General features: G+C 42.5%; 3 protein-coding genes across 19 annotated transcripts in view; 1 reads left to right on the forward strand and 2 right to left on the reverse strand.

Annotated features, from left to right (window-relative positions):
* Positions 1 to 1,216: 1,216 nt before the first annotated feature.
* On the reverse strand, positions 1,217 to 79,488 carry LOC117255668 (NACHT, LRR and PYD domains-containing protein 3-like). 15 transcript variants are annotated; one of them, XM_078166663.1, is made up of 21 exons: positions 79,056 to 79,480; positions 78,233 to 78,330; positions 57,510 to 57,626; positions 57,325 to 57,378; positions 53,425 to 55,180; positions 53,145 to 53,318; positions 51,331 to 51,504; positions 34,184 to 34,354; positions 33,804 to 33,977; positions 33,095 to 33,265; positions 23,949 to 24,122; positions 22,822 to 22,992; positions 22,442 to 22,615; positions 21,978 to 22,148; positions 10,551 to 10,724; positions 6,727 to 6,897; positions 6,347 to 6,520; positions 5,220 to 5,390; positions 4,840 to 5,013; positions 3,713 to 3,883; positions 1,217 to 2,419 (listed from the first exon to the last, which is right to left on the reverse strand). In XM_078166663.1, exons 3-21 carry the CDS (start codon positions 57,613 to 57,615, stop codon positions 2,239 to 2,241), a joined length of 4,686 nt encoding a protein of 1,561 aa, XP_078022789.1. In that variant the 5' UTR covers positions 57,616 to 57,626; positions 78,233 to 78,330; positions 79,056 to 79,480; the 3' UTR covers positions 1,217 to 2,238. The 15 variants fall into 15 exon arrangements, with proteins under 15 accessions (XP_078022789.1, XP_078022788.1, XP_078022791.1 ...); XM_078166662.1 differs by lacking the exon at positions 78,233 to 78,330 and having other exon boundaries at positions 79,056 to 79,475; XM_078166665.1 differs by lacking the exons at positions 3,713 to 3,883; positions 78,233 to 78,330 and having other exon boundaries at positions 79,056 to 79,486.
* A 12,755-nt stretch (positions 79,489 to 92,243) lies between these two features.
* pgap4 (post-GPI attachment to proteins GalNAc transferase 4) lies at positions 92,244 to 114,441 on the reverse strand. 3 transcript variants are annotated; one of them, XM_033624786.2, is made up of 2 exons: positions 114,093 to 114,441; positions 92,244 to 103,969 (listed from the first exon to the last, which is right to left on the reverse strand). In XM_033624786.2, the coding sequence occupies exon 2, from the start codon at positions 103,737 to 103,739 to the stop codon at positions 102,543 to 102,545; it is 1,197 nt and encodes a 398-aa protein (XP_033480677.2). In that variant the 5' UTR covers positions 103,740 to 103,969; positions 114,093 to 114,441; the 3' UTR covers positions 92,244 to 102,542. The 3 variants fall into 3 exon arrangements, with proteins under 3 accessions (XP_033480677.2, XP_033480676.2, XP_078022849.1); XM_033624785.2 differs by lacking the exon at positions 114,093 to 114,441 and adding an exon at positions 107,338 to 107,428; XM_078166723.1 differs by lacking the exon at positions 114,093 to 114,441 and adding an exon at positions 106,448 to 106,561.
* A 22,508-nt stretch (positions 114,442 to 136,949) lies between these two features.
* The window catches only part of LOC117255663 (myelin and lymphocyte protein-like), a 17,927-nt gene continuing 10,697 nt past the window's right edge, over positions 136,950 to 144,179 (forward strand). Inside the window, exon 1 of the mRNA XM_033624791.2 lies at positions 136,950 to 137,202. Coding sequence (XP_033480682.1) covers positions 137,113 to 137,202 — 90 coding nt within the window. The 5' untranslated portion in view covers positions 136,950 to 137,112. The remainder of the gene's footprint in view (positions 137,203 to 144,179) is intronic.

Consider the following 144,179-nt stretch of genomic DNA (forward strand, 5'->3'; position numbering starts at 1 on the left):
ATCATCCTTTTGATCATGGGCTGCAGCTTTAATTTCTGTTTCCTTGTTGCCCACAGCAGGAGTTTCACCTTTTTCTCCATGATTGTCAACTGCAGTTACACCTTGAACCTGTTCGTCGGTTTGCTCAGTGTAATCAACCACAGCAGTTGTGCAACCTTGAATTTCAGCCAACCATTTCATTGTACCAGCAATAAAATCATGGACATTCAACATTTTTGCGTGAAACCATATATCATGCTTTGTTGCAGCATCATCAGGCAATAGACCCAACAAAACCTTATGCACTTGGTGTATTTCTTCAGACAAACCCACAAACTTGTTTAATTCACCTTTGACCTCATTTGCATGTTCTTTACCTTCCATCAGAACAGCAATAGTTTGTTTTAGTTTAGACAGTTTATTTATTTTAGCCTTTCTTTCTTTTTCTAAATTGCTTATTTTTTCCAATAAGGCTTTGGTTGTTAATTTCACCTCACGCTTTTCTTTTTTCTCAGTTTGCGCGTTTACCTCCCCACCCACATTAAGGTCAGTCTCACTCCCAGAATGTCTGTCCGGTTTCTCCTTTTCTGCCATGTTGGCCAAAAGTCAAAAGTCAACTCTTTATTTATTTATCAGCACAAAAACGCATGCCCCGACGCGCAAAGTTTATTCAAGGCAGTTGCGAGTCCGCTACCAATGCATTGGATTTACGCATATTGTACCGTTATGTGTGCACACACTATTTACAATGGCCATTAATAGACGTCAGCGCTGAACAACATACCCCAATAGTGCGTTGGCCCGCATTGATGATCTGACGTCCAGATGTCCGACGTGCGGTATCCCGGCGGCTCCAGCAGCCCGATCCGATGCAGCTCCAAGCCCGATGCCGGCGGCTCCAGTAGCCGCTCCGACGCGCGGTCCCGGCGGCTCCAGCAGCCCGCTCCGGTCCGATGCAGCTCCAAGCCCGCTGCGCCTCCCGGGGGCTCCAGTTGCCGCTCCGACGCGCAGTGTCCCGGCGGCTCCAGTAGCCGAGAGACAGGTGAGTAACGCAGCGTTCACTTTACCGGCTGGCTGAATCACAGTGCAACGGGTTCGGGTTTTTTTCTTCTTCCAAACGAAGCAGTTTTCGACCTAAATGTAGTGACTGGTCCTGTAGCCACTACTGGATGCTGATTGTTTTTTGTTTTGACGTGTACTCGGGCAAGGCAATAAACCAACGAAAACTTCCTTTGCGTTTGAAATAATAATGTTCATTTAATTTCTTGCGGAAGCCACATACTTAACACTTGTCTACATAAATTATAAACAGAAAAACGCACAAGCACAGTCGAAAACCGTTTGCTTCTCCCCTCTAATCAGCCTCACCTGTGCAACACTGAGTAACCTTAAGTAACCTGCCTGACCCCCCGCCAACATCCGCGTAGGGTCAGTAAACAAAGGAAATATTGCCCCCTGTATTTTGGAGGTACAGAATAAATAAATAAACACAACATGGCTCCTACAACTTGATTTAAACAGAGTGAATATGACACGTGAGAACTGGTTCATTAAAGTGAACACGTACAAAGAGACAAACTGCCTGTCGTGTAAATCAAAGTTACTACGTTAGTTATTTTTAATAATAACAATGTTTTAAATAACAGACCTTATTAGACTTGTGGGTGATGACTGGAGGAACTTGACTCTTCAAAGTCTCCAAAATAACGTAGTTTTATTCCAGCCATGAAGTGATTACATACATTTTCTTTGGGAGCCTTAGTTCAATAAAAACAGCAGACACAAATCAACTTAATCAATAAATCATAAGGGGAGAGGAGCCAGCAACAGCATGGTCAAAAGCTGTCTGCTCCCAGTCCGCCACGCCTTCTCCTGGTACTCCTCCTATTTATAGGTCAGTCCTGTGAGACGGCACATACTCATACAAACATATAAACAACATTATTATTAAGTGCCAAGTGAATAGAAAATTAGGAAAAGGCTCCTGAAACGTGTTGTGTGTCTCTGGAAGTGATGAACCTGCAGAGAATGATCAGCTGAATCTGCAGCTCCTCATTGTTCATCTGTCCGGCCACAATCGTCTTCTCAGCTGGCAGCTGGTCTCTGATACCCTCTGACTTCTGATTGAAAAGTTTTCAGTATTGATTCCTGAGAGAGGAGAATCAGGATGCATGTAAGGTGACTTTCACACCTGTAGCTCAGCTCATTTGGTCTGGACCGAAGGAAGAAAATGATCCAGTCTCTTTTATCTGGTCCGGTTCACTTCATCACCCTCAGTGTCTCTAGTCTGATAGATTTGTTCTTCTGTAAATCAGTCAGCAGCTTCAGACCTTTTTCTCCTGGATCACTCTTGTTCAGCTCAAGAACTATGAGGTGTGAAGGGTTCGACTTCAGAGCTGAGGCCAGATACTCACAGCTGCTCTCTGTGCAATGTGACAACCTGAGAGAGAAAAACATTGTTTTATTACCACAGTAACAAAGAACACTGTCAGGTGTCTGTTCAAATCAAACATGTCGACACTGATTATAATTTAGGTCTGTTCTTTTAGTTTCTTCCTCTTCTGTGTGCTGTGGTGTTCCCCAAGGCTCCATCTCAGGTCCTATGTTATTTTCATTACACGTGCTTCCACCAGGGTCTGATTTTGGAAAATACTTTTTATAATTTCTGTTCCATGCAGATATACCTGCACATGTCCTTCAGTCTCTTTTAAGAGATGCGCCAGGCGAGCGGCTGGAAAGAATAAGCCCCATTTTGGCCGTCCGAAATCTAGTTATTATTAAAATCTATGATTTAGATCCATGTCTGTGAAAACATGGACGCTTCACACACATCTTCCCCCGACAGCACTGAAGATTTATACAATCAGCACAGTTTCAAGATTAGAGTCACCAAATGTCTCCCCGTCTGTTCCTGAGATATGACTTTAAATGATGGACAGAAAAGAACATGATGATGTCACAGTGAAGTTGACCTTTGACCTTTTGGATATAAAATGTCATCACTTCATTATTTTATCCTGTCAGACATGTGTGTGAAGTGTCCTTCAGACATTGCGTACACGAGACCAGGACAGACAGACGGACAGACAGGTGGATGGACAATGTGAAAACATAATGCCTCCGGCCACGGCTGTCGGCTCAGAGGCATAAAAACTTGCTGTAGCGATGGCAGGACTCCAGTCGAATGTAAATCAAGCTTTATTGGTCTCGTCCGGCACTGAACCGCCTATAAACACTTAATTGTTGTTGAACAGTTTGTTTTAGATCGGATGAATCAAAGCAGTTATACGTGGATTTTGTTGCCTTTGGACAGAAACAGGCTAGCTGTGTTCTCCAGTCTTGATGCTAAGCTAAGCTAACCAGCTGCTGGCTGTAGCTTACTATAATATTTAGCATAGAGACATGAGAGTGGGATCAGTCTGAACATTTGACTTTCAGCAGGAAATGAAGTGTATTCCATAAAATGTTGAACTGCTCCTTTAACCCCCCCAACACTCAGTTCAGTCATGGATATATATGACTAACTGGCTGCTACTGAATTATATCTTACAGTATGTGTCTCACTGAAATGTTCTTCCTCTACTTCTTTGAATGAAGCCGTACAGTAGAATCAACGTTTGTGTCTAATTAACACTGAAGTGAAAATTAGAATAAAGATGAATTATATTTATTAATTTACACAGCTGGTGTCCAGAGAAGGAAGAATGACAGGAAACTGTCTGAGAAGTCTCACCTCAGTGTCTTCAGTCTACACTGGGGTTTCCTCAGCCAATCAGAAAGCAGCTCCGCCCCCTGGTCCATCAGCTGGTTGCCCCTCAGGTCGAGCTCTTTGAGATCAGAGGAGCTGCTGAGGGCAGAGGTCAAAGGCCGACAGCATTCTGCTGATAACCTGCAGGACTTCAGACTGGAAGGAGACATTTAAACACAGATTTCAGATCAGTTTGTTTTGTGTTGGAACTTTTTGTGTATCAATCAAAATAAAATGTAATAAATGGTTTATAAGACACTGTAATGTATTTGTCAGCAGGCTCAGTGTTTATTAATGTATTAGTTAACTCTTACTTCTCCTGTGAAGGCCAACAGGAGGCTGCTGTATAAACAGAGAATGAAACACAGCTGCAATAATAGAAAATATGTCTTTGTGACAGGGTCGTTGTTAAGGGGCTTGTTCTGCGTGTGTTTTAATCCTTTGTTGCACATTTTTCTATCTTTCTGTTTGTTCTTAGTGTTTTTATGACGACTTTTATCATTTGACTGTTTTTACTTGGATTGATTTTGAAATCATTGAATCCCAAGATGGCTGTGCCCCAGTTACTGCATGCAACAGTTTTTTCCTACTGCCCCTGAAGTCAACTGGTTTAAAGAGATATTTAATAGGTTTTAATTATTCTGACAGCTGTCTTTTATTACTGATCTTATGTAATAAATCTTTTAATCTCACTTGTGTTTTTTAACTCTGCTCACTGCTGATTTCATAAGAACCTGTGTAGCCTCACATGGAGTCCTTGGGCTCCTTTAACAGCAGGTGGCGCTGTCGGTGCCTTTATTTTTTAACATCTTTCATGTTTCATATTTGAGTTGAATCCAAACTACTGATTTTTATTGGGCCGGCCACATCTTCACAGGACAAGTTGTAATGATGACAGAAACTCTAAATGAATGAACACTTAGAAATCTGTTCTATGTCAGTCCAACTACATTACAGTGTGTGATGAGTCATTGATTTATTTCATAATAATCTAAACAGAGGACTTTTAGTGTGAAAATGGCCTCAAATACCTGAAAACTGTCTCTGCACACCTGAATGTGTGACAGCATTTGGTTTTTCACTTTTATTTAAATATTGACCACAATACTCACCTCAGTGTCTCCAGTCCACAACGTGGCTCTGCCAAGAACTCACAAAGCTTTGTGACATCACCGTCTGTGAGGTCATTTAGTCCCAGATCCAGGACTCTCAGGTGGGCGGGGTTTGACTTCAGACTGGAACCCAGTGCAGCACAGCCTCTCTCTGTAAACTCACAGTGAGCCAGTCTGTTGGGGAAAAACAGTTTGAACTTATAGGTGGTAACATGCAGTGGCAGCTCCAGACCCTGACCTCTGACCCAGCAGCTGAGCTGCAGCTGCAGTCTGAGTCTGACTGACACTGAAATGATCTCAGATTAATAATTAGACATATTATTTACACAGCTGGTGTCCAGAGAAGGAAGAATGACAGGAAACTGTCTGAGAAGTCTCACCTCAGTGTCTTCAGTCTACACTGGGGTTTCCTCAGCCAATCAGAAAGCAGCTCCGCCCCCTGGTCCATCAGGTGGTTGTCCCTCAGGTCGAGCTCTTTGAGATCAGAGGAGCTGCTGAGGGCAGAGGTCAAAGACCGACAGCATCCTGCTGATAACCTGCAGGACTTCAGACTGGAAGGAGACATTTAAACACAGATTTCAGATCAGTTTGTTTTGTGTTGGAACTTTTTGTGTATCAATCAAAATAAAATGTAATAAATGGTTTATAAGACACTGTAATGTATTTGTCAGCAGACTCAGTGTTTATTAATGTATTAGTTAACTCTTACTTCTCCTGTGAAGGCCAACAGGAGGCTGCTGTATAAACAGAGAATGAAACACAGCTGCAATAATAGAAAATATGTCTTTGTGACAGGGTCGTTGTTAAGGGGCTTGTTCTGCGTGTGTTTTAATCCCTTGTTGCACATTTTTCTATCTTTCTGTTTGTTCTTAGTGTTTTTGTGACGACTTTTATCATTTGAGTGTTTTCACTTGGATTGATTTTGAAATCACTGAATCCCAAGATGGCTGTGCCCCAGTTACTGCATGCAACAGTTTTTTCCTACTGCCCCTGAAGTCAACTGGTTTAAAGAGATATTTAATAGGTTTTAATTATTCTGACAGCTGTCTTTTATTACTGATCTTATGTAATAAATCTTTTAATCTCACTTGTGTTTTTTAACTCTGCTCACTGCTGATTTCATCAGAACCTGTGTAGCCTCACATGGAGTCCTTGGGCTCCTTTAACAGCAGGTGGCGCTGTCGGTGCCTTTATTTTTTAACATCTTTCACGTTTAATATTTGAGTTGAATCCAAGCTATTGATTTTTATTGGGCCGGCCACATCTTCACAGGACAAGTTGTAATGATGACAGAAACTCTACATGAATGAACACTTAGAAATCTGTTCTATGTCAGTCCAACTACATTACAGTGTGTGATGAGTCATTGATTTATTTCATAATAATCTAAACAGAGGACTTTTAGTGTGAAAATGGCCTCAAATACCTGAAAACTGTCTCTGCACACCTGAATGTGTGACAGCATTTGGTTTTTCACTTTTATTTAAATAATGACCACAATACTCACCTCAGTGTCTCCAGTCCACAACGTGGCTCTGCCAAGAACTCACAAAGGTTTGTGACATCACCGTCTCTGAGGTCATTTAGTCCCAGATCCAGGACTCTCAGGTGGGCGGGGTTTGACTTCAGACTGGAACCCAGTGCAGCACAGCCTCTCTCTGTAAACTCACAGAGAGCCAGTCTGTTGGGGAAAAACAGTTTGAACTTATAGGCGGTAACATGCAGTGGCAGCTCCAGACCCTGACCTCTGACCCAGCAGCTGAGCTGCAGCTGCAGTCTGAGTCTGACTGACACTGAAATGATCTCAGATTAATAATTAGACATATTATTTACACAGCTGGTGTCCAGAGAAGGAAGAATGACAGGAAACTGTCTGAGAAGTCTCACCTCAGTGTCTTCAGTCTACACTGGGGTTTCCTCAGCCAATCAGAAAGCAGCTTCACCCCCTGGTCCATCAGGTAGTTGCCCCTCAGGTCGAGCTCTTTGAGATCAGAGGAGCTGCTGAGGGCAGAGGTCAAAGACCGACAGCATCCTGCTGATAACCTGCAGTAGTTCAGACTGGAAGGAGACATTTAAACACAGATTTCAGATCAGTTTGTTTTGTGTTGGAACTTTTTGTGTATCAATAAAAATAAAATGTAATAAATTGTTTATAAGACACTGTAATGTATTTGTCAGCAGACTCAGTGTTTATTAATGTATTAGTTAACTCTTACTTCTCCTGTGAAGGCCAACAGGAGGCTGCTGTATAAACAGAGAATGAAACACAGCTGCAATAATAGAAAACATGTCTTTGTGACAGGGTCGTTGTTAAGGGGCTTGTTCTGCGTGTGTTTTAATCCTTTGTTGCACATTTTTCTATCTTTCTGTTTGTTCTTAGTGTTTTTATGACGACTTTTATCATTTGACTGTTTTTACTTGGATTGATTTTTTCTTCAATGTTTTTATTGCTTTTCCAAAGTCCAAATGTTTCACAGACAAATAGTGCAACACATGTTTACACTTACATAAACATAAACCAACACAACTTAGGTATCACTCTGCCCATCCCCCACCCACCAACTAGAACACACCCCCATTTGTTCTCTCTCCAAAATCAGTGTTCAACACGTGACATTAATGAAAGTGTAGATCACTTGTACCTCTTACAAAGAAAGGATAAAAAATCATAGTCAAAGTTTTCCACCTCTGGGATTTAACACTACTTTATTTCCTTATAGAATCCTGTCCTTAGTTCTCCTCCTGTAGAAGGTGGCCTATATCTCTGTGTTTCATAAAGTCAGTGAATGCTTTCCATATTCCCTCATACATCATTTCTTTTTCAGGATATATGTTATTTTCTCCAACGCCATACACTGTGCCATGTTCTTGATCCAAGTACCAATTTTAGGTGCCGTTGTTTTCTTCCAGCTGACAGCTATAGTTCGTTTTGCCTGTAATAAAGCAAAGTGGATGAATTTGTATTCTTGAACTCTCAAAGATATTGTTGTTGGATATATGTGACACAACACCATTTTGGAGTCTAACGGGATATTCACGGGCAGAATAATCATGATTTTATTAATCACCTCCTTCCAGGTTTGTTTTATTTTGTTCACACTCCCAGATGCAGTGTGTAAGTGTTCCCTGAGCTGCATGACATTTATAACATGTGTCTGGTGTATAGCTGTTATATTTGTTCAACTGAACAGGTGTTATATAGGCCCGCATTAACCAATTATATTGAAGTCACTTCAGAGCTGTGTTAGCTGTTTGTGTTTGGGCCTCCTCACAGGCTACGCTCCACTCCTTACCTGAAATGTTCACTTTTAGATCGGCCCCACATGCATGCAGTTTAGACGCTGAGGCCTCTTTAGAACCAGACGCAAGCCAGCTGTAGATTAACGCAATGAGACCACTGCTGCGACAGTCTTTAGTAATGACTTCCTCCAAGGATGACAGTGAAGGGATTTTCAATGACTGATTTTGCATAGAGAAAATAAAGCTCCTTAATTGCAGATATTTAGAAAAACGTTTCTTTGACATATTAAACTTTAACATTATTTCTTCAAAGCTCATTAAAACTTCTCCTCTATATAGGTCAGAAATGTTACTTATCCCTTTCTTTGCCCACAGTTGGAAGCCAGCGTCCATCTTAGCAGGTTTAAATAAGACATTGCCCCAAACTGGTCTAAACTGTGACAGAGTCAGATATATTTATATGTTTCTTTACCCTGTAGCATACATTTACCATGTTCAGCACTATAGGGTGGGCAGTGTGGGATTTGAGATGTTTAAGCTTTGCTGAGTTTATGTAAAGGTGCAGTGGTAGCTGAACAGAGCATGCCTCTATATCCATCCATAGAGGGACGTCTTCAGCAGAAAAATACAACACCACAGTCCTCAATTGTGATGCCAAATAATACCAGTAAAGATTTGGACACTTGAGCCCCCCGGTGTCAAATGGGAGGTATAGTAGTGATAGGCGGATCCTAGGGATCCTTGTAATAAGTGATGTTAGTCTTGTAAACATTTCCTCAGGTGGTGCCAGGGGAATATTTTGAAATAAATATACAAATTGAGCTAATATGTTCATTTTTAGTATATTTATCCTCCCTATCAATGAAATAGGCAGAGACATCCATCTTTCTACAGACTGAGCACTTGAATGCTCCAAATCCTTGTCTTCCTTTTATGAACCCATTTTGATCTTCCTTCACGATACTGGGAAGCACATTTTCGAGCCTCTTTGCCAGAGTTTTACTAAGAATGTGTGTATCTGTGTTTATTAGACTTATAGGGCGCATATTTTCACATTTATTGTTGGGTTTCCCAGGTTTTGGGAGCAGAATCATTGAGGCTTCTCTCACTGAAGTGGGTCCATATCCATTATTGTAGGATTCTGAGTACATTTGGTACAGAGGGCTTATTAATCTATCTTTGAAATATTTATAGGTGTCTATTGAAGACCATGCGGCCCCGCTGTTTTCCCTGCCTTTAATGCACCTATGGCTTCTGATATCTCCTCTTTGCTTAAAGCTTTATCCAAAGCTGCCTTACTTTCCTCTGAACTTTTAGGAATGTTCATTTTCTCGAGGAATTCACACTGAGTGTTACAGTTAGTAGAATATTCACATCTACAGAGATTTTCCTACAAGTTTTTAAAGGCTGTATTAATTTCTGATGGATTCATTATATTATTCCCATTCCTGTCCTCAATATTAGTCATTGCTGTCTCTGTCTGTTGTTGTTTGATGCGCCATGCCAAGAGTCTACCTGGCTTTTCCCCTCGCTCATAATAGGCTTCTTTGAGCCTCATTATATTTGCAGCAGCCCTATGGGATGATAGCTCATTATATTGTGTCCTAAGTTATAATAATTGTTTTGAGGTGTCATGGTTACTCTGTCCTTCCTGGGAGCTCTTATTCTCTACAATTTGAATCTTGGATTCCAGTTCTCTAAATCTCCCCCTGATTCTCTTGCTTTCTGACTTGTATAGCTCATAATTTGGCCTCCAATAAATGCCTTAAAGGCTTCCCATCTGATTATGGCAGTGGTCTGGGCTGTATTTATTTCAACATATGTGTCTATTTGATTTCCTAGAAAGTGGAGACATTTAAAGTCTTGCATCCATTTTTGGATTGATTTTGAAATCATTGAATCCCAAGATGGCTGTGCCCCAGTTACTGCATGCAACAGTTTTTTCCTACTGCCCCTGAAGTCAACTGGTTTAAAGAGATATTTAATAGGTTTTAATTATTCTGACAGCTGTCTTTTATTACTGATCTTATGTAATAAATCTTTTAATCTCACTTGTGTTTTTTAACTCTGCTCACTGCTGATTTCATCAGAACCTGTGTAGCCTCACATGGAGTCCTTGGGCTCCTTTAACAGCAGGTGGCGCTGTCGGTGCCTTTATTTTTTAACATCTTTCATGTTTAATATTTGAGTTGAATCCAAGCTATTGATTTTTATTGGGCCGGCCACATCTTCACAGGACAAGTTGTAATGATGACAGAAACTCTACATGAATGAACACTTAGAAATCTGTTCTATGTCAGTCCAACTACATTACAGTGTGTGATGAGTCATTGATTTATTTCATAATAATCTAAACAGAGGACTTTTAGTGTGAAAATGGCCTCAAATACCTGAAAACTGTCTCTGCACACCTGAATGTGTGACAGCATTTGGTTTTTCACTTTTATTTAAATAATGACCACAATACTCACCTCAGTGTCTCCAGTCCACAACGTGGCTCTGCCAAGAACTCACAAAGCTTTGTGACATCACCGTCTGTGAGGTCATTTCCTGTCAGATCCAGGACTCTCAGGTGGGCGGGGTTTGACTTCAGACTGGAACCCAGTGCAGCACAGCCTCTCTCTGAAAACTTACAGTCAGCCAGTCTGTTGGGGAAAAACAGTTTGAACTTATAGGTGGTAACATGCAGTGGCAGCTCCAGACCCTGACCTCTGACCCAGCAGCTGAGCTGCAGCTGCAGTCTGAGTCTGACTGACACTGAAATGATCTCAGATTAATAATTAGACATATCATACCATATTAGTATGACTCTGTGTTTGCCTGGGTCCAGACCTTTGAATCCACCCACTCCATCACATTAAAACACAGTGTAAGGACTTCACAGTTGTGTCTGACATCAGTCAAACAAACCTAATAGCAGCAGAAAGTGAGGTGGAGGGACCGCAGGGTGATTCATCTCTGGACACTTAGAAAGAACTGCTGAAAACACCAAGACTTGTGGCCTCTGGCTCACTCACCTCCAACATTCAGTGCTGTTATTATTTCACTTCGTTTATTTTTTATCTTCATTTTCTTTTTGTTCATTCATTTGTTCATGTGTTCTCACTCCATGGAGTGGCCTCAGGTACCTTGAAGGGTGCTTTATAGATCCAAGTTATTATTAGAATTATAGATTATTTATTGACCATAAAATAAGTAGGGCTGCACCATATTGGAAAAAACTGACACTGAGATTTTTTATCATTATTATTATTATTATTTTTGTTGCAATATATATTGCGATATTAAAACATACAAGAATTTTCACCAGATGACTTAAAGTAAAAAAAATGAACAAATAGTGTCTTTCACTCAGCACAGTTGCAGAGGCTCCCAGCTTCATGTGAAACAGACTACATTATAGACGCTCCGTTATTTATTAATCCCTCTGTGTCTTTATATTTTTACTTTTTATCCACTCCTGTCGCCTTGATAAAGTTAATGCATGGCGTCGTCATTTCAAACTCAACACTTCCTGAATTTGTTTCAAATTAAAAGCCCCTTATAACCTCGGCTGAGAGAATCCCTCCATTTTCTAAATAGGCTTTTATTGTGAAACATTTGCAGGAAGTTGTGGAGGACTGTGCTGACACTTTTTAGGTGACTACAACAACATGTCAGCTGGCACATGAACAGACACAGTGACTCAAATAATAGTAAAGTCATAAAAATAGGACAAGAATAACCTGATGACATCACACACATCGTTAAAGACGACCGGGGATAATTGGTGAGTACCAGCGTGTAGCGTGTCATGTCTGTCGGCCAAGTCACGGCACGATTTTATGACTCCACAATCGTGTAATGGGACATAGTGACTTTCAGAAGGGGCAGAAAAGTCGTGTAGTGTGAACCAGGCATAAATCCTCCTTTACCGTTTCTCCCTCTTGCATGTCGCTCATTTTCAGTGTGTGACTGCAGCGTGTGCATGAGAGGGGGAGGGGCTGCTGTTGTCAGAGAGGGAGGGACAGAGAGAGAGAGGCGAGCGGAGCAACGAGCTACTTTTCTGAAGCAAAACAAAAGTTTACATGTTCTAAAAAAAGAGAAAACATCTCATGTTCTGCGATGTGACTATCACACATGCGGACATCACGATGGCGATGTTCAAACGATATATCATGCAGCCCTAAAAATAAACTAGTAAATAAATAACATAGCAACTGCCTTGTGCCATGTGCAGGCAGCCAGTAGGGTCTGTTTCTTTCTACAAGAACTCAGACTCCCACAATCCTTTATTTTTCCCGCCTATGTATGAAAAGCCTTCCTTCACATAAACACAGCGCCCACTGAGTGCACTCTCTTTTTCCCTGAGACCCCAGCAAGGAGGGTCCCAGCTGCAGTGGGGCCTGTCTGCCCTCCCTCCACCTCTGCTCATGTCTGCTGCCAGCAGGAGCTGCAGCCCAGCTCTCAGCTCACATGGTCTGTTTGTACTGTCATTGACTGCAACCCCTCAGTACCCCCTTAATCAGGCCACGCCTCTCTCAGTTGATTTTGCACCAGGAGTTTGAAAAGCCGGCAGGTTATCTGCTGTCGTTCTCTTTCTCTGCTGCTTTTCGTAACAATAAAAAGAGCAAAACAAAAAAAGAGTCCAGATCATCACATTCCTGAATCAGTTTGAAATAAATAGGTAGTGACATCATCATTACTGCTGTCAGTCTCTCCCTCTGCATGTGTGTATGCATCATGTGATCAATCAGGACCTGGACCTTGAAGTGCAGCTGGATGCTGTTCTGTGGTGTGTGAGTCAGCTGGCTGTATTCTGTCTGTTGGATACAATGAGGGGAAAGGAAAAGTCTAAGTGTGAGGAGCAGAGGAGGAGGAGAGGAGGAGAGCAGCAGAGGAGGAGCAGAGGAGGAGAGGAGCAGAGGAGGAGAGCAGCAGAGGAGGAGGCTGTAAGATCAGGTCACATTACTGTTCAAACGTGGTTTTGGGATGTTGGACATTTTGGACATTTCATAGGCTGCAGTGGACTGCATGTTATTTCTATTGATTCAAACTGACAGCTGCTGGAGGAAAACATCATTGTAAGTTGTTTCATGTTCTATATTTGTGATGACACAGGCTTGTTAATGATGCTTTTTCAAAAGTTCAGTCAGGAAGACGAAACTCTTCATGCTCAGGCTCTAAGTTCTTTCTCCCCCTGCCATTCACTCCTTGCACGCACGCTCACTCGCTGTCTCCAGGTGTCATTGTCTGGGTGGGTCAACTGAGTCATCAGCTGATTCACAATCAACCAATAGCACAGCGACACACCTCCTACCAGCCTATCATGTTATTGTTCCTCATTGTAAATATGGCTCTTTCTCTGCTGTACTTCTTTCTTGCTGTTGTCATGCGCGCCCTCCACCTCCCCATCACCACCCAGTCTTGATGGATTCATCAGCCTCATACGCCTCAGCAGTCAGCACCACCACCAGTGTCTGGACTCCATGAGGGGATTTATCCTGCTGCCGCTCAGACGTCCCTCCATCCCAAAATATCTCCCTCTGGTGTCCAAGCACAAAGACTTTTGTTAAATCTAAACCAGCACAAATCATCTGTTAATCTGTTAAAATCTGATAAAAGAAAGCTGGCTGTAGAACAGATACGTAGACAGGAGGAGATGTTAAGGGGTGCAAAGGTAGTGGCCCAGGCTAAACAGGGACAGTGTTTGAATTGGGAAAGTGTAGAGAAGAGGAAGCTTAGTTGGAGGGACCTGTAGAGTTTGGAGGAGAATCGTATTAGATTCCTGGTAGGGGCTACATATGATAGGCCCGTTTCCACCGCAGGAACTTCGGGGTAATTTTACGGGGCCGGGGCCATTGGTGCGTGTCTCCACCACAGGAACCACCCCCAAAGGACAGAGTTCTTAGCTCGGATTAGCTCGTTCATATAGCTTTCACCGCCATGTAAAAAAACCTCACTAAATGGCCCGTGAAAAAAATATTTTTTTCCAGCGGATATCTTAGTTACAACATGATTGAGCTAGCAAATCAGTTTTGTGTTGATATGTGTGGTATGTATTCAGTTTTGGGAAATCACGATGTCTAGAAAGCATCAGCTGACAGGGACAGCTAAAAGCAGCAGCAAGCTAACATCAGGACGTCATCTGTTAAAAGCCTCCCGTTGTCGGATACGACATGAAACTACTCCAGTTAGCTCAATCATGTTGTAACTAAGACATCCGCTGGAAAAAATATTTTCTTCACGGGCCATTAAGTGAGTTATTACAGACACCGCTATCGGCTAACAGCTAACGGCGTCCCTACGTTGCCCCGGACAAAATGGTCGCGCAACGATTACGTCACGTCCAGACCCCGTAATTTTACAGGGACCTTCCTACGCTCCCTCAGTGGAGACATGGCGGTTGAGAGGGCTGAACGAGAGGACATTCCTGTAGTAGTTCCTGCCCCCCAAATAGTACCAGGAACTTCTTCAGTGGAAACGGGTCTGATGTGTTACCAACCCCCCAGAACCTAAAACTGTAGGTAAATGAGGACCCATCATGCCCATTGTGTTCACGTACCGCAACCTTAAAGCATATTTTGTCAGGCTGTAAAGTTAGCTTGTCACAAGGCCGATATACATGGAGACATAACCAGGTGTTGAAATGTTTAGCTGCAGGCACTGAAGAGAAACGAAGACAGGTGAATTCAGAAGGTGTTAAGGATAGGGGCTTAGTAATTCAGTTTGTCCGTGAGGGAGAGAAATACAGAAGGGATAAGTTAGTGAGGAGGCAAAGGTGTGGCTGCCTAGAAGGTGCTTGTGATTGGGAAATGCAAGTAGATTTAGGGGGAAAGCTTGTTGTTCCTCAGGAAATAGTCTGTACCAGGCAGAGGCCTGACTTAGTGTTGTGGTCAGTGAGTCAACAGATAGTTTATTTCATTGAGCTGACAGTTCCTTGGGAAGACTCAGTGGAAGAAGCCTATGAAAGAAAAAAGCTTAGATATGCAGACTTAGGAGCAGAAGCTGAGCAGCGAGGATGGAAGACTAGGATTTGTCCAGTGGACTCCTGGGGGAACTCGGAGTGCGGGGACAGAGTTTGAGGAAGACAGTAAAGGAAATGTCAGATGAAGCAGCTAGATGCCAATGGATCTGGGTGAGAAGAAATGATGTCAGTTGGGGGCCAGCAGGGGGAACTACTAAGCAGGGCACATAACTCCTTGAGATCAGGTGGCGAGATCCACTTCCTGTCAGGAGGAAATCCAGGAAGAGGAAGGTTATTTAAGGTAAGGTAAGGTAAGGTAAGGTAAACTTTATTGTCCCCTAAGGGAAATTCATCTTGGGCACAGTGCTACATTTCATTGCTTCACAGGACAAGATATAAACATCATCACAGAGACAGTTCTATCACATGAAACAGACATGGACTACATTTAACAATCACAACACAGAAACATACAGAGACGTCTAAAGTGCAAGAAAAAGTGCTGAGTGCTAAAGTGCCGTGTGTTTAATGCACGTTGCTCGTTGCTCTATTGCACTAGTTTTTAACATTGTTCAACAGCTTAATGGAGGCTGGAACAAATGATAATTTGAGGCGGTTTGTTTTGCACTTTGGTATACGAAATCTTCTTCCTGATGGGAGAAGTTCGTATTCAGAGGACAGTGGGTGAGTAGAGTCTGAAGAGATTTTTGTTGCTTGTTTCATGACGGACTGGTTATACAGATTCTCTATGGACTCATATTGTCTCATGCCTATTATCTTCATTGCTGTTTTGTGCATATTGGCCAACCTGTTTTTCAGGTTGCCATACCAGGCTGTGATTCCATATCTGATGAGGCTCTCTAAAATAGCTCTGTAAAAAATCAGCATGATCTGCTTGCTAACCCCGTACAGCCTCAGTCGTCTCAACGGGGTTAGCAAGCAGATCATGCTGATTTTTTACAGAGCTATTTATATATTTATTTAAGTGTGGGAGTGGCCTATTTGAATCCCTTTTGATTGAGACCATGCTGCAAGGTGAGTGTGTTTGCTGATCCTGTAAGTTCAGTTAGCTCCTTTAACTTTAGCTTATATTGTAGTTATGCTATGTAGCGTGTGAGTATGGTGAATGTGCTAGGAAAGGTAGTATCAGCATTGTCTCTACCTGGAGCTCGCATGTACGGAGCCTGGGTTTGGTTGAAGGTGGCAGTGCTGTTTGGGCTGAGAAAGCCATGTGTAAGTAAGGTAAAGGAGGTTATTGGGTTGGTGTGGGGAGCAGTGAGACCTGGCATTAGGGGAGTGTCTCTGGGACGCCAGAGATCACTGTCTAGCCTCCTGGAGGTGTCGTGGGACCAACTAGACGAAACACTGGTGAAAGGAGGTTCCCACCCTGTTATAAAAATTTGATCACAAGATTTACATATGCCATTGTGTAGTGCAAGTACTGGAGGTTCCTGTTTAACGCTACAGTAACTGCCAGATCAGCAGATGGTCAAGTGCAAAGGGAAGTCTATCATAACATATATTAGAGGAAACGAGAGGAACAGCAGGTCGGAGACAGGACAAGGACAACCGGAGGACATCGAGACAAGATGTCACTCCGACCCGCCAACCATTGTTATTAATGAAGTCTGCACTTGATAGATTAGGAGAACTGAAACCTCCTGTATTCAACGCCCAGATATACTGTATAAAAACCTGCAGTGTAAGCTCCTCAGGGAGCCTTTTCTCTGTAACCTCATCCTGTGTGTTGCACTGTGAAACGCTCCTCTTGTACAAGATAATAAAGTCTGTTAGACTTTGATATTTCGGCTCCGGTCTCTATTTGCTTTAAAGGTCATTACAAACAAATTCTTTTGACACACCCGATGACCCCAAAGACATGCTAGTTATCACTGCTCACTGGTCTGCATAGTTAAGCCTTGCCATAATAGCTTATCATAGGGCTTAGGAGGTTATTCACTGAGTGCTGATCCTTTCTCTAGAGCACACACTTCTTGTGTTTATTTGAATTCTGTTCACTCACATTCTGTATTAAATATTAACCTTACTCTCCTGACTGAAGTATAATAGTGTGTTGCTGCCTGTGTTGCAGACCGCCATGTCTGCTTGGTTATTGTATTAACAGCTGGAGACCACACACACACACACACACACACACACACACACACACACGTTGCTTATAGTTTGTCATGTGTGGCTGTAACTTAGGGCCCTTTAACATCACTGAATGTCAAACTGTGTATTCATTTACCTTCTATCTTTGGTTGCCTGCCCCGCTACCTCTGTCTTACCTCTTTATCCCTTCCTTCCTGCTGAATCAGAGCGCCTTATTGTACTTTGCATTTCTCTCCGTCCCGTCCTGCTGCCTCCACAGATTTTTCCTTTGATCTGACCTGCATCTCCAAACAGCCTATAGGCTGCATAAGGGCTCACTATCTGGCCCCTCTGTAATGATCTTTGGATACAGGCTCTGATCTCACACACACTTTTTGCCCCCCCCCCCACTTCTGAAGTGAATTTGGTGCCACTGTCCCTTATGGAAAAATGTTGGGAACCAATGCTTTGAAGGACTACGGTAAACAGAGAAACTGGTTTCCTCTGATCTGCACAATCAGAACACAGCACAGCAAAGACTGCATCGAACCGACTTTTCAAAGCCTGACTCATCCACCACAGACAACCATGAGTATAAAGTACAGACACTCCAGGTCAAATATTACTGCAATACAAGTAAAAGTTGCTGAGTCAAATCATTACTTGAGTTTAAATTGTCACAATACATTTACAGAACCTAATGGCTCTAAAACGACCCACTGAATACACTGATTTGCCTCGACATGCTTTCTCAGGTTGGAGGGTGAATTCTTGTGGGTTATGATGAAGTTTGTGTGGTAAACAGAGCAAACATTTAAAACAATATGAATCATTCTTTCTCTCAGAAACTTCACACGCGGACCTGAGGTCTGGCCATGGGTGACCTGGTGGGGAATCTTCATCTCTGTCTTCTGCCGTAACCATAGTAACACAGTATAACCAAGTACAACCACCTGCTGATGACCTCTCCTCTCTATCTGTCTCTACTGATGAGCTGCCCAGTCTGAGAAACACATGCATGAGGCAGAGGTACAGGAACACCACCTCAACAAACATGCATGATCAGTTTATGGACTTTTGCATTTTAGAAAAGAAAAAATATCATCTGCTGACTTCAAAGCAAATTTAACAAGTAAGGAGAGCCTTCTTAGAAATGTAGTGGAGTCTAAAGTACAATATTTGTCCTTAACATGTACTGAGATCAAAGTAATACGTTTAAAAAAATAAACAAACTGTACTCAAGTAAATGTACTTCTTTACTCTCCATCACCACAGTAAATCTTTTCCCCCTCCATTCATGGAATGGTGACATGACGACTGGGCCTGATGAAGTTAGCAGAAATGATCTTTTTCACTGTACATGTAATGTTACTGACTTGATTTAACTCTGGGCCCTATTTCACAAAGCAGGCTCAGCAAACTGAGCCTGATCCTGATCTCCAGGTTGACAGAATCTGAGCTGAGAAACTCTGACTTTTCAGTTCCAGAACAGCTGATCAGATTTGGTACCACATAGCATCTAGCAACTTGCTAACGAACACAAACAAATTTCCCCAAAGTGCTGATATTGCTCTACGACACTGTGTGATCCTCAGAGTGTAACAAGCATGAACTGTGTACTAATTAGTCGGGTTACATTATTTAGGCTGACCAAACGTCCTCTTTTGCCCGGACATGTCCACTTTTCACGTCCTGTCCGGGGGGTGTTTATAAATTGATGATAATGTCCGGTTTTCCTTTCCGAACCCAACAGTCATTATGTGTTATTATGTCCGAAACCGAACCGAGCCCGACATTATTTAATTACTAAAGCACTGACTTTGCGTCACACAGTGGTTACAGGCTATTTAACAAGCCGGGCGTGCGCCGTGGGTGCTCTGCGGAGAGGGAGACCTCCGTGTTTGAGACGGGAGCAGGCGGCTGTAGGTCCAAGGCTTCCAGCGAGGGGAGAGGTAGAAACAAACAGCCAATGTGTGTTGTGTTCAGGTGTTGTCACGTAAATGACAGTCCCCAAGCAATAAACAGGACAGACAACAGGATTTTATTTATTTTTACACTACATTTTCACTGAAAGCTGACCGAATCCGACACGAGCCCGAATACAATTTATACATTTTTGACTGAACCCGGTCTGACCCGTCGGGTAGGCCTACCGTCGGGACCCGTCGGGCTCTGATCGGGTAGCCACACTCTAGTGTGTGTATGTGTCCCCTATTGGGGCCTATCTGAATTTCTGTCTTTGAGAGATATTATTTTGTAATATAACTGAATTTTCTATCCATACATATAAACTTTAAATATATTAAAATTATAAGGCATCTTTGAGTAAACTGCGAGTATCATTTAAGTAGGCTATGTCGCGGCCGGCCGAGTGTCCTCTTTTTTGGAAATCAAAATATGGTCACCCTACATTATTCATTTATATTTTGATCTTCATCTGGTGATTCAACACCTGCAGCGGGAGAGAGAGGGAGAGGGAGAGAGGCAGAGGATCGGTAGGAGCTAGGCGTGGAGGAGGAGGAGGACGACGAGGACGACGAGGAGGCGAGCTAATTTAGGTAGTAAAGTTTTTACCTGTCGAGAAGAAAGGTAGCGTCCCTTTTAAAACCTTTCTCCTTCAGCAGCTCTCTCCACCTGGGAAAGGCTGCCCCGATGTTGACCCTCGTTTTTTTGAATTTGCCGCTCACGTTGCCTTTTTGATTCCCTTTTGCGCTTTCTTGGCGACGAGGATTCCGTCTCCCGTGATGCTGCATGTGCATGATCCTGCATTATGCTCAGAGACTGGGACTGTGTTATGCTGCAGTAGTGCCGGGGTCGTAGTGAAGCGCCTCTTGCTCCTCTCCTTCGGCTCCTCAGTCACGCAGCGCTAATCTGGGGCTGTTAGTAGCCGTTTTGGGAAGGAACCGGAACCAGGGCGAGTGAGACAGGATTCGGAATTCGATGGATGCGCCTTTTCGTCAAAATAAAATCACCAAGCTAATAAAAATGCGGTGAAACTTTTAATTTAAAGAATATAATTTACAAGAAAAGCCCCAAGCCATTAAGTTAATCGATTTTCTTACACCCCTCATCACCCCAAATCGATGGTGCGCCAGAATTTAAAGTTTTACTTTGGTGAATTTGGTGAATTCCACATCCACTCTCTAGACCGGAACCAGAATCCAGACAAAATTCAGAGTGAATAAAAACCAGGCTCTTCACTTCATGTGAAGAGCCTGGTGACGCGAGGCTAAGCAGCGCTGGCCTGGCTCTCAACAAAAACGCTGAAGGCGGGGCTGTGTGTCCCTCGCTGGTGGAGGTATTTTCAAGATGGCGAAACGTTATGGAACCCTCCAGAAGACTTACCCGCACAATGTACAAACAAATCTGAAATTCTCCTTTTACGAGAATAAATCAGATTATTGATGGAGGTGATGATACACCAGTGATGACATGTTTATGAATGCAATGTGAAGCACTTTGAGCTGCAATGTTTGTATGAAAGGTTCTATACAAATAAAGTTTATTATTATTATTATTATTAATATTATTAGCAAAGCACTGCAGGCTGGAATTGAACCTGCGGCCGCTGCAGCAAGGACAGGCCCCTGTACACGGGCGCCCGCTCCATCCACTAAGCTACCGATGAAATCTTTCTTTGATAATCGATTATGATTTATGTCCAGGGAAAACCACAAACACAGGTCAAAGTCTTTTCAGAGCCAGAGACACTTTTCTTACGGGCCGACAAACCGCTGTCTCTCTGATGTGTTCAGTGTCTCTGATGTTATAAAGAAAAGAATCAAAGGACAATGCATAAAATGTGCTGTGATGATAATCACAGGATGTGTAATATGTGATATATGTGGGTGGAACAGATTGTTAGATAAATGATAGAGTGTGAGGTCAAACAGTATCTTTCATATAGACACTCCTCCAGGGAGACATCCAAACAGGCTCTAATCACCTTCTCCTTACACAACAGCCTCTGAATACACTGGGCCTCAACCTCCACCACTTCATTCACTAAAGGACACGCCATGTTTCTACTTCCTGCTACACGCTCAGCCTCAGGCTGAGTTGAAGCAAGCCTACTATTTTGCCATAGTAACTGACTCAGGGTTACACTGAACTGGCTTTGTGAAACGGAAAACTCAGAGTTTCATCTCAGGCTGAACAAACTCAGAGTGTCACTGATCCTGCTCTCTGAGACAGGGCCCAGGTCACTGAGTTTTATTGTTGTGATTGTTTTGTTGTCAGGTTGTTGGGTAGCTGGCGTCACCAAAGCTACGTTGATGTTAGTAAGCTAATGCTTCACACAGACCCAGGGTCCCGCATGTAACCTAACACCCCTTTACCAACCCTGCACTATTATACAGCAGCTTCAAATGTGACTGGGCACTGCTGTAACATGTGACCTGTGATGTCACCAAACCAATTTAAGGGGAAGCTTCCAAGTCAACCAATGCTCTGTCAAGAACTCCAAAGTCCTTCAATCTGTAATATTAATATGGTCATTTTGGTTATAGTTATTCATTTAATTATTAACCAGGGTTCCAAATTGATAATTTAGTTTATTTTATGAGACTGAATCATTTTCCGTTTTGGAAGATAGTGCCCCATGAAGTGACTTAATGTAATCATATTCATCACATATCATATTATTTAATATAATCATTAGTTATTCTAAATAATCATGAATTATAACTGACAGCCATTTTAATGTTTTTAATCACAACCAACAACAGGCTGTGGTATGTTGTGATGATGTCACAGGTAAGGAGGCTGTCAGCCGCCGCAAAGCAAACAACGCTGTGATGTCATCACAACATAACACGGCAGGTCGAGAGCCACTGCTTAATCGTCTGAGAAGTCTCACCTCAGTGTCTTCAGTCCACACTGGGGTTTCCTCAGCCAATCAGAAAGCAGCTCCGCCCCCTGGTCCATCAGCTGGTTGCCCCTCAGGTCGAGTTCTTTGAGATCAGAGGAGCTGCTGAGGGCAGAGGTCAAAGACCGACAGCATCCTGCTGATAACCTGCAGGACTTCAGACTGGAAGGAGACATTTAAACACAGATTTCAGATCAGTTTGTTTTGTGTTGGAACTTTTTGTGAAAGTGTAAAAATGTAAAGTTAATTTAAATAAAATGTACAATGTGTGAATGTTTGAAACTCTAATAGATATGTGAACTACATTAGATTGTGTTATATATTTCATAATAATCTAAACAGAGGACTTTTAGTGTGAAAATGGCCTCAAATACCTGAAAACTGTCTCTGCACACCTGAATGTGTGACAGCATTTGGTTTTTCACTTTTATTTAAATAATGACCACAATACTCACCTCAGTGTCTCCAGTCCACAACGTGGCTCTGCCAAGAACTCACAAAGGTTTGTGACATCACCGTCTCTGAGGTCATTTGATGCCAGATCCAGGACTCTCAGGTGGGCGGGGTTTGACTCCAGACTGGAACCCAGTGCAGCACAGCCTCTCTCTGTAAACTCACAGTGAGCCAGTCTGTTGGGGAAAAACAGTTTGAACTTATAGGTGGTAACATGCAGTGGCAGCTCCAGACCCTGACCTCTGACCCAGCAGCTGAGCTGCAGCTGCAGTCTGAGTCTGACTGACACTGAAATGATCTCAGATTAATAATTAGACATATTATTTACACAGCTGGTGTCCAGAGAAGGAAGAATGACAGGAAACTGTCTGAGAAGTCTCACCTCAGTGTCTTCAGTCTACACTGGGGTTTCCTCAGCCAATCAGAAAGCAGCTCCGCCCCCTGGTCCATCAGCTGGTTGCCCCTCAGGTCGAGCTCTTTGAGATCAGAGGAGCTGCTGAGGGCAGAGGTCAAAGGCCGACAGCATTCTGCTGATAACCTGCAGGACCTCAGACTGGAAGGAGACATTTAAACACAGATTTCAGATCAGTTTGTTTTGTGTTGGAACTTTTTGTGTATCAATCAAAATAAAATGTAATAAATGGTTTATAAGACACTGTAATGTATTTGTCAGCAGACTCAGTGTTTATTAATGTATTAGTTAACTCTTACTTCTCCTGTGAAGGCCAACAGGAGGCTGCTGTATAAACAGAGAATGAAACACAGCTGCAATAATAGAAAATATGTCTTTGTGACAGGGTCGTTGTTAAGGGGCTTGTTCTGCGTGTGTTTTAATCCTTTGTTGCACATTTTTCTATCTTTCTGTTTGTTCTTAGTGTTTTTGTGACGACTTTTATCATTTGAGTGTTTTCACTTGGATTGATTTTGAAATCACTGAATCCCAAGATGGCTGTGCCCCAGTTACTGCATGCAACAGTTTTTTCCTACTGCCCCTGAAGTCAACTGGTTTAAAGAGATATTTAATAGGTTTTAATTATTCTGACAGCTGTCTTTTATTACTGATCTTATGTAATAAATCTTTTAATCTCACTTGTGTTTTTTAACTCTGCTCACTGCTGATTTCATAAGAACCTGTGTAGCCTCACATGGAGTCCTTGGGCTCCTTTAACAGCAGGTGGCGCTGTCGGTGCCTTTATTTTTTAACATCTTTCATGTTTAATATTTGAGTTGAATCCAAGCTATTGATTTTTATTGGGCCGGCCACATCTTCACAGGACAAGTTGTAATGATGACAGAAACTCTACATGAATGAACACTTAGAAATCTGTTCTATGTCAGTCCAACTACATTACAGTGTGTGATGAGTCATTGATTTATTTCATAATAATCTAAACAGAGGACTTTTAGTGTGAAAATGGCCTCAAATACCTGAAAACTGTCTCTGCACACCTGAATGTGTGACAGCATTTGGTTTTTCACTTTTATTTAAATAATGACCACAATACTCACCTCAGTGTCTCCAGTCCACAACGTGGCTCTGCCAAGAACTCACAAAGCTTTGTGACACCACCGTCTCTGAGGTCATTTCCTGTCAGATCCAGGACTCTCAGGTGGGCGGGGTTTGACTTCAGACTGGAACCCAGTGCAGCACAGCCTCTCTCTGTAAACTTACAGCCAGCCAGTCTGTTGGGGAAAAACAGTTTGAACTTATAGGTGGTAACATGCAGTGGCAGCTCCAGACCCTGACCTCTGACCCAGCAGCTGAGCTGCAGCTGCAGTCTGAGTCTGACTGACACTGAAATGATCTCAGATTAATAATTAGACATATCATACCATATTAGTATGACTCTGTGTTTGCCTGGGTCCAGACCTTTGAATCCACCCACTCCATCACATTAAAACACAGTGTAAGGACTTCACAGTTGTGTCTGACATCAGTCAAACAAACCTAATAGCAGCAGAAAGTGAGGTGGAGGGACCGCAGGGTGATTCATCTCTGGACACTTAGAAAGAACTGCTGAAAACACCAAGACTTGTGGCCTCTGGCTCACTCACCTCCAACATTCAGTGCTGTTATTATTTCACTTCTTGTTTATTTTTTATCTTCATTTTCTTTTTGTTCATTCATTTGTTCATGTGTTCTCACTCCGTGGAGTGGCCTCAGGTACCTTGAAGGGTGCTTTATAGATCCAAGTTATTATTAGAATTATAGATTATTTATTGACCATAAAATAAGTAGGGCTGCACCATATTGGAAAAAACTGACACTGAGATTTTTTTTAATCATTTTTTGTTGCAATATATATTGCGATATTAAAACATACAAGAATTTTCACCAGATGACTTAAAGTAAGAAAATGAACAAATAGTGTCTTTTACTCAGCACAGTTGCAGAGGCTCCCAGCTTCATGTGAAACAGACTACATTATAGACGCTCCGTTATTTATTAATCCCTCTGTGTCTTTATATTTTTACTTTTTATCCACTCCTGTCGCCTTGATAAAGTTAATGCATGGCGTCGTCATTTCAAACTCAACACTTCCTGAATTTGTTTCAAATTAAAAGCCCCTTATAACCTCGGCTGAGAGAATCCCTCCATTTTCTAAATAGGCTTTTATTGTGAAACATTTGCAGGAAGTTGTGGAGGACTATGCTGGCGCTTCAACAGCAGCTTCAAATGTGACTGGGCACTGCTGTAACATGTGACCTGTGATGTCACCAAACCAATTTAAGGAGAAGCTTCCAAGTCAACCAATGCTGTGTCAAGAACTCCAAAGTCCTTCAACCTGTAATATTAATATGGTCATTTTGGTTATAGTTATTCATTTAATTATTAATCAGAGTTCCAAATTGATAATTTAGTTTATTTTATGAGACTGAATCATTTTCCGTTTTGGAAGGTAGTGCCCCATGAAGTGTGTTAGGTCAATAGCTTTCTTTAACTTGGTGCTTAGCTAAAGCCTTTATGCCGTCGAGAGTTCCTTTACGTGCTTCGAGTTTTGTTTGTTATTGCACTTACTTGGTTTGTTGAAGTTGATTGTAGTCTGTCCGGTTGGTTATGTGTGGATTGTATAAGCGTGTGCATGTGTTGGCTCTGAGCTCTAACATGCATCAAATAAATCGAATGAACTAAAAAGTACAAATAAACAAAACATACAAGCTAATATCACTCGATCGATTGATATCCAAAAAATAGCGTTCAATATTGTGTCAGTAAGTGTCGAGTATCAAAGCAAAACGGAGCAGAGCAGAGCAGAGCAGAGCAGTAAAAGACTGTGTGCTTTCTCAGCATTCACTGTATGTTGCACACCTGCATGCAACTAGTGACCTGATTATAAAGGCCTTTCATTAATACCACTGGTCAACACCAGATGGTGACATTTCTCATGTATTTAAATGAGTAACTAAAAATGGCTCCAACATACCGGCCCCTATTGTTATGGACTTACGGTAATAACAATAACTCGAAAAAAAATAAATAAATATGGAGCCAAACATTCTTGTGTAGTGCAATCTAAATGTGAGATGTACTTGTTGCAGGCAGGATGTTCAAGCCTGTTCCTTAATCGATCATTCTGAATGCGGCACCAACAAACAGAGTTTGTTGATGGGCCTCTCCAGGATGCTAGTTTTTGTCTTCAGCTTCACACTTCTCACAAGTCCTCTTGAATCTGGTGTTGCTTCAATAACTTGAGCTAACATCCAGGATCCTCTTGGTGCGTTGTTGTCTGCTATCAATACAATGTCTCCCTTTTCAAAGTTTTTCCAGGTGCGATTCCATTTTTGACGCTGATGCATGAGAGGTAAGTATTCCTTTGTCCATCTAGTCCAGAACAAATCAGACAGGTATTGTACCTGTTTCCAACGGCGTCTTGCATAGGTGTCCTTTTCCTCAAAAAGTCCTGGTGGAAGAGCTGGGTTTTTCTGGAGTAGTAGCAAGTGATTTGGTTTGAGTGCTTCCAAATCATTGGGATCTTCTGAGACTGTTGTGATTGGACGACTGTTCATTATGGCCTCCACTTCATACATTACTGTCTGTAAACTTTCGTCATCTAGCATCTGTTGTTTAACTATTGATAGCAGTGTTCTTTTAGTCAAGCGGACCAGTCTTTCCCATACTCCTCCTTGGTGCGCAGCAGCAGGGGAGTTAAAGGTCCATTTGATTTCTTTCTGTTGAAGAAATTTGTCAATTTTCTCAAGATTCCATGTTCTTAGAGATTCTCTGAGTTCTCTTTCGGTTGAAACAAAATTTGTACTGTTGTCAGAGCGAATTTCCTTTACTTGGCCTCTTCTTGCAATGAAATGTCTGAAAGCATTGATACAAGAGTCGGTGTCAAGGGAGTTGGCCACTTCGAGATGGACTGCTCTGCAACTGAGACAGGTAAAAATGACTCCATATCTCTTGACAGTGTTACGTCGTCTTTTGATCTCCACAGGTCCAAAATAATCTACACCGGTTTGAGTAAATGGTGGCTGATCAGGTGTTAGCCTGTCTTTTGGCAGGTTTGCCATTTTTTGTTTAGCAACTGATGCGTTGAGGCGTCTACATATTACACACTCTGAGATTATTTTTCTTGCCATCGAGTTGGTGCATGGAATCCAGTATTTCTCTCTCAATCTTGAAAGCATATGAGTTCTACCACTGTGTCCCACTTGTTGGTGTATACTATGAAGAACAAGTTTGGACACGTGATGGTTCTTTGGGAGTATAGTGGGGTGCTTTGCCTCTTCTGCCAATCTTCTGCCCACTCTCAACACATTCTGATCAAGTTTGGGGTCCAACCTGTAGATTGAGCTGTCTCTTTGTACATGAGAGCTTCCTCCTTGTAGACAAGCAATCTCTTTTCTGAAACTTTCTCTCTGGCAGAACTGTATGATTGTTGTTTCAGCTTTGGTCAAGTCTTCCAGAGTGAGCTGTTGTACTCCTGGCCTTTTCTTGAGTACAGTCATTTTAGCCTCAATTAGAATTCTTTGTTTCTGTGGGTCTGTACTTGAGTCTCTATCTCACGGTGCAGGTGCTCTCTTCTTGTTTAGTTGTAGCAGAAGTATTTTGAGCTTCAAATACCATGCCACGGCTCTCTTAAGCTTGTCTAGGGTTGAATAGTGGTTTATCAAACGGTTGATGGGATTTTCCTCTTCTGTTTGAATTAAATTGGCTGTGACAACTCCTTTGATTTCAGGATCATCTGTTGATATCGGACCAAGGTCTGCACCAGATTTCGGCCACGAGTCTTCTTCTTCTTGTAAGAACACTGGACCATTTTTCCAAGATTGACAGCTGAGAAATTCTGCGGCAGTGAGACCTTGGGATACATGGTCTGCAGGGTTTGTCTTTGTATTCACATACAGCCACTGTCCAACATCAGACATTTCTCGGATTGTGCTTACTCTGTTAGCTACAAATGTCTTGAATCTTTTGGTTTCGTTTCTGATGTACTTGAAGACAGATGTTTTATCCGTCCAAAACACAGATTTTGTCAGTGGAAGCTGAAGTTCTGTTATTAGCATTTTGTTGATACGCACTGCAAGAACTGCTGCTGCAAGTTCCATTCTTGGGATAGTTACTTGTTTCAGTGGTGCAACTCTTGTTTTTGCCATGACAAGGGCAACATGATCTTCATTGTCTTGATTGGCTTTCCTCAAGTATGACATGGTACCATATCCCGATTCACTTGCGTCGCAAAAATGATGAAGGCTTGCTGATGTGATTTTGCCAAAATCCTGTGGCTTTAGACATCTGGGAATGCTAAAGTTTTCCATCTGTTGTAGTCCAGTCAGCCACTTCTGCCAAGCCTGATGAAAGTCCTCTGGAATTCGATCATCCCATCCGTATTTCAAATGACACAGTTTTTGCAGGATGTGTTTTGCAGTGAAGACAACTGGCGCCAAAAATCCCAGTGGGTCGTAAACTGAATTTACGGTGGAGAGAATTCCTCTTCGTGTGGCTGTTTGATTCTTGATGTTCACTTGGAACCTTAATGTATCCTCCTCCACGTTCCATTGCACTCCCAAAGCTCTTTCTACTGGTAAGTGCTCTTGATCTAGGTCGAGTTCTTTGATTTCTTTCGCTCTCTCTCTCTTCCTCAGGGATTGAACTCAGCACAGCTCGGCTGTTGCTTATCCATTTGGTTAAACGAAACCCACCTTGGGCACACAAGGTTTGAAGTTCTTGACACAGAGAAATACCTTCCATCTCGGATGAGACAGACTTGAGGCAATCATCTACGTAAAAATTGTTTGTCACAGTGTCGATGGCTTCTGCTGTGAACTTGTGTTTGTTGTCTTCAGCAGTCCGTTTCAAGGCGTAGCTTGCACAACTTGGAGAAGAAGTTGCTCCAAACAAGTGAACTGTCATTCGATGTTCCACGAGGTTCTTGCTATAGTCACCATTTGGCCACCACAGAAACCGAAAGAAGTTGCTGTCCTGCGGTGTGACTTTCACCTGATGAAACATCCCCTCAATGTCTGCCATAAATGCTATCGGCTCCTGTCGAAAGCGAAGCAATACTCCCAAAAGAGTGTTAGTCAGATTTGGGCCTTGCAGGAGCTTGTCATTTAGTGATGTTCCCTGAAAACTGGCTGAACAGTCGAAGACAGCGTGAAGCTTGAGTTTCTTTGGATGTCTCACACCATGGTGCGGTAGATACCACACTTTGCCTTCCTCTTGTTGTAGCTGGTCATGTGGCACAATTTCTGCATGACCTTGTACGATTACATTCTTGATGAAGTTACTGTATTCTTGATGGAATTCAGGGTCTTTTTGGAACTTCCGTTTTAATGATAGTGCACGCTGCTCTGCTAGCTGGCGGTTGTTTGGCATTGTTATATCATTTCCTTTGAATGGAAGTTTTAGCTGGTAATGTCCGTTTTTTAGTTTTGCAGAGTTGGACATAAGTTCCAGGAACATATTGTCCTCTGTGGACATTTCTGTCATCTCTTCATACTTTGTTTCTGGGAAGTCGTGATTATACTGCTGTAAAAGGAGATCATTGAGGTTGACAATTGATATTCGATTACTGAAAACGTGGTTAGGACCTTTTGTGTCCGCAGCGTTCTCTTGTAAGAGACCATTAACCACCCATCCAATTTTTGTGTCAACAGCGTAGGGTCCTGTACCTTGGCTGTTGATGACGTTCCACGGTTCCATTAGCTGTGGTATATCATTTCCAATCAGGAGTCCAATATCTGCATCGATATATGGCAGCTTAACCTCTTTTAGGTAGCTCCATTCTTTTATATCATCCTGATTAGGAATCTGTTCCCTCGTTACCGGGATCTTTTCTTGGGTGTACACATGTGGTAATTTAATGAAGTCATCTCTTTCGATTCTTGACACTTCAAGTCCACTAACCATATTAATGTCAATCACCTTTTCCTGTCCCAATGTTCGCAGCAGGATTCTACTGGGTGTAGCTTTAACACGCAACATTTTTCTCAAGGTTTCCGTGCAGAAACTTCCAGTACTACCTGGGTCGAGAAAGGCATACGTTTTCAGTCTGTGGTTCGAATTTTCTAACTTGATCTGCACAGGAACGATTGCCAGCTTCTGTCGGTCTCCGGCCCCAGTATGGACAGATCTTTTCATAGACACAAGGGCACTGCTAATTGATGTTTTCTCTTGCCTCGTGTTTTCATTCTCCTTTTCCTCAGTCCTTTCGATATGTAAGATGGTTGGATGCTTCTTTTGGCATGTTTTGCATGTCATTCTCTTTTTGCAGCTTTTACTCATATGACCTTTAGTTGCACAACCAAAACATACTCCGTTTTTCTTGAAAAAGTCTACCTTTTCAGTGTACTTCTTCATATTGAGCTCTTTGCATGTTTCTGTGTTGTGCTCTCCCTTACAGAAGAGACACATCTTGGCTGAGGGGGATGGGTAAGTACTGTAGTCTGGACATTCAACTCTTTCAGGTGTTCCTGCTACAGTGACAAAACTACTCTTGTGAGAGGGGGCTGAAAATGACTTATTTGTGCTTCTAGTTGGGAACTGCTTATCTTTAGTTAGTCTTTGATCCTGGATATCTCCAAAGAGTGGATCAACAGCAATGTTGGCTTGTTTTTCGATGAAATCAACAAGGTGTTTAAACTTGACTCTTTTGTTGTGATGTTCGTGATAATCATATGCTACAGACCTCCATCTCTCTTTAAGCTTGAATGGTAATTTCGAAACTACAGCTCTGAGGTGGGAAGGGTTGTTCATATCCTCCAGGATCTCAATGTCCTCCATAGTGTTGCAGTATTCTCTCAAGAACAGAGCATAATCATGTAGGGCTTTGCCATCTTCCGATCTGATTGGAGCCCACTGTAGAGCCTTTTGCTGATATGCAGAAGCTATCAAGATGTCGTTTCCGAAGTGCTTCTTTAGCAATCTTCGTGCTTCTTTGTAGCCTCTTTCTGGGCTCATGTGCAGGCAGCTTCGTACTATAGCCTTTGGTTTACCATCTGTAAATTGCTCTAGGAAGAATAGTCGGTCACGGTCACTGTTTATTTTTTCTTCGATGCACTGTTCGAAAGCAAAAATGAAAGTGATGAACTGTAAAGGGTCCCCTTTAAATACAGGAGTCTCTCGGGATGGTAAGAGAGCATGTCTTTGTTCCTTTATTAGCATTTCTGTGATTTCATTTTGTTTCCTCATAATGTCCAATATGCCTTCACTCTGCTGTAGTCCTTATGGCATTCTTCTCCTTGATACTGGCTGGTTAACCTGCCTCTCATTCCTTTTCTGCACTGTAGGTGGATTGCCACTAGGGACAGTGTTGCTAGCAGACTGCAAGGGATGGTGTGTCAGGGAGGCTGCATTTTCTTCCTCTTCATCATCATCATCATCATCATCATATTCCTCTAAATCTTCATCATCATCACCATCTTCATCATCATCATCAATAACATATTCCCCTTCATCATCAACAAACTCAATCTTATTTGGAGGGACGTCTGACATTGACTTTAAATACTCTGGGACTCTGGATGTTGACACAGGTTTAGATTCGGTGTCCTGAGAAGACAATACTTTTAGCTCTGCATTTGTAGCAGCGATTTCCACCTCCATTTCCAGTGCCTCCTTTCGTGCTTTTATTTTTGCTTCTGCTTCATCAAGCTCCTTTTTCTCTTTAAGTGTAGCAGCTGCTTCCTTGGCTTCTGCTTGCAGGCGAAGGGAGGATATAGATGAGTTGGTTCTCACAGATCTTCTGCTACTCACATCAACTGAAACCATGTCATCACATTGCATGTGCCTTTGTAAATGTGAAGCTTATTGTGTGGGTGTGGCAGTAACAGGTGGAACCTTCTTCAACCATGTCACTTTGTCATAAAATTCTTCCATTTTCTGTGCCTTTGGAATATACCACTGCTCATGATCCTTTACCTTTTCTTCTTGTGAGAGTAATGTTTGTACACTGCGATTAAGAGCCTTGAAGTCTGATGCAGTTCTATTAAAGGCATGAAATTGTTGGCTCACATGTTCTGCATTGCTGAAATCTTGTAACACTGGTTCGATGACATTTATTTTGTTTGTGAGCTGTCCAAGTTTAGCTTTCCTTATCTTTTGTTTATTATCAAGTTTAGCTTCAAGGGCCTTCTCTGTGAGTTTCCCATGTCTTTTTTCTTCAGCCACATTCAAATCTCCATTTTTTCCAGCTTTATTTGCAGTTTTTTCAGCATGTTACCTTTTCAACTCCATGGTCTGGCATATTGCAGTTTCTTAATTTTCACACACACAAGCTTTAAACTGAGGAGAGCGACATCCCATAATAAGCAGCACAGCACACAACAGCGACAGTGGAGCGGTACTTTCAAACCGTGTTTTTATTTCTTTGCAGCGGAGCATCGATAATTCATCAATTAATGTCCGTTCATTTTCAAACATCCAATATTCAACTCGAATCCAATCCAGATGAGAGTAGTCTTTTACTTATATTAGGTCAATAGCTTTCTTTATCTTGGTGCTTAGCTAAAGCCTTTATGCCGTCGAGAGTTCCTTTACGTGCTTCGAGTTTTGTTTGTTATTGCACTTACTTGGTTTGTTGAAGTTGATTGTAGTCTGTCCGGTTGGTTATGTGTGGATTGTGTAAGCGTGTGCATGTGTTGGCTCTGAGCTCTAACATGCATCAAATAAATTGAATGAACTAAAAAGTACAAATAAACAAAACATACACTAATATCACTCGATAGATTGATATCCAAAAAATAGCGTTCAATATTGTGTCAGTAAGTGTCGAGTATCAAAACAAAACGGAGCAGAGCAGTACAAGACTGTGTGCTCTCTCAGCATTCACTGTTTGTTGCACACCTGCATGCAACTAGTGACCTGATTATAAAGGCCTTTCGTTAATACCACTGGTCAACACCAGGTGGTGACATTTCTCATGTAATTAAATGAGTAACTAAAAATGGCTCCAACAAAGTGACTTAATGTAATCATATTCATCACATATCATATTATTTAATATAATCATTAGTTATTCTAAATAATCATGAATTATAACTGACAGCCATTTTAATGTTTTTAATCACGACCAACAACAGGCTGTGGTATGTTGTGATGATGTCACAGGTAAGGAGGCTGTCAGCTGCCGCAAAGCAAACAACGCTGTGATGTCATCACAACATAACACGGCAGGTCGAGAGCCACTGCTTAATCGTCTGAGAAGTCTCACCTCAGTGTCTTCAGTCCACACTGGGGTTTCCTCAGCCAATCAGAAAGCAGCTCCGCCCCCTGGTCCATCAGGTAGTTCCAGCTCAGGTCGAGCTCTTTGAGATCAGAGGAGCTGCTGAGGGCAGAGGTCAAAGACCGACAGCATCCTGCTGATAACCTGCAGGACTTCAGACTGGAAGGAGACATTTAAACACAGATTTCAGATCAGTTTGTTTTGTGTTGGAACTTTTTGTGAAAGTGTAAAAATGTAAAGTTAATTTAAATAAAATGTAATAAATGATCTATAACACATTATAATGTAGCTGTGAGCAGATTTAGTGTTTCTTAATGTATTTGTCATCAACTATAACTCCTCCTGTGGAGACCAAGAGGAGGCTGCTGTATAAACACATCATTAATGACAACACACTAACACACAGTTGTAATAATATTAAATATGTCTTCATATGAGGAGTTATAATAATTACAAAAACTCTAAACTTTTATGTTCTAGCTTTTTATCGTACTGTATAATGTACAATGTGTGAATGTTTGAAACTCTAATAGATATGTGAACTACATTAGAATGTGTTATATATTTCATAATAATCTAAACAGAGGACTTTTAGTGTGAAAATGGCCTCAAATACCTGAAAACTGTCTCTGCACACCTGAATGTGTGACAGCATTTGGTTTTTCACTTTTATTTAAATAATGACCACAATACTCACCTCAGTGTCTCCAGTCCACAACGTGGCTCTGCCAAGAACTCACAAAGCTTTGTGACACCACCGTCTGTGAGGTCATTTCCTGTCAGATCCAGGACTCTCAGGTGGGCGGGGTTTGACTTCAGACTGGAACCCAGTGCAGCACAGCCTCTCTCTGTAAACTGACAGTCAGCCAGTCTGTTGGGGAAAAACAGTTTGAACTTATAGGTGGTAACATGCAGTGGCAGCTCCAGACCCTGACCTCTGACCCAGCAGCTGAGCTGCAGCTGCAGTCTGAGTCTGACTGACACTGAAATGATCTCAGATTAATAATTAGACATATTATTTACACAGCTGGTGTCCAGAGAAGGAAGAATGACAGGAAACTGTCTGAGAAGTCTCACCTCAGTGTCTCCAGTCTAGACTGGGGTTTCCTCAGCCAATCAGAAAGCAGCTCCGCCCCCTGGTCCATCAGCTGGTTGCCCCTCAGGTCGAGCTCTTTGAGATCAGAGGAGCTGCTGAGGGCAGAGGTCAAAGGCCGACAGCATCCTGCTGATAACCTGCAGGAGTTCAGACTGGAAGGAGACATTTAAACACATATTTCAGATCAGTTTGTTTTGTGTTGGAACTTTTTGTGTATCAATCAAAATAAAATATAATAAATGGTTTATAAGACACTGTAATGTATTTGTCAGCAGACTCAGTGTTTATTAATGTATTAGTTAACTCTTACTTCTCCTGTGAAGGCCAACAGGAGGCTGCTGTATAAACAGAGAATGAAACACAGCTCCAATAATAGAAAACATGTCTTTGTGACAGGGTCGTTGTTAAGGGGCTTGTTCTGCGTGTGTTTTAATCCTTTGTTGCACATTTTTCTATCTTTCTGTTTGTTCTTAGTGTTTTTATGACGACTTTTATCATTTGACTGTTTTTACTTGGATTGATTTTGAAATCACTGAATCCCAAGATGGCTGTGCCCCAGTTACTGCATGCAACAGTTTTTTCCTACTGCCCCTGAAGTCAACTGGTTTAAAGAGATATTTAATAGGTTTTAATTATTCTGACAGCTGTCTTTTATTACTGATCTTATGTAATAAATCTTTTAATCTCACTTGTGTTTTTTAACTCTGCTCACTGCTGATTTCATAAGAACCTATGTAACCTCATGTAGCTGAGCTAATATTTGGTTCATATTATTTTTATTTTGATGAACATTCCCAAAACCTTGTTGTTATTTTTTTTTGTGTAGTACACTTTATTCAATGTTCACATAGTTCCATTTCACCTAATGTAGCAGGCGGGGGCCTTAATTAGCGACACACAAAACATGCACGAGTGACGTAGGCACAGCTTCCCGGCAAAACTTTGGAAGCTGTTGTGATGGTAAGATGAGTTTTGGTGCTCTTCCTGAGTTAGCATGCATAATATTAATCTGTTGTGGCTTAAACTGTATGAAACGTAGTAATATACATTTGTTGACATATTTCTGAATCTTTGTTGATGTTTTTGGTCCGTAAGACGGCCCTTTTTTGATGCCCCCAGACACATTTTTGTATTTTTGCTTTTAATTTCTAGCATTTTTTATCAATTTTTCATGCATTTTGTTTATAATTGATACAGGCTGGGCATTTTTGAGTGTTCTAAATGTTTTTCATGATTTTTTTATTCTTAGCCTATTATAAACAAGGTGAACTGATTTACTCACGTTACACATCCCACACACATTAATGAGTGTCATAGAAACCCATTCAAATCACTATTTTTCATTCTGCTCAATTAAAAAGTATAAAACATGCATCTTCTCATTTCTCCGCTTCATTTGAAGCCTGAGGCTTGTGAGTGTGTGCCTGAGGGATTTCCTTCCTGATGACGTCATTTTTACCATATATGGCAAATGGAGGAAATACCTGCTTTTTCCGATAGATGGCACTCGCACTATTTTCCTCTCCATCTGCTCTCCACACAAGATGTAAGGCATTATGTATGTGTGAGGGTGTGAGTAGGGCCTATCCCTAAAGTATGCATGTGAGTGTGCGTGTGTGCACACGCATGTGTCTCCAGCGTTCACATTGCATTACCGTGTGACCAAATGCATACAAGCGCAGCCTAGCTTTCAAATGGCCGCTTTTCTATATCCCCCGTTTCATGTGCAACTCTTATGCTAAAGTTAAAAGCACCCCGACATTTTTTATTATAAAATATGTAAAACACACATCTACACAGGCCCCCATGCACAGCTTTGAAATAACTGAAATGCAGGACCTTTCCCAGCACATCAAATGTACAGCCGCCGTGAAAACCAAAACAGACCCCGACTTTGTTTACACAGGTGCACCTTAGCCTTGGACCAAGCATGCATTTCATTCATGCAATGAACGTCTTGGTCCAAGGCTAAGGTGCACCTGTGCCACGGTGCACATGAGTAAAGTGGAGGAGAGCTGCTCATTTCTTCTCTGGCATGATGAAGAGACACTAAAGACCCGGTAGTAATGATCGCGGAGCCCGATCCAGAGCCCATGGAACACAGCGAAATAACCTCCGATTCGGACACCGACACAGCTGAAGAGGATGTAGGAGGACCTCCCGAGGGCTGGCTCATCCTCCACCAGCTACCCCGACTTATCTGACGGTGGGGAAGGAGAGACACCACCGGACCTGTCCTGGAGGTCCAAAAACGGGGAGATCCAGTGGGCAGCCACACACTCGGAGACCCTACAATTTAACCCTTCGGGCACAGGGATTACGCACAGACCCACCCCCTACGCCATGGCCAGAGTTGGTGAAGTGATAGACAGTTTAGAGGTCATGAAATTTGTCCTAAATTACACCAACCTGCATAGGAGAAGGACGGTCCCGGACTGGAAGGACCTCGATGCCACCACCGTGCGGGCTTTGGACTGCATGCTGGCCGGCGTGTACGCCGATCGCTCCCGCGGTGAAGCAAGCCGCAGCCTGTGGGATGCGCAGGCGGGGCGGCACATATTCAGGGCGACCATGTCGGCCAAAACGTTTGGATTGATAAACCGAATCCTGCGTTTTGACGACCGGCTGTCCAGACCGCGGCGGCAATGGCGTCACCAGGGGGTGGCCAGGGGTTGCCACGGCCCTGCCCCCCCCCCCCAATAAATTTGCTAGCCAGCCCACTGGCGGCGCCGGGGAGAGGACAAGCTTGCGGTCTGGGAAATCTGGGATCTGTGGATTGCTCGGCTCCCCCTGATGTTTAATCCAGGTGTGGAAATTGCAGCCCCACCAGCACCAGCACCACACCCACAACTCTCCGTGTGAGGAGGCAGTGTGCGCTCTGCCCCATACGGAGAGTTGTGTTCTGCAAATGCAAGATCTGTAAGAAACATGTTTGCAAGGAGCATTATGGCACAGTTTGCAGCTCCTGCCTCCCATGTACTGATCGTTCTGTTATGTTTATTTTGTTATTGTTGATATTGTTATTGTTATTCAAGTTACGGTTATTTATAAATCTTGTTCTTGCTCTCTTTTGTGTTGTTCTAATAAATGAGTGAAAATGTTAAATGGGCAATAGGTGAGGTTCTTTACAAAAGTAGATCATACTAATTTAGAATACTGAACAGCTTTATTTTTGATTAGCACATTTCTGTGCAATTTGACAGTGCAAAAAAATGCATATAAATAAATGTCACTGCTAATGTTTTACATTTAGCAGGCTGCAATCATCAAACCATAAATGAAACACAAAACAGGAAATCAACTTTGCATGAAGTATATTGAAAAAAAAAATTTATTGTGTTATTTAGACCATAATACAGAGTTGCATCATGACAAAAACTTGGCAATTTAAGGGTTAAAGATTATAAAACTTCACTAATATTTGATATGTATGTTTAGGACTGATGCTGATTTAAAGAATTAAAAAAGAAAAATTTAAAAAAAAAAAAATCTATTTTTTTTTATAGCTTGAGTTTTTATGAGCACATTTATGTGTGTAGGAGCTTTAATGTGCGTCATATATGAAATGTGACACTGCAAAAAAAATAAAAAATACATATAAATGAATGTCACTGCTAATCTTTCACATGGAGCAGGCTGCAATCATCAAACCATAAATAATCAACTTTGCATGAAGTATATTGAAAAAATATCATTTATTGTGTTTTTTAGACCATAAAACAGAGTTGCATCATGACAAAAACTTGGCAATTTAAGGGTTAAAGATCATAAAACTTTAGGACTGATGCTGATTTAATGAATTAAAAAAGAAAAATAAAAAAAAAACATTTATAATTTTTTTTATAGCTGGAATTTTTATGAGCACATTTATGTGTGTGGGGACATTTACGTAACTTTTTTGAAGGGGCATCAAAGGGTTAAATCCGCCTAATTTGCATGCCCTCTGACTCGCTGCAGGAGACTGTCAGAGCCTGTAGCCGTGCATGTGTGTGCTGACTGCGCCTGTGCTACTTTCCATAGGTGCGTTATAGTATTGTTAGTGCAGTAATTTCATTGTTGTGCACAAAAGTTCTGTGTCACTTGGACTGCATTCATATTGAAGTAGTAGTTTAGTAAAAGGGAATAAGGTTTCTGAATATGCATTTTTATTTTTTGCTCTTACTCTGAAGAAATGCATACATGTACAGTTAATGTGCATACATTTTATTTGTGGCAATATTTTATTTATTTTATTTCATTTTATTTTACTGGGAAAAAAAACAACTTTGGAAGCTGTTGTGATGGAGACTGTCGGAGCCTGTAGCTGTGCATGTGTGTGCTGACTGCCCCTGTGCTACTTTCCATAGAGAATAAACTGCAGATCCTGACGAACTGGTGTCCTTCAGCCTGTGTCAACCGACTTACAGCTGCTACATAAAACTGGTGCCGTGACCCGAATCCATTGGTCAGCCGCTGCCGATCGCCGAGGTTCAGCTGTGTGCTCGTGACATCTGGGATGCCAAGTTGGTGGGCCTGCGCATCCTGTTAGTTGCTGTAGTGATTACTAATATTCTGTACAAACACAGGCATCTCGAGTAATCAGTTAACTTTGCAGAAGGACAAATATTAGTGCAAGTTATTACATATTTATGTGTAATTCTATGTTTATTATTTCTGTGAAATCTGCAAGTGTTTTAATTTGGTGAAATTGTGAAATTTGATTGCTACATCACTTTTGTTCATATACTGTGTAAGATATGGCAGGCAGAGGTCAGAATACCTTTGATATTTTCACACCAGCTGCTGGGAGGGGTAGGGCTTTGTTTAACACAGACAGAGTAGCTCGGAGTAGGACTACAGTGTTGACTAATGAGGAGTCCTTAGAACCAGACGATATCACTGACACCCCTCCAGTTGAGCCCCTGTTTTCCACCCCTGTTGTCAGCAGTGAGAACACCACCCAACAGTTACGCGACCTCATTGGTGAGTTAGGGAGCCAGATAGGGGAATCAATAGCCAGCCGCTTGCTAGCTAGTCAGTCCCCGCTCACCTCAAAGCAGCCTCCATCAGCTAGATCAGCCAAAGCTGAAACACCAGACACAACCATTGACCTTTCCAAAGTAAGCCTGGTAGTCAGACCCGATACCAAGGAGCCTCCCATGTATCGTGGTGATGGGAACGACAAATATTCTATTCAAGAGTGGATTGAGATGATGGAGGTGTATTTGCAAAAGAGGGGTTTCTCGACCGATGAACAGAAAGATGAGATTCTCAGTCACCTTCTTGGCAGAGCAAAAAGTATTGTCAAGGTGGGATTGAAAAGCAGCTCATCATCTGGCACAGTTGTGAATCCTGAGGCAATCTATAGTATACTGAGACGCTACTTTAGCAAAACCCCTGGGTCCTGTTTACCCCTGGCTGACTTCTACGCCACCTAGCCAACAGTAAAGGAAACACCAGTACATTACTGGGTTAGGCTGAATACAGCTGCCGAAGCAGCTGACAGACATTTGAGGCGCCAGGGAGGCAACATGGACAGTATGGATGCAGAAATAGCTATGATGTTCATCAGAAACTGTCCTGATCCCAGTCTCGCCTGTGTTTTCAAGTGCAAGCCCATAAGTAAGTGGTCACTCACAGAGGTGCAAGAGGCTATTGATGAACATCAAAGAGAGTACCAAGTGAAAAAATCAAGCACCAACACAGTCAAAGGACATGTCTTCCAGGTAGCTACTGCTGTAACAGCCATTAGTCCCCCCGAACCCGAAGCTGATTATGCCCAAGTAAACACAGCCAAGTACACCCCAACCAACCCCACTAAGTTAAATGAAGCGGTTGCTTCAGAAACGGGCGCTCTAGAGCGTGTTCTAAGTATGTTGGAGAGAGTGTTAGAGCGTACCAGTCAGCCTGCTCATGCAGCTAGACCCCAATTCTCCCCCTCAGCTCAGTTCACCGCATGCCAGGTCTGTGGTAACAGCTCTCACTCAACACGAACACACTGCATGAGAGAAAGGAGGTGTCTAAGCTGCCTAGAACCAGGACATCAGCAAAAAAACTGCCCTAAAGCCACTGTCAACCAGCAAGATGGCAGTTCACCTAATCAGGGAAACGAAGTCACTCACACCTGAGAGGGGACAGTGTGAGTGATAATGATGAAACCCTCAATCCCAGTGAAGACATACAGTCTGTGTATGCAGAGAGCCTAAGATCTGTCCCACCTGGCACTGCTATATTGTTTTAGAACATAACTCAGCTGGATAAATCTGACAGTCTGTTCTACACTAATGCACAGGTGGATGATAAGGTTTCATTGCAAGCTCTGTTGGATACTGGCTCCGTGGCCTGCACCAATAGCAAAGAGGCTGAACAGATGCTTAAGAATGTTGGATAAGCATCAGAGCCCAGTTGCACCCACCCTGATATCATGCTCGTTGGTTGTGGTGGAGCTCAAGTCAGGCCCAAATGCATTCACAACCTGAAGATGGAAGTACATTCAGTGTGCCTGCCTTAGTGGTTCCTGGGCAGAAAGATCAGATGATTCTGGGCACAAATGTCATTAAACACCTCATAAAACAGTTTAAACAGTCTCCCCACTTCTGGCAGGTTTTGTGCAAACCTGAGTCAACAAACGCACCTGAGATAATGCAGTTTCTCAACATGTTGTCCGGCATCAACAGGTGGAGAGGTGACACAATGCCAGATTTTATTGGGACTGTCAAACTGGCTCAAGCAGTCACTCTTCTCCCAAAGCAAGAGCACCTGGTTTGGGGCAAGTTGCCTGCAGCCTCACCGCTTTCTGAAGGCAGTGCTATTCGGGTTGAACCATCTAAAGCACAGTTCCACAGAAAAGACATCATCGTCTGCAGGTCTGTAGCATCCATGAACGGCGACAGATGGGTACCAGTCAGGATTTTGAACACCTCTGACAAAGCTGTCACTTTAAAACCTCACACCAAGGTGGCAGACGTGTCGATCTGCATTGCTAATGAGGATCTGGATGTAACCCCTGAGCAAATGTTGTCCGCAGAAGTCAGAGTGCAGAGTCAAACAGTACTTGATGAAGCAGCTAACAGCCCTGATCACCCTCCTTGTACCAGTTTTCATAACACTCTGCATGAACTGGGACTGGACGATTTGGACATTGATTTATGTGAGGTGTCAGATCATTGGAAATCAGAGTTGCAGCGACTGATCAGCAAGTATGAAGACATCTTTTCAAGGAGCAAACTTGATTGTGGACTGGCTAAGGACTTTGTCCATCGCATACATCTGTCTGATGAACATCCGTTGAGACTCCCCTACCGGCGCGTCCCACCAGGGGAGTACCACAAACTCCAACAGGTCCTCACAGAGATGGAAGAACGTGAGATCATCCAGAAGTCCAGCAGTGAGTGGGCATCCCCACTAGTGCTTGTTTGGAAAGAGAATGGGGATCTCCGAATATGCGTGGACTATCGCTGGCTGAACGCACGCACAATCAAGGATGCACATCCTTAGCCCTATCAGTCCGACTGTTTGGCAGCTCTGGGAGGCAGTGCCATATTCAGTGCAATGGATCTCACCTCTGGTTTTTATAACATCACCATGGCAGAGGAAGACAAAAATCTGACATCATTCACCACACCTATGGGGTTCTATGAGTTCAATAGGTTACCTCAAGGCCTATGTAACAGTCCTGCAAGCTTCATGCGCCTCATGATGGGCATATTTGGCGATCAGAATTTCATGACACTACTCTGCTACTTGGATGATGTGCTCGTGTATGCCCCTAATGAAGCTGAAGCCCTCAGGAGGCTCGAAACAGTCTTCAGCAGACTGTGTGTCCATGGATTAAAGCTTGCCCCCAAAAAATGTCAGTTACTGAGGAGAAGTGTAAGATTCTTGGGGCACGTTGTGAATGAAGAGGGTGTGTCAACCGACCCTGATAAGGTCAAGGCTATTGCCTCCATGACAGAGTCTGACTTAATGATGGAAGATAGAGCTACGCCTTCTGAAAAAAAGATTAAGTTATTCCTCGGTATGGTCATGTATTATCAGCAGTTCATACACAATTGTTCCTGCGTAGCGAAGCCGTTGTTTGGACTGACTGCCACACCAAAAGGAAAAAGGGGGAATGCAAGAGGTGCTGCTGCATTCAAGAAGTTACATCCAAACGAATGGACAGAGGAGCATTGGAGCTCGTTTGAACAGTTGAAAACTGCGCTCTTGGAGTCTGTTGTATTTGCGCATCCTGATTTCAGCCGACCATTCCTTCTGTCCACAGATGCCTCTCAGGATGGCTTGGGAGCCGTATTATCCCAGATTCAGGATGGCGAAAGTAAAGCACGCCCCATTGCCTTCGCTAGCAAGGCGCTCACCCGTGCTCAGACCAACTATCCTGCTCATCGCTTAGAGTTTTTGGCATTGAAGTGGTCCGTTTGTGACAAATTTAGCCACTGGCTAAAGGGACACACATTTACTGTTTGGACGGACAATAATCCGCTGACCCACATTCTCACGAAACCTTAACTCGATGCATGTGAGCAAAGATGGGTAGCTAAGTTGTCACCATACAACTTCAGCATCAAGTACATACCTGGCAGTAAGAACGTCGTTGCTGATGCCTTGAGCAAGCAACCCTTGGTCCAAAACCCTGTCTGTCAGAGGCTTATGAAGGAGTCATATAAAGCGCTGTTAGAAGAGTCGCAACAAGTTCAAGAGAGTATTGTGAGAGCCATTTGTATCAAATGTGTTTATTTGTATTTTTTGTTACACTCCCGCCACTTGGGGGAGTAGTGGTACTGGCAATTGGGCAGCGCCAGAATTTATATAATCAAGGTGTAACCACACACAGGTGTTGCTGTGTGGAGACGAAAAGTTTTTTTGACCGTGCTGCATGCACCAGGCGCTGTGGAGACGTTTTATTTTGTTTGATTATTTTTGGTTTATGAGTGACAAATGGTTGTACCTGAACTGAATGAAAGTAAGGAATAAATCAACATTGGAACATTGGAAATATCATCTGTGATTGCATTGCATGCGTGACAAATTACCTCAAACGGCAACCGTGGTGGTGGCGAAGGGTCACTACAGTAAGTCAAAAAACCGGCTCCATTGAGGACAACGTTGGATTTCGCTGTCGCTTTGTTGCTGCACCACTGAGGACAGCGCTGGATTGCCACTGCTATGCCGCTGCTGCGCCTGTGAGGACAGCACTGGATTGCCACTGCTGTGCCGCTGCTGTGCCTGTGAGGACAGCGCTGGATTTTCGCTGCGGCGCTCATCCTCACCCGACGCGGCCGGAGCTATTGGAGCTGCGGTCATCGCCATTGGGGCCAGTGGGACATCAGCAGCTGTATGCCGGCCAACGCAAGGTATGTGTAGCGCTACCAACACTGAATGGCCATTGGGATAAATGTGTACACACAAACTTTGCGTGTAAAAATCCAATGCATTGGTTGTGACTGTTTAAGCGAAATGGGCGCGTTTGAAGACTGTGCATAAATTAACTATGACTGAAGACCGCAAGTCCGATGATGAACTCTTAACCGAGGCAGAGCCCCCGGTTGGCTCAGGTGATACAGACTCCGCTGTAAAAAGTTTGGACTCAACTGTTAAAAAGCGTGACATTAAACTGACTGAAAAAGCACTTTTGGGAAAAATTGCTCACCTGGAAAAAGAAAGAAAGGTGAAATTAAAAAAGGCATGGAATATCAAAGAAATAATTGTTGGTTTGATGAATGACAAAGGGTTTGCAAAAGAGGTAAAATGTTCATTTGCAAAGTTTAATGCTCTGTGTGTTGAAGCTAAAACAACCAACAAAGGGGACTGCTTGTATTACCTGGAGCAATTCACTAGAGGGCAGCCTAAAGACCTAGTGCGCAGCTGCCAGCACATGACGCCAGACAGAGGTTATGCTGTGGCCAAAGACCTTCTCCAAGAACACTTTGGTCATGAATTAAAAATCACAGCTGCCTACATGGACACAATCATTGCATGGCCTGCTGTTAAGGCAGAAGATGTTAAAGGGCTGCAGGCTTACTCATTGTTTCTACGTGAGTGTTGCAATGCAATGGAGGATTTGACATATTTGGATGAACTCAATATGCCGGCTAACATGAAGACAATCATTCAGAAACTTCCTTACAAGCTCAGAGAGAAATGGAGAGTAACCGTATGTGAAATTTCTGAAAGCCAAAGGCGCAGATCTGGCTTTAAGGATATAGTCAAGTTCATCGAGTACCAAGTCAAAATCATTTCCGATCCAATTTTTGGTGACATCCAAGACACTCAAGTGGTAAATAAAGGAGGTATCAAGACAAAGGTACAGAAAAAATCACAGTTCCAACGAAAGAGTTTTGCAACTGCTGTATTTATGCCTAAGGAACCAGTTATGAAGGAGAAAGGAGAAAAGAGAAAGGAGTATGCTTTGGTTGTCTGCGCATAGGACACATGAGCAAGAATTGTAATAAGCGCATATCTTGCAAAGTTTGTAACCAAAGTCATCCCAGTATTCTTCACATAGAGAAGATGGCACAAGGCAAAGATGAAGGTCAGTCAAAGGAACTGTCGGTGAGTGGCACGGCTGTCTCCACTTGTGGTCATACAGGGGCCGGGGGTAGTAAGGGCATCCTTTTGATCTTACCTGTCAATGTTAAGTGTACAAAAGGAAACAAGATCATCCAAACTTACACATTTCTGGATCCAGGAAGAACGGACACTTTCTGCTCCGGAAGTCTAACGGAAAGGCTGAACATCAAAGGAAAAAGGACAAAGATACATCTGTGTACAATGGGTCACAACACAACTGTTCCAAGTTGCATTGTAAAAGGTCTGGAAATATCTGACTTTATTGGCACGCAGTTTTTTGAGCTTCCAAGTATGTTCACACAAAAGGAAATGCCAGTGACGACAAATAACATCATCACTGAAAAAGAGTTGTCCAAGTGGTCATACCTGAGAGATGTGCATATTCCCTGTATTAATGCTAATGTTGATTTGCTCATCGGCACAAACTCCTCAAAGTTAATGGAACCATGGGAGGTGATCAACAGTTGCGGAGAGGGACCATATGCAGTGAGAACTCTACTGGGCTAGGTGACTAATAGACCTCTACATGGGAACAGTGCAAAGCAGTGTGAGAGTGGCTACCCTGCTATCACTGTTAATAGGATCAGTGTTGACAAGTTGGAAGAGCTGCTGATAAATCAGTACAATCTTGATTTCAACGAGAAATTATTTGACAAAGAGGAGATGTCAATAGAGGAAAGAAAGTTCATGGAAACAGTGGAAAAATCAGTGCAACTTGTCGATGGTCATTACGAGATGAAACTGCCTTTCAAGGCACCACATGTGAAAATGCCAAATAACATTTCTGTTGCCAACCAGCGTGTAAATGCACTGAAGAGGAGACTTCAGAGGGATGAAGTATTTCACAAAGAATACACTGACTTTTTTAACGATGTTATTGACAAAGGACATGCTGAGAAAGTTCCAGAGTGTCAATTGGAATGCTCTGATCGAAAAGTGTGGTATCTCCCACACCATGGAGTGTACCACCCACAGAAAAGAAACCTGCGCATTGTGTTTGACTGTGGCGCAGAATTCAAAGGAGTGTCACTGAATAATAAGCTTCTGCAAGGCCCAAACCTCACAAGCTCTTTGCTAGGAGTCCTGACACGATTCAGGGAAGAACCCGTTGCAATCATGGCCGATGTGCAGGCAATGTTTCACCAAGCCAAAGTGGCAGAAGAACATCTGGACTTTTTGAGGTTTTTGTGGTGGCCGGAAGGGAACCTGGAGCAGGAACTTGTACAGTACCGTATGACTGTTCATTTGTTTGGAGCGGTGTCCTCTCCTAACTGTGCATGTTATGCTCTGCGAAAAACTGCAGATGACAACCAGACCAGTTTCCCAGCAGAGGTAGTGGACACGATCACAAGAAATTTCTATGTGGATGACCTTTTGAAAAGTTTGCCTTCTGAAGAAGATGCTAAGCTCATGGTCAGGAACCTCACAGCTATCTGCAAGCTAGGAGGTTTCAATCTGACATTAAGACGACTGAAAATCGAACATTTGGAAGATGGATTGACAGTCCCAAGTTTCTGTGGAAATCAGAAAATGAGTGGCCAGCACACTTATTGGATATGGACATCACTGATGACCCAGAAGTTAAAAGGAGCTTCACAGTGAATGCAGTTGTCACTCAAGATGTTTCAAATGCCACACACAAACTGATCACTCACTTTCCCAGCTGGAAAAGGTTGAAGATTGCAGTGGGATGGATTCTCAAACTGAAGATGATCTTGATGGCTTTGAGCAAGCAAAGGAAACGGCTAATTTCTATAAATACCAGTGACAACGGAAGTCAACAGACCATCACTGCAGAAATACAGAAATTTAAAGCCACATTGAGAGGACAAAGATTGTCTGCAGATGATCTCATTAAAGCTGAGACATCTATTGTTTGCTTCAGCCAATGGGAAAGATTTCACAACGAGATTGTTGCATTAATATCTGGAAAATCCAAGTTGAAGAGAGAGAGCAATATTTATAAACTGGACCCAGTTTATGAAGATCTGTTAAGAGTTGGAGGACGGCTCAATAAGGCTTCCATGCCTGAAGATGCGAAACATCCGCTCATTCTAGCCAAGGACCAACATATCTCAACTCGTATACTCCGTCACATTCATGAGCAACTGGGCCATGGTGGCAGGAATCATGTACTCTCTAATCTAAGAAAAAATGGAATAAAGAAAGGAGAAGTTTTCTACCTGGGGATATTGTTGTTGTTGTCGATTCAACAGCACCTCGTGGATCCTGGATACTTGGAAGGATACTGCAGACATTTCCTGATAGGAAAGGACTAGTACGTTCTGTTCGTTTGCAGACCAAGACCAGCATAATCGAAAGACCTGTGACAAAGATTTGTCTTCTGTGTGAAACAAATGACTAATAATGGAAAATGGAAACCATACCCATGGTTAAGAAAAAAAAGAAAAAAAAAGAAGAAATATTGGTTTATGGTTTATATGGTTTTTATAAATTGACTATTTCAGTCAGATTTTTTGTTTCAAAGGTAATGGCTCCTTATGTAAATTTAAGAATTGTTTTGTCTTCTGTCAGAAACAATTAGGAGCCGGTGTGTGAGAGCCATTTGTAACCAATGTGTTTATTTGTATTTTTTGTTACACTCCCGCCACTTGGGGGAGTAGTGGTACTGGCAATTGGGCAGCGCCAGAGTTTATATAATCAAGGTGTAACCACACACAGGTGTTGCTGTGTGGAGACGAAAAGTTTTTTGACCGTGCTGCATGCACCAGGCGCTGTGGAGACGACAGAGTTATTTTGTTTGATTATTTTTGGTTTATGAGTGACAAATGGTTGTACCTGAACTGAATGAAAGTAAGGAATAAATCAACATTGGAACATTGGAAATATCGTCTGTGATTGCATTGCACGCGTCACAAATTACCTCAAACGGCAACCGTGGTGGTGGCCTTTTTTTTTGATAGGCGAAGGGTCACTACAAGTATAGTTCAGGAGGTGTTTAGAGTCGGTGCCAACCACCAGAGTGTTGAATGCCCACCTCCACCAGGGAACTTGGAACATCACTCTCTGACTGATGGCGAAGTATCTGCAGTCATGGCAGGTCATGCTGAGTGGGATGAAGGTCCCAGGCAAAGGGTGGTCTCTTGGCTTGCTCAAGACATGGAGAAGCTAGTCCCACCAGGCCAAGACACTCTGCCTGTCTTCTCACTCCAAGAGCTCCAGGATGAACAGGAAAGGGATGCCACACTGTCGCAGGTCATTTTGTTCGTTACCCGTGGGAGACAGCCATCAAGAAGGGAGAGAGCTGGACTGTCATTAAAGGTGCTCAAAACCCTGAAGCAGTGGCAGAAATTTAGCATGCTTAATGGCATCCTGTACAGGGTGAGTAAGGGCTCACTAACTGAAAAAAAAATGGCATCAGTACACTGTACCCTCCTCCTTGGTCAACGATGTTCTGCATGGTGTCCATGACGATGCCGGCCATCAGGGTCAGAGCAGGACCTTGCACCTGACGAGGCAGAGGTTCTTCTGGACTGAAATGGAACGCGATGTCAGAGAATATGTGAAAGTTTGCAAGCGCTTTGTCATTAGCAAGACACTGGAGCCTGAGGGGAGAGCCCCGCTTGAAAATATCAAGACCACAAGCCCCTTGGAGCTTGTCTGCCTGGATTTCTGGTCTGCTGAGGACTCCAATGGAAGGAGTGTGGATGTGTTAGTGGTAACGGACCACTTCACCAAAATGGCCCATGCCTTCAAATGTTCCGACCAGTCAGCAAAACAAGTCGCACGCCAGCTGTGGGACAGATACTTTTGCATATATGGATTCCCACAAAGGATCCATTCAGACCAGGGCACAAATTTCAAAAGTCAGTTGATTCAGGAGTTGCTGCAGATTGCTGGTGTGAAAAAGTCAAGGACAACCCCGTATCACCCCATGGGGAATGGCCACACCGAGAGATTCAACAGAACTTTAGGGAACATGATCAGAGCATTACCCCCCAGGGATAAGCAGAGATGGCCGCAAATGCTGCAGACACTGACTTTTGCTTATAACTGTACAGCTCATGAGTCAACTAGATATGCTCCATTCTATTTAATGTATGGACGGATCCCCAGACTGCCAGTGGATGTTATGTTCCACAGTGTGGAGACAGACAGCGACATCACAGACTATGACAGTTATGTCAAGAGAATGAGGGATGACCTCAGGGAAGCCCTTACACTGGCCCAAGTCAATGCCAGTTCCAGCCAGCAGCGCCAAGCAGACTTGTACAACAAAGGTATGAAAGGCACAGACATTGAAGAGGGAGATCAGGTTCTCGTGGCAAACAAGAGTGGACGTGGTCGCAGAAAACTAGCTGACAGGTGGGAATCTACACTCTACACAGTAGTCTCTAAAGACTCAAGGTGCCACATTTACCGCATCAGACACCAAGGCACTGGACAAGAGAGAGTTGTCCACAGAAACCTACTTTTGCGAGCCAACTTCCTGCCAGTGGGGATGGATCATGAAATGGTGTCATCGTTTGACAGTGGCTCTGAGGCAAGTCAAGAACACAGTGAGGTAAATGGAAGCCTCCTAGTTACTGAGTCCAAGTTTGACCAGTCAGAATGCACTGCCAGCTGGGTAGTAGAGACTACTTCCTCAGGACATTCCCCAGAGAGAGAACATGCACCCCCTGAAACCCCTCAAGTGGTGACCGTTGATCCTGAATCAGATATTCAGAAGCCACAGGCAAGTGGCAGTGTTGGCATGGATTCAAGTACTGATGCTGAGCCAGATGTTCATGCCATAGAGAATACCAGAGATGAGACAAACCTGCGGAGGGGAACAGTTAAAACCAAGCAACAGTCATCCAGAGAGTCAAGTAGCTAGAGGAAGCACCACTGAGGTAGCCTTAGAACCTGACAGACCACCACCAAGTAGTTCAGTTGGCCACATCAGGACAAGAGTAGGCAGAGTGGTAAAGCCAGTTAACAGATTGATCCAGAACATGACGCAGAGAAACGCACAAGCCAGCAACATGATCAGTGGTTTTGCCAAGACTCTATGTTTGTAGGTAACAACCAGATTGTTATGTCACTAGGATAGTCCTAAATTCCTTGTGAATGTGCAGTCTTTTGAGTAAGCTCAAAGTTAGGGTAACAGTTATCTAATCAGTATGAGATTGTGTATGGGTCACTTTCTTCAGCAAGTGGATATTAGAAGGTCTGGCCAACTTCTTAACACTCACTTTCCCTTTTAACTGGGAGACGCTTGTGTCGCATGTAAAGATGTACGTTAGAGAATAATAAGCTGTGCTAGTGTTACCCAGGATTCAGCTACTAACCTGTACTAGGGCAGTTTTGAGAAGTTCAGCAGGGAGTATGTAGCTGAGTTAATATTTGGTTCATATTATTTTTATTTTGGTGAACATTCTCAAAACCTTGTTTTTTTTTGTGTAGTACACTTTATTCAATGTTCACATAGTTCCATTTCACCTGTTGTAGCAGGCGGGGGCCTTAATTAGCGACACACAAAACATGCACGAGTGACGTAGGCACAGCTTCCTGGCAAAATTTTGGAAGCTGTTGTGATGGTAAGACGTGTTTTGGTGCTCTTCCTGAGTTAGCATGCATAATATTAATCTGTTGTGGCTTAAACTGTGTGAAACGTAGTAATATACATTTGTTGACATATTTCTGAATCTTTGTTGATGTTTTTGGTCCGTTTTTTGTGTTAAATCCGCCTAATTTGCATGCCCTCTGACTCGCTGCAGGAGACTGTCAGAGCCTGTAGCTGTGCATGTGTGTGCTGACTGCGCCTGTGCTACTTTCCATAGGTGCGTTATAGTATTGTTAGTGCAGTAATTTCATTGCTATGTGTAATATTTTCATTGTTGTGCACAAAAGTTCTGTGTCACCTGGACTGCATTCATATTGAAGTAGTAGTTTGGTAAAAGGGAATAAGGTTTCTGAATATGCATTTTTATTTTTTGCTCTTACTCTGAAGAAATGCATACATATACAGTTAATGTGCATACATTTTATTTGTGGCAATATTTTATTTATTTTATTTCATTTTATTTTACTGGAACACTCAAAAGGAAAAAAAAACAACTTTGGAAGCTGTTGTGATGGAGACTGTCGGAGCCTGTAGCTGTGCATGTGTGTGCTGACGGCCCCTGTGCTACTTTCCATAGAGAATAAACTGCAGATCCTGACGAACTGGTGTCCTTCAGCCTGTGTCAACCGACTTACAGCTGCTACACTCACATGGAGTCCTTGGGCTCCTTTAACAGCAGGTGGCGCCGTCGGTGCCTTTATTTTTTAACATCTTTCATGTTTCATATTTGAGTTGAATCCAAGCTATTGATTTTTATTGGGCCGGCCACATCTTCACAGGACAAGTTGTAATGATGACAGAAACTCTACATGAATGAACACTTAGAAATCTGTTATATGTCAGTCCAACTACATTACAGTGTGTGATGAGTCATTGATTTATTTCATAATAATCTAAACAGAGGACTTTTAGTGTGAAAATGGCCTCAAATACCTGAAAACTGTCTCTGCACACCTGAATGTGTGACAGCATTTGGTTTTTCACTTTTATTTAAATAATGACCACAATACTCACCTCAGTGTCTCCAGTCCACAACGTGGCTCTGCCAAGAACTCACAAAGGTTTGTGACATCACCGTCTGTGAGGTCATTTAGTCCCAGATCCAGGACTCTCAGGTGGGCGGGGTTTGACTTCAGACTGGAACCCAGTGCAGCACAGCCTCTCTCTGTAAACTTACAGTCAGCCAGTCTGTTGGGGAAAAACAGTTTGAACTTATAGGTGGTAACATGCAGTGGCAGCTCCAGACCCTGACCTCTGACCCAGCAGCTGAGCTGCAGCTGCAGTCTGAGTCTGACTGACACTGAAATGATTAATAATTAGACATATCATATCATATTAGTATGACTCTGTGTTTGCCTGGGTCCAGACCTTTGAATCCACCCACTCCATCACATTAAAACACAGTGTAAGGACTTCACAGTTGTATGTGACATCAGTCAAACCTAATTATTATTATTATAATTATAGATTATTTATTGAACATAAAATAAGTAGGGCTGCACCATATTGGAAAAAACTGACAATGAGATTTTTTTATCTTTTTTTTTTTTTGCAATATATATTGCAATATTAAAACATACAGGAATTTTCACCAGATGAGTTAAAGTAAAAAAAATGAACAAATAGTGTCTTTCACTCAGCACAGCTGCAGAGGCTCCCAGCTTCATGTGAAACAGACTACATTATAGACGCTCCGTTATTTATTAATCCCTCTGTGTCTTTATATTTTTACTTTTTATCCACTCCTGTCGCCTTGATAAAGTTAATGCATGGCGTTGTCATTTCAAACTCAACACTTCCTGAATTTGTTTCAAATTAAAAGCCCCTTATAACCTCGGCTGAGAGAATACCTCCATTTTCTAAATAGGCTTTTATTGTGAAACATTTGTAGGAACTTGTGGAGGAATGTGCTGACACTTTATAGGTGACTACAACAACATGTCAGCTGGCACATGAACAGACACAGTGACTAAAATAATAGTAAAGTAATAAAAATAGGACAAGAATAACCTGATGACATCACACACATCGTGAAAGACGACTGGGGATAATTGGTGAGTACCAATTGGTGCTCCACTGTCTCTCAGATTAACTCATATCACAGCGGTGCCTGGACAGCGTGACGTGTGTGGTTGTGCTGCTGCCGTGGTCCTGCCAGATGCCTCCTGCTGCTGCTGCCATCATTAGTCATTAGTCATACTTCTACTGTTATTATACACATATGACTATTGTCACACATGTATACTACCAGATATTAATATATACTTTCAACATATTGTACCACAGTAGCCAGAACTATAACTATAATATTATTACTTTCATTAATGTTGTTGTAAGCTACTGTTATTACCTGCATCTCTCTCTCTCTCTTTCTGTCTCATTGTGTCATGTGGATTACTGTTAATTTATTATGCTGATCTGTTCTGTACGACATCTATTGCATGTCTGTCCGTCCTGGAAGAGGGATCCCTCCTCAGTTGCTCTTCCTGAGGTTTCTACCGTTTTTTTTCCCCGTTAAAGGGTTTTTTGGGGCGTTTTTCCTGATCAGCTGTGAGGGTCATAAGGACAGAGGGATGTTGTATGTTGTAAAACCCTGTGAGGCAAATTGTGATTTGTGATATTGGGCTTTATAAATAAAACTGATTGATTGATTGATTGAATTGATTGTAAATGTGCGTGATCACCATGTGATATGAGACATTTAAAGGTAAACTGTCGTCTATGTTTGCTGTGATATGAAGGAAAACAGAATCACTGTCAGTGTAAGTGTCCATCAGTCAGTATTACTTGTCACCTCACACACTAACTGTGCATCTGGATGTTCTCACCTGAGTCTCTGGAGTTTGCAGTTGGGACTCTTTAGACCGTCAGAGAGCAGCGTCACTCCAGAGTCCTGCAGTTTGTTTCTGCTCAGGTCTAACTCCTCCAGACTAGAAGACTTCAGGCTGAGAGCTGATGAAATGCTCTTGCAACATCTGTCAGTGAGGTTACAGTCACTTAACCTGAAGTGAAAAACAAAATGACTGTTAACATTTTACAGACACTCCCCTCTGTCTTTCTACTCTTAAAGCTTCAGAGATGTTGGGTTTCTTGAGGTCAGATACTTACAAAGCTGTCTTTGATGCTTTGAGCACTGGCAGCAGCCTCCCCAGAGCTTCATCTGATCTGTAGTATTTCTTCAGGTCAAAGACATCCAGGTCTTCACCAGAAGCGAGCAGGTGAAAGGCCAGAGCTGACCAATGTTCAGGTAACAAGTTACCAACATCTCCTGAGTTCTGGTACTTTTGGACTTGCTCTACCAGAGACCGGTCACCCAACTCATTTAAACATTGGAACAGATTGATGCTCTTGTCGACATTGGAAAGTTTCTTGATTTTCTTGTGAATGTAGGTGATCGTCTTCTGGTTGCTCTGTGAACGTCTCTCTTTGAATCCAAATGCTTTCTGAAGAAGCTCCAGATTTGTATCCTGTGACAGACCGAGCAGGAAGCGCAGGAACAAGTCCCATTTTCCATGATCGTTGGCCAAAGCTAAATTCACTGCCCTCTTGTGGAGGAGGATGATGGGAAGTTCTCCTATCTTCAACCTCTCTGTCACACTTCGCTTCCCAGGAAGCAGATTTTTTCTGCTGTTCAAGAAGGTCTCTAATACATACAGCGCTGCCAGAAACTCGTGAACACTTAAATGTATGAAGGAGTAAATCTCTTGTTTGTGAAGACCATATTCTTTTCTCATGATCTGTGTGCAAAGACCTGAATAAACTGCAGCTTGTTCCTGATCAATGTCACAACTCTTCAAGTCCTTTTTATAGAAGATGATGTTGTCCTTCTGTAGCTGTTCAAATGCCAGCTTTCCTAATTTCATGATCACATCTCTGTTTGTTTCACCTTTCTGATAAACCTTCAGCTTTGTCTGGGTGATCAGGAAGTGTGTGTACATTTCAGTCACAGTCTTAGGCAGCTCACTTTGTTTTGTTTCTGTGAGGAGTTTCTGGAGAGTTGTGGCTGAAATCCAACAGAAGACTGGGATGTGGCACATGATGTACAGACTTCTCAGCGGCTTTGACTGAAGATGATCGAGGATCTTCTGAGCCATAGTCTTGTCACTAACTGTCTTCTGAAAGTACTCCTCCTTCTGCTCATCATCAAAGCCTCGTACCTCGGTCACCCTGTTGATGAACTCGGTAGGAATCTTAGTGGCTGCAGCTGGTCTACTTGTGATCCAGACTGAGGCCTTGTGCAGCAGTTTCCCTGTGATTAAGTTGGTTAGCAGGACGTCTAGTGTTGTGGTCTCTGTATCATCACGCCACGTCTCATTCTCCTCGAAGTCCAGAGGTAACTTGCTTTCGTCCAGGCCGTCGAATATGAACAAAACTCTTGAACTGTTGTAGTCTGACGTTGACAAATTCTTCACTTCTTTAAAATAGTTACCTATCAGCGTCATAAGACTCCAATGCTTATGTGTTATTAGATTCAATTCTCTGAATGAGATTGGAAATATGAAGTCAATAGTTTGGTTGGCTTTTCCTGTTGCCCAGTCATGAGTGAATTTCTGCACAGCCACAGTTTTTCCAATGCCAGCGATTCCCTTCGTCAGAATTCTCTGTGGAGGATCTTCTTCGTTTGATAAAGGTTCAAAAATGTCATTGAGCTGGATTTTCTTCTCCTCACTCGGACTCCTTTTACATTCTAATTCAACCACTTCATGTTCATTGTTAACCTCCCCACTGCCTCCCTTTGTGATGTAAAGCTCTGTATAGATTTTGTTTAAAGGAGTTGATCCATCTTCCTCTTTTCCCTGAGACAGCTTCTTTGTTGTATTTTCAAGGAAATATTTTAGATCATCTTTGCACCTTTGGATGTTTCCTGAGAGATGAAAAAATTCATTGTTATATTATTTTCTCATTCTCAGGTTAGCAGAAACTGCGTGTAGTGTATAGCAGCTAGGTTTTCAGACAGACTCAGACAAAACCTAAGAACCATAACTGAACCAGCCCAGGGCGAGAATTACAGTGTTTCCTGGTTTTGACTCAGGTCCAGATTTACTTAGACAGATCTCTGGTCCTATAGGTGCAGGCAGAATTTATGAATAAACAAACATAAATAGATCTCATTCATTTCAGACCAATAGAACCAACAAGATGTTGGGAGGCTGGTAAGATTCAGCTCGTTCTCATTCCCAGGTCATTAAATACTAGTGCTGCACAATTAATCTAATCGCAATCGCAATCGCAATCGCGATGTCAGGCTGTGCGATTACGTAACCGCATAAAAGGCTGCGATTTGCGATTTAATGTAGGCTAAATAAATGTTAACGTGTGTGCCTGTGAACGTGACTGCCTCTCCTGTAGTGTGTGGAGTTTGCTGACATCACACCCACAAGCTATCCTGGTGCGTGCAGCCAGCGTGCAGCAGCGACCAACACAGACGCTGAAGAAGAGCATGAGCTCGACCATGAACAGGCTGAGTTGGTGGCGAAAAAAACGTCTGTTACATGGCGATACTTTGGATTCAGGTATGGCGACGTTGAACAGAAAGACTTGCTGTGTAAGTGTAAAAGGTAAAGTTGCCACGTCCTGCGGCAACACGACCAATCTATATCAGCACTCGAGACGGGACGTGGCGACTTAAACTTTTAAACTTTTACACAGCACGTCTTTCTGTCCAACGTCGCCGTACCTGAAAGACGTGCTGTGTGAAAGTTTAAAAGTAAAAATCGCCATGTCCCGCGGCAACACGACCAATCTATAACAACACTTGAGACAGCACAGAGAAAAGAAGGAAGAGTGCATGTGAGAGAAAGCCGAGTCGTGTAACGTTAAAGACAATGAGACAACTGAAAGCCGCCAGAGCCTCATAAAACAACATCCAAGCACAGTTAAGCAAACATTTGTAAGTGTCACAGGGAAATCATGGACTCCATAACAAATGAAAAACAGCAATTTTGCTCGGGTTCGGCCCACTTGACATGCTGCTGTGTTGTGCTATGGCGCTAGAATTTGTCATTTATGTGACAACGCCTGAACGCAACACAGGCTCGCTCCGCTGTGTACAGTTCCATGCTGCACTGCTGTGTGAGCAGAGTGTTTGACTGTGCTCAGTCTGTTGATGGTCATTGACTCACTGTCTGTCCATAACAATAACTATGTCAGGTCAGGTCAGTGCCCCCTGATATAATGTAGGGAAACACTGAATCAAGCAAAAAGACTCATGATACCATTTATTTATTACATTTTATTGTAATTATATTGTAATCGCAATCACAAATCGCGATATTGTCCACCATAATCGCAATCGCACATTTTTCCCAAATCGTGCAGCACTATTAAATACCGACACTTTGCCCCTCGGCATGTGGTACTGACACTAAAGGGCCCCCTTTAGCATCTTTATGAGATTCACCGGGCTTTCAGCTATGTAGACCCGTCTGCTGCAGGATTTGATGCTTAGAGCATTTGATGTGGGCAGGGTGCTGGGGAGGGGGTGGGGGGTGGGTCAAACAAAACAGGACTTTCACCTGGGAGACCACAGTCCATGTCCTGTGTGAAACCAAAAGTCAATGTTGTTTTCACGTAACATTACATAATTTACATGTCACACACGACATGTTTATGTCACACTGACTTAATTCACAACATGATCTTTTGTCTAAACCTAAGCAGGTAGCTTTGTTATCTAAACCTAACTGTGATCATTTGACAACATGAACCATGTGTTACAAAGTGTTTCAGCTGTACATCACATGAAGACGCTGCCCTATGTGTCACGATGAGACGCAGAGGGGGCATGAAAAAGCCTCGCTATTTGACGACCTGAGAATGAGAACAGGTTGCAAGATTCAGGTCAGCCTTCATTCAGAAAGCAAACCATCGTGGCATCTCCATGACGCTTTCATTATTATTCACTCTATTTTGTTTTAATAACAGAAGGTCAACTTTTTTTAAAATTTGGTTGTTAAAATCAATTAAACATGTAGAATGTTTGAACATCTTTTAAAAACGGGACAATACCTTTGGTTTCGGGAGAAACAGCATCACTGGTGTCTTTCCTGTTGGGTAGCTGGACTGAAACATAAACGTGCAGCATCTTTAGAGAAGGCCAAAATATTCAGAAACATTTTGGAGGTTACATTTTAAGCAAGTACATAATTAAATAAAAATAAGGTTTGATTTATGAACTCAGGGGAAACCTTTACCGATTGTGTTGATCGTAATATCCCCTTCTGAATGGATATTGTGTAAGTTTGGTGCGCTGATGGCACTTCCATGCTGGGCAGTGACTGTTGTGTTTCTTGTTTCCATCTGAGTTTGAGCTGATTGAGACGAGACAAAATAATCAGGAACCACAATTCAATTTTAGATTTTAGCAGAGACCTGAAATATCAAGAACAATCAAAATTATTATTGTTACCATTATTATTGATTTGTCTTTCTTAACCTTCATCATCATTATTACTTTCTACTCACTCTGTATATTTCCTATCTCTTAAACCCCTACTCTTTTCCTCCCCCCACTCTCGTTTCCCTCTTTTGAATACTGTTTCTTTATTATGATGATGATCAACATTATTAATAGAACATGTATATTTGCACTATACTGTACCGCACACATACACACAACAAACACACATTCCCCTCCAAACTGCACCCACAAACCACTACTACTATGATGTGTATCTACAACTCACGTGCGTCATATTATTTTAATTGCTAAGATTTTGTTATTTTCAACAATATTACTACTAATAATACTACATTTTCTAGAATTACAGTCATTGTGGTTTTGCTTACTTGTTTATTATTGTTATTTATTTATTTTTTCTTTTCATTAATATAAATACACACATACACACACACAGACATACATACATGAATACGTATAAGTACTAGTAGTACTATAAATAGACATATAGACATACATGCAATAGGAAGTGGGGTGGAAAACAATAACGGCAACAATAACGATTATACTACATTTATATGTGCTATTATAATAACACCATAAACACTGATACCTACAATACTAATAACATTATAAATTATAATGTATACATACATATATGTATATATATTGTCATTACGGATTATTTTCCTATGTATTCTACTAAATGGTTCAGAGTTTAAGACCAAAAGGTGACCTCACCTCAGTAGAAACAAAGTTCACTTCCTGACTCTACATGTCGCTGCCAAATTCATTTGTACATCACTGCTTAACAATGTGAGAAATCAAAACTCAGTGAATAAGAATTAAGTCATCAGATGTTTCCTTTTGCAATTTTTTTGTGACAAATGCTTACTAAGCTTTGTTTAAATATGTAATTTGACCCTTAAAGATCAAGAACAGAGGCTAGCAGCTGTCATGTTAGAGAATATTGAGGGTTTTGTGCGGATCATTAGGTGACAAAGCAACACTTTGAGTGACTTATTAATAACTTACAGAGCATTGTGCAATAGTCCACCTTCCACCTTCACTTCCTCTCTGTCTCTCTCTCTCTCTAGCTCTTTTTACACAGAGATGGCGCTGTAGAGCCGGTATTACCAGTGTTGGAATGTAACTAAGTACATTTACTCAAGTACTGAACTAAAGTACAGATATTAGGTACTTGTGCTTTACCTGAGTCTGCTCTTTTCATGCCACTTTATACTTCTACCCCTCTACATTCCAGAGGAACCTTATTACTTATATCCGTTGGGGAGAAAATTGAAAGGTCGGTTAGCTCCTATATTAGGAAGTGGTTGGGTGCTCCTAGGTGCCTAAGTAGTGTTGCATTGTATGGAAAAGGGATACTTCAGCTGCCAGTATCTAGTTTAACAGAGGAATTTAAATGTACCAAGGTCAGGACAGAGCTCTTGTTATCTGGGAGTAAGGACGTGGTAGTTAGGAGTGTGGTTCCAAATCCAACCAAGGGGAGGAAGTGGAACCCAAGATCGGCAGTTCAGGAGGCAGAGGCAGCTCTTAGACATGCAGAGATTGTAAGTAATGTTCAGTTTGGCCGGGGAGGCCTGGGGCTTGGCTCAGGTAAACCGGTATGGAATACAGCAGGCCTCAAAGATAAAAGAAAGCTGGTTGTGGAACAGATACGCAGACAGGAAGAGACAGTAAGGGGTGCAAAGGTACTGGCCCAGGCTAAGATGGGACAGTGGTTGATTTGGGAAAGTGTAGAGAAGAGGAAGCTTAGTTGGAGGGACCTGTGGAGTATGGAGGAGAGTCGTATTAGATTCCTGGGGCCTCATTTATCAACCGTGCGTAGAAAAGGTTCTAAATTCTGTCCTAAGAATGAAACTTAGAATGTGTGTAAGTACAAAAAAATCCGTAATTATCAAATGTGCGGACACTGGTCGTACGCACACTAGTAAGTAATCAGTGATGATAAATCCCACCTGTTCTTAACTACCATGCTTGTGCATGGTTAGGGTCATTTGCATTCAGAAACGCCTCCAATTGACCATATATGGCAGCAACAATCCCTTTAATAATGCGTGAACGGATTTTTTTCCCCCTCACTGAAATCATGGCAACGAGGGTGAAAACGCGCTCCCTGCGGAGCGCATGGTTCTCCAAATCCTCCAATAGTGCAAGATAAGCCATGGTACTTGTATTTCAAGTTTTCTTTTCAGGTTGTCCTGTCACAGCTGTCTTTTATAGCTTGTCACACCAATCACTCAAAATGTCTGCTAACTTACTAATTGAGAATTTGTATAAATTAGAGGAAAGAGGGAACATGTGTGGAGTTTGAGATTGCTGAACACTGTGACTCCTTCAGTGGGTTTTATTTGTAGTTTCACTGTTCTATCACTAGATTTTGTGTGTAAGCATGGTCAGAGCTGTGCTTAAATTTACACACGTTCCTAAGCACAAGTACAAGTTGATAAATTCCATACTTTGCGTGGGAATGTTCTTAAGTACTCATTACGCACACATCTGTGCATACGCACGGTTGATAAATGAGGCCCCTGGTATAGGGGCTACAGCCTGGGTTTGTTAAAGGTGGCAGTGCTGTTTGGGCTGAGAAAGCCATGTGTAAGTAAGGTAAAGGAGGTTATTGGGTTGGTGTGGGGAGCAGTGAGACCTGACATTAGGGGAGATCACTGTCTAGCCTCCTGGAGGTGTCGTGGGACCAACTAGACGAAACACTGGTGAAAGGAGGTTCCCACCTGATGACCCCAAAGACATGTTAGTTATCACTGCTCACTGGTCTGTATAGTTAAGCCTGCCATATTAGCTTATCATAGGGCTTAGGAGGTTATTCACTGAGTGCTGATCCTTTCTCTAGAGCACACACTTCTTGTGTCTATTTGAACTTCACTACATTTCTATAAAATCTTTCAGAACTAGTTGCTGTACAAATCAAGATTTTTGTAGGGCTGTAGTCTCCTGGTCGACTGGTCGATTATTTGGTCGATATGCCCTCGTCCGACCAAATTCTCATTGGTCAAATAATCGCCATGTTACTTTCATAAGGAGAAAAGTGCTCCATCAACAGCTTTCCAGGATTAATCCATTATTTCCTGCGGCAGGGGGACAGGCTAAGACACCTGTGAACCCCCGTTGTTGACAGAAAGTTGAACTCGCCCACCCTAACGCTCAGCGTCACAGTGACGCAGACCTCCTGTCTGTCTCTGGTAGCTGACACCATTTCCCTCAGTGGAAACGAAGCTTGTATTTACTTGTATTTCACAGATAAGAAACAATAAATTGTGAAGACAGTAAAGCCTCCACTAAAATAGCATTTTAAGTCGTGTGTGATTTATCCTTCAGGGATTTATACTTCAGGATTTATCCTGGCTTCATATGAGCAGAGGAAATCTCCGCTCGTTGCTAGGCTAATGTATACCATGTAAAATCCCATAGGCTGGCGCTAATAACGTTAGCATGTTGTATTTGTTTGGAAAACGTGTTTAGTATAAGACAGTTGTTTTGTCGGTGAATGTTGTTAGTTGCAATGGAGCCAAATTATGTGCCGTTACCTTTGTTACATGTTGCTGTTGTCCCTGGTTTATATGATAAGAGGAAAAGATCGCGAGACACTAGGCTAATTTATACAATGTAAAATGCCATAGGCTTGTGCTAATAACGTTAGCATGTTGTATTTGTGGGGAAAATGTGTCCAGATGAAGACAAGTGTTTGTCTGTGAATGCTGCGAGTTATAGTGAAGCTGATTTGTGTTTGACACTGTCTCTATTAAGCCATGTGTAATGTGTGCTTAATGTGTGCTTAATGTGTATTTAATGTGTGCTTAATGTGTGTTTAATGTGTGCTTAATGCTAAAGAGCTCAGTGCTGTCCTTGAAACCTTTGGCCTGACTCAGCATGTGTGTGAGCCCACCCACAGCAGAGCGCAGCACACTCCCTCATTACAAAGGGGGTTAATATTTCAAACCTCAATGTGGTTGATGCTGCTCTGTCTGATCATTTCTGTGTCTTCTCTGACCTGTCTGTTTCTCCCAAACCACCGGCTGGTCCTGCAGTTGTTCGGAGGAGACATATAAATAACAGCACAGGTGCCCTGTTCATGGAAATGATAAACTTTGAAAATGCCTCATGTTCTAATGTTGATGATTTGTTGAACTCTGTTACTTCGAGTGTTTTGAATGTTCTGGACACCATTGCCCCTGTGAAGGTTAAAATGGTTAAAAATAAGCAGAAGGCGCCATGGAGGAATGACGACTTGGTCAGGGCACAGAAAAGGGAGTGCCGGAGGGCCGAGCGGAAATGGCGTAAGTCTAAGCTTCATGTTCATTATGAGATTTATAAAGAAAAGTTGTACGTGTTCAACCGGATCTTATGTAGAACAAGGGAGAGGTACTTTTCTGAAATTATTGGAAACTGCAGTAACAACTCGCGTGTCTTATTTGCAACAGTGAACAGATTAACAAACCCTCCAGCTCAACTGCCGTTGGAACTGATCTCCACATCTAAGTGTAATGAGTTTGCAGTATTCTTTTGCAACAAGGTTCAGACCATTAAAAATGCCATCAATTCCACAACACCAATAACAACCCTGCAGCCACCTAGACACTTAGAGCTGACTCAATTTGCACCTGTAACTGACAAAACTGTCCAAGAGATCATCACCAGTCTGAGTTCATCTACATGCTGCCTCGATGTGTTACCCACTAGATTTCTAAAGTCCGTGCTGAGCAGTTTGTTACCACCACTCGCTCACATAGTTAACATGTCACTACAATCTGGAACATTCCCAAAGGTCACAGGATAATGAAAACTGTTGGGCTGATCATTTCAGTGACTGACTGAAATTGCCCCTTCTGCCGTCATTTTTTTTCTCTCCTCTTAAAAGAAGCGTAGCCGTCACACACACAGCGTCTTTGTGAGGAAACACATTGGTTCAAGTCCTATCTAGAAGACAGGAAGTACTTTGTTGAAATTGGTAACTGTGTCTCAGACCACATGGCCTTGACCTGTGGGGTGCCCCAAGGGTCAATCCTGGGACCCCTTCTGTTCAATGTCTACATGCTGCCTTTAGGCCAGTTAATACAAAATAATAATGTGTCCTACCACAATTATGCAGACGACACTCAGATCTATGTCTCACTGACAGCAGGTGAATATGGACCAGTGGATTCACTCTGTCACTGCATCCAACAGGTCAGTGTGTGGATGCAAAACAACTTTCTCCAGCTAAATTCAGACAAGACTGAAGTCATCGTATTTGGTCCACAGAAACAAAGAGAAGGTGTCAGCAGTCACCTCCAGTCTCTCTCTCTAAAACCTAAAAATCAGGTTAGAAATCTCGGGGTAATAATGGACTCAGACTTGAACTTTAACAGCCACATCAAATCAATAACATCAGCAGCTTTTTACCATCTAAAAAACATTGCCAAAATCAAAGGTATAGTGTTTAAACCTGACTTGGAGAGACTTATCCATGCATTTGTTTCTAGTAGGTTAGACTACTGTAACGGCCTGCTCACTGGCCTCTCCAAACGGGCCGTAAGACAGCTGCAGTACATCCAGAATGCTGCTGCTCGGGTCCTGACCAGAACCAGGAAGTACGAGCACATTAGTCCTGTGCTCAGGTCTCTACACTGGCTTCCTGTGGCTCAGAGAATAGACTTTAAAGCAGCTCTGCTTGTGTACAAGTCTCTCCACGGCCTAGCACCAAAGTACATCTCTGACATGTTAGTGCCATATGAACCATCTCGGACTCTGAGGACCTCAGGGACCGGCCTCCTGCTGGTGCCCAGAGTCAGGACTAAAAATGGGGAATCAGGATTCCAGTTTTATGCAGCTAAAATCTGGAACAGTCTTTCTGAAGATGTGAGACAGGCCTCTACTCTGACAATGTTCAAATCTAGGCTCAAAACAGCTCTATTTCACTGTGCATATGACTGAAAGGATCTTATCTGCACTCTTCTCTTTTAAAGCTCATTTTATAATGATTATTTATGTTTTTATTTTGTATTGTGATTTTAATGCATTTTCTTGTTCTGTAAAGCACTTTGAATTACTTTGTGTACGAATTGTGCTCTACAAGTAAAATAGCCTTGCCTTGCCTTAATGTGTGTTTAATGTGTGTTTAATGTGTGCTTAATATCGATCGTATCAAGCGCCTGTGTAAGTCTACAAAGCTTCAGATCCATCATATTTATTTAAAAGAACTCTTAACGGAGTATAACTCAATGGTTAAAGCTGCTCGGGCCTCTTATTTTGCTGACCTCATTTCCTCCAATAAGCAGAATCCCAAAGTTGTTTTTGACACTATAAATAATCTTGTTTGTTCCCAGCCCCCTGCGGTGCCCATTTTTTCTGTTAATGACTGTAACAACTTTCTGTCGTTTTTTGTCAACAAAGTTGCTAGTGTTAGAGCAAGTATTACCCCTTCCTCTGCTCTTCCCCCTGCTCCTTCTTTACAGCAGCCTATACTAGATCGTTTCTCACTCATTTCCCTACAAGATTTAACTAAGCTAGTGAGCAGTATGAAGACGTCCTCCAGCCCGTTAGACATCTTGCCCACGTCTCTACTGAAAAAAGTTATTGGTTCCATCGGCTCTTCCCTGCTCTATATTATTAACTGCTCACTGGTTTCTGGCTGTTTTCCCTCCTATTTTAAAAAGGCGGTTGTCCAGCCGCTTCTTAAAAAGCCCAATCTGGACCCTTCATTATTTAGCAACTTTAGGCCCATTTCTAAATTGCCTTTTATTTCAAAAATCTTAGAAAAAGTCGTTGCTAACCAACTAGTTCCTGCCATAAACAAGCATTGTATTTATGACAAATTTCAATCTGGTTACCATCAGCAGCATTCCACTGAGACAGCACTTCTTAGAGTATCTAACGACATCATGATGGCCTCTGACACTGGTAAATGTACCATCCTAATGCTGCTCGACCTTAGCGCAGCCTTCGATACTGTGGATCACCACATCCTGTTAGATAGGCTCAGTAACTGTGTTGGCATTTCAGGCAGTGCCCTTGACTGGTTTGCCTCCTACCTCTCTGGTAGAAGTTTCTCTGTAGCATCTGGTCCTTTTATGTCCGAGTCCATCCCCCTTTCTTGTGGGGTGCCCCAGGGCTCAGTGTTGGGTCCAATTTTGTTTGCTCTGTATATGCTACCTCTTGGAAACATTATCAACAGGTTTGAGAGTGTATCTTATCATATGTATGCAGATGATATTCAGCTGTATTTTTCCTTTTATCCTGACAGGACTGACAGTCTGAATGTACTGCATGACTGTTTGTCTGCAATTAATGACTGGATGGTCAACAATTTCCTCCAGCTTAACGCTGCTAAGACGGAGGTCCTTATTGTCACTCCTGACTGTACTGCTTCTAGGGTGGCGAGCTGTATTGGGTCCCTGTTTTCAAATATCCGCTCTAACCTGAGAAATCTCGGAGTTATTTTTGACCAGGCCATGCACTTCGATAAACACATTCACATGTTGACCCGTACATGCTTTTTCCACCTTAAAAACATTGCAAAACTGACATCTGTTGTATCACATGCTGAACTAGAAATGATCATTCACGCCTTTGTGTCATCACGTCTGGATTACTGCAACTCTCTTTTCATGTGTCTCAGTAAAACTCATGTAGATCGCCTCCAACTGGTGCAGAATGCCGCTGCCAGGCTGTTAACCAAATCACCCAAAAACTGCCACATTACTCCCGTCCTGGCCTCCCTACACTGGCTTCCTGTCAGCTTTAGGATCCTGTTCAAAATCCTTGTTTTAACTTTCAGAGCCCTTCATGATCAGGCACCTGAGTATCTGTCTGACCTGCTGCATGTCTATGTTCCCAGTAAGACACTTAGGTCGGCCGATCACGGCCTGTTGGCAGTTCCTCGCACTAGGCTTAGAACTAGAGGTGACCGGGCCTTTGAGTCCATTGCACCCAGATTGTGAAACGCCCTCCCACAGAACCTGAGAGCCGCAGCATCGGTTGATATCTTTAAGAAGCACCTTAAAACCTACCTGTATAGGCAGGCATTCTTTAACTTGGCTTAAGTGTTTTAGTTTTGCAACAACTGTTTCATTTTTGTGTCTCTGTATGTGACCTGTATGTTTGTATGTATGTATTCTTGTTTGTATTTTAATCCTGTGAAGCATTTTGTGAGTCCTCTCTGTGAAAAGTGCTATACAAATAAATTTTACTTACTTACTTACTTAATATGTGTTTAATGTGTGCTTAATGTGTGTTTAATGTGTGCTTAATATGTGTTTACTGTGTGTTTAATGTGTGCTTAATGTGTTTAATGTGTGCTTAATATGTGTTTAATGTGTGCTTAATGTGTGTTTAATATGTGCTTAATGTGTGTTTAATGTGTGTTTAATGTGTGCTTAATGTGTGCTTAATATGTGCTTAATGTGTGCTTAATGTGTGTTTAATATGTGCTTAATGTGTGTTTAATGTGTGCTTAATGTGTGTTTAATGTGTGCTTAATATGTGTTTAATGTGTGCTTAATGTGTGTTTAATGTGTGCTTAATATGTTTAATGTGTGCTTAATGTGTGTTTAATGTGCGCTTAATATGTGTTTAATGTGTGCTTAATGTGTGTTTAATGTGTGCTTAATATGTGTTTAATGTGTGCTTAATGTGTGTTTAATCTGTGTTTAGTGTGTCTAATGTGTTTAATGTGTTTAATGTGTGTTTGTGTGTTTAATGTGTGTTTAATGTGTGCTTAATGTGTGTTTGTGTGTGTTAAATGTGTGCTTTATGTGTGTTTGTGTGTTTAATGTGTGCTTATTGTGTGTTTAATGTGTTTGTGTGTGCTTAATGTGTGCTTAATGTGTGTTTAATGTGTGCTTAATGTGCGTTCAAAGTGTGTTTAATGTGTGCTTAATGTGTGTTTGTGTGTTTGTGTGTGTGTTTAATGTGTGCTTAATGTGTGTTTAATCTGTGTTTAATGTGTGCTTAATGTGTGTTTAATCTGTGTTTAGTGTGTGTCTAATGTGTTTAATGTGTTTAATGTGTGTTTGTGTGTTTAATGTGTGCTTAATGTGTGCTTAATGTGTGTTTAATGTGTGCTTAATGTGTGTTTAATGTGTGCTTAATGTGTTTACTGTGTGTTTAATGTGTGCTTAATGTGTGTTTAATGTGTGCTTAATATGTGTTTAATGTGTGCTTAATGTGTGTTTAATATGTGCTTAATGTGTGTTTAATGTGTGTTTAATATGTGCTTAATGTGTGCTTAATATGTGCTTAATGTGTGCTTAATGTGTGTTTAATGTGTGCTTAATGTGTGTTTAATGTGTGCTTAATGTGTGTTTAATGTGTGCTTAATATGTGTTTAATGTGTGCTTAATGTGTGTTTAATGTGTGCTTAATATGTGTTTAATGTGTGCTTAATGTGTTTAATGTGCTTAATGTGTGTTTAATCTGTGTTTAGTGTGTGTCTAATGTGTTTAATGTGTGTTTAATGTGTGCTTAATGTGTGTTTGTGTGTGTTAAATGTGTGCTTTATGTGTTTGTGTGTTTAATGTGTGCTTAATGTGTGCTTGATGTGTGCTTAATGTGTGTTCAATGTGTCTTTAATGTGTGCTTAATATGTGTTTGTGTGTTTGTGTGTGTTTAATGTGTGCTTAATGTGTGCTTAATGTGTGTTTAATCTGTGTTTAGTGTGTGTCTAATGTGTTTAATTGGTGCTTAATGTGTGTTTAATGTGTGTTTGTGTGTGTTAAATGTGTGCTTAATGTGTGTTTGTGTGTTTAATGTGTGCTTAATGTGTGTTTAATGTGTGCTTAATGTGTGCTTAATGTGTGTTTAGAGTGTTTGTGTGTGTTTAATGTGTGCTTAATGTGTGCTTAATGTGTGTTTAATGTGTGTTTAAAGTGTTTGTGTGCTTAATGTGTGTTTAATGTGTGCTTAATGTGTGTTTAATGTGTGCTTAATGTGTGTTTAATGTGTGTTTAATGTGTTTAATATGTGCTTAATGTGTGTTTAATGTGTGCTTAATGTGTGTTTAGTGTGTTCTTAATGTGTGTTTAATGTGTGTTTAAAGTGTTTGTGTGCTTAATGTGTGTTTAATGTGTGCTTAATGTGTGTTTAATGTGTGTTTAAAGTGTTTGTGTGCTTAATGTGTGTTTAATGTGTGCTTAATGTGTGTTTAATGTGTGTTTAAAGTGTTTGTGTGCTTAATGTGTGTTTAATGTGTGCTTAATGTGTGTTTAATGTGTTTAATATGTGCTTAATGTGTGTTTAATGTGTGCTTAATGTGTGTTTAATGTGTTTGTGTGCTTAATGTGTTTAATGTGTGTTTAATGTGTGCTTAATGTGTGTTTAATGTGCGTTTAATGTGTGTTTAATGTGCGTTTAATGTGCGTTTAATGTGTATTTCATGTGTGTTTAATGTGTGTTTAATGTGTTTGTGTTTTTTAAAGAGGGTTACTATGGGCTGAAATATGTGCCACCAGAAACTGAATTTGAATCATTTATATTTGAATTTGAATTTCTAAACTTGAATAACTGCATTGAAAAACTGAATTTGAATCACATAATTTGAAATTGTATTGTTTAATTTGAATCAATGCATTGAAAAACTGAATCTGAATAGTATCATTTGAAATTTAATTTATTAGTTTGGAACTGAAGTCCAATCAAATTTGATCCTCACTGAAAATTCAACTCTCTGTATATCTTCACATTCAGTTCTCACAATTCAACTGTGAGAACTGATTGTTTAATGTTTAAATTATTGTTTAATATAAGTAACAAACACATTAATACACAACTATTTAAAAGACATTAGCTTTCTATTGGTACTATTTCTGACCACGGAATTTAATTTCTGTGTATCACTAAATAAAAGGGCATGCATGGCATGGTGACTAAGTTCATCAGTTGCTCTTGATTTATAAAATACATTATTTTTCGTAGGATTCCTGCTGTTCAGTAAGAGCTATGCTTTCTGTCTCTGGGCTGTGAGTTAGTATCTGCACTAAATCTTACTTCAGTGTTCGAGTCTCTTCCTTTCACAGCCCTGCCTTTCATGTTATTCACACTCAGCTCAAGCATTGCGATGTGACAGTGTTCAACCTAAAGTAAAAAAATATGAAAGAGGAAGCTGGGTTTGTGTAACAGTCTTACACAGATCACTTATCTCTACATTTCCTGTAAATAAGCACCTTGACAGTTATGCTATAGCGTCTACACGAGAAAATATGATGAACAGAGTTTTGTGCGACATTGATTGCGAACATATGCAACATTTGGGGGGTTGTTTTTCATTATCTGAAGTAAGGGTCAAAGGACACAAGGTGTCGTGTGGTGTACAGATTATGTAGCCCCCCGAGGCAAGTTGTGATTTGTAGTATTGGGCTATATCGCAGGCCCCACAGAGTCTCCATGACTTTTGACTATCTTGGTATTTAACATGTTTATCTTATTTTCTCTTTGGCAGTGATGGGAATACATCATTGTCTCCCAAACTGGGGGTGTAGGTGTATTTTTTACACATGATAGAGTGTGTTTTTTTCTTTAGGATGGATTGACTTAGCAAAAACTGCAAAAACTACTAATGCATACAAAAAAGCTGCAAGGCAGACGTCTGTGCTGAAGTGTTGTTCACATGCAAATAGTGGGGGTTTGAAGCAGCTCTCCATGTTTCTTGGAAGTCATGTGATGTACAGCTAACCAATCGGTTTCTGTCACTCACAGTAGGACAATTTTAAATTGGTCACTGTCCTCACTGTAACTGTCTGAACTCTGACAAACCTTCCTATAGTTTCTTATAAGAGTAAAGACAATGGAGGTTGACTTTTCTTGCAGCTGAACAACTCATAGAAACTCAGAGCCAGTATCCTCTTGGCTCATCTGTTTCAACTTTAAGGCCTCTAGTTCCGCAGACCGGGTGAGGCAGAGGCGGAGGCGGAGGCGCAGCGCACCTGCGCTCCGCCAACTGGGTGTGGCCAGGCGGATTTTGCAAGTTTGGCAGACCGTGCGCCTGGCGCAGCTACTCCTCTTTCCCACCTCCGTCCCTCCTACCGGCGCAAGTCGGAAAGAGGGAGGAGAGAAGGCGTGGAGTGGGTTTTACACACATCACAGCGATCAAATGAGCCCCTCTCCTCGCCCTTAAATGCACCGCATGAAGGCGTAATGAGAGTTTACTCAATTCGCCATGGCAGAAGAGAGCAGCAGCGTCAGACGGCCAAACTTCTCCCAGGAGGAAACTGATGTTTTGGTCCAGGAGGTCCAAGCTTGCAGTGTCCGAATATACGGAACTGTGAGCAGACCTCCATGGGCTCTCTCTATCGCAGTCTCACTCTGTTTCTTTTCTTTTGACTTTTCTAAGATGACAGATGCTGAATATATACTCCCTATCTGATGCTGTGGCCGTTTGTGGTTGGCTGAGAGGGATGTGAACTCATTAGTTTGCAGGCTGTGTTTCCATTAAACACCAAAAACCAACTAAAAAATAATATTAAAACACATTTCCCGTCTCAGGTTTGTAGATTTTATTGATGCCACACAATTATTTTCAATGTCCTGACTATAACACCAACTACTATTATCCAATGTGAAACAGAGCTCAAGCTTTTCACTTAGAACACCGGTGCTAGGAAGAGCATCGTGATTTCCATCAGTCTTCAACACTGCTTCTCCTGTTGTCAGTACTAGCCTACTGCTGCTTTCATCACCTGCTGTAGAAAAAAGAAATCACTGTATAAGAGTGCAGACATTTTTATATTATATACACATCTTGTACACATGGTTACATTCACAAACATATGGCCATGTGTAAACCGCAAAAAGCTGAAACTCTACACGAAATTATAGCATTATTACTGCTGGGTTTTTTTTTGTTTTGTTTTTTTAAATAAGATTATCTATTTGGCCTGTTGCTTTAGGACAGCATGAATTGGGGAAATAGAGAATGGGGGAATGACACGGGCCACTGACTGGGATTGGGTCTGCGACCGCTGCGGCAAGGCAGTGCCTCTGTGCATAGGGTCTGTGCATGCTGCGTACAGCCTACACTCCTGACCAGGTGATGAAACCGGCAGCAATAGGGTCGTCAGTAGCTTCGTGGATAGTGCCGATGTGGTGTAGGAGTGTAGTCTTCATCACTATCCCCGCTGTCAAGACAGCTGTCGTCACTTTCGACTGGTGGAACCCTGGTTTGAAGTCCACCAGGGGCCTGTATCAGGAAGCAGGATTAATGTCTTAGCGAGGTAACTTCAGGGTTATCCCTGGGTTTTCGGTCTCACGAAGCCGGTTCAGTTCTTATCGGGGTAGATCACCATGGTAACTTACTCTGAACGGCTATCCTGCTCCGGAGCAGGGTAAGTTCAGGGTTGAATCTGATCCTATAAAAAGCACCACCCACTGGCCAATCAGCTGTTGATGGCTGACAGAAATGCAGCCCAGTCATGACGGGAAGTTTAATTCATTTGATTGATTTTGATTTGAAAGTTTATTTTGAACATTAAAACAGAAAAGAAAGCAACAACAACAGACAATGAAAAGATTGTTCAAAAAGGAGTGGAAAGAAGTGGAACTTTCATCCCACCCCTTCATAAGAAAGAAACTGATCATTTGTAGACACTTAATAGCACCATTAATTAGTGCCAACATTTTTTGTTGTTGGAGGAAATGATCCCTGTTAAAGATAATGGGCCTAATTGGCAGCTTTGCTGCTGGAAATGTGGAAAGTAGCCTATCATGTCTACACTTCATGGTGTTTGAGGGATTTTCCTTTTTGTTTTTTAAAGAGGGACACTAGCTATATTTCTGCGCAGCTGTTAATTTCTAACACAGCTCAATATCAGGATGATTTTATTCAGACTATCAATTTGGTGTTGGTATGATTTAATTGTGACGTCAGCTTTAAGCTTTATTGTAGCATATATAACGTTATGATAAAGAAGACCAATTTATCAGACGCAATGATGTTAGACGATAATTGTAATACACGCAATTCATCTGTGCAGCATTGATTTCATGGGATTCAAGGGTGTGATCAGTGTCAGATGTACAGGTACAGGTACTGTAGCTACTTGAACCAGTGATGAGTCATTTAACCTACACATCATTTTATTTGCTGCCTTGTTTTGTCTTGATTTTTCCCTCTCTCCTCCTCTATTTCTTCTTTCCTCACCCGTTTCTTTTTCTTCTCTATTATGTGATTTCATTGATGTTTTGACAGGGGAATTTCTTTGATAAGCTTTTAGTGGCTTCTAACGCATGTTTCCTCCTCCTGCAGCTGCCACGGTGTTGGCCTTTTCTCTAATGTTGCTTTTCTCCTCCTCATATTTTAGTAGAATTAATCTCTGATCCTCACGAGAAATACTTTTTTCCCCTCACATACGGCGCTCTGTGAGGACTCTCATGATTGTGATTGGTCCGCTGCGTGCGCGTTCACGGCTCTTGATAAAGCAACCCTGGGTTGAGTTACCGAGTTGATATCCAGCGTCGTGATACCTTTTATCCTGATTGCCATTGTTAGGGTTAGTCAACCCAGGATAGGTCTGGGTAACCCAGGAAAGGTTGATCTCGCTTTGTGATACAGGCCCCTGGTCGCTAGAAATTAATTAGAGTGGCGTTTCCCAAAGAAAATGCATGTGAGTGCTGAAATCCACCTAAATACAGCATTATTTCTATGCTGCCGTTATTGCTGAATGTGGCGAATTCGTGAGTCGCGACAAACATAAATCTTCAAATAACGTAAAAATTACTTGCCACATGAAGTCTATTCCAATATGTCAGCTGTAGAAACAAACAGTAAGCTGGCACATATTGTTACCTTAGCACAACTTACCTCATATTGAACAATTTCTCCAAATTTGCAGCCTCCACACGCAGCAGTTGTTAGCCAAATGGTTAGCTTCCATGAACTGGATGTAGTTGTCACTCCAACCGGTCCGACTAGAAACCAGTGCTTGCAAAAGAAAAAAACTCGGCTTCCGGAGAGATGAAAATATTGAAAGTGCATGAAAGGCCCGAATCCAGCCCGTTATCCGTTTTTTCCATTTTCCATTTAAACAGAAAATCAGAAATCGGAAAACGAGTCGTTACCCGTTTTTTCATTTTGGTTCTGGAAACAAATACTGAAAAAACAAGTCATTATTTAGAATCCGTGTACCATTTGTTCATTCTATTTTCAATTTAAAATCAAAAATCAAAAAACGAAAAAACGGTTTGTTTTTTCATTATTCGTTTAATAATCAAATTCAAAAATACAAAACACGGTTTGTTTTTCTTATTTTTGATTTTATGCTCACATGCTTTTGATTTTTCATTTGATCCAACTTGCGTGACCCGGAAGCGCATTGCATTAACTGGATAAAAAAAAAATTAGACACCTTATCTCATAATTACACAATTAATAGCCTAATTAATTACATATGTGGAAATAGCCTGTGTCGTCCTTTGTTACTCATTTCAATGCTGCAGCCACAGTGAAGGGGGTGAAATAATTGATCCAGGAGTAGCTGCAGTGCGCAACAACAACCAGCAGGTGGCACATGTGAGTGGTAGAGATACAGCGTCCAACTGAAACTGTTTGAGAATTAGCAGTACTGTTATATTTTCTGCCGGACCTGTACAGTATACTAACTCGTTACACAGTCTTAATTTCATAAAGGACATTTATACTATGATATTTAAACCAACCATTCGTATTATGAAACATGAAATTAAACTTTTAGCTTCTGAAGTATTTATTTAGACAGCTCTGATAGAGCTCAGGATTTATCAGGAGGACGCTGCTTTACTCCAAACAATTTCACCTATGAACCTGAACTGTGTGTGACCTTTTGGATGTGTAGAAGAACACCGAACATTAATTAACATTAGATCCTGATACATTAGATCCAGATAGGCTAATTAATGAAGTTAGGCTGCTGTGTGTCGTGCATAAATGTGCACAGCATCTCTCTCAGTGGGGAGATGCACTTATCGTTTCTACTACGGTTGCATCTCTGCAGGTATTTAATAAACTCAAACATCTTTTGGGGAGGGGGTGTTTAATAGTCAGCACTCCCGCACCTCCAACTGAAATCATGTTCTCACAACTATGGGTTCACCCGCTAATTTATGCGCCATTTACGAACCACATTCACAACCAAATGTATTTCCCTGCACAACCAAGAATGAACAATCGTCCGACAAACAATAACCCATAAAATTACAATTCAACATGTTTAAACAAAATCAACAACAGCTGCCAAGAGTTACAGTCCTTACAACATTAGCTAATGTGTTGTCACAGGTTAGGTTGTCAAAATGAAAGTAATAACAGCTTAAATCCCTGAGGAATTACGCTAGCATCAGTGACAGTTGCATCCACTCATATGCAGTTACCTTACGTTACAGTTCCCTCAAACAATATCACGAAGCACAATACAAACCATATAAACAAGTTATCTATTAAGGGTACACTACTGATAAAATCTGAAGGTGCTTAGGTGACATTTACCCACCTGAAAGAATAAATTAAAACATTCTGCTGGTCTTCAGTAGCTTTACTCTAGGTGTAACTGCCAACTCTACACCTATACCCAACTCTGCCTATATGTCACACACACATTTGCAGTTCTACACATTGACACTGAGATCATTAGGATAACAGGGAACTTAACACTGACCGTTGTAGTATAAATGTCCTTTATGAAATTAAGACTGTGTAACGAGTTAGTATACTGTACAGGTCCGGCAGAAAATATAACAGTACTGCTAATTCTCAAACAGTTTCAGTTGGACGCTGTATCTCTACCACTCACATGTGCTACCTGCTGGTTGTTGTTGCGCACTGCAGCTACTCCTGGATCAATTATTTCACCCCCTTCACTGTGGCTGCAGCACTGAAATGAGTAACAAAGGACGACACAGGCTATTTCCACATATGTAATTAATTAGGCTATTAATTGTGTAATTAAGAAATCTTTTCTTGCAATTACGAGATAAGGTGTCTATTTTTTTTATCCAGTTAATGCAATGCGCTTCCGGGTCACGCAAGTTGGATCAAATGAAAAATCAAAATCAAATTTTAATTGTGGCCCATTTTTCGATTTGCTATTTTTGATGTGAGCATAAAATCAAAAATAAGAAAAACAAACCGTTTTTTGTATTTTTGAATTTGATTATTAAACGAATAATAAAAAAACAAACCGTTTTTTCGTTTTTTGATTTTTGATTTAAATTGAAAATGGAATGAACGAATGATACACGGATTATTTAGTTTTTTCATATTTGGTTTTATTTTGAAAAACGAATGAACGAATGACACACGGATTATAAAGCCTCCACAAAAATAGCATTTTAAGTCCTGTATGGGATTTGTTACACACAGGACTCGTCATCCTAGAGCCAGAACCAACTTTACAGTTTTATATCACAGTGAGTATTTTGCGGTTTAAAATGTGTTTAAAAATCACTGTAGGTGAAAAGACACTCAGAAAAGGCTCAAAAGTTTTCTCACCAACTATTTGAAGATACACCTCACTTTATACAGAGGTTTTTTTAACAGAGTATTAAAGGACCTAAAAATTTATTTATCAAGCTACAGTAACAGTCTTACACACACACACACACACACACACACACACACACACACACACCTGTGGGGAAAACAGTCTGACAGCATGTTTATGTTTACTGTTGGTCCACACCGCAGCATGCTACCATAGACATATATACATAGACGCCGCATCAAGCGCTGAGCCGTACGTCAACGTCGCCGCCATATTGGATGTGGCAAGGCTGTGCTGTAAACTAATACAAGTGAATGGACTTAATTTCATAAAGCGCCTTTCTTCAAAGAAATTTACGTTAATGCCTCTCGTTTATTCATTCACACACACACTAATATACTTGGGAAACAGTTAGGCACCAAAAACAATGTATTTGATCTTCTCAGATGGCTAAGATAAGAACTTTATTGATCCCACACAGGAGCAATTCACCTTACATCAGCTATAGAGAACAAGGTAGTGCCGGAAAACATTACACAGTATGTATATACACACACACACACACACACACACACATATATACACATTTGTATATATATATATATATATATATATGTATAATGTGAATATACACACACACACATACGTATATTGTAGCGACCCTGCATTAAATGTTCTGTTATAATGTCAGTGTTCTTAGTTAATGGCATGTTTGGGATTGAATGAGTATAGGTAGGGGGCGGGGTGCGAGTGTGACGGGAATGAGGGCAATGTGTGAGGGTGCTGGTGTGTGTATGAGCGAGCTGGAGGAGAGAGCAACAGGGCACAGTTGGAGTTACAGCTAAGTTCTTGTTTGTTAGTTGTTTTGGCGTGGTTATGGCCAACAGTAACCTGTACTGTTCAGTAATAAACGGTGGTCTGCCGAATAACTGCGTCATACTTTCCACACGTCCTGGCGGATGCTATATATATATATATATATATATATATATATATATATATATATATATATATATATATATATATATATATATATATATGTGTGTGTGTGTGTGTGTGTGTGTGTATATATGTGTATATACATATACATACAGTACAGGCCAAAAGTTTGGACACACCTTCTCATTCAATGCGTTTTCTTTATTTTCATGACTATTTACATTGTAGATTCTCACTGAAGGCATCAAAACTATGAATGAACACATGTGGAGTTATGTACTTAACAAAAAAAGGTGAAATAACTGAAAACATGTTTTATATTCAGGTCATCTGCCGCAGCACTCCATCACTCTCCTTCTTGGTCAAATAGCCCTTACACAGCCTGGAGGTGTGTTTGGGGTCATTGTCCTGTTGAAAAATAAATGATCGTCCAACTAAACGCAAACCGGATGGGATGGCATGTCGCTGCAGGATGCTGTGGTAGCCATGCTGCTTCAGTGTGCCTTCAATTTTGAATAAATCCCCAACAGTGTCACCAGCAAAACACCCCCACACCATCACACCTCCTCCTCCATGCTTCACAGTGGGAACCAGGCATGTGGAATCCATCCGTTCACCTTTTCTGCGTCTCACAAAGACACGGCGGTTGGAACCAAAGATCTCAAATTTGGACTCATCAGACCAAAGCACAGATTTCCACTGGTCTAATGTCCATTCCTTGTGTTTCTTGGCCCAAACAAATCTCTTCTGCTTGTTGCCTCTCCTTAGCAGTGGTTTCCTAGCAGCTATTTGACCATGAAGGCCTGATTGGCGCAGTCTCCTCTTAACAGTTGTTCTAGAGATGGGTCTGCTGCTAGAACTCTGTGTGGCATTCATCTGGTCTCTGATCTGAGCTGCTGTTAACTTGCCATTTCTGAGGCTGGTGACTCGGATGAACTTATCCTCAGAAGCAGAGGTGACTCTTGGTCTTCCTTTCCTGGGTCGGTCCTCATGTGTGCCAGTTTCGTTGTAGCGCTTGATGGTTTTTGCGACTCCACTTGGGGACACATGTAAAGTTTTTGCAATTTTCCGGACTGACTGACCTTCATTTCTTAAAGTAATGATGGCCACTCGTTTTTCTTTAGTTAGCTGATTGGTTCTTGCCATAATATGAATTTTAACAGTTGTCCAATAGGGCTGTCGGCTGTGTATTAACCTGACTTCTGCACAACACAACTGATGGTCCCAACCCCATTGATAAAGCAAGAAGTTCCACTAATTAACCCTGATAAGGCACACCTGTGAAGTGGAAACCATTTCAGGTGACTACCTCTTGAAGCTCATGGAGAGAATGCCAAGAGTGTGCAAAGCAGTAATCAGAGCAAAGGGTGTCTATTTTGAAGAAACTAGAATATAAAACATGTTTTCAGTTATTTCACCTTTTTTTGTTAAGTACATAACTCCACATGTGTTCATTCATAGTTTTGATGCCTTCAGTGAGAATCTACAATGTAAATAGTCATGAAAATAAAGAAAACGCATTGAATGAGAAGATGTGTCCAAACTTTTGGCCTGTACTGTATATATATGTATGTATATATGTGTGTATATATATGTGTGTGTGTGTATATATATATATATATATATATATATATATATATGATGTATTTTTTTTCGGCACTACCTTGTTCTCTATAGCTGATGTAAGGTGAATTGCTCCTGTGTGGGATCAATAAAGTTCTTATCTTAGCCATCTGAGAAGATCAAATACATTGTTTTTGGTGCCTAACTGTTTCCCAAGTATATTAGTGTGTGTGTGAATGAATAAACGAGAGGCATTAACGTAAATTTCTTTGTAGAAAGGTGCTTTATGAAATTAAGTCCATTCACTTGTATTAGTTTACAGCACAGCCTTGCCACATCCAATATGGCGGCGACGTTGACGTATCGCAGCAGCGGGCAAACCCACTCGATGCGGCGTCTACGTATATATGTCTATGCATGCTACAAGCTAACAAGCTAACATCGAGCGAGCTTGGCCCAACAACAGCCTAGGCCGCATCATGAGCAGCGTAAAATCAAACTAATGTCTAATTTCTGCTTTGTTTTATTGACACACAGCAGCACAGGTACTTACAAAGTGTGTGGGCACCGTAAAAACTCGTGTTTGTGCTGTCAGCTCCTTCCCCTCGGTCCCAGAGTCCCGGTGGACGGAGAGACGTCTACACATTTGAACTAGTCGAAGCAGTAACAAGTGCTTGCGCATGCGCATTACAGCAGTAACACAGGTTGTGTTATTTTTCCATGAATGACGTCAAATGACTCTGAAACTAAAAATGTCCTGAAAGCTTCTTGTTGGCAGCACACAGACTATACAGATCCATATTTATGACATTTTATATTAAACATTAAATACATTTTAATTACAACTTCCTGTAGACGTCATTTCACCCAGCAGAGCATTATGAGTTTGGAGAAACACCTTCACACTAATTAGTGTCATCTCTCTTTTAACCAACAACTAAACGATCACAACAATTAAACTAAGTTGTAATTCTGACACGCTGATGCTGTGACCGCATTGAAAAGAAGGTGAACAGAGGTCTCAGACGATCAGACCGAACATCACCCTGAAGTATCCGCTGACACCCCGGTTGGTGCTCAGAGGGAATAGTTGATGTAAAAACTTTTAATTTTGAACCTTTTCTGAGCATCTTTTCACCGGTGACCATAGTCATTTTTTAGACGTCTTTTGAATGGGGAGATGTCCGCGAGGTCACCTCAGGGTTACTTAACTCTGAGTTTTCACTAACTCTGTTTTCTACAAAGTGCTAATATGCTAACATGCTAACTCATTTCCGGGCTTTGGGACTCGCCCCTGTAGATTCAGTAAAGGGAGATAAACCTATAATATGTCAGAGCCCACCGCTGATAGAAACACAGACCGGTCGTTATCTTACCTCACTGTACTGATGTTGGAGCTGCCCAAAGGTTTTACAGTCCTCACTCGATCACAAAGATCATGAGACGGACTGAAAGCAGGAAACAGGAAGCTGCTTCATGCTGTAGTTACACACTGAGCTGGTCGCCATCTCTTTTTATGTCTTCCGTCGACTCACATTAAGGAAGTGGACCAGTGCCCTCTCTCTAATGTCACTCTTGGCATTTGTGTTTCCATTGTCAGTTTAGACGTGCCGTGCCGTGTTGTGCCAAGCTGGACGCAGATCGAACTTTTCCAGGGTAGGTCGAAGAGCCAGCCTGCCCTCGCTTCTCCCCCTTCCCCCCCTCTGTCTGCAGGAAACCAAACAGGAAGGTGTCTTTAACAGTCTCTGTGTGTTCAGCTCTCAGTACGTCTGTAGCTTCTGACTGAATCCCTGTGGTTTGGAGTTTAGTTTCTCTCCTGCGTCCTGTTTTCACTTCACATATCTGCTATATATATGTATTTATTTTTTTTTTAAGAGATATTTTTTGGCCGTTTTTTGCCTTTAATTGATAGGACAGTGAAGTGGGGAGAGAGAGGAAAAGTCAAAGGCAGAATTTATACTTCAGTGTTGAGTCGCACCGTATCTACGCCGTAGGCTCTGCGTCAACGTCGAGCCTGTGGCGTAGCCTGACATGCACCTCCCCAGAAATGTAACCTCCTGCCTGTCTCTGTAAGCTGAAACCACATTGATAATAATTTTCATTTGTATAGCACAGTTCATACAGCAGGTGCAACTCAAAGTGCTTTACATAAAAAAAAGAGAAAATACACATAAAAGATAAGATTCAATCACACACACACACACTCACACACACACACACACACACACACGCTAAAATACAAATTAGGCTTGATACCAGTTAATCAAATAAAAGCTACAGAAATGCAGGTCTAAAAGGAGGTTTTAAGGTTTGAAGCTGAATCAGAGAGTCTGACGTCCTCTGGGAGGCTGATCCAGAGACGAGGGCCTGAGACACCGAACGCAGTATCACCGTACTTTTTAGTTCGACTCTGGAGGACATTTAATAGCCCAGAAGTGTAGGATCTTAGGGATCTGAAGGGAATGTATTTGACCAAAATATCACATAAATATTCAGGAGCAAGTCCGTTAAGAAACTTAAAAACTAAAAGCAACATTTTAAAATGAATTCTAAAATGAACAGGAAGCCAATGAAAACACTTCAAAAGGTGTAATGTGTCCTCCATGTTTAGTCTTAGTGAGTAGACGTGCTGCTGCATTTTGGATCATCTGTAGTTAGTTTAAAGGTTTCTTTGAGAGGCCTCAGAACAAGATGTTACAGTAGTCACGTCTGCTGGAGATAAAAGAGGTCACAGGCAATATTTCCAATATGAAAAAAATGCATTTTTGGTGATGTTTCTCACTTGTGGTTCATTACACTGGTCACTATCAAAGGGGACACCAAGCTTCTTTACTTCATGCTTTTTGTTCAGTGGCAGCTTTTGTAGACTATTGAATTGAAATCACTTTTCTTTTGATCCAATCAGTAGAACCTCTGTTTGGTCCCTGCTGAGTTGTAGGAAATTTTGAGGTTATCCACAAATTAATTTGGTCGATATAGCAAGACGGTTTTTTAATTGCACTTGTATCATCTGAAGAGAATGATATGTGTAACAGAGCACAATACAAATTAAAAGTGTAATTTCTAATAATGACAAACAATATTTACGTGCATTCATTAATTACACGAGGACTACGAGCAGTCAGAAGGAGGTGGAGATTTTGTTTAGTACCTACGAAAAGATCAGAGCTACCAATATACTGATGAAGTCCAACCTAAGGAGCGCAGGCAGCGGCTAGGCTCATAGAGCCTAAGTAAATCTAAAATGTATGTTGGGGCGAGGCCAGGTAGGGCTTTAAAAGTAATTAGTAAAAGTTTAAAATCAATTCTATACTTAACAGGTAGCCAGTGTAGCATCGCAAGAGTGGGAGTTATATGGTCTTGTCTCTTGGAATTGGTTAAAAGTCTGGCAGACAAGTTTTGAACAAGCTGGAGACAGGAAATGGCCTTTTGACTGAGCCCTGAATACAGGAAGTAACGGTGATCCAGATGTGATGAGATAAAAGCATGGATGACTTTTTTTTCAAGGTCCGCTTGATATAAAAAGCGTTTTACTTTGCAATGGTCCTAATTTAATGGAAACACGATTGCACAACCTCGGTTATTTGTATGTCGAAACAGAGCTCAGAGTCAAAGATGACACCAAATTGCGGGCAGAATGCTTTACAATTGAGGACAGACTCCAAAGGTTCTTTTTAAGGTCAGAGGTCAGGTTTGGGGGGCAAAAAAATAGGACCTCAGATTTGGACTCATTGAGCTGGAGGATGTTTTGTGACGTCAGGCACTTAATATCTCAGAGACAGGACATAACATTAGAGAGACTGTCACTAACAGTCAGCGGAACATAAAGTTGCATGCCGTCTGCATATATACCTATACCAGATTCTCTGAACAAGAGGAAGCATATAAATAGAAAACAGAAGAGGACCTAGACTTGACCCCTGGGGAACACCACAAGAGAGGGGGGCTGGGGATGAAGAATATTCCCCCATTACAACAGAGAAGGATCTTTCGGAGAGTTGGAGCGAAACCAGGCAACAGCACTGTGCTTAATTCCAACATAATTGTCAAGGCGGTTTATAAGGATACTGTGGTCGACCGCACCAAATGCTGAACTCATATCATGCAGAACTTGAACTGAGCAAGCCCAAGAGTCAATAAATCATTAGGGGCCCATAATAAGAGCTGTTTTTGTGCTGTGCTTGGTACAGAAACCTGATTGACATTATTCAAAGATATTATTGTTATTCATGTGTGCAGTTAATTGAGTGGCAGCAGATTTTTCTAAAATTTTGGATAGGAGAGGTAAAAGTTTGAAATTGGCCTAAAATTGTTGAAAATGAGAGGGTTTTTTCAGGAGAGGTTGGACTATTACATGTTGTATTAGGAGAAGAATGACTTGTTTCCGTGACAGCGCACACCCTGAGGCAGTGGGGGTGCTTGACTCCTCATCATCACATCAGTCCATCAACTGTGAGTGAACCGTTCATGAGCTGAAACAGTGTAAACGGTCGGTTTCGTCTCTCAAGCTATTTGTTCCCACTTGTATGAAAATCAAAGTGCTTCTGTTTCTGTCTGGACCGTGTGGGTTGGTACAGTGAAGACTCAAAACAAGAATCACAACCAAAAATATTTAGCCCAACCTTCAAAACTACACTCTCTAACTAAACTGAATTACGACATACAAAAAGGTTGTGGGTACATTTTTGTAGCACTTAGAGATAAATACAGATTAATAATATGTTACTTATTCTAATATAGTATATGTTAAGTCATGAGAAACCTGTGGCTCACAGTGACTCAGAGCTGACTGAGCAGCTGTGGTCACAACATGTTGGAGCCGCAGATCAGCTGATGTAGTTCTGCTGTCAGTCCACTAGATGGAGCTCATTACCCACAGCATCTCCACAGAGCTGAGGAGCAGATCAGAGCAGCAGCAGACTGCACTGCTCCTCTATTCTCATCTTCACGGTAACCAACGCCCTTGTTGCCATGACTATCTCAAAAACAAACAAACAAACAGCTGTAAAAATAAATAAGCTTTCACACTGACTGTTAGCATCATTTATCACTGTTTCAAACGTCTTTGGCTCAAAACCACAGGACTCAAGTGACTGATCCTGTCCACCACCAACAACCTCCAAACTGTTTTACACTGATGACTGAGTCAAACTAACTGAAGGCAGAAACTTACATAAAAAAAAACAAGACATTTTCCTTTCTGTCCGGAGCTGAGAATATAATCTGCATCACCGCGAGACAGAAAGTGAAAGTTGAGCAGAGTCCCTGCTTTACATGTTTTTACCAAACATTGGCAGCATCATGTCGCTGCAGTATGTGATGTCAGACAGCATGCTGACATCGCAGACTCAAAAGAGGTGTGGCGTGTAACAAAATGGTGTCAGTCTCTGGTGTGACATATAACACACTTGTCAGCTGCTCTTTATGAACAATAACAATGACATCACATGTCAGCAACAATTTAGTGTCCCTGTTATATGGCGGCTGATCTCGTTCTCTGCTCGGAGGGTAAGGAGCTCCTGGACCTCATTGTTTTCAGCCGTTGGTCGCCATCGAGTTAGCCGCTAACTGCTTCTAGCTGCTTGTTACATCGCCCGCACCTGTGCCGCCCATGATCCCGACCTGCCAAAAATGTGCAAAAGTACACTTGCACACAGTCAGGGTTTTTCTAGGATCATAGTCAGGTGTATGATCAATCAGTTAAACCCAACAGGTGCTAGTGATCACCAGTTTCATGTGTAGCTTGACACACGGTCATGAGCTGAAACAGAAACAGCCGTGTATGACGCTTCAAACTGGGAGAGGAGCAGCCAAACTCTGCTGCCAAGGTGAGGCTGTGGAAGACAGTTTCATGTCACAGGTCATACAGTACACCATGACAAGACACAGGTTTTTATACAGCATCAGCAGGGTCTCTCCCAGGCAAAGATTTCCAAGCAGACTGGGGTTTCAAGCTCTTTTGAAGAAGCACAAAGAAACGGACAGCGTTGAGGACCGTAGATGCCGTGGTCGGCCGAGGAAACTTAGTGCAGCAGATGAAAGACATGTTATGCTACTTCCCTCTGAAATCAGAAGATGTCCAGCAGAAACCAGTGGGACCCAGGTACACCCCTCTACTGTCTGGAGAGGTCTGGTTAGAAGTGGTCTTCATGGATGAACTGTGGCCAAAAAGCCAAACCTCTGACGTGGGAACAACACCAAGTGACTCGACTCTGCACAAGAACACAGGAAGTGGGGTGCAGGAAGAGGGCAGCAGGTGCTCTGGACCAGTGAGTCAAAATGTGAAATATTTGGCGGTGTGTTCGCTAAAGGGCTGGAGAGCGCTACAATAATGAGCAACTGCAGGCAGCAGTGACGCACGGGGCAGGTTCTTTGCAAGCTTGGGGCTGGATTTCTGCAAATGGATTTGGGGGTTTGGTCAGGATTAATGGTGTCCTCAATGCTGAGAGATACAGGCAGAAACTAATCCATCATGCAGTACCATCAGGGAGGCGTCTGATTGGCCCCAAATTTATTCTGCAGCAGGATAATGACCCCAAACATACAGCCAATGTCATTAGGAACTACCTCCAGTGTAAAGAAGAACGAAGAGTCCAAACGAGACAGACGGATCTGAGGCAACCTACATCCACAGATCTGTGGTCAGCACTCCAAGATGTTTGGAACAAACCGACATGGGTGCAGATCCCGGGGGGGCCGGGGGGACATGAGCCCCCCCCCCCCCAATTTTCTGAAAAACACAAATTGTCCCCCCAGTTCTAAATAGCCTAAATGATTGAAATTGAATAAATGTATTTTCCAACTCCACATTCCCAATTTTGAAATAAATTATAGCTGCTGCGCAGCAATGGTCGGGGCCAGTCAATTTTAGGCATTCATCATTCATTCATTCATCTTCTAACCGCTCCATCCTCTTGAGGGTTGCGGGGGGGGTGGAGCCTATCCCAGCTGACATCGGGCGAGAGGCAGGGTTCACCCTGGACAGGTCACCAGACTATCGCAGGGCTGACACATAGAGACAGACAACCATTCACACTCACATTCACACCTACGGACAATTTAGAGTCATCAATTAACCTGCATGTCTTTGGACTGTGGGAGGAAGCTGGAGCACCTGGAGGAAACCCACGCTGACACGGGGAGAACATGTCGGAGCACCTGGAGGAAACCCACGCTGACACAGGGAGAACATGTCAGAGCACCTGGAGGAAACCCACGCTGACACGGGGAGAACATGCAAACTCCGCACAGAAGGGTTCCCACACCCGGGATCGAACCGGCAACCCTCTTGCTGTGAGGCGAGAGTGCTAACCACCACACCACCGTGCCGCCCTCAATTTTAGGCAAAATTAGGCAATTCTGAGCAACAAGCAGAGTGTAGGAAGATGGAAAAAAAGTTGGCATTCTAAGCATAAGAGACTATGCTCTATCTCACTGAGCTAATTAGGAAGAGACAACTCTGCGGTATATATGTTTAAAACTTCTTCTAGCTCATTATAGGAATTCTACAGCTGCAATGATTAGTCAATAAATCAGTAAGTCAAACACATAATTAATCCACAACTATTTCATAATGGATTCATTGTTTCAGGCATCAGTGTTGGAGTTACCTGCTTTATCATGGTTTTGGACCTTTAGTCAGACAAAGTGAGATGTTTGTGGATGCCAGATTGGAATTGGGGAAAGGTTATATGAATTTTACATAATTTTATAGACAAGCATTTAATATAGAAAATAACTGGAATACTAATAAATAATGAAATGATTCATAGCAGAGATGGGCCTATTTGTAAAATTGTAAATGCACCATTACAGCTTCATTTTAAAAGGAAATCAACATTACCTTTCAGCAGCAAAACTGCACAAATAAAATAAAATTAGGCTAAGCAGAAAAAAACACTTGTACCATTATTGGGCAATGTTAGGCCTTATGTGTAGTTTAAATTCTCATTAAAATAAAACTCTAGTGTATCCTGTTGTTGGTCTCAAAACAGCACAAACAACCACAATGACACGGTAACACACAAAACAGACTAACTAAAGCTGTAGCACATATGGTTGATTTGTTATGAATTTTCAAAGTTTTGACATTTAGAGGCTGCTGTAGCGCCACCATCAGGACTATTGTCTTGTGTTTCCAGTTGAGGACATCTGGCATGGGACTGGACCTTTATGAAAAGTTTGGGTAAATTTCTCATATGGAAATGTTGCACGAGCTGAGGCTTGAACTCACAATCTGCAACACCAAGAACCATCCTCTATCCTCTATCTCACTGAGCTAATTGGCAAACAGAAATGTCGCATGAAGCTTCACAAATTGACGAAGCCAGTCACCTGTGTGCAAGACAGCAGCTGTTAGTGTGTAAAGGCAGATTTCAAACGGCTGTCAAAAATTCAGTTATTAAGACAAAAATCCAAAAATCCACAAATTGCATCTACACAGCATGGAGATGTTGGTAATTTGTTTGTAACAATAATTGATTTGCTCCGTAAGTGAAAAACTGATGTTTAAAAATGCCATTTTTGCACTGACTCCAATTGTTCGCATGACAGCGAAATTCAAAATGTAAAAAATTCAGTTTTTGAGATAAAATTCTGATATTTTCCAAACATCATCTACCATGACTCCAAAATTTTGTCTTTTTTTTAATGAACATTGAAAATGTATTTAGCAAGAATTTGCATGTATATGTTTACAATACCATTTACAGTCAAACATGTTGATGCACTGTAGGCTCAATTTTCGATAAATCAAAAATCTGAGAAACATAGTTTGTGTAGGACAGTCTGAAGATGCTCTGTAGCAAGTTTGGTGTCAATTGAGCAAACATTGTGGGAGGAGATAGGTTTAATAAGTTTTACAGATTTTGAAAAAAATCAGAGTGATGGACTTCATAATTTCCAATAGATTTAAATGTACAAAAGTTTCTTCAGTATTGGGGCTACAGTTTTGTGAAAGTTGCAAATCTGTAGCACATATGGTTGATTTGTTGTGAATTTTCAAAATTTTGAAATTTAGAGGTTTGCTGTAGCGCCACCATCAGGACTATTAGCTTGTTTTTGCAGCTGAGGATATCTGGCATGGGACTGGACCTTTGTGCAGAACATAAGAAGAAGAAGAACATGCAGGATAACAATAGGGTCCTGGCAGCTTAGGCTGCCCAGCCCCTAATGAAAATTGTGGAACAAATATTTTTATAAATATATTTTCCAACTCCACATTCCATCTCTAGCCTACTAGGCCTCCCTATAAATATGGATGCATATGAATTTATGATTTTGTTGGGTTAACTTGTCTTACTCAATGAGACTTTACCTTACAAAATAGGTACATTTTATTATTGGGATATTTATTTCTATAAAAATGATTAATGAATGGATATGAATCTATTTAAATAAATCTGATTTTGTTGGGTCAACTTGTGTAACTTGTAAGTATTTATTGTGCTCTTGTACTAATACTAACATTTCTGGCTCTGTAAAAACATGATCAGTTAATTTAACCAAGCTCAGTTAGGGGCTCATATTCTGACAATCATCCATACCCACTGATGTATACAACAGTCCCATATACTGGGAGAAAGGGAAGATGATGAGGAGAAATGGGAATCTGTGAGAGGCGAGAGATGAGCACGTGAGTGGACATAACATGCCTGAGACCCTGAAACTAGAAGTAGCATTAACTAACTGCGAAGCAGTGAAAAGGAGGGTGATGGCTGGCTCCATGTACTATTGGCTGTTTCAGAGAAATAAACAGTAAAGGTAAGCATATGATTCTCTGTGTAGTGCTTTTTGACTGACTTGGTGATGGTGATGAGCCTCTATGAATATGCTGGCAGTCTCAAGCGCTCTGTGGACATGATTTGCACATGTGCAATTAAAGAAAAATCACAGCTGATTGTGTCCCCCCAAACTTGTCATCAGATCTGCAGCCATGCAAACCAAGTTCCTTCAAAAACTGTGTGCAAGTGTACCTCGAGGAATTACTGCTGTTTTGAAGGCAAAGGGTGGTCACACCAAATACTAGTTTGATTTAGATTTTTCTTCTGTTTGCTCACTTTGCATTTTGTAAATCGCTAAAAATAAACAATTAAACTTTATATTTTTGAAAGCCTTCTTAATTTTCAGTAAGAATTTACAGTATATATACATACATATATATATATACACATATACACATATATATGTTTACATCGGGGGTCTGGGAGAAATTGCATTTCCATCCCACCTCTGTCCTGCTGTACATAAGGCAGATTTGACAATAAAGTTGACTTTGACTTCAGACCACTTATACAGTGTTAGAAAATTATTGCAAGCACGGCCATTTCTAATTCAATTTAATTTAGTCTCCTTTCATTTTGAATGTCTGAGAGTCCACCAGTAACATTTTTGTCCCATCTCATTTCACCTTGCAATAAAATTAACCAAAGGAAAAGTTACAACGCTACTTTTAAAGGTTGCTGGCGGATCAGGTGTGCGGTGTTTAACACACACAAAAGAGATTATTTAATTGGCTTTATCACCAAAAATAAACACAAATTCTCACACTTTGCAGTTTTAAAACATTCAGAAAAAAATGAAGATTAACGAATTAGTTATAAAAAAATAGTTGAATTAATAATCAATCTTTAGTGCAATAAATGAAATCATGTCTGCATCCGGACGGAAATAACACCAAACAATAACGGCGTGGTCGCCAGTTCAACAAACAATTCAGAGGTTACGAAATACTTTTTTCCTCGATATCCAAAGTTCACAACGTTCACAAAAATAACCCGAATAATCCCACAGTCAATCAAAGTCCCAGAAGCTGGCAAAAAAGAAAAATATATTTATTAAAGGGAAGTTCGTTCGAGGGTAATGAAGCACCACGGTTCACCAAAAAATAGCCAAAGAACCACGGAATCTCACCACTCGTCCCGCTTGGCAGAAAGGTTGTGTCTTGAAGTCATCCAACAAGGAACAAACAATAATCCACAGAATTTGGTTTAATCCTCAGAGACGGAAAAACTCCTCACGCACCTCCAAACGCCGACTGCTCATTGTTTTTTTTTTCTTAGTTCATGCATCACTTCCCCTTATATCAACTTTTGGTGCATCAACATGATAATAATATTTCAGTCTATACAATACCTGTGTACATATGATGACTTGTGGGAGGGGCTGTTGATGATGCCGCACGTGCCATAGACATATATACATAGACGCCGCATTGACTGCCGCTGCCTATCAGAGCCGACGTCCTCGCCGGCCGCCATCTTGGATGGGTCTCGCTTCGCCTCCACAGTGCATTCACTTCTATTGAGGAAGGAGCTGTATGCACAAGTAAAATAGAACAACTCACTGAATTTTCAACTGATTTTCACGAGGTTTGGTTTGTTACAAACGGCACACATGTAGTTATGATACAGGATGCTTTTGTACATTAAAAATGCGGGATTTCATGCTTTAATACTTTATGCAGATAGCAACAGCATGTTATTTAGGTCACAACACAGTTATTTTATTCACCTCAACTCCAGAGTGCGATGGATATATATATCTGTATATATATATATATACACACACACACACACACACATATATATATATATATATATATATATATATAGGCTATATGTATATATACATACACAGTATTTATATACTGTATAAACATACTGTATAAACACAATATACACAATACAAAACATAGTATAGCATATTATGTATAGCGCACCTTTGTGCACTTATTCACTTTTCCACCAGCTGTGCTGCAAATATCCCCTGCTGCTCATCCTTCTGTATCTTTTTTCAAATTATCTTGACCACAGTCCCATTTCCATAGTTATAATACCAATACCAAAATTAATTTCAGTGTTTATGTAAATACTGAAAATGTTTTTTTTTACTACTTTTGAGGGATCACAGCAGTCAGTGTAATAAGAATAAGAAGAACTTTATTAATCCCCAAAGGAAATTTCAAAGTCTGTAAGATCATCTATTTAACAAAGAATTATTAAGTCTGATGGCTGTGGGTATAAAAGAGAGTGAGTGTGAGAAATAAACTCAATCAACAATCAAGCTTTTTCTTTATTAAAATATATTAATACATTTATTAATATGCTATACTATGTTTTGTATTGTATATATTGTGTTTATACAGTATATACAGTATAGCCTATATATATATATATATATATATATATATATATGTGTGTGTGTGTGTGTGTGTATGTGTGTGTATATCTATATCTATCTATCTATCTATCTATATAGTATATATATATATATATATATATATATATATATGTATCCATCGCACTCTGGGGTTGAGGTGAATAAAATAACTGTGTTGTGACCTAAATAACATGCTGTTGCTATCTGCAGAAAGTATTAAAGCATGAAATCCCGCATTTTTAATGTATGAAAGCATCCTGTATCATAACTACATGTGTGCCGCTGAGCTACACGTTTTGTTACTTGCTCACGCCCCCCATTGCCCCGAAAAAGGCACATTCTGTATAAACAAAAGTAGGTAGGCGGCATTTTGCTGCACTCCCCGATTTTGTTTTTATACTGCCAATGCTGAAAAAACACTGATTGGGCTTTCCTGCAAATTTGCACAATTCCTATCTAAAAGGGCTATAGCCTCCCTGTCAGCAACGAGCTGCAGTCACTTTAAATGTAATGAGCTAGGGGCTAACTGAAGCTCCACAGCAGGGATATCCACCAAAGATCACAAAGCGTCAGGCAGGACTGAAACTGCAGCTGTGACGTGTTCATCTCTGACCCTGTAGGTCAGAGTTAAAGAGGACCTTGTCTGCTCCACATTAATACACTACAGTCCAAAAATTTGGAAGTAACTTCAAGTTTCTGTTCACAATGCCTTTCTTAAAAACCAGTATGAGTTCTATGGATTTTGGGGTGTATTTACTGCATGATCAGACTTTGCTTTCATTGGTACCATTTTCCTCAACTTACCTTTAGGTATACATTGATGTTAGACCATTGCTGAATAAATATTAACAAAAGAAAGGAAGGGCTTAGTTTTAGGGTTGAGAAGATTTGTCAAAACTTCAGTGCAAAAATAAAAAACAAATCACAGTTTGCATTATTCACTTAAGCTCTTTGGTTTTTATAGGTTTGCAAACAAAAATCCCAATAAATCTTAACTGTGTTCATATCTCTGACAAACTACCACAGAAATGGCTAGAAAGAAACAGCTAGGTAAAGAAACAAGTACAGATTTGTACATTGGGGAAAGAAGGATACACTCAAAGAGAAACTGCAAAATGCCTAATGGTGTCCAACAAAGGAATTCACTACACCCTGAGGAGACTAGAAGAAACTGGAAGTTATGATGACAGAGTAAGGTCTGGAAGAAAGAGGGTTACTGCAAAAGCAGAGGATAAACATATCATTGTCACCAGTAAGAGAGATCAGCAAAAAACAGCACCACAAATAAGGGAGGAAATCAACATGACAAGGTCAAAACCCATATCTCTGACAACTGCAAAAAGACGTTTGAGAAAGGCTGGTCTGGAGGGTTTTGTATCTGCAAAAAAAAAAAAAACCCCACTACTTTGTCCACAGAACAAGAAAAAGAGATGTGAGTGGGCAAAAGTACACAAAAACTGGACCTATGATGACTGGAAACAAGTCCTCTGGACCGACAAAAGCAAGTTTGAACTTGAGTCTATGTCCGCAGACAAACTGGTTAATGTCTTCAAGCACCATGCGTAACACCCACAATAAAGCATGGAGGTGGTAGTGCCATAGTATGGGGATGTTTTGTAGGTGATAGAGTAAATTAGTTTGAAGTAAAGGGTATCATGAAGAAGGAACAGTACAACTACATCCTCCAGCATCATACAGCTCCATCTGGACCAAGACTTGTGGGTTGAAAGTTTGTTTTGCAGCAAGATAATGACCCTCAGCATTCTTCCAAGCTCTGTTAGGATTACCTTGACAAAAAAGAAGAGGAAGGTGTTCTTCGAAAGATGGTTTGGCCCCCTCAGTCTTCAGACCTCCTTCCAATTGAACTTGTGTGGGACGAATTGGATCAATTAGTCAGAAAAGTGCGTCCCACCAATCAGCAGTCTCTCATTGATGAACTTAAGAAAGCTTGGAATGCAATTCCTGGCACATAAACTTGTGGAACGAATGCCTCATATAGGCCATGCTGTTGTTAAAGCCAGAGGAGGTTACTTTGAGGAACGCAAAGTCTAACCAAGAAAAACCCAAATACCTGATAATTATTGATTATATAATAATTGTGTTTATTTTGTTACAAAGTATACCAATGAAACTATGATCTTATTTGTATAAATCTGATCTTGCTTCCAAACTTTTGGCCTTTAGTGTATCTGTGAGCTTTGTACATATCAAATGAGACTGATAAGCACCAGTTTTGTCTCAGTGTGAACAGACTGTCAGTCTCATCATTCCTCTCATATTTTGAGATCTGCTCTGAAAAACCAGTCTGACTCGGTGACTTGTTAATTTGTAAACTGCTCTGCAGATGCGCAGAATCTAAACCTCTCACAATCCACCATCTTTGTTAAAAAAAAAAATCAACAAAGTGACGTCAACAGCAGAGATTTATTGATTTTTTTTAAAGGTAGAAAACAGTGAAAGAGTCTCAGTGTAAACACAAAGATTTAAATTACAGTCAGAATGTTCTAACAGCAAAACAGATTTCATTTGCATCGTCCGTCCGACATTTTCACATCGTATTTGAGTCAAATAATTGCAGTGCTTTTATTCTGAAATGTCAATTGAGTTTGACCAGTAAATTTTCATCTGAAGTCTTAAATCACTCTTTGGTCATTTGGAGCACTCTGAGCTTATTTTAGGCAACAACTTGATGTCTAAAGATGTCAGATAAAAACGAAATAAAATGAATCTTCATCTTGTTATTAACATGCAAACAAATGATTGGTTGAAAAATACAGAAACAAAAAGAGAAAAACATCTAAACTGAAATGTTTGTGTTGCAGTAAATGAAGGACAGACGCAGCAACATTTTATGATTAATTAACAAAAACGCAGCATATATGTAAGGCAGAAATAAAACACGTCAAACCAAAACAAAGCTTAAATCAAACCCTAAATTAAATTTTCATTTTAGAAATCGATGTTCTCGACTTTCAACATAAATGAGCAGTAAAAATTAAACTTCTGGAAAAAAAAGAACATCTTCTTTCTGTTAAGTTAAATAAATGTTTTAATTGGAGAGATTATCTGAATATTTTCATCACAACATAAACTTAAGTTCACTGATTGTTTTGATATTTTTGCTCAAGAATTTTCTTTTCAAACACTCAGATTGTGTCACTTTATATTTCACTTTTTATTCTATAAAATAATGTAAATTATTTCCCCTAGTTTACCGTATATCTTTAATAAAGTGCAATTTAAATGTTAATGTCAAAGTCACAATTCAAGTCAACTGTAATAAATCATGTAGAGCTGCCAAATTAAACATGAAGAAAGTTTTTGTTTCAGCAATAATCAGTATGAACTCTTTTATATATTTGAGTGAAGTAATTATTGTCATTTTAGACAGACTGTCAGTACGTCAGTGAAATAATCACTCAAACCAAAACAATATCTGTGATTTGGAGGTAATAAAAACATACAGAGTGTAAAACTCTTTGAGGCGAATCTGTGATTGTCCAGCGAATACATAAAACAGACATTCCTCATTAATATTATCACTTTTGTTTGATTTTTAAGCTTTACATGAAACACCGGGTCTCATGCAGGAAACAACGCGGCCACACCAACACATTTTCTCTTATTTTTGTTTGTATCCAAGATTTATCCATATTTTAACAAACATTTATTTCTTATTCAATGCTTCTTATTTTTGCTCTTCTCTTGGAAAATCTTATGAGCACTTTTAATAAGATAAGAGAAAAAGGTCTCGTCTTTACTGTCTGCAAACTGTTGTCCAACTCAAGGTAACACAAGTTTTAAACCTTAAGAACATAAAGGAACACATGAATATCATATAATCAAATTTAGATTATGTTTATAATGAATAAATTATTTGAGGGCTGAAGAAATGCTGCTACACTTGGTCCATTCATCCCAATGACTGTAATTTCTGTTACTGTGCGTCCCTCTGATGACCAGTGCTGGAATGTAACTAAGTACATTTACTCAAGTATGGTACTTAAGTACAAACTTAAGGTTCTCTTCCTTTACTTGAGTGTTCTGATCTCATGTCACTTTATACTTCTGCTTCACTTCAGAGGGACACACTGCACTTTGTACTTCACTTGATGAATTGAATTACTTCACAATAACAATTAAGTTTTTGCAAACAAAGCAAATAAAAATCTTCAAGTGCAGCTGATTAGTTGAATTATTTAAAAAAGAATTGTAAATACTTTGATAACTGTTTGTCATTTCTCATGGAAAACTATTTCATGGTTCCAGCCTCTTGAATATGAACTCCTGCTGCTTTAAAAAAGAAAAAAAAGTTATCTTGATCGGTGATGCAACAACTTAATTTTCACCGATACCAATGTTTATTTGTTTTTCAAATTGACCGACTAAAAGTACTGTTGTTGGGGGTTTTTTGTAATTTTTGTCGCCTTGCAGCCCCTCTTCCTCTCGTTTCCATCGCTCCATCGCCTGCTCTTTCTCCTCCTGTTCTCCACTATATTACTTCATTTTTCCACCACTTTCCCTCTCAGTCTCAGTCCCCTCTGTCTCTGTCCTTCCTCCTGATTGAGTCCAATAAAACTCCTGTAATTTACGCACGAGAACTTGGGGCAATAATGAGAGATTACAGCCCGGCCCAGCCTGAACTGTTTTTTTTTTTTTTTTTTGTAATTTTTGTTGTTATTTTTTTCCACCTTTTTATCAGTAAAATAAAGAAATCTTTATTATAGAAAACAACAGTTTAAAAGTCATTCAGTCCTTTCTTTCACATGAAAAACATTTTGAATTAACTACTTTAAAAGTATTTTACCATATAAACCCCTTTTATATCTATTTTATATTGCTGTAAAAAAAAATCAAAACATGTCTGTTTTATTCACGTTTCTGACTAAAAACTACATTTTACAAGATGACACACGTCATGATAATGCTGTAATTAGGGATGTCTCGTCGGTTCGGGTATCGGCTCCGATCACGTTATTTTTACAAAATCGGAATTGGTAACGAAAGATCGGAGGAATCAAAACAACAAAAATGGCCAGATTTTTCATCTATGTTGTTCAGTGTTGCCTCCACTTTCCAGTGTATAAAGATACAGGCCTATTTTGTTTGTTGAAGACAAGAAGATATTGAATTTGTTTACATTTTGTGCTGCTGATCCACCGATAAGCTTTTTGGATACTATTTAAATAAAAAACAAACCTTATGGGACAACTTGGATGCATTTTTTTTTCTTTCTTAATGCTTTGCAAAGTATCGGATCGGACTCGGTTTCACAATAAAGGACTCGGTATCGGATCCGATGCAAAAAAAATGTGATCGGGACATCCCTAGTTGTAATTAACCTTCACCCAATCCTCGTTTTTACCGAAGCGAGCATCATAATGTAAGTCATGCTGCCTTCAAATAGAACTCGTGGGCTCGTGTTTACGACACGGAGAATCGGGTACACGAAGTCGGGAACTCAGAGCTCTCAGATGATTTTCACTAACGAAGCCGCGAATACCGCGTTCATTTAGTCTCTTCCTGTGAACACGGTAAACACAACACCGTTTGAACACCGCATCTGTGTAACCTCCACCAGCGATTAGTTCTGGCCACCGGCCGCTAACGACTAACACTAACCAGCTCTCCTCCTGCTGATGTCATCAATGATTTGTTGTTCCTCTGACGTGACGACAGTGAGTTTACTGCTTGCTGTCATTCGGATGGCATCTCGTGGGACAGGACGCTGTCGGTTGCTCTGTGATATAACCTGCACAAAACTGATGTAACACAACAGAAAAACATCGACCACTGCGACTGGTGAATGTCATCTAACTTGCTGAGACATCGATGGCAGTCAACAAGGAGAATATCTGCTGATACCGATGTGCGGTCGATAAAATGGTGCATCCCAAATTTTGATTTTATTAAGTTGATTTAAAATATTCTGCATTGTGCCCTTGGATACTTTTACTTCTGTAACATTTTTGATGCAGTACTCTCACTAGGAGCAGGGTATTTTTACAGTGCGGTGTATTAGTACTTTAACTGCAGCAAAGGATCTGAATACTTCCCCCACCGCTGCTGCTGACACAGCATTTGGCATCATGAATGTTGGGTTTTAATGTTCCTGTAAGACCAGTGCTGACACTGCAAATCACCTTTACTTTAGAGCTGTTTTTGGGGACATCTGGTGTCAAGTCTTTGCACGCGGCACAACACCTGCCCTTATACAGTGTTTAGGGTGACGTGACCTACGCTAAGAGTGAGAGGGAAAATATAAGAGAAAACCTAAGAGAATGTTTCTGCATGAGGACCACTGTCACATTTAGGTGAATCCTCTTCTCTTCCTCTCTCTGAAGAGTAAATACAAAGCTACAGCCTGTTAGCTTAGCTTAGCATAAAAACTGGAAACAGGTGGAAACAGCTAGCCTGCCTCTGTCCAAAGGAAACAACCTGCCTGCTCCTTTAAAGCTCTCTCACTTACATATTTATCTGGTTTGTTTGATCCAAAGTTTCCCAACATGTTGAACTATTCCTTTAAAATATGCGTGGGTGAAATAAACTTATATTTTGTGGATATTTCTAAATAAAACAGGAAGTAGAATATTTATCAGAAACATTTATCGGTCGTTTAAACGTTTGCTTTTTAAACTCTCTGAAGGTGTCACTTACATGTGCTGCATGTTGTGCTGTCGGCCATGTTTTAAACAATAAGCAGTTTCTAATATTTTGATTTTTAGAGTCAAACTCTTGCGGTTTAGAGCTGAAACAGGAAACAGTTTGAGCTCCTGACTGGACTTTGGTGTCATTTCGTAGTGATTGTGTCATACGGATTACTGTTAATTTATTATGCTGATCTGTTCTGTACGACATCTATTGCACGTCTGTCCGTCCTGGAAGAGGGATCCCTCCTCAGTTGCTCTTCCTGAGGTTTCTACCATTTTTTTTTCCCTGTTAAAGGGTTTTTTTGGGGAGTTTTTCCTGATCAGCTGTGAGGGTCATAAGGACAGAGGGATGTCGTATGCTGTAAAGCCCTGTGAGGCAAATTGTGATTTGTGATATTGGGCTTTATAAATAAAATTGAATTGAATTGAACTCTAACAGGCCTTGGCAGCTCCTTCCTGTAACTCTTTGAGTTTCAACTCATCTAAATATTATATTTCAGTCAGTACAAATTAAATGCATTTAAATATCACAGCTGACCAACTTTAGAGTCATTTCCTCCAGAGCTGATTCCTGGGAAACTTTCTGCAAGAAACCTCAAAGTTCAACATCAAAAACATTAAAGGCACATTCAGTGAGACAGTCTGACATTTTAGTAAATCTTTGAGCCTGTACACACGCCGCACTTTTTGTGCCCTGAAATTCATAGTTTTCAATAGACGTCGACAGGCGCACTCAAGCAGTGTTGCCAACTTAGCAACTTTGTCGCTATATTTAGCATCTTTTCAGACCGCTCTAGCGACTCTTTTTCAAAAAAGCGACTAGTGATAAATCTAGCGACTTTTTCTGCTGTTATTGGAGACTTCTGGAGACTCTGACGTGAAAGCACGTATCGTTATTCTTCTCAATGAGCAGCGGATGCTGCCGTGGGCTCCTCCCTCGCCCCAAAGCACTCACAGGCGGCCCAGTCCTCCCTCCCAGCTGCAGTCAGAGCAGGAGATGTTAACCCCTCCACGTCCAGACTGCAAGTGAATCGCGCATGCGCGGAACCGCCATTGGCTGATCCCGACCTGGTTTACAGTCAGGGCGGGATGTAAATGTAAAATTTTCTTTGTCTGATATAAATCACTGAAAGAAGGTTCATTTGTAGTTCTAAACATACTCAGGGTGTTTGTTACTCAGTTTTTGTCTCTCCCACGATGTTATTCCTCTCTCCTACAGCAGCCATTACAATTCCATACGAAGACGTCATTTAGCGACTTCTAGCAACTTTTAGGACAGCCAATAGCTACTTTTCTTACTGAGGAGTTGGCAACAGTGTACTCAAACGCCAAAGCAATGCCCTAAACCAGCATTAAGACAATCTTAAGCTAACTTTAAGCCAAAATTAAACCAACGTTTAGCTATCATTAAGCTAATGTTAACCTAACATCAAGCCATAATTAAGCCGATGTTAAGCCAATGCTAAACTAGCCTTAAGCAAATGTTAGGCTAGCGTTAAGCCACCATTAGCAGCGCAGTCCTGATTTTTGATTAGGGGAGGTTTACAGGCACCAGCTGAACTTGGTTCTCTTTGCCAAACACTCCACCTCAAAGCTTTTTTCCCTCTAATGTTTAATGTGAAGATATTATTTAAAAATTGGAACAATGCGACATTAATCAAATGTACATATTAAAGACCTTTTAAAGAGATTCTGATTTTAAAAACAAGTCCTTTGAAAAACACATAGATGGATATGAAAAAATAAATCTGCCATCGCTCTAGTTTTAGAAAGCTAATGTGTCGTGTGAGGATGAAAATCTTGATTAAAATGTCAGACTGCTGCTGTAAAGGTCGACACGACGCTGTGGAGGTTTGGTCGTGTCACTGCTCTGTAGGTCACATACAGTTTGAGGCACAGTCAGTGTGGTTGTGCTGCGGCGGTCGTGTCTCCAACAGCAGCACTGTGACACTGTTAATATTGCTCTATGGTACCGCAGAGGTGGGTGTCGTCACATGACCACTCACTATTTACAGATTCTCTGTAAATACAATGAAATTCAGATAATGAGTGTTGAAGAAGAAAGGCCACGATCAAACAATCACAATCTCATCTTGTCCTCAAACATAAAAGAGGCCCCATCAATCAGTCATGTCTGATCCACAGAGACAGGACTGTGAAGACTCTGAGCTCCTCTTCCTCAAATTTGTCTCTTAAAAGATGTGTTCACTGTTTTTCAACCACAACATAAAGGCTCGGACACACTTTCCATTCATAGTATGACTGGCGGGTCCAGGTCTGTCCCCAGCAGTGACGAGAGGGCTAGAAGGTGAGCTTACTGCCCTCCTAGTGTTGACACTGGGTCAAAGTGAAACCTAGAAGAGGCCTCTGGGTGTTGAGTGAATGTTTGTCCAATATCCAACTTAAGTTATATTTAAGTGCAGGTAGACAGTCCGTGTGGAGAGCTAAAGAGGTCACCGAGCCCGTCAGCTATGGGGTGACAATAATTTAACTTTATATGAGATGTTTTAAAAAAATCACCTGCATTCATTCGCAGATATCTACCTATAGAAAAGAGGAGGTCTTGGTTCAGATATCTGCTGACTAGACTGGATACCCCAAAATATAGTTTGTTGCCCCCAGAGGCTTATCGTCATCAGACCAAAAGCTGGTGGTTTCTGGGATTGATCAGACCCCAGCCCTACTTTTAAAGCAATACTTTGCCAGTTTTTTCCCAGGACTGTGTCTTCGCTTCGCGGTGTGGAGAGTGTATGCAGATGAATGGTGTTAAGGCGCCCCCGTGTGCTGCCAGCTACCCGAGTTTTCCGCCTCTCCGAGAACCAAAATTCTCCAGACGTGGACGTGAAATGACATGAAGCACGTCATCTGGTGGATTTTCACTTGTGGTGTGAGCAGGGAGGTCCTGCTGACGGCACAGGTGGGGAACCAGACACCATTCATATGCACACACTCCCCCCACAGTGGTAGAGCTGACGGCCCAAAATTATCAAGACCTACATGAACCTGCACAGTTTCTGTCGGAGCCCGACCCCAGCTTGACCCCAGCTTGACCCCAGCCCGACCCATGGCAGCAGATTTGGGTCTGAGCTCAATCAAAAAGCTGCTTTCTACTGTAAAAGATTTTTTTTAATATTAAACCATTTGTTACAGGCTGAGGGCTGATGTGTTTCCTTGCACCACTTCTCCTTCTCTCCCTTATTTCAATAGTCTGTTGTCTCATGTGCGACTAGTCTCGCGTCACCAGGCTCTTCAAGCGAAGAGCCTGGTGTCTATTCACTCTGAATTTTGTCTGGATTCTGGTTCCGGTCTAGGGAGCGGATGCGGTATTCACCAAATTCACCAAACTAAAAGTGTTCAAAATAGTAAAACTTTTAATTCTGGCGCACAATCGATTTGGGGTGATGAGGGGTGTAAGAAAATCGATTAACTTAATGGCTTGGGGCTTTTCTTGTAAATTATATTCTTTAAATTAAAAGTTTCACCGCATTTTTATTAGCTTGGTGCTTTTATTTTTACGGAAAGGCACATCCATCGAATTCCGGATCCTGTCTCACTCGCCCTGGTTCCGTTTCCTTACCAAAACGGCCACTAACGGCCCAGACTATGTGCGACAGGTTCAGTAGAGGCCACTCCCCCTCGGCAGTTCATAGTGATGCTGCACGCTGATGATGATCACTGCTCTTTGCTGCGTGTTACAGCACGCAACCACGTTTGGTCATGGACTTTCCACGTCCACATATGACGTCCAAGGTACCCTGGGTGTGTTGGTTGTTGACGTTCTGGGACGCCGTGTCAACTTCAGCCTGTTACATGCATTGTCTGTTTTCAAAATACACTTCTGTTTTCACAGGAAATGTACAGTTTGCATACAGTCTCTTTCAAAATAAAAGCACTACGTTGGTACAACACCACCAACTGATGTTTTTTTTCCTTCAACAACAAAAACACGTGGTTAGGTTTTGGAAAGAAGAACAGGGTTTGGCTTTAGAATCTTACACCACTCTCTCGGGTGAAAGTCAGTGTTTGTTGCCTTTAACAGCAACTAGCTGCGTATCATGCCAACGTTAAAGGATGCCTTTTTTTGTTGGTTTCTGACGCTGCAGGTCACTGACCAAGCACTGGATTTTTATGACTTCGTAGTGAGACTGGGCTCATTACGCACATCTCTCCCGCTGTTGGGGAGGCGGAAGAAAACACTGCTGACCAAGTCGCCTTGCAGCCCCTCTTCCTCTCGTTTCCATCGCTCCATCGCCTGCTCTTTCTCCTCCTGTTCTCCACTATATTACTTCATTTTTCCACCACTTTCCCTCTCAGTCTCAGTCCCCCCCTGTCTCTGTCCTTCCCTCCTGATTGAGTCCAATAAATCTCCTGTAATTTACACACGAGAGCTGTCGGTTTCATTTAAAACAAACAGAAAACAAATCTTAATTGTCTAGAACCCAACCTGATTCAGGCCTGGGGGCAATAATGAGAGATTACAGCCCGGCCCAGCCTGAACCCTGCAGGTCCAGCCCGGTCTCACTCTGAAGTCATCAAAATCCGACACTTGGCCAGTGACTTGTGGCGTCAGAAAACAATGAAAAAAGGCATCCTTTAACATCGGCATGATATGCGGCCTGTTGCCATAGTGGTTCAACCGCGCCCAGCAGTGTCTGGGTGGAAACGCAGGGGGACAAGGACAAAAGTTAAGGTGGCAAAAGTCTGAGTGGGGCGGGGGTAGGGGTGGTGGATGGGTCTGACAAACACTGACTTTCACCCGAGGGAGCGGTGTTTGCATCCCCTAAGATTCTAAAGCCAAACCCTGTTCTTTTTTCCTAAACCCAACCACGTGTTTTAGTTGTTGAAGGAAAAAAAAAAATTACATTTGCAGTATTGTATTGATGTAGTGCTTTTATTTTGAAAGAGACTGTAGGTAAATGTTAAATTTCCTGTGAAAACAGAAGTTTATCTTGAAAGAAGAGAACTTGCCACAGTGTCCCAGAACATCAACAACCAACACACTCAGCATACCATGCACATTGTATGTGGACATGGAAAGTCCATGACCAAAACGTCAATATGTGACGAGGTCACAGTGAGGATGTGATGGCGGGTCGGGTCGGGCCCAATCGAGCTCAGGCAGAGAATCAGAGCTCTGCACCGCGGCGACACAAGCCAGGCTGAAAATCTGCAAAGTGTCCCTTTAATAAGGTCTGGGTGAACAAGCAGTGAACAATCCTTTAAGTCACCACTATCCATGAACATATGATCATGGTGGAAACTGACAGCATCTGATTTATCTTTTTTAATAAACAGTCTGATGACCCCGGGCAGTAGATTCACCACAGCAGTAGAGAAAAATATAAACCCCTCAGCTGAATAACAAACCTGAAAGTCAGCAAAACTATTTTTTTTCCAGCAGCGATGATTTGATCCCAAACTGAACACACAGTTCAGAGTGGTTTGTGCGATTCGCTGGTGTCCAACTTCCATTCAACACCATCAAACTAACACCCGTTGAAAAGTGAGATTTTTATCATTTTACCTAAAAGTGGTTTAACAGCATTTCACACTCACCGTACAGTAAACCTTCGGCAGCTTCAGTGTCACACATGGTGTGTTCAGGTACTGTGTCTGAGTGGGGCGGTGGTTACCCATATTTTGGCTCTTGGCCCAACACACAATCACTGTACTTCCGTGTGTGAACCAAAAGAAGACAGACCTGAAGCATAAATTCTTCAGGTCGTTGTTACACGCAGTAAAATGTGAGCTGTTATTCAGCTGTATTGATAAAATCAAAAGTGTTTCTGTGCTGTCAGACGTCCGGGAGACAGACGACTGAAAAACATGGTTAAAACACTTGTGAACTGCAACCTTCAGATCTACAAATACTTTTCAACTGTCTGTTTTCAACCTGATGCTTTGACAATTAATCACCTGCAAATCACCAAACCAGTACTCTCTGAGCGACGTCTTCAACTGTGTGAAGAGTCCGGCAGGTGACACGGCAGACAGGAAACTGGGTGAGGAGGAACCTGATTAAATCCAGCCTTGTTGCATTGAGTGTCCTCCCTGTCAGAGGAGTTTGGGCCTGGGTGGGTTGGCCCTGACCGACGAATACGCCCCGATGTGGGTGATGAGGTTGGGTTCCACGCTGTGAGACCTTTCTCCTGGGATCGTCCTTGCCATCTGATACATGACCATGTCTTTCGCGTTCCCCTTGACACAGAATGAGCCGTCCAGATACTCTGCAACCCTGAGCGAGGCGTTGCCGGGGAAGAGCATGGCAGGGGTGCAGCACTCTGTGGCTGGGGAGACAGCGTAGAGCTGCGGGGTTAGTCTTCGCACCTCCAGGAGGTAGTGGCGCCCCAGCAGCTCTGTGGCAGCCATGAAGTAGAGAGTGAAGAAGAGGAAATGGCTGGCCGACAGTGTGAAGGAGAAAGAGCAGGGGTTCCAGTAAGGGAGGGTGAGGAGGAGGGCCATTGCTCCAACCAGCCCGAGTCCCACCCACTCCAAGATGCGGTAAGGCTCAGGGTTCCAGTAGCGCTGCAGCCTTTCAGGGTGATACAGCTTAATGTAAAGAGTCTGGAAGGCGAAGCGACGGGACAGCAGGTCCTTCACGACTGCGAAAAAGTCCCGTATCGGCAAAGCATCATCCTCCAGGACAACCATGTTCTTGGGCTTCACCAGCTCCCATCCCTTGCGGAGACAGAAGACGTAATCCCTCTTCTCCCTCTCAAAGGTGTTGATTCGTTCCCTGTTCCTCTGCTGCTCCAGAGGGGAACGTCGGATCACCCTGAAGTGCCCCTCCAGCATCTTGGCATCCTGGTTTTCCTGTGGCCCGCTTTCCACATCGCAAACCAATACCTCCGCACACCGCCGCTCCCCACAGCTTCCCAGAATCCTGCTCAGCTGCCGCATCACCTGGAGCAGGTAGTGGAAGTCCCGTCCCTCATTCCGCCTGGTTGTTACCACGGTAACCAGCAGCTCAGGATGCTGGGCAATGTCAGTGAATCTGGAAGACACTGCTGCCGCAGTGGAAGCGCTCTGCCAGAAGCGCAGTGCATCCTGGCCTCGGGCGAGGCTTTCCTGCAGGACCTCCTCACTCATGGAGTCCAGGTACATGGACCTGATGAAGAAGTAAGAGTACAGCAGCCGATGGCAGCACAGAGGGAGGGCGAGGCAAAACGTGACGACGGACAGGACGAGGGCTTGAGTGACGGTGTTGGACCATCGCAGGTAATGACTGAAGAACCCTTTCCATCGAGGCATTCCGGCTGGAACCACTCAGCGACTAGATGAACAGACGAGCTCAGGAGGGTCAGCTCAACATGTACGGTGTCCCAGCATGCAGTTTGTTTCGGCTGACCACGGCAGTGAAACCTGATGATGTGAACTGAGAGCTCTGTGGAAAATGAGTCAGGTGTTGGCACTTTGTCTTCTTGTAAACAGAGACGTGAGAGTTTCAGCTCGATCCTGCTCATCTGTCTCTGCTCTGGTGTCTGCAGAAAGAGACAAGAGGACGTTTTTACTCAGTTACTGTTTATAGACTGTGATCTGTCTGTATGAAACATGAAAACCACTGTGCTGGGCTGTAGATTCACATCAGATCCTGTGGAGAAGCACAGCTCCGTCTTTCATAAGACTTCTTTCCCCACAATCTGTTGAACTGAAATTTTTTGAACACAACAGACAGTCAACAGAAACATTAAAGTGTAGGTAGTGAGTGAAATAGGAACGAGCAGGATGGGGGTGGGCCGTGATTGGCCAGTGTTCAGATGAGAGACAAACCAGTGGGCCCATCATTTCTCTGCTCTGAGGACCGATCAGCCAAAAAACAAAATAAATTTAAAAAAAGAAAAGAAAAGAAAAAGCTTACGACCAGCCCACACTAGAGCGGGGACAGACACTGTTCCAGCTGTGCACACAATCTGAGCAATATTTAATTAAGTCACCTCAAGACTGAATGAATAAATGAAGAAAAAATATTTGCTCACTCCTGATTTGATCTGGTGAGTTAATACCCTGCAGTAATTTCCTCATGTGTTTCACATGTGACTTCCTCTGCTTTTCAAAATAAGAAAACAAGGTTGTAACAGTAGATATTAAATACGGGTTCATCCCTATGTTCCCCACTTAACCCTGCAAAAAAGGTTCTATGTTCCCAGCTTGGTTGAGCCGGGAACATAGAACCCAGGAAACATAGATACGCTCCCTTAAATACACGTGGAAATATGATTCTTTGGATTATATTATAGTGTTCCCCTCCTGTATGTCCTGACGGCTGGCCTGTCACTGCTCCTGTTTGTTTAGCAGAGACAGAGACCAGATAAAACCCTCTAGATGCCACCAAGTTTCCCTAAATCTGACACACTTCACCTTCAAGGTAACATACCCAGGAGTGTACTTCAAAAAATATTTAAAAAAAAAAAAACGTCTTTAAATTCCGTTTATTTTGTGTATTTTGTGACCAATATGTGGTGACAGAGACGTGTGCTTGTGTCTCTTGAGAGGCCACTTTGTTTGAATAGTTGTTGTTTTATTGTGGACTTTTGTATGACATGTTGTTGTTGTTGCATGTTAATGTGTTGTGATTGGCTGCCGATCGGCCGGGTTTCTCCTGTAAAACAGATTTTCACTTTCAATGAGACATCCTGGTTAAATGAAGGTGAAATAAAATAAAGTAAATCAAAATAAAGATAAAGGACAAACACTGTTTTACCAGCTGGCATCATGATGCAGGACCACAGAGGGTTAACGAGGAAACAGCTCACATTTTTTTCATGTTCAGACAAAGTCTGTGGAATTCTGCCGGTGCGGACTCAACGTGTCTGCACACAGGTCGACTGGATCACTTCACATTTTGCATTTAAAAAACTGCGTCCTAATCTACGTTTAAATGTTTCCTACCCTGCGGATGACCTGAACTGTGACCTGCAGACGACGAGAGTGGGGTCGAGGCAACTGTGCACATTTGTTGTCATGTGACTGTAACTTCAGAGAGCACTCATCGTGTCTATCTGGCCGTGATGATGAGAAGCATGTGGGATTATTATAAATACATATTTACACATCAGAACTGTTAATACTCAGCATGTCAGGTAAAACGAAATAAAAATCCAGGTCTAAAAATTGTTAATTACACATGTTATTCAGGTTAAAGTGTGAAGAAGCAGCGGGTCTGTGGGGCAGCTGAGTGAAGTGGAGCCTGAGGAGGAAGCACCGGTTAGCCCCGGTTTCACTACAGGCAGATTCACTCGCTACAGGGGCGAGGAAATAAAACCTGAACAGCCAATCAGAGTGATCTCTCTCACCGACAAGCTGCACACACCGATTCGACATTCGACATCACCGAAAAGCTGCCAACGCCAAAGTGCCGACGGTGCGGGACACACCGCAAAAACTAGGCCGACAGACGCTCACCGACGGCCCGACTTTGGTCGACGGCCGACCGTCGGCTTGGTGTGTCAGGACCTTGAGCAAAAAAGACTGTTCATAAGATAAGATTGATCTTTTTTGTCTCTCAAGAGAAATTCATCTTGGGCATACGAAAACAGTACCGGCGTCTCACATCAACACACAGATTACAGTCACACTTGGCTCTTTACATAAACATAAAACACAGAATCCACATAGTGCATAAAGTCCAAGCAGAATAGTTGGGGCGTCGGTGGCTTAGTGGTAGAGCAGGCGCCCCATGTACAAGGCTGTTGCCGCAGCGGCCCGGGTTCGACTCCAGCCTGTGGCCCTTTGCTGCATGTCACTCCCCCTTTCACACTTGTCTGTCCTGTCAATTAAAGGCTAAAAATGCCCCAAAAGAACATTTAAAAAAAAAAAAAAAAAAAGTCGAAGCAGAAGTCACTGTACAGAGTAGCACAATGTTCTACCCTGCCTCCATCCGACCCCACACACACACCTGTCATATAGTTCCTTATTTATTGAGTAGGTTGATCGATAGTGGTACTAAAGAGAACTTATACCTGTTTAGTTTGCATGTGGGAAGCCTGTATCAGGTCATCAACTCTTTGTTAAGGACATGGTTGAGGCCCTGTCTCTGAACTGCCTCCTCAAACATCTCATGTAGAGAGGATGGGGGGGGGGGTGCCCATTATTGTCCCTGCCCTCTTGACGAGGTTCAGGAGCTGTGCTCTGAGTTTAACGGTCAAATTTCAGAAGCATGTAGTGATCCCATAGCGAATGATGGACTCACTCGGCCGCAGCCCACGTGTCCTGCAGACTCAATGACCCGGAAAAAAATGGGAGAAATTCCAGTCAAACATTTACTGTGTTTGTTGAGGTTAAAAAACAAACAAACAAAAAAAAAAACAGCTGATGGTCAGACTGTATGAAGCATGACGTCATCAAGGCATGGACATCTGTTATGTATATTATATATTATATGTGTATATTATATTATAACACAGTGACGTAACCTCGGTGCATTCCGCCTGTCCGGGTGACGTTACATTACAGCAGGAAACAGTGCGGTCAGACTGATGTGGACATCAGAGGACATCAGTGTCTCTCAGGGCTTCTGTCCACTCAACATTCAGACCGGAGACATTTGAACATGTTTCCAACAGATTAGTCCGCTCACGAACCGGCAGTTACCGGATAACGGAAACCCAGACTGATCCACAGTGTTACAATCAAAGATCACCGTCACACTGAGTCAGCCCTGCTAGCAGCGGGCTAACGGACAGAATAACGGACAGACTAACGGACAGAATAACGGACAGACTAACGGACAGAATAACGGACAGACTAACCGACAGACTAACGGACAGAATAACGGACAGACTAACTGACAGTGTGGTGAAACGTCATAAAGCACAGCTGAGTGTCTTTAAACCGGAGGATACAAACTCACCGGGAGCCGAGGAGCTGCTGTCTGCTCTCCGCTGCCATGTCCTCATAGGTAGTTCGGTATAGGTACGGTACCAGAGCGCACATCACATGTACTGTAATACTGCGACTAGAGGCGCAGTGACATGCGCTGCTGCTCCAGACCAGCAGGTGGCAGCACAGCGCCAGACAGGGAAAACACATTACTCACATATAATATTAACTGGTCCGTACCCACTGAGTGCACAGCTGCCCACGTACAGTTTCACATGGTGTGTGTTTGGGATACAGGTCATAGGAAACTGCAGATTAAATAGTCAACTGAACCCATTAAGAAGAGCAATGTATTCAGACAGAGTGTTTGTGAAGTTGATAGTACGATTGCTTTATTGAAAGTACAGTAGTACCATTGCCAATAGTGGGATAGTTAGTGGGCTAAAACTGTACATTAGTAGTTGAGGTAGCACGTTGAAAGGCAGATAGTTAAAGTGTTTATATGTTGTATTGACTTCAAAGTGGGGCGCACTGGTAGTTCACATGGGAAAGGTGCAGCTAGCCCTTGTTGCAGCAGCATACCATACCATGACTTAGTCATACCAACAACACTGGTCCACAGGGGGAGCCACAGCGATCATTATATAATAAGATATAGTAAGATAATAATAATAATATAACAATAACAATAACAATAATAACAGTGCAGTGCAGCTTTCTGTGTACAGCACATTTCATACAGCGGGGCAACTCAAAGTGTTTTACAGAGCAGTAACATATCAAACATATTAAAGGATACAGATTAATAATAAAAGAATGAGAAAAATATAAAAGGTAAAATTAGTTACTGAATGATTTACAATTAAAATAATCACCATTAAACACAACCAAAGTACAGACAAGAGATGCAATGATTAAAAGATGATTTAAAATAATCTAAACTCAAGTGTCCTCAGGGGTTCAATTTCAGTTCAGGGGTTTAGTTTACTTTAGTTAGTTTAGTTTAAAACTACTGTTTTAGTCAGTTTAGTTAGCTTTGTTTTGTTTTGCTTGTTTTGAGTTAGTTTAGTTTGTGTAGTGTAGTTTAGTTTAGTTAGTTTATTTTAGTTTAAAACTACTGTTTTAGTCAGTTTAGTTTGTTTTGCTTGTTTTCAGCTAGTTTAGTTAGTTTAGTTAGTTAGTTTAGTTTAGTTTAAAACTACTGTTTTAGTCAGTGTAGTTAGCTTAGTTTGTTTTGTTTTGCTTGTTTTGAGTTGGTTTAGTTTAGTTTGTTTAGTTTAGTTTAGTTAGTTTAGTTTGTTTAGTGTAGTTTGTTTAGTTTGGTATACTTTAGATTAGTGTAGTTTAGTTAGTTAGTTGGTTAGTTCAAAACTACTGCTTTAGTTTGTTTTGTTTTGTTTTGTTTGTTTTGTTTTGCTTGTTTTGAGTTAGTTTAATTTAGTTTAGTTTAGTGTACTTTAGTTTAGTTTAGTTTAGTTTAGTTTAGTTTAGTTAGTTTATTTAGTTAAGTTTAGTTTAAAACTACTGCTTTAGTCAGTTTAGTTTGTTTTGCTTTGCTTGTTTTGAGTTAGTTTAGCTTAGTTTAGTTTGTTTAGTTTAGTGTACTTTAGTTTAGTTTAGTTTAGTTAGTTTAGTTAGTTAGCTAGTTTAGTTTGGTATACTTTAGATTAGTGTAGTTTAGTTAGTTTAATTTAGTTAAGTTTAGTTTAAAACTACTGCTTTAGTCAGTTTAGTTTAGTTTAGTTTAGTTTAAAACTACTGCTTTAGTAAGTTTAGTTTGTTTTGCTTTGCTTGTTTTGAGTTAGTTTAGATTAGTTTGTTTTGCTTGTTTTGAGTTAGTTTGGTTAGTTAGCTTAGTTTAGTTTGTTTAGTTTGGTATACTTTAGATTAGTGTAGTTTAGTTAGTTTAGTTAGTTAAGTTTAGTTTAAAACTACTGCTTTAGTCAGTTTAGTTAGTTTAGTTAGTTAAGTTTAGTTTAAAACTACTGCTTTAGTCAGTTTAGTTAGTTTAGTTTAGTTTAAAACTACTGCTTTAGTCAGTTTAGTTAGTTTAGTTTAGTTTAAAACTACTGCTTTAAAACTACTGTGCGCATGCGCCCGCGCGTGCAGCCTGTTGCAGTCGCTCCTGCTTGTTTTCTCGGTTTTCTTATCCCACGTGTCGTCACCTCCACAATGTGCTTCACTGCTGACCATGTGAGAAGACAGATGATGAGACTCCACTCAAATAAGGCTGCAGGCCCTGATGGTGTCAGCCCCAGGGTGCTCAAAGCCTGTGCCCCCCAGCTATGTGGAGTACTTCAGCATGTCTTCAACATGAGCCTGAGTCTCCAGAGGGTCCCCTTGCTGTGGAAGACATCCTGCCTCGTTCCTGTGCCAAAGACGTCACGTCCCAGTGGCTCCAAGGACTACAGACCCGTGGCATTGACCTCCCACATCATGAAGACCCTGGAGAGACTCGTCTTGGAGCAGCTCCGGCCCATGGTCAAGCCACTTTTGGACCCCCTCCAGTTCGCCTATCAGCCCCGACTTGGAGTTGAGGACGCCATCATCTACCTGCTCAACCGCGTCTACGCCCACCTGGACAAGCCGGCAAGAACTGTGAGGGTCATGTTTTTTGATTTTCTAGTGCGTTCAACACCATCCGTCCAGCTCTACTGGGTGACAAGCTGACAGCAGTGCAGGTGGATGCCCCCCTGGTGTCCTGGATTGTAGACTACTTGACTGGCAGACCACAGTATGTGCGCTTGCAACGCTGTGTGTCAGACAGAGTGGTCAGCAATACCGGGGCCCCGCAGGGGACTGTCCTCTCTCCCTTCCTCTTCACCCTCTACACCATGGATTTCAGCTATTGCACTGAGACCTGCCATCTTCAGAAGTTTTCTGATGACTCTGCTATAGTTGGATGTATCACCAAGGGTGGTGAGGATGAGTACAGGGCTGTTGTGGATAACTTTGTCACATGGTGTGAGCAGAACCATCTGCAGCTCAACATGGCAAAGACAAAGGAACTGGCTGTGGATCTGAGGAGGACCAAGACACCGGTGACCCCTGTTTCCATCCAGGGGGTCAGTGTGGACATTGTGGAGGACTATAAGTACCTGGGGGTACACATTGACAGTAAACTGGACTGGGTTAAGAACACTAACGCTCTCTACAGGAAGGGCCAGAGCCGTCTCTATTTTCTGAGGCGACTGAGGTCCTTCAACATCTGCCGGACTATGCTGAGGATTTTCTATGAGTCTGTGATGGCCAGTGCTATCCTCTATGCTGTTGTGTGCTGGGGCAGCAGGCTGAGGGTGGCGGACGCCAACAGACTTAACAAACTGATCCGCAAGGCCAGTGACGTTGTGGGAACGGAGTGTGACTCTCTGATGGTGGTGTCAGAGAGGAGGATGCTGTCTAAGCTACGAACTGTCTTGGGCAATGTCTCACACCCACTCCACCATGTGCTGGTCAGGCACAAGAGTACTTTCAGTGGGAGACTCATACCACCAAGATGTACCACTGAGCGCCACAGGAAATCATTCCTGCCTGTGGCCATCAAACTGTACAACTCCTCCCTCTGAGTGGCCCTGAGACTTTCACACACTGCAATAATTTAATGTAACTTGTGCAATAACTCCATTCACCCTGACTGTATATATTCTGTTTGTGTAAATAATCTTGTTCATCTTACAATAAATATATATATATATATATACACAGTACAGGCCAAAAGTTTGGACACACCTTCTCATTCAATGCGTTTTCTTTATTTTCATGACTATTTACATTGTAGATTCTCACTGAAGGCATCAAAACTATGAATGAACACATGTGGAGTTATGTACTTAACAAAAAAAGGTGAAATAACTGAAAACATGTTTTATATTCTAGTTTCTTCAAAATAGCCACCCTTTGCTCTGATTACTGCTTTGCACACTCTTGGCATTCTCTCCATGAGCTTCAAGAGGTAGTCACCTGAAATGGTTTCCACTTCACAGGTGTGCCTTATCAGGGTTAATTAGTGGAATTTCTTGCTTTATCAATGGGGTTGGGACCATCAGTTGTGTTGTGCAGAAGTCAGGTTAATACACAGCCGACAGCCCTATTGGACAACTGTTAAAATTCATATTATGGCAAGAACCAATCAGCTAACTAAAGAAAAACGAGTGGCCATCATTACTTTAAGAAATGAAGGTCAGTCAGTCCGGAAAATTGCAAAAACTTTAAATGTGTCCCCAAGTGGAGTCGCAAAAACCATCAAGCGCTACAACCAAACTGGCACACATGAGGACCGACCCAGGAAAGGAAGACCAAGAGTCACCTCTGCTTCTGAGGATAAGTTCATCCGAGTCACCAGCCTCAGAAATGGCAAGTTAACAGCAGCTCAGATCAGACACCAGATGAATGCCACACAGAGTTCTAGCAGCAGACCCATCTCTAGAACAACTGTTAAGAGGAGACTGCGCCAATCAGGCCTTCATGGTCAAATAGCTGCTAGGAAACCACTGCTAAGGAGAGGCAACAAGCAGAAGAGATTTGTTTGGGCCAAGAAACACAAGGAATGGACATTAGACCAGTGGAAATCTGTGCTTTGGTCTGATGAGTCCAAATTTGAGATCTTTGGTTCCAACCGCCGTGTCTTTGTGAGACGCAGAAAAGGTGAACGGATGGATTCCACATGCCTGGTTCCCACTGTGAAGCATGGAGGAGGAGGTGTGATGGTGTGGGGGTGTTTTGCTGGTGACACTGTTGGGGATTTATTCAAAATTGAAGGCACACTGAACCAGCATGGCTACCACAGCATCCTGCAGCGACATGTCATCCCATCCGGTTTGCGTTTAGTTGGACGATCATTTATTTTTCAACAGGACAATGACCCCAAACACACCTCCAGGCTGTGTAAGGGCTATTTGACCAAGAAGGAGAGTGATGGAGTGCTGCGGCAGATGACCTGGCCTCCACAGTCACCGGACCTGAACCCAATCCAGATGGTTTGGGGTGAGCTGGACCGCAGAGTGAAGGCAAAGGGGCCAACAAGTGCTAAACACCTCTGGGAACTCCTTCAAGACTGTTGGAAAACCATTTCAGGTGACTACCTGTTGAAGCTCATGGAGAGAATGCCAAGAGTGTGCAAAGCAGTAATCAGAGCAAAGGGTGGCTATTTTGAAGAAACTAGAATATAAAACATGTTTTCAGTTATTTCACCTTTTTTTGTTAAGTACATAACTCCACATGTGTTCATTCATAGTTTTGATGCCTTCAGTGAGAATCTACAATGTAAATAGTCATGAAAATAAAGAAAACGCAATGAATGAGAAGGTGTGTCCAAACTTTTGGCCTGTACTGTATATATACATATACATATATATACATATATATATGTATATATGTATATATATATATATATATATATATATATATATATATATATACATATATATACACATATATACATATATATATATATATATATATATATATATATATATATATATGTATATATGATGTATTTTTTTCGGCACTACCTTGTTCTCTATAGCTGATGTAAGGTGAATTGCTCCTGTGTGGGATCAATAAAGTTCTTATCTTAGCCATCTGAGAAGATCAAATACATTGTTTTTGGTGCCTAACTGTTTCCCAAGTATATTAGTGTGTGTGTGAATGAATAAACGAGAGGCATTAACGTAAATTTCTTTGTAGAAAGGTGCTTTATGAAATTAAGTCCATTCACTTGTATTAGTTTACAGCACAGCCTTGCCACATCCAATATGGCGGCGATGTTGACGTATCGCAGCAGCGGGCAAACCCACTCGATGCGGCGTCTACGTATATATGTCTATGCATGCTACAAGCTAACAAGCTAACATCGAGCGAGCTTGGCCCAACAACAGCCTAGGCCGCATCATGAGCAGCGTAAAATCAAACTAATGTCTAATTTCTGCTTTGTTTTATTGACACACAGCAGCACAGGTACTTACAAAGTGTGTGGGCACCGTAAAAACTCGTGTTTGTGCTGTCAGCTCCTTCCCCTCGGTCCCAGAGTCCCGGTGGACGGAGAGACGTCTACACATTTGAACTAGTCGAAGCAGTAACAAGTGCTTGCGCATGCGCATTACAGCAGTAACACAGGTTGTGTTATTTTTCCATGAATGACGTCAAATGACTCTGAAACTAAAAATGTCCTGAAAGCTTCTTGTTGGCAGCACACAGACTATACAGATCCATATTTATGACATTTTATATTAAACATTAAATACATTTTAATTACAACTTCCTGTAGACGTCATTTCACCCAGCAGAGCATTATGAGTTTGGAGAAACACCTTCACACTAATTAGTGTCATCTCTCTTTTAACCAACAACTAAACGATCACAACAATTAAACTAAGTTGTAATTCTGACACGCTGATGCTGTGACCGCATTGAAAAGAAGGTGAACAGAGGTCTCAGACGATCAGACCGAACATCACCCTGAAGTATCCGCTGACACCCCGGTTGGTGCTCAGAGGGAATAGTTGATGTAAAAACTTTTAATTTTGAACCTTTTCTGAGCATCTTTTCACCGGTGACCATAGTCATTTTTTAGACGTCTTTTGAATGGGGAGATGTCCGCGAGGTCACCTCAGGGTTACTTAACTCTGAGTTTTCACTAACTCTGTTTTCTACAAAGTGCTAATATGCTAACATGCTAACTCATTTCCGGGCTTTGGGACTCGCCCCTGTAGATTCAGTAAAGGGAGATAAACCTATAATATGTCAGAGCCCGCCGCTGATAGAAACACAGACCGGTCGTTATCTTACCTCACTGTACTGATGTTGGAGCTGCCCAAAGGTTTTACAGTCCTCACTCGATCACAAAGATCATGAGACGGACTGAAAGCAGGAAACAGGAAGCTGCTTCATGCTGTAGTTACACACTGAGCTGGTCGCCGTCTCTTTTTATGTCTTCCGTCGACTCACATTAAGGAAGTGGACCAGTGCCCTCTCTCTAATGTCACTCTTGGCATTTGTGTTTCCATTGTCAGTTTAGACGTGCCGTGCCGTGTTGTGCCAAGCTGGACGCAGATCGAACTTTTCCAGGGTAGGTCGAAGAGCCAGCCTGCCCTCGCTTCTCCCCCTTCCCCCCCTCTGTCTGCAGGAAACCAAACAGGAAGGTGTCTTTAACAGTCTCTGTGTGTTCAGCTCTCAGTACGTCTGTAGCTTCTGACTGAATCCCTGTGGTTTGGAGTTTAGTTTCTCTCCTGCGTCCTGTTTTCACTTCACATATCTGCTATATACAGTACAGGCCAAAAGTTTGGACACACCTTCTCATTCAATGCGTTTTCTTTATTTTCATGACTATTTACATTGTAGATTCTCACTGAAGGCATCAAAATTATGAATGAACACATGTGGAGCTTTGCACACTCTTGGCATTCTCTGACAATTTGGTCACAAATTGTGGGCGGTTTGAGGGCGGCAGTAGCTCAGTCTATAGAGACTTGGGTTGGGAACCGGAGGGTCGCTTGTTCGAGTCCCCGTCCGGACCGAAATATGGAGCGTGGACTGGTGGCTGGACAGGTGCCAGTTCACCTCCTGGGCACTGCCAAGGTGCCCCTGAGCAAGGCACCGAACCCCCTAACTGCTCGGGGCGCCTGACCAAGGGCAGCCCCCTCACTCTGATATCTCTCCACTTTGTGCATGTGTGTGTCTTTCGGACCTGTGTGTAAGAGTGAAAACATTGAATTTCTCCTCAGGGGGATTAATAAAGGAAATAAACTAAACTTAACTTAAACATGACCTAATCACATGATCTTCAACACATGCTTGACATGATTTAAACACCTGTGTGCAATCTGTCATATCCTGATGAAGACTTGTATCGTTGAAACGTGTTGATATCCCTGCTCTAATAAAGGATTTTTACACTACCCCAGAGTGCCTCGGTCTCTTAGTTTGGCCTGCCTTTTGTCACATGTTGATATCTCTGTTTACAAATAGGACAGTCCTTCTTTTTAATACATCAATTTTTTCCCTGTCCTCGAAGACCACCTGTTGGTTTTTTTAATCCTTTTATTCTGTCCCAGGGCAGCACTCACTTTTTTCTTTTGTCTAAAGACACACGTATTAGTTCCACATCTGGTGTGCAGCAGGTTTCCCGAATATTGGCGTGTGTACTCCATGCCTTGTTTACGTAGATGCAAAGACTGCCCCCTAAACTTTTGCCAGTATAGTTTGTTTAGTTTAGTTTAAACAGAGCAAGAAGAGACTGACAGGAACTACATATATGTACGTGACATATGATACATTATATAACTACCTGAATACCTCAGACACATTTCATGTCCACTCTGGTGTTCATACTTGAGTTTAATATTTGTTATTCATCTTGTGTCGTAATCATTTTAAATCTAATGTGTGTATCACATTCATCTTCATCGTTGTTTTACTTTTGTTCAGGTTGATTAGGTTTATTTTGTCTTCTTTTTAAAATGTGTTCAATATTTTCTTATTTTATGACACGTCAGCAACACGTCTGATGACACTTCTGAGGAAGGCTGGAGTCACAGTCGAAACTGTCAAACAGGTGAAAGATACATCTCCTACATCTGTTGTTTTACTTTTGTTCTGCTCTTTGTGAACACACAGTTTCCTCTCAGGTCATACTGACGCTCTCTGACCTGAAACAACCTCTGGATTCAGTCTGCTGACATGCTGTTGTTTATTTTGTACATCAGCAATGATATTTTAAAATCTACAGGTTCACTAAATTTGAGTGCCTGTGAGTTTATGAATCATGTATTCTGACAACATAAACTAATTTATTTACAGCCCAAAGAGTCACTGCAGAAAAAAATGAAAGACAAAAAAATACAGCCAGGTTAGTGGAAAGATGATTTATTGTGATTTCTTCCGGATAGAAAATCAATACTTGGACATTTTAACAACTGTGTAACTTCTTTGACATTACTTGGTGGTCACAAATTTTATTTACCTGCACTGGTCTCCTGTGACAGTAGGACTGGTGATAAATCCCTTAGCTGCACAACATTTATTGCTTTCTGTTGACCAGCTGAGAGATTTATGTTGCACTTACAACACCTGGCCAGTGGGTGGCAGTATATGCCAAGATGCACTGGGATCCAACTACAGCATCAAAACCCATCTATACACAAGAAAGTAGCGTTTAAATATATAATAAAATGTAGTGACCACTATGCATGAAGGGTTAGCACCAAATCTGTGTACCAGATGGTGTCATCCCAAATATGCTGCAACAACACAACTGAGCATCAGAGCGGTCATCACATACTTCCATCATCATGTTCTCAGCCCCAGGACGCTCTAAACTTTACAGGTTTGAATAGGCGTCTGACCAGAACACAAAGATTATTACATATTTTTGATCAGTAAATCTGGACTCACAGCGCTGAGCAGCGTCTCTAATAAATCTTCCAGCTTTGAAACATCCTGTTGACCTGCTGTCCCCCCAAAAAGGACAGCGAAGGGTCTATGTGGGTCTCAGAGGGTTAATAGTGTTTCAGCAGCTTCTTCTTCTGTAATGTGATTTTACTGTTTCACCTCCTTGAGCCACTTTGTGCTGAAGTGTAAGTGAAGCTCCAGCAGGTGTCACCGTTTCATCTCTTATTAAACACACAGTGATCTGATGCTGCTGCCTGTCATTAAAAACATGTCACTTTATATCCCAGAGTTCATAGTTACAACTGATGACCTCCTGATCCAACTGATGACCTTCCGATCCAGCTGATGACCTTCTGATCCAACTGATGACCTCCTGATCCAACTGATGACCTTCCGATCCAGCTGATGACCTCCTGATCCAGCTGATGACCTTCTGATCCAGCTGATGACCTCCTGATCCAACTGATGACCTTCCGATCCAGCTGATGACCTCCTGATCCAACTGATGACCTCCTGATCCAGCTGATGACCTTCTGATCCAGCTGATGACCTCCTGATCCAACTGATGACCTTCTGATCCAACTGATGACCTCCCGATCCAACTGATGACCTTCTGATCCAACTGATGACCTTCTGATCCAGCTGATGACCTCCCGATCCAACTGATGACCTTCTGATCCAGCTGATGACCTCCCGATCCAACTGATGACCTCCCGATCCAACTGATGACCTCCCGATCCAGCTGATGACCTTCTGATCCAACTGATGACCTTCTGATCCAACTGATGACCTTCTGATCCGGCTGATGACCTCCTGATCCAACTGATGACCTCCTCCTCCTCCTGATGACCTCCTGATCCAACTGATGACCTTCTGATCCAGCTGATGACCTTCTGATCCAGCTGATGACCTCCTGATCCAACTGATGACCTCCTGATCCAGCTGATGACCTTCTGATCCAGCTGATGACCTCCTGATCCAACTGATGACCTTCTGATCCAACTGATGACCTCCTGATCCAACTGATGACCTCCTGATCCAACTGATGACCTCCTGATCCAGCTGATGACCTTCTGATCCAGCTGATGACCTCCTGATCCAACTGATGACCTTCTGATCCAACTGATGACCTCCCGATCCAACTGATGACCTTCTGATCCAACTGATGACCTTCTGATCCAACTGATGACCTTCTGATCCAGCTGATGACCTCCCGATCCAACTGATGACCTTCTGATCCAGCTGATGACCTCCCGATCCAACTGATGACCTCCCGATCCAACTGATGACCTCCCGATCCAGCTGATGACCTTCTGATCCAACTGATGACCTTCTGATCCAACTGATGACCTTCTGATCCGGCTGATGACCTCCTGATCCAACTGATGACCTCCTCCTCCTCCTGATGACCTCCTGATCCAACTGATGACCTCCTGATCCAGCTGATGACCTCCCGATCCAACTGATGACCTTCTGATCCAGCTGATGACCTCCCGATCCAACTGATGACCTCCCGATCCAGCTGATGACCTTCCGATCCAGCTGATGACCTTCTGATCCAACTGATGACCTTCTGATCCAACTGATGACCTCCTGATCCAACTGATGACCTTCTGATCCAGCTGATGACCTCCTGATCCAGCTGATGACCTCCTCCTCCTCCTGATGACCTCCTGATCCAACTGATGACCTCCTCCTCCTCCTGATGACCTTCTGATCCAACTGATGACCTTCTGATCCAACTGATGACCTCCCGATCCAGCTGATGACCTCCTCCTCCTCCTGATGACCTCCTGATCCAACTGATGACCTCCTCCTCCTCCTGATGACCTCCTGATCCAACTGATGACCTTCTGATCCAACTGATGACCTCCCGATCCAACTGATGACCTTCTGATCCAGCTGATGACCTCCCGATCCAACTGATGACCTCCCGATCCAACTGATGACCTTCTGATCCAACTGATGACCTTCTGATCCAGCTGATGACCTCCTGATCCAACTGATGACCTCCTGATCCAACTGATGACCTCCTGATCCAACTGATGACCTTCTGATCCAACTGATGACCTTCTGATCCAGCTGATGACCTCCCGATCCAGCTGATGACCTACTGATCCAACTGATGACCTCCTGATCCAACTGATGACCTCCTGATCCAACTGATGACCTTCTGATCCAACTGATGACCTTCTGATCCAACTGATGACCTCCCGATCCAGCTGATGACCTACTGATCCAACTGATGACCTCCCGATCCAACTGATGACCTCCTGATCCAGCTGATGACCTCCCGATCCAGCTGATGACCTCCCGATCCAACTGATGACCTCCCGATCCAGCTGATGACCTCCCGATCCAACTGATGACCTTCTGATCCAGCTGATGACCTCCCGATCCAACTGATGACCTCCCGATCCAACTGATGACCTCCCGATCCAGCTGATGACCTCCTGATCCAACTGATGACCTTCTGATCCAACTGATGACCTCCCGATCCAACTGATGACCTCCCGATCCAGCTGATGACCTTCTGATCCAACTGATGACCTTCTGATCCAACTGATGACCTTCTGATCCAACTGATGACCTCCCGATCCAACTGATGACCTCCCGATCCAGCTGATGACCTTCTGATCCAACTGATGACCTTCTGATCCAACTGATGACCTTCTGATCCAGCTGATGACCTCCCGATCCAGCTGATGACCTCCTGATCCAGCTGATGACCTCCCGATCCAGCTGATGACCTCCCGATCCAGCTGATGACCTCCTGATCCAGCTGATGACCTCCCGATCCAGCTGATGACCTCCTGATCCAACTGATGACCTTCCGATCCAGCTGATGACCTACTGATCCAACTGATGACCTCCCGATCCAACTGATGACCTCCCGATCCAGCTGATGACCTCCCGATCCAGCTGATGACCTCCCGATCCAACTGATGACCTCCCGATCCAACTGATGACCTCCCGATCCAGCTGATGACCTCCCGATCCAGCTGATGACCTTCCGATCCAGCTGATGACCTCCCGATCCAACTGATGACCTCCCGATCCAACTGATGACCTCCCGATCCAGCTGATGACCTCCTGATCCAACTGATGACCTTCTGATCCAACTGATGACCTCCCGATCCAACTGATGACCTCCCGATCCAGCTGATGACCTTCTGATCCAACTGATGACCTTCTGATCCAACTGATGACCTTCTGATCCAGCTGATGACCTTCTGATCCAACTGATGACCTTCCGATCCAGCTGATGACCTCCTGATCCAACTGATGACCTTCCGATCCAGCTGATGACCTTCTGATCCAACTGATGACCTTCTGATCCAACTGATGACCTCCCGATCCAACTGATGACCTCCCGATCCAGCTGATGACCTTCTGATCCAACTGATGACCTTCTGATCCAACTGATGACCTTCTGATCCAGCTGATGACCTCCCGATCCAACTGATGACCTCCTGATCCAACTGATGACCTCCTGATCCAACTGATGACCTACTGATCCAGCTGATGACCTCCCGATCCAACTGATGACCTCCCGATCCAACTGATGACCTCCTGATACAACTGATGACCTCCTGATCCAACTGATGACCTACTGATCCAGCTGATGACCTCCTGATCCAGCTGATGACCTTCTGATCCAGCTGATGACCTCCCGATCCAACTGATGACCTCCCGATCCAGCTGATGACCTCCCGATCCAGCTGATGACCTCCTGATCCAGCTGATGACCTTCTGATCCAACTGATGACCTCCTGATCCAGCAAACACCTGCAGCATTCAGAGGATTTTTGGCTTTCATGGGTAGATTGGCAGTCAGGGGGTTTCACAGCACTTTCCAGAACAGAGGAGGTCACCATCCAGTCCTCAAAAAATGCAGCTCCTACAGAAATCTCCAAATGTCAAAAGTTTTTGATCCCAACAAAAAAACCTGGATGAGCACCAATTTCCTGATGTTAAATTCAGACAAAACTGAAGTTATTGTTCTTGGCCCCAAACAACTCAGAGACTCTTTATCTGATGACATGGTTTCTCCAGATGGCATTGCTCTGGCCTCTAGCACTACCGTAAGAAACCTCGGAGTAACATTTGATCAAGATTTGTCTTTTAATTCTCATTTAAAACAAACCTCACAGACTGCATTTTTTCATCTGCGTAATATTGCGAAAATTAGGCCTATCCTGACCCGAAAAGATGCAGAAAAATTGGTCCACGCTTTTGTTACCTCAAGGCTGGATTACTGTAACTCTCTATTATCAGGTAGCTCTAGTAAGTCCTTAAAAACTCTCCAGCTAATTCAGAATGCAGCAGCACGTGTACTAACAGGAACTAAGAAACAAGATCATATTTCTCCTGTTTTAGCTTCTCTGCACTGGCTCCCTGTAAAATCCAGAATTGAATTTAAAATCCTACTGTTAACTTATAAAGCTCTAAATGTTCAAGCTCCATCATATCTTAGAGAGCTCATAGTGCCATATTATCCCACCAGAACACTGCGCTCTGAGAACGCAGGGTTACTCGTGGTCCCTAAAGTCTCCAAAAGTAGATCAGGAGCCAGAGCCTTCAGCTATCAGGCTCCTCTCCTGTGGAATCATCTTCCTGTTACGGTCCGGGAGGCAGACACCGTCTCCACATTTAAGACTAGACGTAAGACTTTCCTCTTTGATAAAGCTTATAGTTAGGGCTGGCTCAGGCTTGCCCTGTACCAGCCCCTAGTTAGGCTGACTTAGGCCTAGTCTGCCGGAGGACCCCCCTATAATACACCGGGCGCCTTCTCTCTCTCTCTCTCTCTCTCTCTATGTCTCTCTCTCTGTCTCTCAATTTCAATAAGCTTTATTGGCATGACTGTAGATTAACAATATTGCCAAAGACATTAAAAATAAAGTACAATAATAAAAGTAAGTCAGAAAACTATAAAAAAAAAAAAAAAGATTAAATATATGATATATAATACAAAATACACCAATCTACAATACAATACACCAATATATAATATAGAAAAAAAATGAATAAAGAAAAATGTAGGTTGTGAGTTACAAGGACTGTAAATATAGACAGGTGTGTCAGGTGTTGTGATGGTTGTCCCTCAGGCTGTGGCATAACCTGACATATTTTGCTGCTGCTAAGCTGCTGACTCTGTTCTCTCCAAGGATGTGTTGCATTTTAGTTTGATCAGGCAGAGAATCAAAGTCAGTGACTTTATGTTTTATTTTTGAGAGGAAGTCGGCTCTGATGTGTTCATACTTGCTGCAGTGCAACAGGAAGTGTGTCTCTGTCTCCGCTTGTCTGTGTGGACAGAGCTCACACAACCTGTCCTCTCTGGGCAGCCAGGTCTGCCTGTGTCTGCCCGTCTCTATGGCCAAGCTGTGGTCACTGAGTCTGTACATGGTCAAAGTCTTCCTCAGTTTCTCATCAGTCACGGTGCTCAGATATTCTGCCACCGTGTACTGTCTGTTTAGAGCCAAATAACACTGAAGTTTGCTTTGCATTTTTGTGGTCGATGTCCAATAGTTAATGTAATGTTCTTTTTGTTTCTCTATAATTTGGTGGGTCCAGATTGTGTGAGGGCTGTCCTGAGGCCTTGTGCTGTTAGAGGAGCTGAGCCTCAGGACCAGCTGGCTGAGGGGGCTCTTCTCCATGTTCTCCTCTTGGCATTGCAGAGCTTTGTAGTGGTAGGAGTTGGGGTAACTTGTTTTAAGGTGTTTATAAAATTTGATGGCTCTTTTTTGAATTCTAATTAAAAGGGGGAATTGGCCTAGCTCAGCTCGGCACCCGTTGTTGGGGGTGTTCCTGTGCACTCTGAGGATGCTCTTGCAAATCTCTGTATGCAGGATTTCGATGGGGTGTTTGTCCCATTTTTCAAAATCTTGATTTGCAAGAGGACCCCACACCTCACTACCATACAGAATAATTGGTTCAATTATAGATTTGAATATTTTGAGCCAGATTCTAATGAGTATATTAATGTTTGAAGATTTCTTTATAGCATAGAAAGCCCTTCTTCCCCTCTCTCTGAGATCATCAACAGCCAGGTTAAAGTTTCCCATGGACGTGATGTGTAGTCCTAAGTATGTGTAGTCGTGTGTGTGCTCCACCTCATGAGAGCCCAGGAAAAACCTGGTTTGGTCTCCCTGACCCCTGGGTCGTTTCTGGAATATCATAATTTTGGTTTTGTCCAGATTTACTGTCAGGGCCCAGGTCTGACAGAAGGTTTGCAGATGATCCAGTTGCTGTTGTAGTGCTTCATTTGATGGAGCCAGCAATATGAGATCATCTGCAAAAAGTAGGCATTTAACCTGTGTGTCAGACAGAGTGAGACCAGGGATGTCACATAGTTCTAGTGATTTGGCCAATTCATCGATATAAATGTTGAAGAGGGTGGGGCTGAGACTGCAGCCCTGTTTTACTCCTCTACTCTGGGGGAAGAAATCTGTTTCCATGTTGTTAATTTTAACAGCACATTTCATATGACTGTACATGGTTTTGATGATGTCATAGACCTTCCCCCCTACACCCTTCTCAATTAATTTTAAGAACAGTCCATCATGCCAAATTGAGTCGAATGCTTTTTTGAAGTCCACAAAACAAGAGAAGATTTTCCTCTTGTTTTGGTGGACGTCTTTATTAATGAGGGTGTGAAGGGTGTAGATATGGTCTGTTGTTCTATGTTTGGGTGTGAATCCTATCTGGCTCTTGCTCAGGACATCATGTTCTCTGAGGAAGTCTTGCAGTCGGCTGTTTAGGATGCTGCAGAACAACTTCCCCAGGTTGCTGCTGACGCAGATGCCTCGGTAATTGTTTGGGTCGAATTTGTTTCCACTTTTAAAGATTGGTGTGATGATTCCTTCACTCCAGAGGTCAGGGAAATGTCCGACACCCAGAATAAGGTTAAATAATTTTAATATGGCAATGTTAAATTTATGGTCATCAAATTTTAGCATTTCATTTAAAATGCCATCAGGACCGCTGGCTTTCTTTGGCTGCAGTGCCTGGATTTTAGCCAGCAGCTCTGCTTCAGTAATTTGGTAGTCTAGAGGGTTCTGGTTGTCTTTAATGACTGATTCTAAAATTTGTAATTTGTTGAGAAGATTGTTTTGGGCCGAATTCAGGGGAACAGCAGTATACAGACTTTCAAAGTGATTTTTCCAGATGTCACCATTTTGAATAGCCAATTCTTCTTTTTGTGGTTTGCTGAAAGAGTGCCATTTCTTCCAGAAGTCATTGGAGTCAATGGACTCTTCAATTATTTGTAACTGATGCCTCACATGCTGTTCTTTTTTAGTTCTGAGTGTTTTTCTGTATACTCTCAATGTTTCCCAGTACTGGAGGCGGAGCTCAGGGTTGTCAGGTTGTCTGTGTTTTTGATTTGACACATTTCTGAGAGTTTTTCTCAGTTGTCTGCATTCTGTGTCAAACCACTCGTCATTGGTCGGGTCTCTTGGTCTGTGGTGCTGGCGCTTTTTCAGACTGGATAAGTCTGCCACATGGTCAAATATGTTGTACATGTCCTGTACAGCCTGTCTGAGGCCGTCCTGATTGAGGGGATACGAGGTGGAAAGAAAACAGTCTAAATGGGATTGAAAGATTGGATTTTTGATTGCTGTCTGATATTCGTCTTTGCTTTTGTTTGTCCATTTATAAGGTTGTTTTCTGTAGGTCAGATTGCAGGGTTCTACTGTGTGAGGGTCGTTTGCTGTCGTTTTAATGTAGAGTGTGATTTTACTATGGTCTGATAAGGGGGTTAAGGGGCTGACTGTAAATGCTCTCAGGTAGAAGGGGTCTAGGTCAGTGATGCCATAGTCTACTGTGCTGTTGCCAAGAGGAGAGCTATGAGTGTAAAGACCGAATGAGTCCCCTTGAAGCCGACCGTTAACCATGTACAGACCCAATGTTCGGCAGAGCTGCAACAGTTGCTGCCCACTTTTATTGACAGTTTTGTCAAAGTTGTTTCTGCGGGGGTGTGAAGGGAGGGGGGTGCTGACTTGACCAGGTATATGTTTGTCTCCCTGTGTGCTGATAAAGTCTGGTTCTGTACCAGTCCTGGCATTCAGGTCTCCACAGATCAGTACACTTCCCTGGGCCTGAAAGTAACTAATCTCATCTTCGAGAATGGAGAAACTGTCTTCATTAAAATAAGGGGATTGTGATGGGGGGATATATGCTGCACACAGGAATACATCTTTATCTGTGGTGATAAGGTCTTTTTTGATTTTGAGCCAAATTGAAAATTCTCCTTTTTTGATTAATTCAATGTATTGTACAAGGTTTGCCTTATACCAGATCAGCATTCCCCCTGAATCCCTTCCTTGTGTTACTCCCTTTAGTTTGGTGGACGGGGACATTATCTCTATGTAGCCTGAGGGACAACCAGTGGAGACATCTCCTCTACACCAAGTCTCTTGCAGTATAAAGACATCTGCATTTTCTAACTCTCTAATAAAGTCTGAGGTCCTGCTCTTAAGGCCAAGAGCAGAAGATCTCAGACCCTGAACATTCAAACAAGAGATGGCAAAACATTTAGATTTCATTTAAAACTCAAAAGGCTGCATTTGGTGATCAAAATGAGACAAACTACTAAGTCAAAGAAAATAATTTAAGAGTATCTACATGACATATTATAAAAGGTAACAAATCAATAACTGGTATATTAAATAATCAATACTTATGTACAATGTAAATGTCCTTTTTTTTTAAACTGTATGAGAACAAGAAATACTCTAATAATAATAATTCATACAGTGTCTATTGTGGTACCTGTCCAATCAGATGAGAGCAAAGCAGGCTGAGCATCTGCTGAATGTCCTTCAGTTCATTGTGTGGGGGGGTGGTTAAGGTTGGACCACCTGGGCATAACTCAGTGGGCCAGGGTGTGGCTCTTGTCGCTGTGGTTGGGGTGGGGCCCCTAGGGACAGGAGTGACTGTGGTCTGGCTTGAGGGGGATCATGGTTGCCTTGGTGGGGTCTGATTTGGACATGATGTGGGTGGGGCTGAGGGTGGTCTTGTCTCCATTGTGTTGGTCTGGATGTTGGTTGAGGATGTCTTGGTGTTCTGTGGGGGTTGTGGGCTGATGTGCTCTTTCTGCGGGCCGTGGATTGGTCTCTGTTGAGAGCGACGCTTTTCAGTGTTTGGGCGAAGATGGGGACTGTGCTTTTAAACAGATGGACGTGGTCGTAGAGACAGCTGATGTCCAGGGTGGGGTGGTGGGCTAGGTGGACATTGGGTCTCCGTGCACAGTCTCTGGACAGGCTGCTGTTGATCCTGTGGATGGTGTCAGGGTGGAAGTCTTTCCTTGGGAGCAGAGTGGATATGACCACTCTGCTGTTGGGGAAGGTGGTGGAGGCTTTCTCTGTCACTCTCTTGAGTGACTCTGACACCCTCTCCTGCTGGCTCCGCAGATCATTGGTGCCAGTGTGGATGATGATGTGACTCGGAGATCCAAGCCGCTCCTCTGACAGCAGGTCTATGGCTTGGTGGGTGTTTGGACACCAGATTTTAGCCACTTTGTGGGTGGGGAAAAGTTTCTTTTCATTAAGGAATTTTCCATTGGAGTCGATGAGGAGGACAATGTCTGTCTTCTCTCTCTGTTGTGCTGGTCTGGTGGAATGAGGGGAGGTGCTGGTCTGTGGGCTGGATGTGTCTCTCTCTCTCTGTCTCTCTCTCTCTCTGTCTCTCTCTCTCTCTGTCTCTCTCTCTCTCTCTCTCTCTCTCTCTCTCTCTGTCTCATTGTGTCATGTGGATTACTGTTAATTTATTATGCTGATCTGTTCTGTACGACATCTATTGCACGTCTGTCCGTCCTGGAAGAGGGATCCCTCCTCAGTTGCTCTTCCTGAGGTTTCTACCGTTTTTTTTTCCCTGTTAAAGGGTTTTTTTGGGGAGTTTTTCCTGATCAGCTGTGAGGGTCATAAGGACAGAGGGATGTCGTATGCTGTAAAGCCCTGTGAGGCAAATTGTGATTTGTGATATTGGGCTTTATAAATAAAATTGATTGATTGATTGAAATGAGCATGGACGTGGGCATCATGATCATAATGTCCCCCTCCCCCAAACTCCAAACCTGAGTTTGATTGCAGGGCTGTACGTTAACTTGTTTAGCTCATAGCACTGGTGCTACAGAGGGCGATAATTTTGTAGCACAGGCCAGAAAGTTTGTAGCACCTGTCACGATAACAAATTTTGCTGGGTGATTAAATGTGTCAGAAATTATTGCGATAAGTGATAATATTGCGTAATATTGTGCTTTTAAGACCATTTTTATTATTGTTGTAATTTTGCTGTTTTTAGACCATTTTTTAAACATATATAATGATAATAAAGACATATTGATGCAAGTTCACCCTTTAAAAAGAGAAATAAACATTTATTGAACAAGAATATTTAGGAATGCAAAGAAGAAAATTTAAATATCCCAAATAACACGTAAAAATATCTAAATAAATAAATAAATACAAAAAACAGTCTGTCAGTGTCTCACTCTCAGGTGTGCAGTCAAGTTGGTCGTATTCACTCATTTTGTTGAGATGGTTTTAGAACACACCCGGCACACCGGCTCGTCCACATTACTGGGCTGCCCTCGTCATTTGGTTTAAATCCAGAACACTCCCACACAGGGGCCGTGGTGTTTGGTTTAGGAACAAGTTCCATGTCTTTCTCTGATGCTCAACTGTTATTTTTTCTCTGCCTCGTCTCCCCCTCACAAACATCGCACTGTGTGTGTGTGTGTGTGTGTGTGTGTGTGTGTATGTGTGTGTGTGTAGCCCATAGCCCCGCCTCCCCCACAGAGACAAAGACACTCGATACCAAGAGCTTTCCCTCCGTTCATTACATTAATGAACCAACTCACCTGGCTGCCAGACGATGCACGGCAGTGAACGCTCTTGTCGTCTAGTAAAAAAACAGACCACACACACACACACACACACACACACACACACAAGCGGCTTGCAAGCAGTCTGTCGCACGCGTGCTGCTAGGCAAATAAATTCATCACACAAACATTTTTTTCCATCGCACGTGCGACATACAGTATATGTCGCAGTGTACAGCCCTGGATTGAACCCAACAGGGCAGGTGTGAAAGCTCCCTGAAGTTGCATTACAGCAAAATGAAATGTAACTATAAAAAACAAACAAACAAAAACACAGGTGACACTTTGACGGCCACTCTGCTGGCTGCTCTGTTTTTTCCTGTCTGTGGAAGCTACACCTGAAGACACCACGATCAACAGCAGGGGACACACCTGGGAAAGGTGAGCTCCATGTTCCCTATAATAAGCAGCAGCTGAAGAGAGTCAGCTTGCCGTGGAGGTGATTAACCTACTGAAATCAGTTTGTCTGAGGAAGCTGAAGCTGATGTAAAGGCGTTAAGAATTTGTCAAAACTCTCCACTGACGTCTGCTCACTGATGTTTTCATCATCCAGACGACAGAACAGAAACACATGAATCACTTTACAGGTACAGGTACTGGAAGAGGTACAGGTACTGGAAGAGGTACATGTAGACGTACTGGTGCAGGTTTGGTCTGAAAATGCTGAAAAACAGAAATGACAATCTTTTCCGGAGCAGGTGGAGGTGGAGACGGGCTGTTACAAATACTGTGGGTGGTAACTGGGGATTGAGAAGCAGGTGAGCAGGTGTGTGGAGGAGTCAGGTGTCTGGGACAGGTGGTAAAGACTGAGGGTAACAACTGAGGCAGACGCTGAATGTTCTTTCACACAGAGCTGCTGCTGGTCTGAATGCAGCCTTCAACCTATACGTAGGTGTGAAATGTGAACTTCAATCTGAGGCTTGGTCTTTAATTTAATTCAGAAACATTTCTTTAAGAAACACTCTGAAGAACCTGCCAGTAAAGATCCCTGTAAACCTTCATGGTGTATTCTTCTGTGTTCAGTGATCCATCAGCCGACAGCTCAGCAGCCAGACACACTGACAGTTTCCTTACTGAGCCGTGCCAGGCCGAGCCGAGCCCATCAGTCTCTCTCACCTTCCACGACTGTGCACCTGTCACACACCTACCAGGTCGCTTTACTGCTAACAGATAACCTCCTTTAACTCACACTGAGCTCCAGATCAGTGTCGCCAAAACAACATCATCAGGAAACTCACCAACTGACCCAAAGCCTGGGAGGAAGTCTCTTTACGTTTCGTGTCATATGTTTGGTCAGGTGGACGTGTTTGAGTGTGTGTGATGATTATTCCTGGTAATGAAGCACATGAACAGTGGGGTCAGTGTACCAGTCTAAGCCAGCCCATTCTTATTCCGCTGTCGTCGGATACTGCTGCTTTGTCACCTATCGCGGCAGTATGATACGGCCCTGGGAGGTGTCAGTATGCAACATCATATAAGCTCACGGGGACAATTGGCGTCAACTTATAGCGTGGCATCATGATACGCTGCTGGATGGTACCAGGCCGAAGACCTGCCAGTAACAACGTAAAATAAGGGTCAAGAAAGTCCCTATAGGGTCGGTGGGAGGGGGGTCGATGGATTCGACAAACCCCTGATTTTCAGTCATTCCATCCATCCATCCATTCATCCGCTTATCTGGGGCTTGGTCTCGGGGGCAGCAGGCCAAGCAAAGCACCCCAGACGTCCTTCTTCCCAGCAACACCGTCCAGCTCCTCCTGGGGGATCCCGAGCTGTTCCCAGGCCAGGTGAGGGCGGGGGCAGTGAGCGTCTGGTGGCCGGGCCTTGTAGGACTCAGCCCAAAAGAATAACATGTAGCGTCACCCTGTGGGCCCACCACCCACAGAGACAGGAATCAGGGTCTGGTGCATTGTGTGCTGGGCGGTGGACAGGGGAGGGGCGCCGGGCATGCTGATCCCTGGTGTCACGGATGAATGTGTTCTGGGACGCCGTGTCAACTTCAGCCTGTTACATGCATTGTCTGTTCTGAAAATACACTTCTGTTCATGTTCAAAACATCAGTGTTGGCAGTGTTGCACCGACGTAGTGCTTTTATTTTGAAAGAGACTGTATGCAAACTGTACATTTCCTGTGAAAACAGAAGTGTATTTTGAAAACAGACAATGCATGTACCAGGCTGAAGTTGACACAGCGTCCCAGAACGTCAACAACCAACACACCCAGGGTACCTTGGACGTCATATGTGGACGTGGAAAGTCCATGACCAAACGTGGACATGTGACGAGGTCACAGTGAGGATGATGATGTTTGACGGGTGTCGATATTTGATGAGCTGGGAATGAGACTGCGATGTTGATTTTAACTCCTCCGTGATCTTTCCTGTAGCGCCACCCTCAGGACAGACTGTACATGTTCAGCTCCAGTGAGACTCTAACAACAGCCTGTAGGGGGCGCTGACTGCCTGACAGTCTGTGCTCAGTGATGCTGAAGCGCTAAATGAGCTATCAAACATCAGTCAGTTAGGTATTGATCCGTGTCATCATGCGGCGCTCAGCGCTGAGCTCAGATGGAGCTGAAGATTAGATAACAGTGTCGTTACCTGACAACACCATCAGCGGGACAATAGAGGGGAGACGAGGAATCGGCTGCAGCTCAGGTTGCTTCATTCTGAAAGCTGGAAGCTGAGCCTGTAGAGACACAGGCCACTGATACATATTTTAAACAAGTTTATTGTTTATGTAGGTCTCTATCAGCTGTTACCATGGCAACAGCTCATCATAATATGAAAATATTGTTTATTCTCCAGCATCTGAAATCTCTGTTGTTGTTGTTGTTGTTGTTGTTGTTTTGAAGCACAAGAGCAGCTACATCAGACTGGATGTTCATTTTTTTTTAAAATTATTTTTTATGTTAAATGAATCTGAAACATTTTGTTTTCTATTGTTGTCTTTGTTTTACTAAAAAAAAGATGGCAATATATTATCGAACAAGATAACAAAACTAAAGCTGCTGTCACACAGAATCACTCAGATGGCAGATGGACAACACCCTCTGGGCGGCACAGGGAAAACAAACAAACAAACAAACAGAAGGAATGGCAGACAGCACACACACTCACACACACACACACACACACACACACACACACATACAGTGCCCTCCAAAAGTATTGGAACAGTGAGTCCAATTCGTTTACTTTTGTTGTAGACTGAAAACATTTGGGTTTGACATCAAAAGATGAATATGAGACAAGAGATCAACATTTCAGCTTTTATTTCCAGGTATTTACATCTGGATCTGATACACAACTTAGAAGATAGCATTATTTGTAATGGAACACAAAATTTTTAGGTGAGCAAAAGTATTGGAACATATAAACTTAAAAAAGATTAAAGTGAATGAGACTTAATATTTAGTTGCAAATCCTTTGCTTTCAATAACTGCATCAAGCCTGTGACCCATTGACATCACCATCAGCTCCTCCTGGAGGACCCCGAGGTGTTCCCAGACCAGATGAGATATGTAATCCTTCCAGCGTGTTCTGGGTCTGCCCCGGGGCCTCCTACCAGTGGGACGTGCCCAGAACACCTCTAACAGGAGGCGCCCAGGAGGATCCTGATCAGATGTTGAACCACCTCAACGTGAAGGAGCAGCGGCTCTACTCCGAGCTCCCTCCAGATGTCTGACTCCTCCCCCTATCTCTAAGGCTGAGCCCAGACACCCTACAGAGGAAACTCATTTCAGACGCTTGTATCTGTGACCTCATTCTTTCAGTCACTACCCAGAGCTCATGACCATAGGTGAGGGTTGGGACGGAGATGGAGCAGGAAATCAAAAGCTTTGCCTTCTGGCTCAGCTCCCTCTGAACCACGATGTTCCGGCGCAGCGCCTGCATCACTGCAGACGCCGCACCAAACCACCGACCCGTCTCACGCTCCATTCTCACTCATGAACAAGACCCTGAGGTACTTGAACTCCTTCTCTTGAGGCAGTAACTCTCTCCAAACCCAGAGGGAACAATCCACTGGTTTCCAGCAGTGAACCATGAGCTCAGATTTGAAGGTGCTGACTCTCATCCCGACCACTTCACGCTTGGCTGCGAATTGACCCAGTGCACGCTGGAGGTCACGATGTGATGAAGCAGGGGAGGGATCAATGACTGGGCCAAAACTTTTCATACTATACATGAAAGATATTTGCAATGTTACTAATTTGTTAAAAAAACAAATTTATTTTGCTCCGGGGAAAATTTCAAGAAACATTTGTAAACTATTGAAAAGGAATCTGAAATTCTCAAAATCTTGTTTTTGGAAGTCAAAAAGAACTTGACAGGGACAAAACATTAAAAATCTGTGATACTGAAATTGAAAGGTTTGTGAGATAAAGTTTTTAGGGGTTGTGATTAACCAGAAATGAATATGGAAACAACCAGTGTTAATGTTGACAGCTATTGTAGGCTGAGGCGCCTTGAGACAAAAATGTTTTTTTGGATTTAGTCACATTGTAGTCATTTTTAGCCTTCATAGTTTCAGTCAACAAAAATTAAAAACTTCAAAGTCAACTTTTAGTCATTCTGTTTTCTGTAGGTTTATTATCTTTAAACTAATCCAGTGAGTCTGATTCATGGATCATAAATCAGACTCAAGGTGTCAGGTTGTATAAAATAATGTGTGTGTCATGTCTCCAGCAGTGTGTGACAGGTTTAAGGGCTGATCTACGAGCACACACTTACTGATCATCATCTGAAAAGCTCAACATCTCTCTATTTATGCTCTCAACAAATAACTAATGTGAGCCAACTAGGATTTGTCCCCAGGTTCATTGTAAACTCTGACTTATCCATGTGACTGTTAAGAAGCAGAAACATAACTTGTTTCTTCATGTGCAACATGTTAGTCTGGAGGTTTAAACTGGTGTCCTCTCACAGAGTTGGTGATTCAAACTAAACTTTCATCTCTGTCAGAGAAAACTGATCTGAGTTCAGACTGTTTACTTACAGCACAGCTACACTCACAGATAACTGAGCCTCCTACCTGCCTGTCAAACACCATCAACCCACAAACCTTCTCCAGTCCGGACTGAGTGGAGTCCTGCGGGGTGAAGCTGTGAAGGCTGCGAGCGGAGCTAGCTGCTAACAGCCACCGCTGCAACTAACAAACAACATCACAAATCCATTCAGCAGCTCCACCATCCACAGTCAGACACACATGAAATAAAAGCACTACGTCGGTACAACACCGTAACTTGATGTTTTTTTCCTTTAACAACACAACACATTGTTGGGATTAGGAAAGAAGAACAGGGTTTGGCTTTACAATCTTACAGGACGCGAACACCACCCTGGGTGAAAGTCGTTGTTAGTTGGACCCATCCACCACCCCTCCACCTGCCCCACTCAGACTTTCACCGTCTTAACTTTTGTCCTTGTCCCGCTGCGTTTGCCCCTGATGCCACCAGGCACCGTTAAACTATGATGGCAACTGGCCACGTATCATGTTGACGTTAAAGGATGTCTTTTTCGTTGGTTTCTGATGCCACAAGTCACTGCCTGGATTTCGACGACTTCGGAGGGAGACCGGAGTTCTCCTCCATGTTGCTTCCGCGTCGCGGACTGGACGGGGCGCAGTCACATGACGACACACGCAGTACATTTTTAAGGGGACAGTACATGAACACACACACACACAGTGGGGAAGGTATTAACAGAATTTATGAAAAAGAAGAAATGACCAACACGAGCAAGACTACGTCGGTTAGAGGTTCTGAATGTCGGTTTTGATTAATTTTCGATTATCGCCCAGCCCTAGTGGAGTCAGCCTCTTTAGTGACTCAATGATTCAATAGTCTGACCACAAAAACAAACCATATGAATTATTAATAAGGCTGGTTACTCTGATCACACTAATGCGCTGTTTTTAAATTCCCAAACCATTAAATTTAATGATTTTATAATTTTGATGATTCAAGCAAAAATGAAGTCACTCCCAGACTGTGTACAAAAGTTTTTTTTAGTTCAGGAGAGCAAGTATGATTTGATGGTATTTGTAAAAAGAGATTATAAGACGTGTATTTCTGTTGTTGGGGTTAAATGGTGGAACAATGCCAATACAAATGTAAAAACGTGTGATTCATTTTTGGTTGTGAATATATCTCATGTGAGCGTTTGCTTGTGATGACTGAGGAAAACTTACTGAAAGAAAGAAGTGGAACAGCTGACAGGTTCAGTCTCGTTGTTGTGTTGAAGAGGATTTGTAGTTTGAAGAAACAGCAGAGGAGTTCTGGTTCCTGGTTTTGTCTCCAGGAGTCCTCGTCTCCTCGGACTCGTGTCCACAGACTGTTGTCTCTATCAGGAGTAGGTTTTCCGGGCAGCGAGATCGGATGACAGCGGCAGGAAACCAGATCCAGCTGGGCGATTATCTGAGGTGTTTGTCCGACAGCTCGGCTGCCAAACAAGCTGCTTGTTGTTTCCATGGATCTGTTGTTTACAGTGTGAGGTGTGGAAGGCTGCCGACCTGAGATCAGGTGTTACCACATCAAAAATATCAAGGTGTCTTATATTTCAGCTAAACATGCTGTCTCATGATAACGTGGATGTTCTGGGAAATCCTGTTGGCCTGTTGTCTCCGGTTAGCTTAGCACAAAGACTGGAAGCAGAGGGAAACTGTTAGCCTAGCTCCATCAAAGGAGAAAAACATCCAACAGTTAGATTTTGTCTTCAGTCACAAGATGGACCGCAGATCTGATTCACGTTATTAATCTCTTTACAAACATTATGTGTCCTGACATGAGGTGAACTTTTCAGGTTGAGCTAAAAAACTGAAAATAAGAATTAGAAGAATGAAATAGAAAGATGTAAACATATCAGCGGTCGACACGTTGTGACGGACCGAGCTGGCAGGCATGAGGAGTCACTGGTGGTGTTAGAGTGTGACACAAAAAGTGAAATAAAGAGCATGTATGTATGAACAACAGTGAGCAGTTAATTGCTAATATGATGGTGCTGAGAGTTGATAACAGCCGAAAATGGTTTTCTGTTAAACGCATGTGACACACAAGAAACATGTCACAGTATAAAGCGTGGTTTTCCTCCAGGTGCTCCCACATGTTCTCCCTGTGTCAGCGTGGGTTTCCTCCAGGTGCTCTGACATGTTCTCCCCGTGTCAGCGTGGGTTTCTTCCAGGTGCTCTGACATGTTCTCCCCGTGTCGGCGTGGGTTTCCTCCAGGTGCTCTGACATGTTCTCCCTGTGTCAGCGTGGGTTTCCTCCAGGTGCTCTGACATGTTCTGCCTGTGTCAGCGTGGGTTTCCTCCAGGTGCTCTGACATGTTCTGCCTGTGTCAGCGTGGGTTTCCTCCAGGTGCTCTGACATATTCTCCCTGCGTCAGCGTGGGTTTCCTCCAGGTGCTCTGACATATTCTCCCTGCGTCAGCGTGGGTTTCCTCCAGGTGCTCTGACATGTTCTACCTGTGTCAGCGTGGGTTTCCTCCAGGTGCTCCGACATGTTCTCCCTGCGTCAGCGTGGGTTTCCTCCAGGTGCTCCCACATGTTCTCCCTGTGTCAGCGTGGGTTTCCTCCAGGTGCTCTGACATGTTCTCCCCGTGTCAGCGTGGGTTTCCTCCAGGTGCTCTGACATGTTCTCCCCGTGTCGGCGTGGGTTTCCTCCAGGTGCTCCCACATGTTCTCCCCGTGTCAGCGTGGGTTTCCTCCAGGTGCTCCCACATGTTCTCCCCGTGTCAGCGTGGGTTTCCTCCAGGTGCTCCCACATGTTCTCCCCGTGTCAGCGTGGGTTTCCTCCAGGTGCTCCCACATGTTCTCCCCGTGTCAGCGTGGGTTTCCTCCAGGTGCTCCCACATGTTCTCCCCGTGTCAGCGTGGGTTTCCTCCAGGTGCTCCCACATGTTCTCCCCGTGTCAGCGTGGGTTTCCTCCAGGTGCTCTGACATGTTCTCCCCGTGTCAGCGTGGGTTTCCTCCAGGTGCTCCCACATGTTCTCCCTGTGTCAGCGTGGGTTTCCTCCAGGTGCTCTGACATGTTCTCCCCTTGTCAGCGTGGGTTTCCTCCAGGTGCTCTGACATGTTCTCCCCGTGTCAGCGTGGGTTTCCTCCAGGTGCTCCGACATGTTCTGCCCATGTCAGCGTGGGTTTCCTCCAGGTGCTCCCACATGTTCTCCCCGTGTCAGCGTGGGTTTCCTCCAGGTGCTCTGACATGTTCTCCCCGTGTCAGCGTGGGTTTCCTCCAGGTGCTCCCACATGTTCTCCCTGTGTCAGCGTGGGTTTCCTCCAGGTGCTCTGACATGTTCTCCCCGTGTCAGCGTGGGTTTCCTCCAGGTGCTCCGACATGTTCTCCCCTTGTCAGCGTGGGTTTCCTCCAGGTGCTCTGACATGTTCTCCCCGTGTCAGCGTGGGTTTCCTCCAGGTGCTCCGACATGTTCTGCCCATGTCAGCGTGGGTTTCCTCCAGGTGCTCCGACATGTTCTCCTCGTGTCAGCGTGGGTTTCCTCCAGGTGCTCCAACATGTTCTCCCTGTGTCAGCGTGGGTTTCCTCCAGGTGCTCCGACATGTTCTCCTCGTGTCAGCGTGGGTTTCCTCCAGGTGCTCCAACATGTTCTCCCTGTGTCAGCGTGGGTTTCCTCCAGGTGCTCCCACATGTTCTCCTCGTGTCAGCGTGGGTTTCCTCCAGGTGCTCCGACATGTTCTCCCTGTGTCAGCGTGGGTTTCCTCCAGGTGCTCCGACATGTTCTCCCCGTGTCAGCGTGGGTTTCCTCCAGGTGCTCCGACATGTTCTCCCCGTGTCAGCGTGGGTTTCCTCCAGGTGCTCCGACATGTTCTCCCCGTGTCAGCGTGGGTTTCCTCCAGGTGCTCCGACATGTTCTCCCCGTGTCAGCGTGGGTTTCCTCCAGGTGCTCCGACATGTTCTCCTCGTGTCAGCGTGGGTTTCCTCCAGGTGCTCCGACATGTTCTCCTCGTGTCAGCGTGGGTTTCCTCCAGGTGCTCCAACATGTTCTCCCTGTGTCAGCGTGGGTTTCCTCCAGGTGCTCTGACATGTTCTCCCCGTGTCAGCATGGGTTTCCTCCAGGTGCTCCCACATGTTCTCCCTGTGTCAGCATGGGTTTCCTCCAGGTGCTCTGACATGTTCTCCCCGTGTCAGCATGGGTTTGATAAAACAATTAATTTTGATTGACGTGAAATCTACAAGAATCAAAAACAAAAACAAAACTCAGGAAGAACCACTATCACTTTGACATCATCACAGCGTAATTACTGTTATTGATGATGCAGAGCTGCAGGTTGTCATGGTGATAAATGAGTCACGCTGGTCAAACACTGATAAGTCTGTCTCACTCTGAACTTCCGGCGCAGCTCAGCGGGCTCACCGCCACTCTGAGCAGCAGCTCCGGTGTGTGCGGGCCGCCGGGTGTGTCTCTCCGCTCGGCTGATGGAGATTCCGGTTTTTCCGGTCGGCTCCTCCTGGTTTTAACCGCAGCAGCTCCGAGTCCCAGTCTTCAGTCCGAGCAGCAGCAGCAGCAGCAGCAGCAGGATGGCCTCCAACACTGCCACCATGGGGAACCTCCCCAGCGGGATCGGAATATGCACGACCATCCCCGACATCCTCTACCTGCCTGAGCTGGTAAGAAACAGCAGCTCCAGCTGCACCACACGGTTTAATCTGCTTTACATGACTGTTTGTCTCGGTGCGGTCACGTTTACGCAGCTTTTACGCACTCAGGAGAACATCCCGTATAACGAGTTTAAACTCGTAAACTGAACATAAAGTCTGACTGTTGTGTCCTGAACACTGATGACAGCTGAGAGCAGCTGATAGTGAACCTGTTGCTGACTGATGGACACGTTTATTCACATCAGCAGCTGCTTTTCAACAAACGACTCCATGTAAATCCTCAAAAATCTTATTGAAGAAAAGGAAACCTAAATCTAAATTCCCTCTGAATATTTCTCTCCTTTCACACAGATTCTGATTCACAGTTTTTATTTCCTGAAAGAAGAAACTCTGCAGAGAACAAGTCAGGAGTTATTTCACCACATTTCTCCTCTTGGTTGAGAAAACCTTCAGCATTGATATTGTTGTCATCAGATTATTGCCTGATGTCTCACTGAGCCATGATGCTGCTGCCAACTCAGTGTCAGACAGTGAAGACTCGGCCTTACCGTCCCTTGACACATATTTAAAAGTGAAATGTCATGAAGGAGCAATCTGTGGTGTAAGACAAAGACAAGACAGAAAGGCAACAGTTAAATGTGACGTGTGAACAGAATCTGAGGCCTTTAAAGTCTTCATCATCATGTCATGTTTCTCGAACAAATCTGTTTGAGCAGCGTACAATTCTTGTTGCGTGTAAAAGACACACACACACACTTATAAAGAGACACACCAGAGCACATGAAGGCACATAACAGTAAGGCACATTTTGAACTGATGATCCGACACGTCATAACAACAAAGCTGCTTAAAACAATGAACAGTAGTGAGAGTGTGCAACAATCCATCAACACTGTAAAACCCAGTTCACTCACTCACTTCAGATATTTTAGAAACGGCTCCAAACGTTTAGTTTAGTCCAACACAGTGAGAGAAAAGTTTTGAGTTCATCAGACACTAAATAAATGTGTCACATGTCTGACAGGAACTCTGTGTCAGGTGAACTGTTTTGTTGTTGGAGTGTTTCATTCTGTGTCATATGAACATAAAAACAACAAGCACATCAAGTTCTTTAAATGTCATTGAACTATAGAAATATAAAGTGTTGAGCTGAGGTTTGATAGCTACAGTGCTTCTCCAGCAGTGTGCTGTGGGATTTTGTGATAACCACACATTATTATTGCAATATTCAACTGCGCCCATACATACAGTTATGAATGAATGTTTGATGATAATTTCAGTATGTTGCTGCTCCCATTTCCTGATTAAGAGGCAAACTACAGCTAAAAAATGTTATTCAATGTCATTTAATGTAAAAAACCTTCACAGTGAACCTGTCTGTCACTGTTTGAGCGTGAGAATGATCAGTTTAGTTTATTTGGTTCCTAAAAGGACAGCGTGCAATGACACTAATCATTTACATGAAATGAAAACATGGTTGCAGCAGATTTAGCAATACGCTTATTTCCATCTGTAGTCCTTCACATAATGCAATGAAAGAAATAAAACTCAAGGTGCGATACAGACTACAGCAAAGCCACGAGCCTACCATGATAGAAGCAGTACACACACGCCAGACGGTACAAAATACAATCTAATAAAAACACCGTAGCTTACCTTGTAAAGTGACAGAGGGTCTCATTTATAAACACAAAGCGAGGCCTGAAAGAGGCAAACTTCCACTTCCCACGCAAAAGCCATTTTTGACTTTTGTCCGGATGACATTTTTAGTTTGGAGCTGTTGTACAAATGAGACCCCAGGTTACCAGTGCAGGCGCCTTACAGTAAGTTCACACTGCACGGTACAGACAACAATATGAAATGTACAGTAACGACCTTATACAGTGAGCAGGTTACTGCCTCATATACGCAACAAGACAGTGAGCGCACATCACATGGTGGAAATACAATATTTCAGTGACAGTTAACAGTTTCTCTGCCTCACACAACAAACATGGCAGACACAGGCTGCACAGTAAGAAATATACAATAAATACGTGACACGTGGCAAAGTTAGCAGCACATGCACCCACGAGGGAAACATGTAACATCTGTGTACCTGCTGAGGTAACCTGTAACATCTGTCTGAGATCAGTGCTGACGAGACTGACTGCTTAAAATCATCTTTTTCATTTCACGGGAGAAACTGCGATAACGTGGTATTTCTCAAAGCGTCAGGAAGCCTGTTCCATTCTTTGATGGCTTCACATGAAAAAGCTGGCTGAGAGAAAGCACAGGTTCGTTTTGCAGTCACCCCTGGAGGCGGAGCTTAAGGCTCAATAAGTGTGTGACACATCCAAGCCCTGATCGGCAGCCAGTGTGAGGGACGATAAGAGTTGGAAGGAGAACGCCGTGACGATGGATCGCTTTATGGTATGAAGCAAATGACAGCAAAGCACCAGCGAAGAAGACCTACCACTGAAAGATAAGAGGAAAAAATGAATATGCAGACAGGATCATGAAAGCTAACCGTCCTATTTTATTCTGTCTCTATTGTCTCATGTTGTGACAAGAGTGATTACACACGTTAGAGAAACACTGTGCACAGATATAAAGGTTTGGGCTGACCCTTTGGTGTGTCGCAGACACAGGAAGTTTGAATAAGAAAAAGAGATGAACTCTGAACCAGGAAGTGCTCTTCATTTCACCTCAGCACAGCTTTATGGCTGAATCCAAATGTCCGGATGTCACCAACTCGAGAAGTCTGGGAGTGCTGACGGCTCCAAATCCACAGTTCATCCAGTCCACAGGGGCCTCAAGCAGACTCTGTGCAGACTTTCAGAAAGTCCACTTAGGGTGCAGACTTAACTGATTTAATAACCCACAATTCATTGCAATACAGACGTGACGTTGTGAAACCAACACTCACACAGAAACAGAGAGTGTGTGAGCAGGTGGAGTCTGGTGGAGCTCCATGAATAATGCAGCCTGTCAATCATCAGAGGTGTAGAGTGAACGGAGGCGGCGACGCCCTGCTCTGTGCTGGAAATACAGGATAGGCAAAATGATGGGAACACATCCGACAGCTAACGAACAGTTAAAGAGACGCGCTCTGATCATCTTTAACCTCCTGAGACCCTGCGTCCATCATATTTTGGGTTTCCTGCACCTTGTTAGGACACTGAGATGGTGACATCTTATCAGTACCTGGGTGTTCATCTTAACAATAAACTGGACTGGACTGATCACATAACAGCACTGTACAGGAAAGGCCACAGCAGACTCTACCTGCTGAGGCAGCTCAGGTCTTTTGGAGTGACCTTCTTTGACACTGTGGTGGCATCAGCCATCTTTTACGGAGTGGTCTGCTGGGGCAGCAGCGTCTCGGCTGCAGATAGGAGGATGACATCTCTGAGAACTAATGACTCCCATCCTCTGCAGGAGGAGATAAAAGCTCTGGAGAGCTCCTTCAGCGATAGACTGATTCACCCAAAGTGTGTGAAGGAACTCTATCGCAGGTCCTTCCTGCCTGCTGCTGTCAGGCTACATAACCAGCACTGCTCTCAGTAAACTGCACTATGGACACTTTATTGACACTATGGACACTTTACTGACACTATGGACACTTTATTGACACTATGGACACTTTATTGACACTATGGACACTTTACTGACACTATGGACACTTTATTGACACTATGGACACTTTATTGACACTATGGACACTTTATGGACACTATGGACACTTTACTGACACTATGGACACTTTATTGACACTATGGACACTTTACTGACACTATGGACACTTTATTGACACTATGGACACTTTATGGACACTATGGACACTTTACTGACACTATGGACACTTTATTGACACTATGGACACTTTATTGACACTATGGACACTTTACTGACACTATGGACACTTTATTGACACTATGGACACTTTATTGACACTATGGACACTTTATGGACACTATGGACACTTTACTGACACTATGGACACTTTACTGACACTATGGACACTTTATGGACACTATGGACACTTTATTGACACTATGGACACTTTACTGACACTATGGACACTTTATGGACACTATGGACACTTTACTGACACTATGGACACTTTATTGACACTATGGACACTTTACTGACACTATGGACACTTTATGGACACTATGGACACTTTACTGACACTATGGACACTTTACTGACACTATGGACACTTTATTGACACTATGGACACTTTACTGACACTATGGACACTTTATGGACACTATGGACACTTTACTGACACTATGGACACTTTACTGACACTATGGACACTTTACTGACACTATGGACACTTTATGGACACTATGGACACTTTACTGACACTATGGACACTTTATGGACACTATGGACACTTTATGGACACTATGGACACTTTATTGACACTATGGACACTTTACTGACACTATGGACACTTTATTGACACTATGGACACTTTATGGACACTATGGACACTTTATTGACACTATGGACACTTTATTGACACTATGGACACTTTACTGACACTATGGACACTTTATGGACACTATGGACACTTTACTGACACCATGGACACTTTATTGACACTATGGACACTTTATTGACACTATGGACACTTTACTGACACCATGGACACTTTATTGACACCATGGACACTTTATTAACACTATGGACACTTTACTGACACTATGGACACTTTATGGACACTATGGACACTTTACTGACACTATGGACACTTTATTGACACTATGGACACTTTATTGACACTATGGACACTTTATTGACACTATGGACACTTTACTGACACTATGGACACTTTATTGACACTATGGACACTTTATGGACACTATGGACACTTTATTGACACTATGGACACTTTACTGACACTATGGACACTTTATTGACACTATGGACACTTTATTGACACTATGGACACTTTATGGACACTATGGACACTTTATTGACACTATGGACACTTTACTGACACTATGGACACTTTACTGACACTATGGACACTTTATTGACACTATGGACACTTTACTGACACTATGGACACTTTATTGACACTATGGACACTTTATTGACACTATGGACACTTTACTGACACTATGGACACTTTATGGACACTATGGACACTTTACTGACACCATGGACACTTTATTGACACTATGGACACTTTACTGACACTATGGACACTTTACTGACACTATGGACACTTTAGGGACACTATGGACACTTTACTGACACTATGGACACTTTATTGACACCATGGACACTTTATTGACACTATGGACACTTTATTGACACCATGGACACTTTACTGACACTATGGACACTTTACTGACACTATGGACACTTTACTGACACTATGGACACTTTAGGGACACCATGGACACTTTACTGACACTATGGACACTTTACTGACACTATGGACACTTTAGGGACACCATGGACACTTTACTGACACTATGGACACTTTACTGACACTATGGACACTTTAGGGACACCATGGACACTTTACTGACACTATGGACACTTTACTGACACTATGGACACTTTAGGGACACCATGGACACTTTACTGACACTATGGACACTTTACTGACACTTTACTGACACTATGGACACTTTACTGACACTTTACTGACACTTTACTGACACTATGGACACTTTACTGACACTATGGACACTTTACTGACACTTTAGGGACACTTTACTGACACTATGGACACTTTACTGACACTTTACTGACACTATGGACACTTTACTGACACTTTACTGACAATCTACTGACACTATGGACACTTTACTGACACTTTACTGACACTATGGACACTTTACTGACACTTTACTGACACTATGGACACTTTACTGACACTATGGACACTTTACTGACACTTTAGGGACACTTTACTGACACTATGGACACTTTACTGACACTTTAGGGACACTTTACTGACACTATGGACACTTTACTGACACTTTACTGACACTTTACTGACACTATGGGCACTTTACTGACACTATGGACACTTTACTGACACTTTACTGACACTATGGACACTTTACTGACACTTTAGGGACACTATGGACACTTTACTGACACTTTACTGACACTATGGACACTTTACTGACACTATGGACACTTTAGGGACACTATGGACACTTTACTGACACTATGGATGCTTTACTGACACTATGGACACTTTACTGACACTTTACTGACACTATGGACGCTTTACTGACACTATGGACACTTTACTGACACTTTACTGACACTATGGACGCTTTACTGACACTATGGACACTTTACTGACACTATGGACGCTTTACTGACACTATGGACACTTTACTGACACTTTACTGACACTATGGACACTTTACTGACACTATGGACGCTTTACTGACACTATGGACACTTTACTGACACTTTACTGACACTTTACTGACACTATGGACGCTTTACTGACACTATGGACACTTTACTGACACTTTACTGACACTTTACTGACACTATGGACACTTTACTGACACTATGGACGCTTTACTGACACTATGGACACTTTACTGACACTTTACTGACACTGTGGACACTTTACTGACACTATGGACACTTTACTGACACTTTACTGACACTATGGGCACTTTACTGACACTATGGACACTTTACTGACACTTTACTGACACTATGGACACTTTACTGACACTTTACTGACACTATGGACACTTTACTGACACTATGGACACTTTAGGGACACTATGGACACTTTACTGACACTATGGACGCTTTACTGACACTATGGACACTTTACTGACACTTTACTGACACTATGGACGCTTTACTGACACTATGGACACTTTACTGACACTTTACTGACACTTTACTGACACTATGGACACTTTACTGACACTATGGACGCTTTACTGACACTATGGACACTTTACTGACACTTTAGGGACACTTTACTGACACTATGG

Source organism: Epinephelus lanceolatus, chromosome 3, assembly GCF_041903045.1.
Source record: "Epinephelus lanceolatus isolate andai-2023 chromosome 3, ASM4190304v1, whole genome shotgun sequence".
NCBI lineage: Eukaryota > Metazoa > Chordata > Actinopteri > Perciformes > Serranidae > Epinephelus > Epinephelus lanceolatus.

Bases quoted from the DNA above. Each gene is read 5' to 3' on its own strand.
- LOC117255668 (XM_078166663.1), bottom strand. From the start codon at position 57,615: ATGGAAACAAGAAACACAACAGTCACTGCCCAGCATGGAAGTGCCATC. The intron at 55,181-57,324 runs GTATTGTCCCGT...TTCATCTCTCAG, and splicing joins TGTTTCTCCCGAAACCAAAG to GAAACATCCAAAGGTGCAAA. The intron at 6,898-10,550 runs GTGAGTATTGTG...GTCTCCTTCCAG, and splicing joins TGTGGACTGGAGACACTGAG to TCTGAACTACTGCAGGTTAT.
- pgap4 (XM_033624786.2), bottom strand. From the start codon at position 103,739: ATGCCTCGATGGAAAGGGTTCTTCAGTCATTACCTGCGATGGTCCAAC.